Below are 121896 nucleotides of genomic sequence, written 5' to 3' on the forward strand. Positions count from 1 at the left end.
TTAAGCCACCCAGTCAATAGTGTTCTGTTATAGCAGCCCAAGCAGATAGAGACAGGGTATTAGACTAGAAGCCACAAATCTTTTATTCTAATTTTGTCACTTACCAGCTGTCTCAGTCCATCTGGGCTGCTATAATAAAATACCACCCCCTGGGTAGCTGACAAAAACAGAACTTTATTTCTCACAGTTCTGGAGGCTAGCAGTCCAAGATCACGGGGCCAGCCTGGTTGGGTGAGGGTCCTCTTCTGTGCTGAGGAGCTCTCATTGTGTTCTCACATGGTGGAAGAGGTGGAGAATTGTGAGGGGCCTTTTTTATAAGAGCACTAATTCCAGTTATGGAAACTCTACCCTCCAGACCTAAACACCTTCCAAAGGCCCCACTTACTAACACTATCACCTTGGGCATTACGATTTCAACATGTGAATTTGGTGGGGAGGGGGTACAAAAATGCAGATCATAACACCAGCTATGTGACTTCAGGCAATTTATCTAACCTCACTGTGTCTCAGTTTCTTCATCTGCATGATGAAGATGATAATAACTGCCTGAACTACCTCCCAGGGCCAATTATGAAAGCCAAATCACACATCATGGAAAGCTGTCTTAGGTTAGGTTAGGTTTTGCAAATATAAGGGTTTATTTTATTGATGATGACAGTCATGATGATTAATCCGTGATTAGGTGCAGATGGTTAGCTGGCTTAAAGAAGCATGTTATTCAAGCAAGTTATCCTTGATTGGTTACATAGTTTTAAAACCAGTTCTTATAGTTATTCATTATCATGGCCATAGAATAATCAGTCATGGACTAGGAAGGTGGTTCTTGAACTTCACTGTTTTGCAATCAACTGGAAAACCTTTTGAAACCAAAACTTAAGGGCCATTTTTCCAGCGTTTCTGGAGAGATTCAGAAAGTATAGATTGAGGTCTGAAAATCTGCATTTCTGACAGGTTCTCAGAAGACACTGATTCTGTTAGTCCAGAGACCACAGTTTGAGAACCACTGTCCTGTCCTAGGAGAATAGGGAATTTTCATTCCTGTTATAAATCATGGTAAGAGCTCTGAATGAAAATGGCAGGGTAAGATGAAAGCATTTTTTTTTTAAAAAAGAACCTGCCCCAGTCTGGGGGGGAAACCCCAGAAGTGTTTGAGAATGAAGGAGTATTTGAACTGAAGTCCAGCATATGGGTAGTAGATAATTCACGTACTGGGGTGGCAGGTGGCAAGCTTGTCAAAGACTCTGAGGTCTGATGGAGCTTGACGCTGCTGAGGAAGTGTGAGGCCGGTGGGCTGGAGTCCAGACAGACAAGGGAATGGAGGGATTTGGCAGGCAGAGAGGGCAGGAGCGAGGCCATGCAGATTCTGAATTTCATTCAAAGAGCAACCAGAATTCACTGAAAGGTTTTCATCAAGGGAAAGAAAAGACCAAATTTATGTTTTAGAAAGTTCTCCCTGCCCACTATGGAAAATTGATTGCAGGCAAGCAAGAACAGAAATGGTGTGACTACCTAGAAGGGTATTGAAGTTGCCCAGGAGAGTTGGTGGCATGGGCTAGGGAGGTCTAGGTGAGGTGGGAAGCTGCAGCCAGGATGGGTGGGGCAGTGGAGTGGAAAGAGAGGGAGCCGTTAGCATGCTAACCACAACGGGGTGCAGTACTCACTAAGCTAGAGAGCGTAGGATGGCATGGGACCACTGTGTGATGGTGGTCATGGATGGAGGGGGGTCAGATTCCTTTTTAGACATATTATATTTTAATTTTTTTAAATTAATGACTTTTTTTGACATTATACATTTCTATAAATTCTGGCAAATGTGTAGATTCACCTAACCACCACTCCCATCAGAATACATAACAACTTCATCTCCAAAAACTCCCCCGTGCTGTCCTCTGTAGTCAAAACTTCCCTTTAGTCCTAGAACCTGGCAATTACTGATATAGTCTTGGTCCTTATAATTTTACCTTTTCAAGAATGTCATGTAAGTGGAATTCTACAGTCATCTTTTTAGTCTGTCTTCTTTCACTTAGCAAATAATGCATTTGAGATTCATCCCTGTTGTTGTGTGTATCAGTAGTTCATTTATTTTTGTTCCTAAGTAGTACTGCACTGCATGGATGTACCACAGTCTGTTTAGCCACTCACCTTTGGATTTCCAGTTTGGGGCACTGATGAATAATGCTGCCAGAAAGATTCATGTACAGTTTTTCTACGTGACTATCGGTTTTCATTTCTCCAAAGTAAATACCTAGAATCAGGGTTGCTGGCTTGTATGTGTGTATGTTTAACTATGAAAAAATGCTAAACTATTTTCCAAAATGGTGGTGCCATTTGGCATTCCTATTAGTGAATATACGAAAGTTGGTATTGTCATTTTGTTTTGTTCTGGCCGTTCTAATGGGTGTGATTTTAACAGTGTTGAGTGTCTTTTCATGAATTATTTTACGTATGGATATCTTCTCCACTGAAATGTCTATTCAGATACTTTTGCCAAAATTTTAATTAGGTTGTTCAGTTTCTTGTTAGTGAGTTAGCCATATTACATTTGATAAGCTTTTGTGGTATCTGGCTAATAGTGTAGGTCCTTAGAGATATAAGGTTGGTGTTCAGAGGAAATGTCTGGTCTGGAGATAGTCATTTGGGAGTCACAGGCGTACAGCTGCATGATAGTCCATGGAGTGTTCATAGAACTGGATCTTCAGGATTCCAGTGCTTGGTGGCCAGCAAAAAATGTGAGCCTGCAAAGGGGACTGAAGATAAACAACCATAGAAGTTGAGTAAACCAGAAAAGTGTGATGTGAAGGAAGCCAAACAAGTGTGTTACAAAAAGAAGATGGTAGACGACAGAGCTGAACACTGATGTGCGGTCAGGTACAATAAAGAGCACAAAGGCCCATCTGGTTTGCGGACTAAAGGAAAACTGTTTCTCTACTCACAGCACTTCTGATACCAAATGCGTGGGTTTTCTACACTAACCAATTCTCTGTAGACACCAACTGAGTATCCCACAACTTAATTTGATTCTGACGCTAACTACCTAAAGTTAAAACAGACCTCACAGTGGGGGGCTCAGTCCCACAAGATGGCCCCACAAAGTGCCAACCGCAAGTCTGGGCCTCCCATCCTTCTGACGGACTGGCAGTAAATCAGGGGTTCCCATGACTCTCTCTTCCAGCTTGGCAATTTGCTAGAATGGCTCACAGAACCCAAGGAAAAGAGTTGACTGGCATACCTCATTTTACTGAACTTCAATGTATGGTGCTTCAGAGATTTGTGTTTTTTAGAAATTGAAGGTTTTGTGGCAACCCTGCATTGAGTAAGTTGGTAGGTGACGTTTTTCCAGCAGCATTTGTTCTCTTTGTGTTTCTGTGTCACACTTTGGTGATTCTCACATGTTTTAAACTTTTTCATTATTGTATTTGTTATGGTGACCTGTGATCAGCAACCTTTGGTGTTACTACTGCATTGTTTCAGGGTGCTGCGACCCAAGTCCATATAAGATGGCAAACTTCACTGATAAATGTCGTGGGTTCTGACTGCTCAGCTGATCAGCTGTCCCCCCATCTGTCCCTCTCCTCGGGTCTCCCTATTCCCTGAGATACAACAGTACTGAAATTAGGCCAACTAATAACCTTACAATGGCTTCTAAGTGTTCAAGTGAAAGGAAGACGTTCACATCTCTCACTTGGCATCAAAAGCCAGGAGTGATTAAGCTTAGTGAGGAAGGTCTGTTGAAAGTTGAGTTAGATGGAAAGCTTAGGCCTCTTGGCACCGTCAGCCAAGTTGTGAATCTAAAGGAAACAGTCTTGAAGGAAATTAAAAGTGCTCCTCAGATAAGAAAGTGAAGCAGCCTCACTGCTGACATGGAGAAAGTGTGAGCAGTCTGGACAGAAGGTCAAACCAGCCACAACGTTCCTGGAAGCCAAAGGCTCGTCCAGAGCAGGGCCCTGACTCTCTTCAGTTCTGTGGAGGCTGAGAGCGGGGAGGAGGCTGCAGAAGGAGGGTCTGAAGCGAGCAGAGGTTGGTCCATGAGGATGAAGGAAAGAAGCCGTCTCCATAACAGAGAAGTGCAGGTGATGCACAGGTGCCGATGCGGAAGCTGCAGCGAGTTATCCAGAAGGTCTAGCTGAGATCGTTCATGAAGGTGGCTGCACTAAACAACAGATTTCAATGTAGATGAAACGGCCTTCTAGCAGAAGGAGAGGCTATCTAGGGCTTTCACAGGTAGAGAGAAGTTGGTGCCTAGTTTCAAAGCTTCAGAGGAGCTGACTCTCTTCTTAGGGCTAATGCGGCTGCTGACTTGAAGCTGAGGCCTGTGCTCATTTACAGTTCCGAAATCTTAGGGCCCTTAAGAATTATGCTAAATCTCCTCTGTCCGTGCTGTAGAAATGGAACAACAAAGCCTGGATGACAGCACATCTGTTTACAACATGGTTTACTGAATATGCTAAGCCCACTGTTGAGCCCTACTGCTCTGAAAAAAAAGATTCCTTTCAAAGTATGGCTGCTCACTGACAATGTACCTGGTCACCCAGGAGCTCTGGTGGAGATGCGCAATGAGATTCATGTGGTTTTCATGCCTGCTGACACAGCATCCATTCTGCAGCCCATAGATCAAGGAGTCATTTTGACTTTCAAGTCTTATTATTGAAGGAATACATTTCATGAGACTGCAGCTGCCATAGATAGTGATCTCTCTGATGGATCTTGGCAAAGTTAATTGAAAATCTCCTGGATTAGAGAAAGGAGTCACCATTCCAGATGCCATTCGGAGCATTTGTGATTCAAAGGAAGAGGTCAAAACAGCAACATTCACAGGAATTTGGAAGAAGTTGATTCCAACCCTCCTGGATGACTTCGAGGGGTTCACGACTTCAGTGGAGGAAATAATTGCAAACATGGTGGTAATAGCAAGAGGACTGGAATTTGAAGTGGAGCCTGGAAATGTTTCTGAGTTGCTGCATCTCAGGATCAAACCTGAAGAGATGAGGAGCTGCTTCTTACGGGTGAGCAAAGAAAGTGGTTTCTTGAGATGGAATCTACTGCTGGTGAAGATGCTGTGAAGACTGTTGAAATATCAACAAAGGATTTAGAATGTAACATAACCTTCCTTGATAAAGCAGTGCCAGGGTTTGAGAGGACTGACTCCAATTTCAAAAGAAGTTCTGCTCTGGGTAAAATGCTCTCAAATAGCATCACATGCTACAGAGAACATGTTTGTGAAAGGAAGGGTCAGCTGGTGATGCTGGCTTCACTGTTTTATTTTCAGAAACTGCCACAGCCACCACCCTGATCGGTCAGCAGCCATCAGTGTCAAGGCAGGACCCCCCACCAGCAGAAACATCACAACTCACTGAGAGCTCGGGTGACGGTCAACAATTTTAGCAATAAAGTATTTCTGAATTAAGGCAGTTACTTTGTTTTTTTTTTTTTTAGACATAATGCTATCACACTTCATAAGTGTGAAGGTAACTTTTACATGCCCTGGGAAATCAAAAAATATCCCTTGACTTGCTTTATTGAGGTAGTTGCTTTGTTGCAGTAGTCTGGAGCTAAACCTCAGTTATCTCCAAGGTCTGCCAGTACTTACCACTACTGGTTTGTTTTAAATGTTTGCACTCAGGAACAGCCAAATGGGAGGGAGTCGTGAGCAGGGCAGAGTGGGGGGGGGCAAGGAGTCTCCATCCTCTCCAGGCGCACCCCCCTCCCTGCACCCTCGTGTGTTCACCTCTGAGAAGCTCTCCAATCCCTTGTTTGGCATTCTCATGGGGGTTTAGTCTGGAGGTATGGCTGGTTAGATCGTTGGCCACTGGTGATTTACTCAATTCCCTCTCCTCTCTCCTCCCTAGAGATCAGAGTGGGGCTAAAAGTTCCTCTCTCTGATCAAATGGTTGGTCCCTCTGCCCCTCACCCTCCGCGTCAGCCCATGAGCACATTGTGGGTACCAAAAGACTCCCTCTCTCATCCTTATCACCCAGGAAATTATGAGGGTTTTAGAAGCTCAGTCCCAAGAGCCAGGGACGAAGACCAAATGCACATATTTCACAATATCCTACCAACACATACGTCACTGGTAAGCTTCGGACTTTGGCAGTGTCCCTACAGGGGGAGATGTCAGGTTGGAATGCTGAGGAGGGAGTGGGAAGAGAGGAAGTGGGGTCAGCAGGTCATCTCTCGGGATTTGGCCCTAAGGAGGAGACAGATAGGACAGGAACTGGAACCCAGCAAATCGTGTTCTTAAGCCTTGCCAGAATTCCAGAATTCCTAAATTAGGACTTGTTTACTCACTCAGCATCTGTGAGGTCCTGCTCCGTACCAACCGGTCCCACTTGCTGAATCTGCATAAAACCTGCACATGATAGAGGTACCAGGTGATGAACAAATAGCTATGTATGCAATTTCCAGGCAGAACAGCCCTGCACAACATGAAGCTACAAGAGAGTGCTTACGAGCAACATTTTTCTTCTGTAGAAATTGTGCATTTTCTCATAGGCTGTGCAATTGTGAGATCATAAAATATGGGAGCTGGAAAGAATTGAGAGATCATCTAATGCAACCCCTTCACCTTACAAATGTAAGTAGGAATGGGAATCCCAGAGAAGCTAAGTGTGTTTGCCCAAGGACATACATCTAGGAAGTGGCAGATGCAGGGATAAAGCCCTTATTCTGCTACCCAGGTGAGGGAATTTTCCACTACCCCCTGCCAGGTCATATGCACAGTGTCAATTTCTGCATGTCTAAATTCATATAGGTTAACCATTACTTTAAGTGATAATGTTAATGAATTCCATGAGTCAGTGCTTATTTTCCATATTCTGCCAATTAATTGTGGTTTAGGGGGAATCTATTCCAAGGCCCCGGATTCTGAAGTGCAGTGTCAGCTGCTTTTTCAAGGTAATTCATTCCAAAACTTGGATCAATTACACCTAATGTAACTGAGAGTTCTCTGGATTTGTCTCTAAATGTCCTTGAATTAAAAGTCAACAGTCCTGTTTGTTTCCCCCAATAGCCTGGCTACAGCAGTTGTGGCAATGGGGGCGGGTGTGTGGGGGCAGTGGGTCCCACAAAACCTGGGGAAGCAGACACTGAGGCTTGAGACATCCCAGTGTCACCTGGTGGATGATGCGCCGGAGCGGCTGTTTGGGGAGTCTGCCTTTCTGGGAGCAGCCAGAGGTGACAGCAGGAAGGACATGCGGTGATTACTGACTTTGCCCTGCTTCGGCAATCTGGACTGGGCTCTTACTATCTGGGAAATATCGATTTCATTTGGAAACCAGGAGCATCTAGCATCTTCTACCTCATCTACCAGAACTGGTTACTTCCCCAGCCAGCAACACATTAAGGAGAAACGGAAAACATATCATCCATTATACTAAACAGCCATTTCCACATCCAAGGCATTTGGAGACCAGATGAATCTCCAGTGGCCTGTGCCGTCCAAACTGAGTTCTCGGGGTCACTGGAAGAGGCCAAATCTAGATCCCCGAAGCGGTGTGGGTCCGGGCAAGTGGTATGGCCATTAAATGTTAGAGCTGGAAAACCTTTCTGAGCTCACACAGTTTGCTCTTAGAGACAAGAAGGCCAGGATTAGAGCAATGAAACCTGTCGCATTGTCTGTGTTTGTGCTGGTGCCCGCCTGTCTCTCTCCTCAGCGTCCTCACCTGTAAAATGAGGAGGTTGGCCACCATGACTTCTAAAATCCTTTCCACCTCTGGCGTTCACGCTTGCCAAGTCCCTTAGAACTTTGCTGCTCAGCGCTTGTGGCATCACCAGGGGCACAGACCTGCAGAATCTCTGATCCCACCCAGACCTACTGAATGGGAATCTGCATTTGAACAAAATCTCCAGGTGATTCACGTGCACGGGACACCCCACTTCAGAAATCTAGCTGATGGCCCCAGACGTTCGGTTTCCCTAAGGCTTTAAGTTCTCATTCTCTCATCAGCCTGCAGATGTCACCAGAAAGCCAACAGTGGTGGAACTGAAGAGGGGGGGTAACCCAGCTTCTCTCTCCATTTGCTGGCAGTCTGTGCTTCAAGTTGCTGTAAGCTTGCTGCCCAGTAAAGCAATGGAGGAATGGGCTGCAAAGTGTATTTTGAGGCTGTGCACACTACAGATACCTCACTGTCTGCCCTTCCAGAAAGGAACAAGACCCCGGGGGGCCCTCTTGTCTCATGAGCAGATTGCCATGGAGTGATTTTAAAAATACCAAATCCTGTGTTTCCTCGACAATTCAGGTAAATCTGTGACTGACATCACCACTCTAACAATCTAATATAATGAAGTATAATTTATTTTGGCCCCGGAATTTACTTATTTATTTATTTATTTATTAAGACATTCAATGATATTTTATTGTTGATCAATTCCTCATAATTTTAAATTATAATGACCATCTTTCCAGAGAACCAAAGACCACAGTCTTCCACATTATTATATCAATGTTATTATTTGTATTATTTAGATTTTGTAAAACATTTTCTATTTAATATATATTTTTTAACCCTTATAACAGCAGGTGTGTAACATACCCAACTTACAGATGATCTTGAGACTAGAGGTTTATCCAATAAGTAGTGGAATTTAGATGTGGATGCGGATCCTTTAGTCCCATATCCCATAATCTTTCTATTTTACCAAATGGCCTCCCTAATCATAATCAAATTTCTCTTCAGTGAAAGTTGTTAGACTATAGTTACTCACCATTGAGATACTTATTTCTCAATAAATCTCAATAAATATTTAACATTTTTACCTACTAATATTTTCTCTAGGAGTGCAATTCACCAGCAATAACTGATTAGACAATGGAATTTTCAAGCAAGATCCCATTATGTTTTCTGTGAAGAAGCTGCTACTGTGAAAAATGGACTTTAGAAATAATCTAAAGTAACACAGGTGAGGCTATTTCCCCAGAAAGCACCGTCAGTACCTCTTTGTCCCCATAACCACCCCTCTACCAACCCCCAGCATGCAAGTCCTCTTCTCTCTTTCTATCGCAGAAAGGAGATGTTTTCTCCCTCCCTCACTGTCTTCCTTCCTTTCTCACCTAGCATTTGTCGGGCTGTGTACCAGGTGTTGCTGACAGAGTGGGAAGCCAGTTCTCCCTCATGCAGTGGACGGTCCACTGAGAGACCGCGACACTGGACCAATAGGAGAGGGGATGGGAAAGGAGAAGAGCAGGTACGTGGGAGCTGATGACAAAGGCACATAGCCTAGTGTGGAGAGCAAGGCAGGCTCCCCAAGAAGCAGCCCTACCCAGGCTGAGACCTGAACGATAGCAGTGTTAAGGGGCAGGGGGTGCCGTGGAAGGCAAGGGCAGATGCGTGGGACCTGGCTGGCAGACCAGAGCGGAGGGGCAGGAGAGGGGGCAGTGAGACATGATGCGGCTGGAGAGATGGCCTGGGCCCACCTGCGCAAGGGCTTCGTGGGCCCACACTCTCTGTCCCAGAATTATTGGTGATGAGTCTATGTGTTTAAATATTTCAGTGGCAATATTCTGCTGATATACATCTTTTGAGGAGCTTAAAAATTAACACTAGGATATAATTTTTCAATATTTTTAAACTTCAGAAGTAAAAATGTACCTAAAAGCCAATATCAGAATGAGGGACTGTATGTTTATATCTCTTTCTGTCCCCATTTAAATCTCAATTTAATTCTAATAATTTCTCCATATTCTGGGTTTTCTATGTATATGATGATATCATCTGTGTGTATGATTCAATACTTTTTTTTGTTTCTGTTTCTTCCTTTCCAATCTTCATACTTTTTTCTTTTTCTTTTTCTTACTGAGTGGGCCAAGATGTCCGGCACATTGCTGAAAGGTGAGGATATATTTAGCATTTAAAACTTACTTGTAATTTCATTTCAGTGTTCATTTAAATATCACCTAAGTTTTCTAAACACCCTAACACAAAGGCAGGGGCCTCTAGGCCCTGGGTAGATGGCATTTTTATCTTGTTTCTGGTGTGTAACAGGAAAGTTGCTGATATTTCCATTTAATTATGCATGTTACAGGTTTTTGATAAATACCTTTATGAGACATTCCCATCTACTTTAGTGGCAGAGTTTTATTATTAATGAGTATTGAATTTTCTATTATCTCTTGTGATAACCATATAGATTTTCTCCTTTCATCTGTTACAGTGACGGTTACATTAATAGATTTTCTAATGTTGAAAGTTTGCCTTCCTAGGATAAATCCAATTTGACATGATATATGATACTTTTTATAGTTTGCTGGATTCTATTTGCTAATATGTTGTTTAGGATTTTTGTATCTATGTTGATGAGTGAGATTGGCACATAGTTTTTCTCTGCACATATATTTTTGTCTTGCTTGGTTAGGAAAGTTTTTCAGGTGTCATAAAATGAGTTGGGCGAGTGGCCTCTCTTTTTCTATTCTTGGGAAGTGCTTGTGTAAGATTTCCGTGCCCTGTTCTCTGAATGTTCATTAGGGCTCCCCTATTAAACCATCTGCAGATTCTATTTCTTTAAATGTTATGCACTATTGAAGTTCTTGAGGCTGTTTTAGTATTTAAAACTTCCTTGTAATTTCATTTCAGTGTTCATTTAAATATCACCTAAGTTTTCCAAACACCCTAACACAGAGGCAGGGGCCTCTGGGCCATGAGATGGTGGTTTCTCATGGGCTCCTCTACCCTTACTGTAGCTGATGAGAGCAGGTGGGGGATGACTTGCCTGCCATCTCTGAGGTCAGCCAGCTTGAGTGATTCTCTTCTGGGCAATCATTTTGGACTCAATTGCAAGAGACCGTCTTTTGCAACTTGGGTCTTTAGCACCTAGCAGAGTGCCTGGTTAAGAAAGGGCTCAGAAATATTTAAATGTGTCACTTCCTGTTATTGTACGAATAACCCCAGTAGTTCCATGACCTAGGAAAATTCCTTAATTCCTCTTACTTTGATTTTTACATCTGTAAAATGGGAATTATAAGAATGAACTCGTTTGGGGTGGCTGCGAGGATTAAATAAGGCACCAGAAGTAAGGCGCCTGGCAGTATCTGGAGAATACTGGGTATTCACTAAATATCATCCCCTTTCCTTTCTCAGTTTATTTCTTATCCTTTTTTTTTTCTCCTTCATTCCATGTTCTTGGTGCTCTGGAGCAGCCAACCAGAAAATACCCACAGAAAGGGCTTCCACTTTGGGCCTTGAAAGACTTACTTACCAGAATCACCCTTCCTCTGTCATAACCAGAAAATTGCCCCAAATACATATCATTTCAGACTTTGGCCAATAGGTCACACAAGACTGTGATCCTTGAGACAAGGCAACAGGTGTGGTGAGCCCACCTGGTGAAGGCTTTCAGTCTGACTGCAGCACAGGGAGAGGAGCCCAGGGCCCAGCAATCTCCCCGGGGTAAGAAGACAGACATCAGAGAGAGGGGAGGCTGGAATTTGCAAGACACGGTACCCAAGCAGTACAGAGAAGACTCTAGAAAAGTGCATAAGGGTTCCCTTGTCAGCTGAATACCAATATGTATGCACCCCGTGAGGCCAGCTGGAGAGAGAGGCACCATTACGGGAGCTCACACAGAGCTGGATTGCCATTCATGTTCCCCCCAACTAGAGTGGAAACTTACTCGGGGGATGGAAATTCTTCCTTAAAAGCTCCTTAGCCTATTCTAATTAGGGGTGGGAGTGAGTTGGTGGTTGGGAATAAATAAATAAAGCTGGAGTCAGTCAGAGCCATATCTCAGCCCCAAAAAGCTAAAGGTGGAAGGGAGGAGAGGGAAAGGAAGGTGGGGGAGGGCGTTCTCTGAAAGGCTGAAGGAAGAGCTGCTCTGAGAGGGGAAAGATGAGTGGGTCACACATTAGACATTTTACAGAAATGTTAGAATGACTGGCATAAAACAATATAGCTGAAGAAACTAAGGGGTAGCCTAGTCGTAATTCTTGTCCACGTATCAGGTCCACTACAGTGGTTGGCTTAACTACAGCACACGGGCCCCAGAGGTTGTTCTCACAGGCACTTGACATGAGGGCGGTGGTGGTACCTTGTACATGGTAGAGGGCAGACATGAGGGGGCCGCAGCCCTTCTCCATGGGGGCTGTTTACAGAAAGGGAACCACTGTGATTTCAGGGTGGGTATCACCAGGCTTCTTAGGGAGGAAAACAGGATTCCCTCTCTGTGGTCTTCCAGAAGTTAACTTTGTGGACTTCCTTTAGCAAATATTAAGACCTATTGCAAGCTTGAAGTTGTTAGGTCTGCCCACAGGTGCCAGCTATGAGTATGGGGCCAGGGCTGTGCGGTGGCCTGGGCCAACCCCACACACTGCCTGGGTCCTGTGCCTGGGAGTTCCTGCCTCCCTTTAGGTGATGAGGCCCAGTGACTTCACAGACCCTGTACCCATCTTTGGATGGTCCTCTTACCTGTGAATGGAACTCCAGATGGAAAAACAGCCCCAGGCAGGAAATCCAAGGATGTGAGGAATAGACAGGTGTTCTCCCGTTTATCAAATACAGAAGAAATTCTCCCATAAGCTGGGCCTTGATTGTTGTTCTGTTACTTGGGTCCTTTTTCTTACGTGACCTAATAAAGCTTGAGACACCATGTTCCACCATGAGAATGTGTTTATTATCCCCAGAAGTATTAAGGCAACTTCTCAGAAGCCACCCCTTCTATCAACCCTGACTGAGAAATGATCAGACCATCGATTTCGCTATCTTCTGCGTGCTCACCAGGTTTTCATGAGAAACAATATGATGGAATTCTCATTAGTGACAGGGTTTTTTTGGCTTTATTGAAATTCTTTCTTGCAAAGGGCTGATGTACCTTAGGCCAGGCCTAATTTCCTTTAGTCCCTGAAATACAGGCCCATGGTTATTTCCGTGTCTTCGTACGTAGGCATGTAAACTAGTAGACTTTTATTTTAAGGTCCAAACACTTATGACTGTCATCTTTATTTGATGCAAAACAAAACTTCTGTTTTTCCCAAATGAAAAGATCAAGGAAGAAAGTTACGTGGGTCTTTATCGGTGGGATAACTGGGTTCTTTGCCAGAACTGACTTGGCAATTAATTTTGTTCAGTGTGGCATCTTTCCACCTTTACCGTTTTCTTTCTTTAATGAAAGCTTTGCAATGTGCTGCGCTATGTAGTAAAGAGCGCCATGTTTATATATGCATACATATGTTGGCCCCGGAAAAAGTGCATGAGTACATGTGTTTTATGTAAACAGAGCAATCGGTCAGGAGAGTGTCTGATCATTAGGACATCAGTGAATAACAAGCATATTGTAAGCAAAGAACAACCAATAGCACGTATTGGTTTAGTTATCGGCCAGGAACTCTGCCGGCCCTGCACCTAGAGGGTCCCAGGTGTCACTTTTCCCAGGCAAGCCGATGCTCACCCAGCATGACAGGTGAGTGTGTGTCCGAGGCCTGAGTTTGTGACTCCCCCGGTGAGGTGGGTCTGTGCTTACTCACTACCGTGTAGCTCCCTAGTCCTAGAACACATATATGGGCTAGTTTGACCTCCTGTGTCCAAAGCAGAATATGATCTCCCTGTCACTAGGAGAGGGCTTGCAGAGGCCCACGGCCCCTCCTTCCCCCAGAGGTTAGAGGAAACCCTCATTTCCTTCCACTCTTACAGGATCCATTAGGACACATGATCTCCTGACCACAGGGTCGCACCCAAAGAGGCCTTGAAGGCTCAGCATCATCACCTCCAGCAAGTTCTGAGACGCAGGCGCCTTGGCTTTCTCCCTGACGGCCAGGTGAGAGTGCAGGTCTCAGTTTAACCCGGACAGCCCCCATGCCAGCCTCCAGATCAGCTTTCCTCCTCCGCGGGTGGTTGGCCTGGGAACCAGTCACATCTTATCTTGCACTCAGACACCCCATAGGTTTTAGAGCATGTAACCTTCAAGTCATGCGTGTCTTGCACCTGAGCTTCTGGCTCAAGCCTAGCCAAGACACACTAAGGTTCTGGTGGACACAATGGTCTCGGTCATTCTCAGTCTTCTGACTTACAGGAGAATGGGTCAGTTGAGTGCTACCTGGAGGTAAGGTCTTACCAAGCTAACATGCCTTGTGGAAACACTGCAAAGTGGATAGATGGATTTGGCACCAAGATACTGTGTAGCACGCGTGGTAGTCACTCAGCAGATGTTTGTTTCACTCCTGCAAATCCAGATTGACTTGCCTCTCCCTGGGGCTCCTGCAGCTGGCCTTTCCTGTATGTCACTTCCCCAAACTAACAGATGGTGCACAGAGGCAGAGCAAAGAGGGGAACACATCATTCAGTATTGTCTCTTACTGGGAAGGAAGATGTCGAAACTGTGGGCCTAACCGAGGTCTGGGAATTATCTGAAGAGTACGTGACCTGCTACACCTCCCTCCCTCCTCCACTGTGGCATGGGTCCCTCACATTGTCTCAGCTTTCGTCTGTAACTAACAGACCAAAGGCAGCACGACCGAGGCCTGATGCATGATGCATGGTGCGCGAAAGGCTGGCAAAATGGCAATCCAGTTGGCCAGGGCTCTACAAGCAGGATCCTTGGTGGAAGAGGGAGACCGGCAGTAGATCCCAGAGTTGCACTTTGGAGCAGACGTCCAAGAGGAGAATGACAGCAGGGTCCCAAAGTCCTGGGATAGGGATACAGGGGTGGGGGGTGCTGGACTGGGCAGGGCAGAGGCACTGAGAGGGGAGCCTCAAGCAATGCCCCCACCCTAGGGGCACAGGAAGGAGGCATGGCAGCAGGGCCCAGAGCTTGGGCTGCATCCGCATTCAGTGCCTGTTACACATCACCCCAGCATCCTCAGCATGTCCACAGTTTGTCACCCCCCATTTGGAGAAGCTGCAGCGGAAGATGGTGTCCTCTGTGCCCTTGCAGGCGACATCATCCATCCAAATCCTCCCAGTGCCTGCGGAGACAAGTCAACAGGCTTCTTAGCAGACATGCCGGCAGGCAGGACAGAGGAGAAACAGGAGCATCGTTCTGCTCAGGCTGCCCCAGGTTCTGCTGGCAATTCTCAGATCTAACGGCTCCCACATGCCCTCTCCATCCTGCAAGACTAAACACTTATTTTCTAGGCCCAGTTTCTTCAGGACAGAATAACAATGATTGACGATGGTATTTACTGAGCATCTCCTCTGTGTCAGACATCTTACATATGTGATCTCCCTCCATTCTCACCATGGTACTGTGAGATAGATATCAGGTAACTGAAGCTCAGAGGGCACCTGGTGCAAGGCTGCTCAGCTTATAAGTGGCAGAGTCGGAACTCAAGCCCGAGCCCTGCTGCCTCCCAGGCCTGCACCTTACATGAGGCACCTCACGGCTTTTGAGACACGGTATCTTGCAGTGCTTGTTAACGAATACTCAGGCAGAGCCTAACTGGAGAGACGGTGTCAGATCCTGGCCTGGACACACCCAGCGCCTCATAACCAAACGTGCCAGTGCCAACATTACAGCCAGTGTTCTGAAGCTTAAAGCAGGTGTTCCCGTTCTATGAGCTCAAAACATAATCTATGTTTTTCATAATCTGGAACTCTACCTGATGGTTCTGAAACTTTACTGGCTCTTGAACTGCATGTGAGAAATCCCTTCACAAAGAACATCAAGGGAACATCCAAGCCATTTTGCCGCCCACTGAATCTACCGCATGAACTAAGTGGTTTAGACATTTTTGTTATGCAGAGATTTCCAGCTTGTGTTGTCATGGGATTGCTGGGCGCTGAGTTCGGGGACAGGGCTGGGAGGGGCCTCCTTCCACCGTCTTCTTGGTTGTTGTTTCTTCTCCACAACCTCTTCTCTGGCCGGATACCCTGGGCCTCTTACACAATAAACCCTTTGAGGCTGAGCAATAATTCACAGATTAAATGTCTCCTGGAAGACACATCAGTTTACAAATTACCCAGGAAAAAGGCTGCAGACCCAAGAGCTCTGTGGGATTAGTCACACCCAAACCAAATAAAGGAGACTGACAAATACAGAACGGGCCCAAGGTAACAATTCCAGATGCATATGTAGGATCATGAAACTCCAAACTCCAGCTGGTGCTTAGCCAGGATGTTCTGGCTAATGTTCAGTCATGCAAGAGCTAATAAAATGAGAATCGGGTCATTAAATCAGCAGCACTGAATATCTGCAGTTACTGCAACGGCGTGGGGCCTTGCCCAAGGGCCAGTCAACCCACAAACCATCTCTGCTCCTCAGCACATCAGAGAGCCTGGAGCTCCTGTGACCCCAAGTACTGATCATCACTTTAGCTTGAGAACCCACATCTGATGACTCAAAGCGTGCCCCTAGGACCAGGAGCGCAGGCATCACCTGGGAGCTTGTTAGAATGCAGAGCCTTGAGCTCACCAGACCTGAAGTGGGATCTGCATTTTAACCAAACTTCCAGGATACATATGCGCATTCAAGTCTGAGAAGCCTTGCTCTCTGTTAGGTCTGCACTGCTGAGCGGGATCTCTCTGTGAGCTCCCCAACAAAGGCCTGTCAGGGAAGCAGGGGAGGTACTCTGCCCCCCACTTTACAGGTGAGAAACATGAAGCAGCGGGGTGATGTTTCATCTGGAGGAGGCAAACCTGAGGCCAGAGGCCAGGGTTTCTGATATTGAGAGCCCCAGGGGCTGTTGGAAAGTGGTACTGTAAGGATACTTACATGCAGATGCTACTTTAGCCTTACCATTCGTTTGTTCATTCAATAAATACCGGAGGGCCTACTCTGTTCTCAGCACTCTTCTGAGTGTCTGGACTACATCAGTGAGCAAAAGGGATAAAACATCGCTGCCTCATGGAGTTAACATTGGAGCTTCTAAATGTTTATGTACATTCATATTAATAAAAGGAATAAGTTACACTGAATCCTGCAGGCTTCCATCAGAACCTCACACAGAGGGAGGTAGGACCACTATCTGATAGATATTTAAGAACTAGAGGCCACAGAAAGATTAAGTGGCTCATCCCATAACTACTAAGGGGAGGAGAGCGACCCAGGCCTCTGACGTCCAGCCTGTCCAGTCCTTCCTCCTTAACAGAACCACAGTACACAGCACACAGCACGAACACTAAGCTGGAGGTGGCAAACCCTGGGTCACTTGGCCCTCTGTCTGCCTGCTTTTGTAAATAAAGTTTTATTGGAACACGGCCCACTGTTTGATCACATTTTGTCAGTGGTGCTTTCATGCTATGATTGCAGAGTTGAGTAGTTGTGAGAGATTATCTGACTCACAAATATGTACTACCTGGCCTTTTAATGGTTGCTGACCCTTGCACAGAGCCATCTCCCAGTATTCAAATTTTATCATAGAAAAAAGTGGTAATACTGATACAATTGGAAGTGGATACTCACAATTCCATCTTTGCACTCCCACCAATAAGTCTGTCTGTGTTTGTACCCATCCTTACCTCCTTTGGTCTGTCTGTCTCACAGAAAGGTTTTTTCTGTAGGTCCAAAACAAATTCCCCGCTGGGCTAGATTCAGCTCCCATCCATTTCCCCCTAGACCTTGTTCCAGCCATTACCCTCCATCTTCTCTACCCCACTGCTCCCTTGCCAGAAGCTCTTGGACCAATTCAATTAAAAAAAATTTTTTTTTAATTAAAGTATAGTTGATATACAATATTATATTAGTGAATATTATTCGGTCATAAAAAAGAAAGAAATCTTGCCATTTGCAACACCATGGATGAATGGAGAGGGTATTATGCTAAGTGAAAGAAGCCGGGTGGACCAATTTAAAACTATAAAATATCTTCCAGTCTCCTGCATTTCAGTCTTCCCTTGTTTTTTCCCAGGGAAACTGATAATTTCATTATTGATTGTCCAGGAAAAATGTTATGGTACCAGACCAGTGCCAGACCTGCCAGAGATTGGCAGTTTCTTGTGTTACACAGGGGAGGACGCAGGTTTAGGCAGGCATGGCAGCTCCTTCCTCTCTCCCTGCCTCCCTCCCTTCCTGCTCACACTTACACTGTACCTACTATATCCCAGGGATCGTCCTGAGTTTTGGAGGGGTCAAGGTGAAGCCTTCCAGATGTTCACACAGAGGTCAGAGGTCAGGAGCGTGTGAGAGGTGCCATAGATCTGCACAAAAGATGTGTGGGAGCACAGAGTGGGGGTGCTTACCTCGGGGGTGTGGGTGGAGCGGGGGATGGAAGGAGACAGCACAGCTCCCCACAGGAGATGATAAGTAAGCTGAATTTAAGAGCTGAATGGGCATTAATAGATGCAGAAGGAGCAGCACATGAGAAGACGGGGAGACGTCAAATTGCTACACAGGCTGAGAGAACATAAGTGGACACATGTGGCTGAAGGATAGGGGCTCGGGGGACAGATTAGCGAGGGTCTGGGGTACTAAGCTGAGGAATCCAAATCTGATCCTGAGAGCAAAAAGACCGCTTGAGCATGCAGGCAGGGGAAGGACATTAGCAGCTACTCATTTTGGAAAGATCCCTGGTAGCTACAGGAGAAGGTAACAGGGGCCGGCGAAAGTGGAAGGACTGAGGCTAGCAGAGGTTAAGAAATCTGCTCCAGGTCTCTACTGAGTCTGACCCAGAGCTGAGCTCTTGACCACTGCTGTACCCTGCCTGAGCTCCTAAGGCAAGGGCAGTGGGAACAAAGAGCTGGGACTGAGAGGCGGGGCACCCGGGATAAGAGGCTGACTGTGGTCTGAGGGGTGCCTGGACCTGCCGCACGGCCCCAGCTGCTGCCCCACCCCTACCAGGGCCCGAGGGCCTGTACTGTGCTGTTCAGAATCTGCAGACATTTCTGCTCTGTCCTCTATAAACTGAGCACACTGAGGTTGGAGACTAGGTTCACTCCACCCCGGGCCCCAGTGCTGAGCCAAGAGCTGGCCCACGGAAGGTGCCTGGAAACAGCTGTGCAAAGAAGGCATGCAGGCTGGGCGGGGGGAAAGGGCACCAGGCAGCGTGGCTGGGCCAGGCCCTTCTCTTTCCTTCTGCATAGCTGCTCAGTCCTGGCCTGCCTACCTGTCAAGGCCTCGAGTAGCACATGACATAAGTTATGGACGGTGGTGGGGAAATAAAATTGCACATTTGATGTATACATGGAAGCAAGTCTGACTTGCCACCGACTGGCTTAAAGAGTCAAGTGGTAATTTTAGGGCCTCACACCATACAGACGTGCAGGTGGACGAAAAGGGCTGCACGAGGGTGTTAGACTGATACGCTCGTGACATTCAGACGGCTTATTACGGCTTCTCTAAAAGAGTTCATGGGTTTTTTTCTAAAATGGTTTTATTTCCGCTTCTTAGGAAGATGCCCTCATTGGCGCCAACAATGGAAAAGCGAAGACCATTCCTACCGCTCCTGTTTCTCATGTAAACGAAAACAGCATTTCCCTTGAAGAAAACGGGCGGAGACTAGCCCCGAGCTGTCAGTGGGAGGGAGGCACGCTCCCGGTGGGCTGCCCTCCCTGGAGCTGGACGCTTTGAACTCCCCCCCCCCCACACCCCCGTGCTCTGGCCTTTGAGTAGAGAGGCCAGGACGTGTGGGGACAGTCAGCTGCTCTCTGCCAGCTGTCACAACAGATTTCACTAAGAGCCACTTTCAGTCAGCGTGCCCGTCTTCATCTGCTCAGACCGCTGGGACCAAGTCCCACTGGCTGCGGGGCTTATAAACAACAGACAGTTATTTCTCACAGCTCTGGAAATGGGAGTCTGAGGTGAGGGTGTGGGTGGTCAGGTTCTAGTGCGGGCCCTCTGGGTGTACATCCTGACGGGAAGGGGAGGAGGGAGCCCTCTTGGGGTCCCTTTATAAGGATGCCGACCCCACTCACAAGGCTTCCCCCTCACGACCCAGTCACTTCCCAAAGGCCCACCTCCTAATACCATCATTCTGGGGGGTAGGGTTTCAACATATGAATTTGGGGGGATACATTCAGTCCATGAGAGTGACTAAGGTCTAAAGGGGGCCATGGGAAGTGGAGGGTCCCACCACTAGTCTGGGTGTGAGCTGGCTCACTTTCCTACAGGGAAGACACGTGGGCCCCTCCTCTCCATACCCTGAGGGCCGTAGCCATTCAGCCAGTGGGCTGGGCAGCCTCGGGCAAGGGGCAAGACAGCAAACACGCCAGGTTCTGCTCTGTGCAGTGAGGGGCTCCCCCAGGGGGCCCACTGTTCCTCCCCAGGTCGCCGGGGGACTTGGCAACCAAGTGTGAGCAGCTCCATCCAGATCTCTCCCCGCACCTGCCAGAGCTCAGGTCCTCTTGACAAGTGAGCTGGGGCACTTAAGTCCCAAGGGGCCTGAGCTGGAGGGCACATCACAGAGTCTGCAGAACCTTCAAGTGCCAGATGGGGTCCCCAAGGGCCAGGGTGGAGAAGCCACCAGAGCACACAGCCAAGGTCGCCTGCTGGTCTGTGTGGGGAGTACTGGCTGTGTGCCTGTGGGACCATTGATATCATTGTGAGTCAACACAGGTTTCTCCAAGTTCAAGGTCTGATGGACAAAAAAGTACATGTGAATATGAATGCTTATGTTTGAGGGTGCACATGTATGCGGGGCTCCGGATGTTGAGCACACGTCTGTGGGTGCGTCCTAAGTGCCCCCGTTTGTGTGTAGACCTTCACATCAGCTTGGGTGGTGGTCCCAGTAAGCCTATTGGCGTACCGAGAGGGTCATGGTCTGAATTATGTCCCCACGGTTCCTATGTTGAAGCCCTAAGCCGTGCAGAACAGGACTGGTTCGGAGATAGAGCCTTTGAACACACACACACACACACACACGCCTTCTGAGGACCCACCTCCAGACTTGGGAGAACATAAACCTCTGTTGTTTAAGCCATGCAGTCCATGGGGTCTGTTAGAGCGGCTGGGCAGGCTGGCACAGAGAGCGAGCCTGCGGCAGACACAGCACCGGGATGGGGACCGAAGCTGCAGCGAAGGGGTCGGCGGTTCAGGCCAGCTGTGTGCCCAGGAAGGGGCCACACCCGCAGAGGCTCCTGCACCCACCGCGGGAGGGGCCATGTGCTGGAGCACACTGAAAGGAAAGCAACCGGAATGGTGGCTTTCAAAACTGTCCTATGAGGACAAAAGGAAGTATTTGGAGGTAGTCACCTGAGGAAGGACAGACTCAGAGGGTGGGGACAGCCAGCAGAGTGGACTCCCAAGCCACCTGCTTGGGTCTGAACCCCGGCTCTGACGTTTGCTAGCTGTGTGACCTTGGATAAGTTATTCAGCCCCTCTGTGCCTGCTTCTTCCATTTGGAAAATGGAGACGATATCTGCATCTACTTTGTTGTGTTGTAAGGATTATATGAGTGGGCATTTGTAACGTATTTAGAACCCAGCCTGGCCCACGGTGAGTGCTATACAAGCATATATGTTGTGCTACATAACACAGCTGTAACAGAGGTGCGTGGCAGGGGGATGAGACAAGTGCCCTGAGACGCAGGATGAGAACAAGGGCCAGTAGGGGAATCCGACAGGAGACAAGGAAGGAAGTCAGTTTGAGGAAAGGAAGAACATTCTAATACTCAGAACTGCCTGAGGGACGGCGAACCTCCCATTGCAGGAAGTACCAGGGCAGAGGCCAGGGAGCCCCTGGCAGGACTGCTGTTCGGGGGACTCGGGCTTTGGAGAGGAGGCCAGCCCGGGGATTCCAGGGCCTCTCCCTGCGTCCTTTTCCTTTGTGGCACCTTACCTTGCCCGAATCGAGCCGTCCGGTACACCTCCTCCACGCCGCGGAAGCCCAGCATTCGGCACACCACGTCCCCGTCCTTCTTGTCCCAGCCGTCGTCACACACGGTGCCCCAGCGCCGGTCATGGTACACCTCCACACGGCCCTCGTGCGGGCCCGAGCCATTCACCAGCCGGATCATCACGGCCTCCACACCGCCTGCTGGGAGCAGCTCACAGTCACCACTCCACCCTGGACACCCCGGGGCCTCCCAGGGACCTTCCCTGACCCGCTCTGTGCCCCCAGCTCATCCTGCATGGGGAGGGCAGGGCTGGGGGCACAGTCAGGGCCAAGAACAGGCCAGCAGATTTCACGGCATATACCTTGAGAGGATGGTACAAGAATTCCCCACACACCCTCTGTCCTCCCCCTTCCAAAGCCTCCCCCATTATCCACATCCCACCGGAAGGGTACATGTGCTGCCATCGATGAACCTGCACTGACATGGCATTATCGCCCAGAGTCCATTCCTTAGGGCTCCCTCTTTGGTGGCATCCAGCCTACGGGTTTGGACAAACATACAGTGACAAGCATCCACCATTATAGCTTCGCCACCCTAGAAATCCTCCGTGCTCAGCTGATCTGCCCCTCCCCGTGCCCACCTCCCTGGCAAGCAGATATTTTTTACTGTCTCCATAGTTTTGCCTTTTCCAGAATGTCACATTAGTTGAAATCATATGATGTGTAGCTTTTCCAGATTGGCTTCTTTCACTAGGGATATGCATTAAAGCTCTCCATGTCTTTTTGTGGCTTGATAGCTCATTTCTCTATAGCACTGAATAATATCCTAGTGTTTGGACGGACCACAGTTTATTTATTCATTCACCTACTGAAGGACGTCTGGTTGCTTCCAAGTTTTAGCGATGATGAATAAAGCTGCTATGGACATTCTATGCAGGTTTTTGTGCAGACATAAGTTCTTAACCCATTTGGGTAAGTACCAAAGGAATAGTGATGGCTGGATTCCTCTCCACCTTTGTGAGACCTGGTGGCCAGCAGTCATACCTGCCAGGGAGAAGGGGGCAGAGGAAACAGAGGAAATCAAGGGAGGGCTGAGACTTTGTGGGCAGGTGGCCTGCTGTGCAGCTCAGTAGGGGGGAGAGTTCCCCAGGAAGTGTCTGAGCCCTGGGTTCCATGGTTCATGTCTACTTTCCCAATAGGCTGTGAGCACAAAAATGTTTGAAGACAGACAGACCTGGGGGTGAATTCTGGCTTGGCCACTTACTGTCTGTAAGTGGGCAACAGTAGTTCATCAAATCTGAGATGCCACTTTTTGTAAGGCACGTCACTATTTTAGCACATCACTGCTACTAAGAAGGACAAAGCCCTGACAGCTACAGTGGCAAATTAAGTTATTTGCCAGATGCTTCCAGATTTCAGAGATGTTAAAATGCATTGTCACAGTATTGGTGAAATATGGCAATAGATGTAAAGAGCTTAGAACAGCACCTGGCACATAGAAGGCTCTTTTTTCTACCTGAATAACCTTAGGAAAGTCTTGTGGCCTCTCTTGAGGGCATTTCCCCAACTGTGGCATGGGGATGGTGCCTAGGGCTGTTGTACAGATTAAATAAAATGAGCTTGATGCCTGGCACCTTGTAGATACTCAGCAGATCCTAGTTTGCATTAATTTCCCTAAGGGCTGAAACCCTGTCACATGCATAAACTCTGGTTGGCATAAGAGCCTGGCTGTAGGAAATGAACAGTAAATGTTTGCCGCGCAGATGAATGAATTCACTCTTTTGGGGTTACAGAGCATCGCACTACTTCTTCAAGGGGATACTGGGGACTCAAAGAAGATCTGGAAAAAGGCTTAAGATCATCTCAAAGCCAGGGTTTGGCTGGAAGTCAGTGTCAGAGCCATACACGCAGTTAGTGCCGGAGCTGGCTGGGAGCTTGGGTTTCTGGATATGCCACCTAACACGCTTCACCGCCCTGCTTGTGCTCCACTCACGGGGAGCTAACTTTACCCCTTGGGGACCTGAGTTTTCTCACTTGACCAGATTTTTCTCACTTGACCAGATTTTAGAGTGGTCATTGGATAAGTCTGGCCACACATCAAAATCATAAGGAATGCCTGTGGAAATGCAGATTCTTGGGTCCACTCAGACCTACTGGATTGAAATCTTGGTGGCAGGAGTCAGGGGTCTGTATTTGCTACAAGTATCCCAAATGATTCCCAGGTAATGTATGTGTGTAGACTGGCATTTGGCAGCGACAGGATTAGATGGCCTGTAAGGTTCTCTCCAGCATCAGTGTTCAGTGACTTCAAAGCCAGGGAAGAGATCAAAGTTGTCTTTTTTTGTTGTCAGAAACCACCTGGCACATGTAGGAGGAAGGTGGGGACATTTTACTGTGACACAGTGACAAGTGAGTGACATGATATAAGAAAACGCCTATGTGAACTGCTAGAGAAAAGAGCAAACCTTATCAAATTCTGCTCCCAGTAAATACTGTACCCTTGGACTGTTTTTTTCTCTTTTTGGCCAGGTGGCCTAGGGAGAAGGTGGGATTCCCCGTTCTAATGACTGTGACTTGGTGAAGACCTTTGTAGGCCATTGGAGGAAATGGCAGAATTAATCCACCCCACATCTGTGCCACATGAGAGAATAGAGGAGTCAGAACTGGCCACCGTGTCTGTCATGTGCTGGCTGGGCTGGGGAAACCACAGAATAATCTGCACAGGAAACCAGAGAAGTCACCAGGAAACCACCCATTCCCAATTCTGAAAGATGATGGTGTGACACCTTTGAGAGGTTCCTCAAAGTGCCTAATGCCATTTTCTATGCATCCTTCATCCCTGACCATTCTCCCCATAGGGATTTACTGAAAGCACAAACTCCCACCAGGCTGTCCAAAAAGGCAGAGCATGAGCTAGAGAACACAGAACTCCTGGAGAAGGAGAACCTGGGGAGAAGCAGAGATGCAGAGACCAGGCCCAAGACAGGGAAGCTGCCCGGGAGCAGCGATGACAAGCTGACCTGGAGCCGGCGACAGCGAGTGAGGCCTGGCCCTTTGGGGGCTTGGCCCTGGGTGGTTGGGCCCAGGCTGAGACACCAGCCTTGCCTTCTCACGGACCTGCCCCTCCTCTGTCAGCACCCTGTCAGGGTGCTCATGGGCCACGCCAGGCCAGGGGGTCTCCAACAGAAGCCTCAGGGTGGCCCATACCCAGAGGGAGAAGTGACAGGGGGATGCTGTGGGACCCCAAGCAGGCGAGCAGGGTTCAGGTGTCAGGTGCTTGGGTAGCCAGGGCTGACATTTGGAGACCCCCCCCCCCTTATCTTCTCTGCTCTGGTCAGCCTCTACTCCCCCCATTCACTTCTTCATTTAGCAAAATAACTGACTGACCATCTGTTAGGGGCCTGCTCCTGTTCTAGGGGCTATGGATACATCCATGAACCAAGTCTCTGTCCTCATGGAAAGATACTTTAGTGGGAGAGAACAGCAATAAAACTAGAGACAAAAATAAAAATCTAACTATGACCAGGCAGTGAAGAGTGCTTACAGGGGAACAGAAATACAGAACGGGAACAGATGAGCACGAGGAAGGCCTTGACAGGAGACCTGAATGACCTGAGGGAGAACATGAATTACCCACCTGTGGGGAAAATGGAAGTTCCCAGGGCCAGGATCCTCCCCTGACCCTAAACTACCTGATGATGTAATTGGCCTACTGCTAGGCCACTGCTTCCACACCCGTAGGCAATAAGCTATTATTGACTGAGTTACTATATAAAGAGCTCCACCCAGTGCTCTGGGCGGAGGCAGAGACAGAAGTGGGTTATGGACCTGCAGACTGCTGCATGCAGACATGATTCTATAGTCCAACCTATTGCTGTTAGAGCAAAGCCAGGTATAAACCCTTTTATCCCCAGAATGTTCCATTGTCATTTTTCAGTTTCACTGAATCCACAGTGAACTTGCCTGGGGCTAAAACCCTCAGGCAAGACACCACCCCAGAAAAACCCCTCTCTGTACTCTGGCCTAAGCTTTTCCTGTCCTGTCAATCTCAACTTAGATGCCCCATCTCCCAAAAATCCTCCCCTGGTAGCTTTTACTACATATAATAATTGCCTATTTATTTTCTTAGGACACTTTGAGCATTCTGAGGATAGAGCCTGTAGCCTGATACTGTGCCTGGTATACTGAGATATCCAAGTTGTGTGAAATGAAGGCATGCTTGAATGGAGGAACTCAGATAAGAGAACCCTGGCGAGCAGGTCCTGTCTAGTGGGCACCCCAGAGTGTAGGCCTATAATAGGAGCCTGTAGGGAGAATTAGTCATCATCCTAAGACCCTTTTTATTAACATCATAGCCCCAGCTAGTCACTCACTCGCTGATGGCTTCTTTTGCTGGGACAGTCCCGGGTTCTGGACTCAGGCTACTGGCACACTGACTCTACGTGAGACAGCAGGGATGTGGTCTGTCATACGATTATGGTGGGTGCTGGAGGAAGTCTGGAAAATGGCATCTGGAAGCTCAAATATTAAAATTCCCAGGAGGCGTCAATGTATATAGAAGTGACGAAAGAATGTTTGGAAACGGGACAACTTCAAAAAATTGGAAACGTACGGTAACCATTGTTACAGGCTCACAGCGTTACTTTCAAGGAGGTTCCTGGTCGGTGCCTCATGCTCCCCAGTCACCAAGCAAAGCTGTGATCCCCAGGTCTGCCCCCTGCCCCTTGCTCCCACCCTGGGTTGGTTCATTAAGCACCGGAGCCTGCTCTTTGTCACTCGTTCCCAGACCCCCCAGGTTCAGCACTTCTCCCCACAATGGAGGGAGAACACAGTCGCCTGCCCATGGGGTCAGCAGAAGCTGCATGCCCCCGAAGAATGAAAGTGATTCTGAAAGTCACACTGCTTTGCCTGGGCTGATCCCAACTGGACGGCACATCTTGCCCTAGCTCTGTCTCACAGGACGTGGCATTATGATTTTGTATCCATTTCTTCCTAACAAAAGCTCAGCTCTGTGGATACCTCCCTTGGGAAAACCATAGGCTGAGGTCTGATCTGATCAAGACACAACTACCCCGGTCCAGGGACTCAGACAGTCCAAGGGGCTGGCCTGTGAACAGCATCCTGGCCTTCTCAGGAGCAATAGGGAGGCAGCAGGCAGGCCTTTCTCAGGCCTGAGCAATGACGCCACCTCCCGGAATGAGCGTGGGGGATCAGCCAGTGACTGCTACAGGGACCCCCCTCCGAGCCTGAGGGGACATCATGACTTATTAAGAGGCTTGGGTTTCTGTGGGCAGAGGATTTAAACTCTGCTTTTCCCCAGCAGTTTCTGCCCCAGGGCAGAGCTTTCCCACCAAGCACCCAACCACTCCCCCCCACAGCTGTGTCAGCCTCCATGTAATCAGATGCGTAATCAGATGCGGAGTCTGCAAGGCGGCTGCAGCCTGGCTTGTGACCCCCTCAGGATATTTTGTGTAAGTCCAGGGAACTGCTTCTCAGATGCCCACCCAGAGTGGCCCTGAGGGGTGCTGGGGGTCCGTTGAGGTCAAGGATATACCTCTATTTGCACATGACAGGAGAGGAAAATAGGAGGCAGGGATTTTTGATTGCCCACAACTCAGGAAGGCCAAGACCCACAGAAAGAGGGGGTGGCCCAGCCGGAAGGCAAAGGTCTAGAGTGCTCGTGGCCACGTCAGGCTTCCCAGACTCCATGTGGTTTCCCTATGTGCCCTGTGTTGACTGACAGGCCCCTTTACTTCCTTCTTCGCATCCACCTCAGTGAGCCCTGGAAAAGCTTCCCTGGGCAAAATGTAGATCAGCAACTTTGCAGAAAACCCTGCCCACAGCTGTGGCCATGTGAACACCTGACTTTCATTCATAAAGGAGCCCCTTGGTGAGGAGGATATCAAACTCTTTCTCTTGTTCTGCAGTCCCTCCCTGCAGACTGGAATCCACCCGGACATGTGCCCACGGTTTGGAGACGCAGAGGACGGTAGTGGCCACACGGCTGGCGCCCACCCTGCTCTTTGCAGGAAGAGCACCGCCAAGTATTCCGTCTCTTGGGGGGAAGACTTAAGCTTAAGGGAAATACTGAGTATCATTTCCTCACCAAAACCCCGGGGGGGCAAGTGGAGAGCGTTCTGACTGGACAGCTTGCCCCAGTCTCTCACCCACTAAGTCTCGGGCAGAGCTTTCCCTGTAACACCCCAACCCCCATGGTAGGGACACCCAGATGTTCACAGGGCCAGATGTTCCTCTGTGCCTGCTGCCCCAGATTTGGGGCCAGGGGTTCTCCCCTTTTATACAGAGAAGCAGACAGTGAAGAGTCCCTTCAAATCAAGACCCAGACAAGAACATCATTTCTTTGTCTCACTGTGTAACCCAAGGGGAAGAGTTAATGCCGGGGACCCAGGGCAGGAGCCTGGCCCTTTCCCGCTGGGCAGCTTCCATGCTCCCAGATCAAAGAGCTCAGCTTTTTCGCCAGCCAGCTCTCCAGAGCATCGGCGGTTCTAATCCCTGCTGGGAGCCCTCTGCCTAGCTGCTGCGCCAAACCACAGAAGCCACCTCTTCATTCTTTGACCTGCTGTACTGACCCTGCACATTTCTCAGGCCACTCCTGGGACCACCCTGAGGCCCCCATGCACCCTCCTGCAGCAGGACCCCAATATGCTCCAGTCCTGACCCGGTCCCTTGGTAAAGGGGGTAGGACTGATGGGGTCAGGTCACAGAGGAGATCAAGGCCTGGTGTCTGGGCTGGGACACTTTGCAAATTCTGGGGATCTCTAGTAACAGCTTCCTTGAGCTTAGTTGTGGGCTAGAGATGTCACCACCACTTAGGGCACAGAGCTACTTTTAGGTAACAGTCACACTCTTTGGGGCTTTTCTAATCATCCCAAGTGATGGCAAAGCCTAGAATCTGCCAGGTGGCAGCGATTTGGGGATCACAGTCGAAACCCTGCATGTGATACACACGGGAACGGAGGCCAAGAGAAGTGAGGTGTCTCCTTCTAGGTTATCCTACAGTCAGTAGAAGACCTGGGGCCTGAACTGGAGACTTCTTAACCCATGCATACCTTCCTTTCTCTCCCAGAGTCCTCATTGTCCGTGAGGCCTCCGGGCAGGGCCCACTGATTCGGCTTCACCACTTTGGTGTAAGATGCCTTTTGATGGAGAGTTACATTAAAAACCACTTACTTTACCCTTGAACTGTAATGTTTCTATCACAGATTCATAGGAACAGTTTGGCTTCTCCTAAGCCTTACAGGAGGCCCACGACCACAGGGATGTCCTTGCGAAGCACTGGCTGCTTCTGAATTTGTATTTGCAAATGGAGGCGTCGCTGTTTCCTGGCAGGGGAGGATGAAGCAGCCTTAGCTTTTGAGGGAAGTGTTGATATTCATCAGAAGTCCATGTGACTCCCCTTCCTGTGCACAGATTCGAGGTGCTGAAGAGGCCTTGTCTTTATTCATTCTTTTTACGGGTCTTCATCAGGGCACGCATGAAACACTCATTTACGTGTCCTTCCCTGTGCACCTTCAGAATCCCTACCACGTTCTGGAATCGCACTAGGAGCCGAGGAGGCAAGGGCGGGTAAGTGTTGTCTTTGCCCTCCAGGCACTTAGATGAAACTAAAATGGACAGACCACAGAATGTCAGCACTGGCAAGGACCTCAGCGACTCCCCTGTCCAAACCGGTCATCTAGAGATGAGGAAACCAAGACTCAGAGAGAGGAATGCTACTGGGATGCCAGATGCCTCTTGAAGCAGATGCTCCTTCCCACGCTGGCCACTGTCAGTCCTGCCCAAGGCCGAACCCAGAGTTCAGTGGGTCCGAGATTAAAACAGTAGGGCTGAGAGGGAGGTAAGCTGGCACTCCTCGGACCGGAGGGCACTGCTTGAGAGAGATCAGGAAAAGCTCGGGATCTCGAGGGCTGCATGTACATACCCCACTTTCTCTTGGGACAATAATCCATGATCCCTCATTTACTTACTATGATACCTAGCTGGCTGGAAGTAAATGTTTGATGACTAGACGGGATGGAGGGCGGACGGGTGGGTGGGTTTGTCAGTGCGTACTGTCGGAATCCCCAGCCAAGGGCCTCACAATTCCTAGATCTCTTGGTTCTGATCTTCCTTTGGTGTCTGACTGTTCAAAATGGGTGCTGTGCCCACCCACAGATCCCCCAGCTCAGGCAGGAATGGTGTCGCCCAGGAGAGAGACCGTGAGCTCACTGCACACAGTGACTGGCCGCCCTCACCCTGGGCTGCATCTATTTGTGCTGCCTTTCTGCACATCATTCTAGACTCCCTATTGCTGGCTGAGCTCTAAACAAGTCTTGAGCCCTCCGTGGGGACATGGAAGTATATAACCCTGCTCTTCTCTGCACACAAAAAGGCTTCAAGACAATTCCAGGCCACCCCTTGCTGAGTGGGCCAGAAGTGGACCCCAGGTGGGCGGTGGGGGCTGCCAAGGTCGCAGTGAGCCGGGAGGAGGGGACTGGCAGGGGCCTAGTCATGGAGCCTTAAGTCTTAGAGCACTAAAAACCTTTCTCTTCCTCATTTCATGGCTTGTAACACTCACTTCCCAAGGCTGCAAAGGGGGTCAGTGACAAAGGTCCTCTCCTTGGCCAGACACTAGCCAGACTCCTCTCAGCCCTCTCAGCTACTAGGCTTCAACCTTGGTCTATACAGACTTGAACAAAACACTAACAGCTTCTAAGAGCTCAGGGCCACATCCCTAGGACGACCCTGGCCTCCCTTAAAGTTCCTGCCTGAGAAAACCCAAGGTTATTGAGAGAATTGCTGTTTGCCCCCGCCAGCACCTGAAGATGAGGCCCGCCTCCCAGCCTCTGTGGGACGGAGGAGCCAACCTTGGACAAGCTCCTGTTCGCAAACCGAGATGGGCTTCCCAGAGACCAAATCCTCTTCATGTATCCAGACTCTACAGAGCCCCCCTCCCTGTCCCCTCATCCTCCCTTTAACAGACCCTGTCACCTGTGTATGAATCAAGGTTAAGTTCAGTTCGCACTGGCCTCTTCCCTATTGTGTTAGTATAACACTGATTAAGGTCAGTCCCGACCACTTTGGTGTCCAGCTTTGTTTATCTTTGACAGTAGATGTGGTTAGACAGGCATCAGACAGGCTGGTCAGAGCGTGTGCCATGCTCTCAGCCTCGGGCTCTTCCTTACACGTGGGAGAGGCCATGGGTGATTGGTCTGGTTCAAGGGTTCTGTCCAAACCACTGTGATGATTAGCAGGACCACCCAGATTCCCCTGGGATCTGAGCTGGGAGATTGTGGAGAGAGCTGAGTAGAAGCAGCAGCAGAAAGAGGGAGGGGCAATGGGGTTAGCAAGCCATGCTGGAGGCGAGATGCTCCAGTGCGTCCATGAGCCCCTAGTGCTGTGGCCCCCAGAACTGACCTGGGTTCTGCATGACCTCCCCATTCCGGACTCTGCAACGCCCACTCATGAGTTTTGTCTCCCAAAATCTTCCCAGGCGTCCCTGTTACTTGAAGTGACCCAAGAGACCCCAGTCCTTGCTGCCCAATGCGAGCATCCAGGAATCCCACACCTCAGTCTAAGGGATGGGTAGCTACTTGTCTCCTGGGCTCTGGGTGGATTTGAGGATTTGGATGGAGGAAATCACTATGGGAGACAACAGGGGAGAGTGGAAAGTGGCTGGTTCTGGACTCGGGAACAGCGTTCTAATTCTGGCTCCACTATTGCCAGATGCAAGCTCTCCACGCCTACCCTCTTCGTAAAATGGGTATAATGGTAGAAGTTGGGAGCAACAGCACACGTCAAGGACTTGGCACATCACAGGCACCCATCACTGTGAGCTCCCATCCCTGGCCGGCCAGCACTTCGCCCAGCAGCCTGTTGAGCCCTGAGGGGTCCTTGGGTGTTGCTGAGGATGGCTTGGACACAGTGGCCCAAGGAGAGGTCATCTCCTTGAAGCCTTTTTGCAAAGTAACCTTGCTGCTTGGGGAGTGGAACAAGGGGGGGGCTCACCCCTCCAATTGGATTAATTTCCTAACTTCCTCTGCTCTCCCCAGGGTGCACTTCTCTGCTCCTCAGTCAGGGGAGAGGGACAGGCACATGAGCAGAAGACTGGCTCCTGCTGTCAGCAGCTTTCTGCTCACTAATGCGAGCTGACTGTGATTCATTAAGCAGGGCGGTCCAGGAATGTGGCGTTCTGGCTGCGTCCACTCTGGGGTCCTAGCACAGATCTTACCAATCTAATCTGTGGGCATTCTCTTCCCAGAACAAATGTGTCTTTGCTCTCTTTGCCTTGTAAATACATATGTGGGAAAAGCAAGGTCCCAGACAAGCAGTCTGGGTCTAGCCCAGATTCCCCAAGCTCTGATCCCTGAGCCCTACAGCAGGAAGGGGTGCTGGGTGTTGGCCTTGAACCCCCATCTCCCATGTCAAACAATGAAATCCTCTCCATGCTGCACCGTGCCTGACAGCGGCTCATCCTGCCTCCAGAAATGGAAGGGAATGTGACAGTATCTCCTGGGAATCCATTCCACTATTTTTAACCACCTGGTTTTGTTCATAGAGCACTGGCATCTCTGGGTGGCTCCAGGGTGTTTTATTACTGCCTGCCTTGTTTTACTCTGTATGCTTGGGGTTTCACCGTTATAAGTGGGGACTAAAATGCAAAGCACCTTCCTCTTTCTGCATCATCTGGTGAGAGCACGACTGAGGGAGTGGCTTCACTACCTGGCCCCTCGGGGGGTCTGGGAGGATAGCTTAAGGACCCATATCAACCAGCTCAGAACCAGTTTCCAGGGCTGGGCTAGTCTTAGAACTATACTGCCTGCAGGGCTTGTCCACACCCACCTCAAGGCAGCCCCAAACACAACTACAACCAGGCCATGTTCTGGGCACCACCCAGGAGGGATTTCAAGTCAAGGATGGGCAGTGAAGGGAACTAACGTACACTCAGGTCCTACTACACGTCCTGCCATGCAGAGGGCCTCCAATGTGCATTTTCTCATTCATTCTTCACAACAGCTCCACGAGTTAGTTATTACGGCTGTCACTCAACAGAGGAGAAAATGGGCCCAGAAAATTCAAGTAATTTGCCCAGAGTCACACAGCTGCTACCAGGCAGAGCCGTGGGGAAAAGCAAACTTTCTTTTCTTTTCAAACCACAGAGCCAACAGTCAGGCTGAATAATAAAGACAAATATTTGTTAACAGCCCCCTTTAAATGTCAAATGCCTTTTGTCCATCTCCTACCAGCCCTATGGGGTCTGCAGGCATCAGTGCCTTCAGGAATAAGGGAAAGAGTCTTGGTCTTAAAGCAGTGGTTCTCAGCCCTGGGCTCTTGTAAGAATCACCTGGCTGCTGTAAAATCTACCAGTGCAGTGGATGTAGCTTTGAACAGCTGGCATGTGACATAAATGCCCATCAGGGTCAAGAACCAGGCTTAAAGGGACGGAGCTAGGATCAAGCCAGGTCTCGCAACTTACCAGCTGCCCACATATAGGAAAGATGACACTGCCCTGCCTCTTCCTGGTCTCTATGCTCTCAGCACTGTAAGCTCTGAGAGTGACAGCCACCGGCACCCTGGAGGTCCCCAGTCACAGCCCACTTGCAGGCAGAGGGCCTGGCACACGGCAGGACATAACAAATTGTACTGAGCGAGTGAGTGAGTGAGTGAATGGGAGATGACTGGATTCGCAGCCCTCTGCTGGCTCTGGGAACAGAGCAGATCCCTAAGTGCTCCACTACCTGCTTGGCTGGGCATCAGAAGGGCCCCAGAGCCCAGAGAACTTTGCTTCTAAAGAAGAGGAGAGGAGGGGAAACCCAGCCTGAGTCTGAGACCTCACAGCTCCTCTGGGTTGGTTCATCCTGCCTCCCAGGCCCCTGCCAGAGCAGAACAAGTCAAAGGAAGGGAGGTTGTGGAGAACAGAAATAAACACACGGGGCTGGGAAAGCGGGCTCTGATTTTCCACAGCTGTGGAGTTGAGCCCAGAGATAATTTGGACCATCTGCCCATTAAGGAAGTTGAACTTTGGTTCTCTTGTGAAGAAAGAACTCCCCGCGCCCCCAGCTGCCAGCAGCTCCCTGAGGTAGGGGACGCTGGGCCCCGTCCGTCTCTAGACAGGACGCTTCTCTTCTCCCTGACATCTGTGGGAAATGTGGTCCGTATGGAAAGGACAGGAGCCATCCCACAAGCAAACTAAGGAATTTCTGGCCGGGCTCTGCCGGAGGGCATCACTTTTAGACTGTGGTCTGGCCTGTGGGTGAGCTTTATAAAATGCTATTTCCTCATGGTAATCTGCTCTTAACTTAATATGGTACTTTATGCCTCTTCAAAGCACTTTCGTTAGATGGGCTCATTTTGATCTTTGCAGTCCTCCCCTAAAGTGGGTGGTATTTGTCATACCCGTTTTACAGGCAAGCAAGCTGAGATCAGAGAAGGAAAGTGACTTTCTCAAGGTCACATGATACAGCAGCAACACCGGGACCACACCTGGATCTGCAGACCCGCCACCGCAAGGGCCACCTTACCGTGTCTTTGACTGGGGTCACAAGGAGTGCTCAGGACTTTGTGAAGGAGCAGCAGAAATATCTCCCCAGTTATCACTGCACTTATCACACAGGATTTTTCTTTTAACTGTTGACTCCCCCATAGTCTCTGTAACTGTTGCATATTCTTTGGAAACTGGGAGTTTGTATTCTCTTGATTTTGCTTCTCCAGTGCTATCAAGTAATAAATGTAGTGCTTTTCCCCATCCAGCCCCGAACCAGGGCTTGCCCATCACAGCGGGAGGATGTTGCTATGCTCAGAAGCTCTGCTGCGAGCTGGGTTTGTAGGAATTCATCGGGCAGCAGTGACGGCTGAGTCCTTTGCCTTGATTTTGCTCCTGGGCCTCTCCAAGGAGAGGGGTCAGTGACTGTCAACAGGCCTAAGGACTAAGAAGAAATGCTACGGAGGCAGGGGAAAGTCAGTGCTGCCCAACTCTCATTTTATCGCACCTACAGCTATGAGAAGGTGCTGAGGTTTATCTAGTGTCCCACAAACATCTTCATGGAACTGTTACCTTTACCTCCGGCCACATCCTGGACTAGTGGCCTTTCCTAAGAAGGCCCTCACACCCTCTGCCTTCACCCACCCCACCCCCCAACTGTCCTGTTTCTTCTAAGTTCTGCTCTCCTTCACGTTTAAGGTCTGAGACCCTTGGGCTGGGATGCTTCCCCTTCCCCCTACTGTAAATCCTGGAAGACAGAACCTCACTCTAACGTCATATGTACCATGTTGTCACTCTGTCATCTCGGGCATGTAACTTAACCTCACAGAACAGTTTGCTCCCCTGTTAAATGGGAATGACACATAGCTTAGAGGGTCAGTCTGAGACAGGGGTGAGCTCAGTGACTGGGGTGGCTAGTTCTCAAGCAACAGTGCTGAACTCAACATAAGCCCTAAGGATCATGCTGGGGGACTGAGGCACTGTGCAAGGGACACCTCCCAGGACATCCTTGGGCTGTACGTCCCTCTTTCATCTTCCCATTCTTCCACCAGAATTCTACAACAATGCTACTTAGAAGAGAGGCTGAGACCCAGCACCAGGGCAAGTACGTCCATCAGGTAATGCTTCCAAGAACTCTCCAGCGCCCTTCCACTGTCAAAGGACAGGAAGGGAAGTGGGGCCATAAAGGTAATGCAGTGGCAGCTACAGCTGATCCCATTACATCAAAAAGTCACTTGGGACCTCCCAGCAATTTCTGCAGCACCCAGCATGCTTTACCTCCCAGCACAGAGGATCCAGGGTCCAGGAGATTAAGAACAACTCCTGAGTTTGTGTAAGTTGCTTTGTAAATAAACAGTTTAACCATTCCTGGTTTTAATGTACGTCACCACCTAAAACTTTCTTTTTACAAAACCCACATCAAAGACCCAAACTTCAGTTCTTCAGTGTTTCCAAGGTGCAGAGTCTGTAGAAGAGTCCTTGGTCACCTTGGGTCTGAGGTTTGGGTTACTAGAAGAGGTTTTCTCAGGGCAAATCCCAGAAGCCCCAGTGGGCTTGCCAGGAAATGGGGAATGTCAGTCCTGCATGGAGCCGCCTCCAGGCACCTCGGGAAGATGGGTACAGCAGTGTCAGCTAGATGTGGGGAATTGAAATGCAGACACGGAGTGAGATGCGCTCCGTGGGTCACACAATGAAAAGGATAGGTGCTTAGGGAACCAACCGGTACCTCCTTCCACAAGCATGATTCCACCTACATGCCTGGCCTTTCCACAGCCCCAGGGGCCTTTACCTCCTGGTCCCACATCCAGGGCTAGCGGCCTTTCCTAAGAGGACTTTCACACCCTCTGCCTTCACTTTTGCTACCCCCACCCTGCCTCATGTCCTTTCTTAGTTCTGTTCTCCTTCAAGTTCAAGGTCTGAGACCCCTTGACTGTGATGCTTCCCCATTCCCTTATTACAAATCCCTGAAGACAGGAATTCTTAATATAATTCTTAATATAAACTAATTCTTAAGCTAATTCTTAATATAAACTCTAAACACTGGCTTATTTTTTCCCAACTAGCTCTCAGTTTTGGCACTCGGGGGTTCCTACTATCACACAGCACATATTTGGAATTCAAGTATTAGGGGCGCTGTTCCTGGCCTGTTACTGGCCTCTTATCACCGCCCACTTCTATCTGAGAGCACGGATTCCCCAGGAGCTTGTGTCTCCTCACTGGGGCCCATGCTGTGGAGCATTTCTCTCTCCTCATTTACAGGACGTGAATGTACAGCTGGCTCTGCGGCTCCTAACTCCCAGGGAGCTCCCCCACCCTCCCCACGGGCCCCCATTTACTACCTGCTTCCTAAGGGAGCCAGGCCTTTTGTTTTCCTAGGCCCTCTTGAATCTATTTGAAGCCATCATGCCAAAGGTGGCGTGGATTAGTCAGAACTGAACTGTTTTCTGCACAGAGCAATGTAAAGCTCCCCTGGACGGGGCCACCAGGAAGCATTCCGGAAATGTCACTGGATGTGTTTTTAGAAGGCTTAAGACAGGCTCTTGGCAAACCAGAATGCCTGGAAGGCCAGATTCCATCCTCTGCACAGAACAGAGGGAAAAAAGGAAATTGAGGCTGGGGCGGCTGCAGGCCTGACTTCAGGGTCACACAGCCCATCAGGTCAGAAGGGGACTCAGATCTCAGGCTTGCTTCTCCACACCCTGGGGTGCCCCCTGGGGCTCTCGTCTCATCTTAGGAACTCTGTTTCTGGAAAAGAGGACTTTCTAAAAGGGGAGCAGCAGCAGCAGAAAAACGTGGACTTGGAATGTGCACGTTCCCCTGGGGAGGAAGGGTCTGCTGACTGTGTGCCCAGCCCTGGTCTCAGTGTGAAGGCCGTCAGGGTGGCTGGGGCTCCATTTTCACCGCCTCAGCCCCGTCGCCACTTGGTCCCAACTCCAGTCTTGACGTAGAGCAGGAATATGGGGTGAGCATCACGCCATTATAAAATCTACTCAGCCTGTGAACGAAAGCCTAGTTTATTGTTTAACTTAACCTTTAACGTGCTGTTCTCCCTTCTTCCAGTCTCCTTAATTAATTAAGTTTCATTGTAACCAGGACAGAAGACAGAGTTCCAGAGTGTAAACAAACGTGCCTGGACAAAGAAGGCAGAGATACAGATCGACGCAGTCACCCAGGTAACCCTGTTCTTAAGACAACACTTCATCACCTGTGTACATCAGGCCTTATACCAGCCTACCCAAAACACTCCACAGAACCCCAAACCCTAAAGCCTTAAGCGTGCCTCTTCTCTCTCTTTCTGAGGTTGTCTGTTCCCCTGCTTCCAGTGTGTACTTTGCTTTAAATAAAACGTTTGCGCTGCTCAGCCTATCGCTCTTGTCTCTGAATTCTTTCTTATGACAAAGAAAAGAACTGTGAACATAATCGACCTCAAGGCAGCCACTCTGACATCCACCACTGGTGGTCAGTGCCTTCGTCACTTCGCTATTTCATTCAACCTTCTAGTCTTAAGCACAAGTCTTCTCTCTCTTCCTGTTTTATTTCAGACAAGTAGGCAAGTGGCTGTGGGGCCCTTTGATTTTGGGGGCTTGCATGTTCCCGTGGCCTGGGCGACCCGGACAGGACTGCAGCCCTATGATCGTGTTCTTTGCTGCCTGCCTGAACATCTCCTCTCCTTTGTTTTTGGAAGTTCCAAGAACATAAACGCACTCTATTCGGTGATCTGCAGCTCCTCAGTTCTGGGGTGGTAAGGATATAATTCCCGTGCCGCAGAGATCCAAGCAGACACCGGACACCAGTCACCCTAGTTTTAGGAGCTGGTAAGGGATTTGAGCTGTGCCAAGCCGGAGTTCAGCGGACTTTCCTTTGCTCTCTGTTCTTTCTTGCTTCCCACCGCCTGCATGGCCACACAAATAAAAGGGCCACTCTTCCTGACACTGCTCAACTTTGACACTCAGGATGACTTTCATTTTAATGAACTCCTTTCTTGCTTGCATTTGTTTGACCTGTTTGTGAATTCTTTCCCAGCCAGAGTCAAGAGCCCTCTCTCAGGCTGAGGTCTCACCTGGTGGCAGGGAGACCACCCCAGGTGAGGCTGCCTGACAAACAGTCTCGTTCTCCAGCCAGCCAGCCGTCACCCCCCATTGCCACCATGTCACTCCCTGCTCACAGCCCATCCTGGCTTCCCAATGCCCAGGGGTCAAGCCTAAACTCCTGAGCATTGACCCCATATACTTCTCTGGCCTTAATTTTTGTTTCTTATATCCCAAACCCTTGCCATGCCAAACTTTGCGGGTTAATCGGAGTACTGTCTTCCGTTTCATGCGTGGTTCTCCTTACCTGGAATACCTTCACCTTCCAATCCACCTTTGGCCTTGCCCTTCAAGATTTGGGTCAAAGACACTTCACTGACTGACCACCCCCCTCCCACCCTGAACAGGGGACAAAATTCGCCTTTGTACTTAGGTCTGCTGTAGCCCCCACCACACTCTGCTGTGACTGTGTGTCCTCACCCACTAAACTGTGAGCTTCGAAGAGGAGGCCAGACCTTACCCACCCTTCATTCACGAGCCCTCAGCTGGTGCCGGGTAGATAGCAAATGTCCAATAAACATCTGCGAAATAAGTGACTACACCAAAGCTCTTCTCTAAATGCTGTCCTTCCTGTGACAGAAGTGAGGGAGGCCAGCCCCTCCCTTCCCCAGCGCCCTGCCTAATCCCTCCCGCCTCTGCTCCTCTCCAAAGCCGGCTCCATGCCCCGCATTTTCTGACCCATGGGTTTCAGGCCTTTGCTGTCCCGCTGTCCCTGCTCGGTTCTCACCTGGTTCCCACATTCCTCATTTACCACGTCCTCTCTGTCTCTCTGTGGCTCTCCCTCTGCTTCCACCAGGTCTGGAAGGAACGTTTGCAAAAGGGCAGCTTTTCTGAATTTCGTGTGCCTGTGCATTATCAGTCATGAGATGTAAACCGAGGGGAGGAAACATCTGAAAAACACTTTTGCCTGTCCACACGCCCCCTCGTGTTTGCCTCTGCTGAGCACCCGCCATACAAGGACACAGGGAAGGGGTGACGCGATGCACAAACTGAGCGAGGTGTGTAGCTTCCACAGACAGTATCTCAGGAGGCTGTTGCGCTCAGTCTGCAAGACCACAAAGAACAAAGAAGGCAGGCGAGGCGGCCATGGCTTCCCCGGCAGAGGCAGAGGCCTCCAGCGTGAGGGCTTCACCCAGGCCAGTCTCAGAGCTGCAGAGGCAGGGGAGGAAGCTGGGGCGTGGTGAAATTAAGAGAAAACTCTAAGATGAGGCCTTAAAAATAACTGAAAATTGCTAAAGGAAGAAATTAGTACTTTTGTACCAACCCACCAAGAAAAGACCATGGCCCTGAGCACCTGACACTGTCAAAGGCCAGAAAAATAAAAGAGCGTCCAGGATGTAGCAGGACTGACCGTGGGCTCCCTGCCAGGCAGAGCCGGCAGCGGCCCGGCTCCGCCCCCCACGAGCTCCTGCGGCCTTGGGCAGGCTCACTACCGTGCGCCCTACCCTCTGCACCCAGTGCGAGTTTGTTAGTGGTGTTATGTGAATAGTTAATTTTTCTTAGAAGTGTGGTTTACTCTTAAATCATGTTGTTGCTGGATATTAACGTTGTGTACACATGGATGTATATGTGTTTAAGTTAATAACAGTTCTATATAAGAGATACAGTAGTTCTGCCCCTCCAGGCCCCAAAGAATGCTAACTCCTGGTGGTGCATTGTCCCAAACACGTTCCCCAGGGCACCCGGTGCAGCCAACTCTAGGTGCAGGGATGGGAGAAGGGGAAGTCAAAGACTCCAAAGGACTCTCTGATCCCTTATTCTAAAGCAAAGATAGAAACATCTCATCAGCTAGGGGGAAAAATGCATGCAAACCACATCCCTCATCCTTTATTTTGAGCTTACCCTATACCCTGGGGTGCCTCTGCCTGCCCCCCGTGCAAACTTATTTCACTAAATATTGAAACACACACCAGGTGTTAAAGGGTTCTCAAGTTTTTTGAGATGTCACTAATAACTCTCAATAAGCCCTGGTTTAAGATTTGCCCCGGGTTTTTGTGCACATTATTTGTTCCATGTGAACAAATTGAGCAACATTTTTTAAACAATCTGAACTTATACCCTGCTTTAAATTCATGCTGTGGAACTTAAACAAAACTGGATCCTTTACCCACCTCCCAGCTGCAAAAATACTATTTATTTTTCCTGCAAATGGACCATAGATGAGGGTAAAACAAATGTCTTTCTGTCTTGAAATGTGTAGATATAACCTTTTTTCCTGGCCAAACTCCCAAAAGGTAAACATCTAACAGAGTGACTGATATCACCCTTGTCTAAAAAAAAAAATCAAATAAACAAACAGAAAACTTCATCTCTTACTGAGTTGAAATCAGGAGATGGAGTCTCGGCTCTGTTTGGCCCTGACCTCTTGGGGGGGCTGTGGGATGCCCTCCACCTCTCTGTTCTTGGTCCCTGTTCAGTGAACTGGTGAGATGGGCTAAGGAATGGGAGGGAACTTGATCTGAAACCCCATCCAACTCGAAAATCCTGCCTCCAGACCAAAACACAGGTAAACAATCGTAAGGGCTCATTCTGAAAAACTGTTAAATGTTGGCTCAAAACATGGGTACTGAGAAATCACTGTCATGCCGCTTCAAAGGAGAACCCCAAGCTCCAATCCTGACCTGAAGGCTGTCTATCTTATGTCCTCACTGGTCCCTTTAATGCAGTAATGTAGTAATATATCCACTGCTGGACCTCGAGGTGTTTGCGGCTGAAGGTGAGAGGTGTGGGAAGTTTCCACGGCCTCCTCAGGCACAACCGGGTGACCACAGAGGGTTCCTCCTCCCCAGCTTTCTGATTCAGAGGAGGGGACGGCTCTGGTGCTGAGAATAACTTCTTCCCACCGCTGAGATCCTAACCATGGGGCTGCCCTGGGCCCGGGAATGACTAAGAACCTCCAGGAGCGGCACTCAGTGCTCACCAGAATGGCCACACTTTCCTGAAAGACGATCCTCGGCTTCCTCCTCAGCCGCAGTCTCCAGAATCCAGTTGATGCCTCTCAGACTGGAGGTCCTTGGAGACCTAACCAGGAGGCTGACCACAGCGGGCTTGGTGCGGTCAGAGGCAGGCCTGTGGGCAGAGGCCATGGGAAGGCAGCCCACGCAGGGCAGGCGTCCATCTCAGCCCTGAGCTGCCTCTACGTCCCCTTCAGCCCTTACATCTGCGTCCCCACTGAGGGACTCACTAGGGGCTGGAGAAACCCAGCCCTGCTTTTCAAGAGCAGGGGCCTAAGCTCTCATTGCAGAATTAGTTAAGTCAGGGGCCTGGGCTTTCAGTCCCACCTCCGCCCCTGCCTTGGGTGTCGGCTGTCTGCTCCAGGCCTCTGGAAACAGGGAAAGGGCTGGCTGGCCTTCCGTTATGTTGTTCTACAATTCCTGTGTGTTTCCCATGTCCCTCTGCACACTGGAAAGCCTCCCCTGCATGGGGCTCTGTCTGCCGAGCCACTCACTCTCCAGGCCCATCAGTCATGAAGACATTTTTTGGGTCCTGTCAGGAGGCAGGTAGGGAACGCTTAGAGCTGCGTGTAAGGGCTGCTGTCTGAGCTCTGGGCTCCAGTCAGGGTGTAGCCTCTTCAGGCCAGGGAAAGAACGCCCTCAGCCCCCAAGGAGGGCTGTCCAGAGCTGACGTCAGCCTCTCGTGGTGCAGTCAGTGGGCTCCAGGGCCAAGAGGATGAGGTGCCCGCCCCCTGCTCCGCCTCCCTACCCATGCCTGGGGGAGCCCACACCACTGCGGCCCAGCTCCCACCTTCCCATCCTGCAGGCCGACCTCGGAGCCCAATCCAAGTGCACAGCCCGGCCAGCTGGGCCCACAGAAGCAAGGTCAACAGTGACAGAGCATCCCTGGATTGATGGTGACTGACAGCCACCAATTCCCTCCAGGCTCCACGGGCACAGACATCCTCTCCTCTCAGTCAGCTGAGGAGCAGTGCCAGAGAGCCCCTGACAGAAGCCCCTCGGATGTGGGCAGTGTTTCTGCTCTCTCTCTCAAAGGTCATCTTTCCACAGTTCCTCCCTTCCTGCTATTCCATCCGGAGTTATTTATTTTGCAGAGCTAAATGCCACAGCCCTTCTCAGCTACCCTAGCAGCATTCCATCAGAAAGCAGTCAACAAACAGCAGGAGAAGGCAGCACGCGAACAGCAGAGTACAGTGCCCAGCCTATGAGATGAAGGGGGTGTCAATCTGTCACGGATGTCCCAGATCAAAGCCAGACTCCCTTCCTTTGCCTTCAGACCTCTCCTTTCGGCTCCCAGCCAAGGCCACCAGGTCACTACATCTGCCAGGTCACTCCCAGGTGAGCCCTTGGCCACCTGTGAAAGGGACTTGAGATAATGCGAGAAAGACTTGCAAAGCACACCAATTGTTTTGTGGATTATAGCATCTAAGGTAAGGTGGACGTGGGGGCCCCAGGGTAAGCACAGGCACACCCTGTCTTCACTTTGGAGTGACAAGTGGCTGTTACATACATGTTTCTGGTTAGGTCCTTAACCACTGCCCCGGGGAAGGGAAGGGCACAGGGAGTGGCAGGCAAGTTAACGTCTCAGGGCACCATTTAGGAGTGAGGTCTCCTTCTGGCCTCAGTGACTGAGGACCTGTGGAAACCAAAGGTCAGCCTTAGGGAACCATCGGTCTGGGCCCAGCGTGTGAATCTACAGTGGTATCTGCCCCGAGTGTCCACGGCAGAACCCGAGGGCAGGTGCTCTTTCCCAGGCCCTGTCTTCCTAGGGGACCACGGCCAGAGTACAGGTGCCCTAGTAGGGGGGCGGTCTGCTGATGCCCTCACATGTACTGGCAGCATCTTGGAGCCCAACACACACTGTATGCCAGGATTTTGTTGAAACCAGTCTAGGAGACTCCTTCTCTGGCCATCTTGCTAAGGTTCCACATGTAGCCCTTTGGGGGGAACAAACCCTAGAAAAGTGCCATAACTAGATCAGCTGGAGATGTATAAACATATGAGGAAGGAATCTTGTCAGAAAGATGCCCACTCCCAGACTTGGCCCACCAAATAATGAGATCGTCACCACCGCTGCACAGCTGGGGACGGAATGAAAGCAAAAGGGGTCCAGCTTTGCCTCTGCGCCCTGCCCCACGTAAGTGCCCAGGGACGCCATGCAACTGCATGAGCTCAGGAACTGGGTGCTAGCATCTCCGAGGATTTCAGGGAGTATGGTTGACCTGGCGTGTCACATGGAACAATAATAGTCAACATTCACTGAGTCCTCAACTCATGTTCAGGTGCTGCAATGAGCACCCTATGTGGATTAATTCACTGAATTCTCTCCAGGACCCTGCGAGGAAAGGACTCTAGTTATCCCCAGTCTACAGCTGGGAAAACTGAGGCATGGGGATTCCACAGCCAGCTAGTGAGGCAGCTGGGAGGGAGCCCAGGCCAGCTGCCTCCAGATACCCACACAACCCCTGGGCTTGCACCACGCCTGGGAACAGGGTCTGTGCCCTGGAGCTGATCGATGTCCTGCTGGACCATCAGGGCCCTGAAGCCAGGAGGGGCTCTATCAACACCAGAGCCATGGGTCAGGGCTGCAGCCTCAGGCCCCCAAACCTGCGGGGCAGCTTGGGTGACAGTCACCCCTGTGCCCACAAAGCGCCCAGGGACCCCGCAGAGTTTCCTTACTGGCATCCCCTGCTCTGTCTCCTTTCTCTCCTTTCTCTCCTTTTGGGCCTCGGTCACCTGCAACAGAGCAGGAAAACTAGCATTAGAAATGGAAATAAATCCTATGTGAATACAATATTCTCTGTAGGAGACTTAATAACCCAAAGCCAAGGGCCCACGGCACCGGAGGGCATGGCAGGGCAGCAAAGGTAAGAGCCGGAGCTGGTTATGCAGCCTGCAGGTAGGAGGTGGGGTGCCAGCCGGGAAGCTTCATCCCTTCCTGGTTGAAGTGTCGAAGAGGGGCGTGCACCAGCGCACCCCAAAACAGTCAGCAGGAGGAAGACAAAGCAAAGTATCCCTATTAAAGAGCTAAGGTTTTAGAAGCCCACATCCAAGTTTGCTCTGATAAGCACAGGAGGGGAAAAAGGAGGGAGGCTCTTCAGTTCCATAGGGACACACAGGTTGTACGCCAGGTTTACCAGCAGGAGAGACAATAGAACATGAGGGAGAGTTTCCAGGGAATTGAGGAATTTCCTTCCCCAGATATGTTAAAAGAGCAAAGCTCTTTTTCCGGCTAGCACCTCACTACCAAGAAGTGCAAGGTCCTGACACCTCTCAAGGGGACACTAAAGTGAACAGGGAATTCTATTCCAGAAAGATACCTGCAGATCAAAAGCTTATGGCATGTGACCTGGTAACAAAAGCACGTCAGCAAGTTCCAGGGGTGGATGCCTAGTGTGCTCCAAGTTTTGACAAAAAAAATAAATAAAGGCAACCATGTATGTAAATATGAATGTGCTTAGGAAAGGATCTGGCAGGATATGCTCCAAAGTGTTTACAGTAGTCATTCTAAAGAGTAAGGGACTCACTTTTTACTTTGTACTTTATACACTTCTGTATTGTTAAATTTTCTCAAAAAGCATGTGCCACTTTTATAGTCTTGTTTTAAAATCAATTTTCAAAAATGTAGAGGGAAAACCTCAGCCTATTTAATCATCAACCAGAAGGTAGAATAAAAGTTCCCAGGGATCCAAGATTAAGAGACCATCCTAGACCCGGGATGGGAACGGTCACAGCACTTCCTCTTAGTTTCCGTTTTAACAAGCAAGAAGCTGGAGCCTGGGGAAAGAGCATCAGACCTCCTCTTTGCTTCTGCGATGATGACAGGAGGTCTGGACACTCTGGAAAGACTGACTGATTCTGAAGTGACTCCCCTAAAAATGAACAAGGTGACGATCAGCAGGAAGAAAGAAAATTCAGGAGAAACACCATTGGTAACGTAGGTCTGAGAACTGAATTCAAGTTTTAAATATTTGGCGAATATTTAAAATTTTTAAATCTTTGTGATGGGCTGTTAGGAATCTGGCAGCACTGGGGAGGGGGTGGCACACAACCTGGGTGCGCGGCCTCCGTTCTCCTGGCTTGGCTTCCTCTGCTTACCTCACTGAGCCGCAACCAGGAGTAACACCCCCTTGCATTTCTATAGCACGTTAGAGTTTACAAAGTTTTTCACGCATGTACATCCCACTTAGTCCTTATGACAGCCCTGTGAAATATGGTACCAGGAGGATTTCTACATTTTGGATGAAGAAACTGATATTCAGAGAGATCAAGTGACTTGTCCAAGGTCACTATGGTGCCTGCATTCTAGTGCCCATGCTGGTGCCCAGGGCCTAGCAGCGAGTGTGGCTCTGTGCTCTCTGAGATTAGTCGTTACCTTTGAACCCGCGCATGCCCATCGGTCCTGCGGCCCCCAGCTTCCCATCGTCGCCCTTGGGGCCAGGCAGTCCTGAGGTTCCTCTCTCCCCTGGCAGACCTGGGCAGACAAGAGACATCTTGTGGAGCCTTAGACTCAGAACTAGAAGGGCCCTTAAAGGTCATCACCTGGCCCAGCAATCAACCTCAGTCACGCATCTTCCCGTAGCTCTGCTTGCTCTCAGTTAAGTAAGGTACAAAGGCAGTGTTCAAAAAGTCATCACGAACCTTCCCCATCAGCACCTTTTTATCCAGTTAGACTGCACCCCTCCCCCTGACAGGTTTCATTCTACTGCGAGAGATGGTGGTGGTGCCATTAGGGGATGTCCCTTTAGCTTTGCTGGAAATTCAGATTCTGCAAACCCTCTTTTAAGTACTTTCTATGTGCCAGACACTGTCTTGGATGGTTTTCATAAAGCATCTCATTTAATCTTCACAATAAACTGAGGAATTATTTCATCTCTGCTACCAATGAGGAAACTGAGGCCCAGAGAGTTTAGGTAACCTGCCTATCGCCACACAGCAGAGAGTGTTGGAGGTGGGATCTGAGCCCTGGTCTTCCTGAACTGAAAGCTCATGGTCAGATTCATCTCATGCTGCATGAAAAGTGCTTACTAGGACCTAGGGTAGGAGAAAGATGAACACTCCCCTTCCTATTTAAGTAAAAAACAAAAGGTCTGCTCTGTGCTGTAACACAGGGAATTACAGCAAAGGGGATCATATGCTTAGGAGGAGGGAGGAGTCAGCAAGGTCAGGAAGTAGGTCAGATGACCTGCAGCCAGATCAGCCCGCAGGGCTCTTGGCCATGAGGCCCCACAGCCACGGCCTGCATTTCACCATGGACAGCCAGAATCAACAGATGGTTCCACCCAGCCAGAGCCCCTGAGGCCTGACCGAAGCCCACAGTTATCTCTGCAAAGCAGAGAACCCTCAATTAACTGATTAATTGTTCTTTCCAGCTTTGAATGTAAGTTGGCTTTCTCTGGTCTTTTTCCAAGACATGGAAAAACCTGTCTTCCAGTAATTATCCCTCCAGAGCTAATGTCAAATGGCTGGAGGAGGATGCATGGCCCCAGGAGGGTGGCTGGACCTCAGAGAACGGTGGACTGATTTCTTTTTCTCTTCCTAACACAGTGAATCTTATCCTGGAGTCCAGCAGCCCTATTGCCACAGAATTCTGCCTCTAGCGCAGCATATGCCCAGGGCTCCCCATCCTATAACTTAATAAGACAGAAAAAGGGGTTCCACAGCTCTGAGCCCCTGGGCACCCTCAATTCTGAGTTTAGGGAACTCCCTGGAGCGCGGAGGCAGGAATGGAGGCCAGGCCGTGTGCCTCTGCCTCCTTCCCTTCTTGCAGCCTCCCAGAGGCTGAGGAAGGGGCTGGTTTGGAGGTATAGTTCCTGATACAACCAAGCAGACCCCTGCCCTCCAATAAACTTCTCTTTCTCTTGCATCATTTAGAAGAATTTACATTGTCCTAGAAAAATGCTGCTCACAGCAGAGGCTCAGGAATGCTCAGACTGGGACGCAAAGTTTGATAAAGTAACAGAACAACTGCTGAGACAACGAGTCCAAGAAGAACGGATTTTTTCCAGAAAGCTGAAAAGTACCCTCCCACCGCGGCTGATCTTCAGGGCTGTCACCAGCGTGCATAGCTGGATGGGGTGGTAAGGAGACGGGCCAGGGTTTATTGACCTGGGAACACTGGGGGCCCAGCGCGGATGAAGGGCTGGTCCTGGACCGCGGGTGCCCTCCATTCCTCCTGGGGCCCCCGGGCACAGACACCCTCACTCCTGGTGGGGGGAGTGGCCTTCAGGAGATGTGAGCCTCTCTTCCCCCCTTTTCCTTTAGCTCCTGGCGCTTTCTATGAAAAAACACTTGCTCCAGTTACACTAGCAGCCTCTCTACCGATCTCGGCACAGAAATGGGCATTTGAAGCTGCGCTGGGGGACACCCTCCCGGGGAGCCTCATCACCAATGCCAAGGAGAAAGTAGGGGGTCGGGGAGGGACTGGGGGCCCCTCCCAGGGTCTCCCCATTACCTCGAAGTCCAGGTAGTCCAGGGATTCCAGGCTCGCCTTCCTTCCCTTCGTCCCCCTGATCACCTTTGGGGCCCGGTGGTCCTGAAAGGGTCACACACAGCATCAAAGGTAAAGGGCGCTTTCTGCAATGGGCCACCTGCAGAGGAAACAAGCCCTCCTTCCTGGAGAGAGGAATGATCAGCATTGCGCTGTGCAAGCTCGCAGGCTCCAGCTGGCCCAGTCTTGCGTGTGTGCAAGGGAGTCAGGGAAAGCTTCCTGGAAGCAGTATTCTCCAAAGAGAAGCCTCAAGGAGGAACAGAAGGCGGCTCAGGAAAGGGGGAGGCGGCAGGGCGCTATGGACCGAATGTTTCTGTCCCTCCCAAGTACACATGTTGAGTCCCTAATTCCTCATGCAATGGTATTTGGAGGTGACTAGGTCAGATGAGGTCATGAGGGTACCGTGCAAGGGCACAGCAAGAAGACTGCCGTGTGCCAGCCGAGAAGAGGGCACTGAAGTCCAGAGCCCAGCCATGCTGGACTTCCAGCCTCCAGGCCTGTGAGACACAAATGTCTGCTGCGCAAGAAACCTGGCCCGTGGTATTTTGCTTTGCAGCCCGAGTGGACTAAGATGGGGTGAAAGGGGAGAGTTCCAGGGAGAAGGAATGTGAGAGCTTGAAGATAAGAAAGAGGTATGCAAACTACGATGGGATCAGGAGCTGGGGCATGTGATGGGATTAGGGGGTCCTCGGAGGCCTGGCCTCAGTGTTGGATGTGATCCCAAGGGCACCTGACCCCAAGGGCACCAGAAGCCACAAGAGGAGCCCGAGAGAAAGAAGAGTGGTCGGGTCTGCACAGGCGGAAGGCGGCTCAGGCTGCTACTCTGGAAAGTGATGGGAACAGAAAGAAAAGCAGAGGCGGTGGGGAGGCTGCAGGCCAGGCGAGAGGTGGTGGGGCCCGAGTCAGAAGTGGCGGTCAGGGGGCATGTGAGCGGCTGTCTGGGGGTAGAAGAGACCCAGGTGAAGGCAGGGAGGTGGCCGGCACCACGGTCAGGCTCCCGGCTTGAGCGCCTGGATGGAGGAAGGGGTTTCTAACTGCTCCTGAGTGGGCCTTCCTTCCAGGGCAAGTCAGGGATTCCAGTGCACGCGACTGGACTCAGAGCTCCCGACTTGTCTGATGCCACACGGCCTGCTAGCAAGTGAAGAGCTGCGGCTTCCCTGGGTCCGTCCGGTCCCGTCTGCTCTGCCTCACTGGGGACACTAGGCATCTCGCCATTCCCAGAACGGGACAGAGCTGCCCACCACTGCAGCCGGTTGCTCTTCCTGCTCAGTCTCCTAGGGCCACTGTCTCCCGCCCCAGGCTGCTCCTTCCCACCTTCCTGTCCCAGCCCTCTCTGGCCCGTCACTCCCGCAGAGCGTGGGCACAGCCTGTGAGAACGCACATACTTGGTGCCATCGGGCACGTCGCTCACGCAGCCGCGTTCTCTGGCCCCGGTGGATGCGATCTCCCTTTACTAACAAACCGCTGGCTCAACCTGGACATCCCCACACCAGCAGTGAGCAGACCCCAAGGCCCCTACTCCACTGCTTTATGAGAGAAGAAGGGGCCCAAGGAAAATGTCAAAACCATATTGTAGTGACTAGGAGAGTGTCCCTCAAAATTCATGTCCACCTGGAACCTCAGAATGTGACCTTACTGGGAAATAGGATCTCTGCAGACATAACTGGCTAAGATGAGGCCCCACCCAACAGCTGGTGTCATAAGAAGTGAAAGCACAGACAGATTCAAGGGTGGAACCCCGCATGACAAATGGGCAGAGATCGGAGAGATGTGTCTACCAGCCAAGGAATACCATGGATTGCCAGCAACCACCGGCAGTTAGGAAGAGGCCAAGGAGGACCCTCCCCTTCAGCCCTCAGGGAGGGTGTGCTCCTGTGGACACCTGATTTGAGACTTCAGCCTCCAGAACTGGGAGAGAATAAATTTCTGTTGTTTTAAGCCACCCAAGTCTGTGGTACTTTGTTATGGCAGCCCCAGGAAACCAAAACGTGTATACGCACATCGCAGGAATCTCTTGCACAACAAATACTTGATGAATGAATGAGTATGTGACATCAGGGGGTGTTAATACACACAAAACAGCCAGGCAGCCAAGATGGAGATGTACTGATAACATTCCAAACGTTAGCGCTGTCCTCACACCCTAAGCAGAGTTGACAGCTATTTAATAATCCAATGGCACACGCACAGGGGAAAAGTTATCAGCAATTAAGAAACCCACGAGTTACACAAATCATTTAAGGAAGGATTTTGTAGCCATCTCTCGTTTCTCTATGAAGAAAAGCAAAGTAACACTGGCCATGTTGAGTTCAGCTTTCAGACGACAGCACTGAGAAGCCGAGCTGGTTTGGAACCTGCCTAAGATAAGACAGACGGGTTTCACAGCACCCATGCCAGCAAGATCCCGTTCAAGGCAAGGCACCTGAGAGAGGTGCCTGGACCTTTCACTCCATGTGCTGGCACTGGGCCGGACCCCTTTTCCCTGCCTCCAGTATGCCCCACTACTTTACACTCTTCTCTGCCCTCTCCTACCCTCCCCACGTGGAACTTGAGCGGGTCAAGGATGCCATGGGCCATATACTCTAATATGTTCTATTTGCCCTGATGACTCAACATATGGACCCTCCCAGGAGGATTTCTTGTGAAGGGAGGCTGCTGCCCAGTGGACTGCCCCTGATGGTGGGGCATCGGGGTGGCAGAGGCAATTGGAAAGTGGGGCTGAGTACAGCTATGTGGCCTCCTGGTGGTTAGGTCCTGGTTCTATAATACCTAAATAAAAATTCCCTCCCAGGCATTTGTAATGAGGAGTAAGTGGATTAAATGATGTAAGAGATATATAAGGGCTTGGTAACCTCTGAATAGCATGGTCATTCTGACCATCTGTACCCCACTTTTCATCAACTATTCTGAGATTCCTGCATATGGTAATTCTAAGCTGCACTGAAGTTCCCCTGCCGAGCTTGGCTGGGTCATTCAGGGAGAGCCAGGTCTTAGTCCCTCCTATGCACCAAAGATATAGTTTTTAAGACACAAATAAATGGTTGATGAGGGCCTCTCCTAGAGATTAACTGGGAAGAAGTTGCAGTGGATGGTAAAGGTGGGAGCTGATTTCCAAACTTCAGTGACATCCTTCGGTGGTAGGTACTGGCCCACAGACTCAGAAGATCCTAAAACGTGGCCAGTCTGACTGCCACGGGGCCTGGGACCTCCAAGGACCCTGAGCTCCAAGGGCCAAATGTTTCTTCAAACCGTCACTGCTCATGGGCCACGCATTCTTGGCGTCTGACATTTTATCATTTTCTCAGGAATCCAGTCTAAAAATTTAGAACTTGCTGTGACTCCCTGCTTTCCGCTGCCCCCCACCCCCTTATTCATCAAGGCCTGTCACAGAGGCAGCTCCCATGCCATGCCTCTGACTCTGTCCCCACTGTCACCACCCGCATCGGGCACCCCATGGCCTCATTCCCAGCTTCATAAAGGCCTCGTCTCTGGCCTCTCTCTCAGAACTGAATGAGCTCAGAGCCCCTCACAGTGCGATGGGCCACGGTCCCCTCTGTTGGAGATCCCTGCAGGTCATTCCCAACATGACCCCCTTCTTTTGAAAACTCAGTCTGATGCTTCCAGACATAAACTCTCTTCTACCTCAAGAAAAAGGTTCCATGGTGTCCCCAAACATCAGTCAAACGCTTCCCTTTCTATAGGTCCCTCTTAGCCCTGAAGCTCACCTTCACACACACCCTTCTGATCCCTTAGGGCACAGGGCAGAGCCCCCTAATCCCAGAGTTGGAAGGAGCTTCAGACATCATTGTGCACAAACTCCCCATGGGATCACCCTTGAGCCTGGGCAGGCCACCCTGGGCGCACCCCCTGGGCACTGTCACTCCTCTCAGGCTGTGGTCCCCAAGAAGGACAGGCCTAACTGCAGGGCCAGAGTCATACTCTTGGTGGCCCTGTGCCTCACACAGCACCTGGCACACAGAATCAGGAGATTCACAGAATTACTGCCAGGCAGTCATAGAAGCTGTCCGACATCAGCGGTCCCAGTGGCACCCAGATGAGCTATTTACCTTCTCCACTTTTTACGCCGTCACTTGCTCATCTTTTCTCTTGCTGAAGCGGCCAGAGCAAGAGGGTGGGACAGGAGGAGCAGGGTCTCTTCCCCGTGTTTGCAGGCATCCCCCCAGCGTACCCGCCTCCCATGGGGCTGTGCCCGGGCCCCTCTCCAGGCCTGGCCCCTGTGTGTTTCTGCCCTCCCGCAGGCTGCCTGAGAGCCATGCACCCTGGAAGCATCTCCAGAACAGTCTGCAGGATATGTGACCAAGCATTTGGGAGAAACACCAGGGTTCTTCTGAAGACCAGCCAACCGGGAGGGAAAAGCAATCCGTTCCCCCTCCTGGGTCCTGGAAGGAGCAGTGGGGCTGGGGACCTGCGTGTGCAGGAGTCAGGACAGTGACCTCCAAGGCTGAGTTACCAGGACAACTGATGAGGTGAGCCTGATGCTAAAAGAGCGGTGACTAAAATCCTAATAATAATCACCACCCCAAGAGCCACGCTAATCCCGGGCGGCTGACTGAGGTGGAGGTCCCGGATTAACTGCCCTACTCTGACTCTCTGGCATCGGTGGGGCCCTGGACTCTCGGGGCTATTACCTGTGCAGCTTTTGGGCTCCCTGGCTTCCTGCATGCCAGCCGTCCTCCCCGTGACCCTGAGCACGTGCAAGGGCAGGGGCTCTCGGCCCCACGTCACAGCTGAGGACACAAGGGCCCAGGGGTGCAGGGACAAAGCATCCCTATGTGCTGGAGGCCGAGGCCCCGCCGTTTGTGCCCGGAAGCCAAAGCCCCATCCCAGCTGCCATCCCTCTCTGAACATCCTTTGAGCTGGACTCACTCTACTACATGGCATTGTTTCCTGAAAAAGCAGCCCACAGACAAATTTACTTTGTTTCTTTTCATGAGTTAAAAGATGTATTTTCTAGTACCAGCTGGGCTACTGGCCTGGGATCTGACTTGGGTGAATCATTACCCCTCTCTGAGCCTCAGGGGCCTCAACTATGAAACAAGAAGAGTGGACTAGACGATCCCAGAGTCTAATAACCCGTGATCTGTACAATGTCCATCTAGCAAACAGAGCCCTTTCCATGCCTGTGGCTGGAGAGTCCTGCCTTCAGGCCTTCCCACTCCCGGCAGCCTCCCTCTGGCTGTCTTCTCCCTTCTAGTATGTCTCCCTCCCCTGATTATAGTCCCCCCTCCTGGCATGCCTTCTCTCTCTGACTGTCTTCCCCCGCCCCTGGTGTGCCTCCTCTCCCTGACCATCTTAGTTCTGTGCTTCCCTCAGCAGACAAATTTCAACAAACATGATTAATGCAAAATATCCAAAGCAGAAAACAGAAAGCACCGCTGTGAATGTACACAGAAGACAAACTGGAGACAAAATTCATTGAGAACAATAACAAAGCAAGAGAATGAAAACCATTTGGGGTCAAGCTCAAAAATAACACGAATAAGCTCATATTTAAAACATATACATAGTTGAGTATTCGTGGGTTCTGAGCCAGGAAATGGCAAAGAGTGGGAGAATGTGTGTGTCTGTTTAAGGACTAAGGACAGAGCTAGAAAAGCTAGGGCAGAAAGGTCACTCCAGACAGCAGTGTAGAAATGCAGGGAAACGCATCTGGTGAAACCTCCTTTATCCGAAAGCCAGGTAAGTTTCTCTCATTCAAGTTGAATGGTAATTACACTCAGATATGCCAAACAGAATTCTCTTTATTCATACCAATCAGCCCCTGACAAACAGGAGAGAGGGAGGTGGCAGGGGGTACCAGGTGCAGTGGTGGCCCTGGGAGCTGGGGGGCCACATGGGCCCCTCTGGAGAGCCAGCAGCCATTAGAATGCAAAGCTTGGGGACTGGAAGGCAGGTACCGGCAGGGCTGAAGTAGAACTTTCAGCTCAAGGGAACAGAGTGTGAAACTGTGTAAGAACCATAGAAAAGACTAGTTAGGGGGACTCCACTGCAAGAACCTTTGCAAATGAATGACCTGTACAAGGAGAATGGGCTGGGAAATTAAAGAATCAGGACGCAAGGTGTTCAGTGAGGTCCAGGAGGCTGCACCAGCAGGGAGCCAGGGGACACTTGCGGACCAGAGGAGGAAGGGATGGAGGCCGAGGGGCACCTCTCTGCTCTGTTCCCCGCTTGCAGCCGGCCTCTCTCCCTGGAAAGCAGGATGGTCAGTCTCTCTTTCAGACCTCAGCCTGGCCATTTGCCAACTGCACAAGACATGGTGGGAAGGTTCTTCAAGTCTCTCATGCATAAGACAGAGACAATAATACCTTTTTTGCAGGATGTAAGGACTAGCGGCCTTTAATGTCTATTCAGAGAATTAATGTTGACAAAACGTCTGGCTCATAGTAAGTCATAATTCAGTGCAGCTGCTAATAGTAGCAAGTACTCTGCTTTGAGCAGAGGAGGTCAAGGAAAAGAGAAGACAGGAATAGCTAAGATCCTAAGAGTGTGGATTTGGAAGAAGAAATTCTGCCTCCTGCCCTCCTTTGATTTCTGAGAGGTGAAAACTCAAATGCTCCGGGGCGAGAAAGCCAATCCTCCGATTGCTCAGGTCCCAAACGCCCCAGTTATCGCACAAACATCATTGAGTCCCTGTACGTATATTGTGCCATTAGGCACAGGGACGCAGGGAGGAACAGGTGAGGGTGGACATGGAGTAGAATGAGCGCTGGGAGTTGGGTTAACAGTGCTGGCCTGGTCTCTGAATCATACTCTCAAATGGGCAGATCTCACAGCATCCAAGTTCTATCCTCCTCACTCACGGAAGCTGTTGAGATCAGGCTGGGGAGACACATCGTCACCAGCTGTGTGGCCTTGAGTAAACCAGGCATTTCCTCCTGGAGCCTCAATGATTTTTTTACAGGAACCCCACCTGCCTCAATAATAAAACCTTCTTTCAACCCTCACAGCTGCACTTGGGGGCCCACTTTAAGATAAACTAATGCCCCCCAAAAGGACCCTGTGAAGGGAGAGTACTATGCGAATCAGAGGCGCCATCATTACTGCTTGCAGCCCTGGTGAATGTGGCAACTCTGAGGAGAGAGACTTCAGTGAGATAGAGAGGCCAGCGGGGTTCTTGGAGGAGGTGGGTTTGAGTGGGGTCTGAAGGATCAGTGAGCTTGGGTGATGGTGACGAAGAGGAGGAAGGAGGCATTGCAGGAGGAAGAACAGCCAGAGTAAAGCTTCAGGAGCGGGGAAGGCGAGCTGTGTCTCTGGGGCAGCGACAAGACAGTTCCACTGGACTGGAAGCTTCACACAGGGCAAGGGTGCAAGCTGGCCATCTATGGACCATGTACAGCCCACAGAGTTACACAGTTAAAACCTTCTAGAACATTCCGTGTTTCTGGTTTCTCTTGAAAAGTGGGAGGACCTTGCGCATGCCAGGTGCACATTCCAGCCTGGCCAAAATGGGCTGGGACCTGCCATAGCCCTATGTCTTCCTGATCCCAAGGCCACTTTACTCATTGACGTTGCCCACCTGGTTCTGTGTGCAGCTCCTGTATAAGGGAACAGTCGGGGGACAAGGCAGGCAAGATAGGGTGGGCCAGATGTGTGATGGGAAGCACACCAGGGATTGGAAAATCCTGGGTCCAAATCCTGGCTCCGTCACCTCCTAGCCAGCGACCGTGAGCAGCTTCCTGAATCAGTACTCTTGCTGGTTTTAAAAGACACCATATGAGATACACTTGGCACGGTACCTGACAGAGTAAGTGTTCAAAACAGTATTATTACTGTCTACTGTCAGGCTAAGAGGCTTTTAATGAATCTAGCAGACCTTCAGGAGCCACGAGGCAGGAGGTGGTGCGGGAACCATGTATGTCATGAAAGGTGCCTCTGACAGTCACGTGCAGGGCAGCAGGAGAGGGGGCCGGGGACCAGCCAGGCAGGGCTGGAAGAGAACGAAGTGGGCTCTAAAAGCTCTAATGTTGTGGGACCCGGGCAAGAGTACAAATGGAGGCCTGTACCTTTTGCCATTATATTTAAGAGTTATAAATGAAGCTAACAAATTATTAAATACCTTCTTCCACCTATATGAATGTAACAGCCTGGAAGGCCAGGTTCATATCTAGAATTCTCCATCTCCTTGTGGCTGTACCCATTGGAACAACATGACCCTGGAGGGGAACCTCCCATTAGGTGGGTGAGCCTGCAGCCTGACCCCCTGCTCTACCCCCAGCCAGAAACTCTTGGAGGCTCCAGCTGACACACCCAAACTCTGACTACCCTGTCCTCATTAGCCATTGGCCATTCTCATGCCTGGGGATGTGGGCACTGTGTGTATTCTTGTAGGGAGGTGGATTTAACCCAGGAGAGAGACACGGGCATAGGCCTTGTGGGAAGAAAATCCCAGGGTCCTGACAGGGTGGTATGGGTTCCCAATGGAAGGGGGGCTTGGCAAGGCAGGGAGTACTCCCGGGCCTCTGGGAAGGGGTGCACAGGAAGAATGCCTAAACAAGACCGGCCCGGGCAGGCCCTGCGGGCTCCGGTGAGCAGGAGGGTACCTGTGGCAAGGGAGATGTTCCTCAGCGCGATGGAATGCTCCCAGTCCTTGAGGCGCAGGTCCTCCGTGACCGTGTTGAGCATGGCCAGCTCCTGCGTGAGCTGCAGCTCCATGCGCATGTGCACCAGCCGCATGCGGCGCGAATCCTCGCTGGCGTTGCTCACCAGCACCTGCAGGTCGCGTAGCCGCGTGCTGTGCAGGGCCACGTCGTAGGACAAGCTGTGGTTGAGGCCGCGCAGCGCGCCGCCCACGTCAGCCAGCTCCTCGCCCAGGACACCCACCCGGCGCGCCAGCCCGTCGAGCAGGCCGGCGTGGCGCCGCAGCAGCAGCTGACTGCGGTTGCTCTCCACCTGCAGCTGGTAGAGCTCCAGCTGCGCCGCGTCGCTCTGCTGGCTGGTGAGGTCGCGCAGCAGGGCCACCGCCTGCTCTGTCTGTGCCGCCTGCGCCTGCAGCCCCCACAGCGCGCCCTCCAGCCGCTGCACGGCGCTCGCCAGCGCCAGCAGGGAGTCCGACTGGTTCTGCAGCGCGTCCTGCACCTTCCACACCTGCTCAGTCAGGTCCGCCTGCAGCGGAGCCTGCAGCAGCCGCAGCTGCAAGTCCCGGAAGCTCTCGTTCAGCCGGTTCACGTCCCGAGTCAGCGCCTTCAGGTCGTCCGGGGAGCTGCGAGGCCTGGACACTGCAGAGGAGGAGGGGACACATGAGCGCCACTGGCCAGGTCCCCGGGTCCCAAGAGGCAGCCCGACCAGAGCCGGGCATGCAGCAGGTGCTCCAGAAGCGCAGATGAGGGGAAAGCAAAATGGGCACCGCACTAAACCAGCGGTCCCCAAATTTGTCTGCCCATTAGAATCACCTGGCCAGGCGTCCCACCTGCAGAAATTGCATTGAATTTTTTCAGGGTGTGACCTGGGCTCTGGGATTCTTTTAAAGAGCCTGAGATAATTCTGAGGTGCGGACAAGTTTGGGAACCGCTGTACTCAATCTAACTATTAGGTAGGAAGCTGATCCATAAGAAATGGTCATTGCCATATGTTGAAAAAGGTCAGAAATCAGCAGTTTCCCCGGGCTCACCCCACAATATTGTGTGGTTATCCTCTCAACCTCGGGGCAGGCCTTTAATTATCGCTTTTTAGGGCAAGAGCAGTTAGAGTTGCCCATGGTAGCACAGCAAGTAAGCTGTGGAGCCGGATTCCGACACAGAGCGCCTCCTTGCTCTAGAGCCCAGGCGCTTCCTACGAGTCTTCGCTACCAGCACTGCCTGGAGGAACCAGGCCAGAAGCAGACGCAGCGGCCCTAGGCAACACGTGCATGTCCCAGCCTCCTGAGCTCAGGGTCCCATTCCCTCCTGGTCACCTGCTGCAGCCAGGGCCCCTCTGGGCAGGTGCACATGCTTCCATATGCATACCCCTCTCCCCCACCTCCTCCAGCCCTTCTCTAGATGCCCCGTTTCCCTCAGGCAAACAACCCATTGCAGTGACTTCCCACCCTCTCCACTTGGAGAGGTTTCCTTTTCTCCATTACAAGCAGCTATTTCACAATGCTAAGGGGAGGGATGAGCATCTTAATGGTTGTCCTCTAGCTTCCGGGGCCTCCTGGAAGCTTGGGGACTGCAGGAACTCAGGTACACAGCAAACCCTGGTGGTGGGGTGCCTAGCGATGCCTGTTGTCTGTCTGCTGTGGACTGTCCACAGCTGTCCCCCTATTGGCTCTGCACAGGACAGAAATGGAAGCTAGTAGTTGGAGGTAGAGAAGAAGAAACGTTGAGGGAATTCTGTCTTGGGAATCTTAGAATGCAGGGAACCAGGGGACTTGGTACACAGCCTATTCAAAAGGGGGTCATAGGCATGAGTGCCTGGCTCATGCACCAACCGGCTGCCACAATCCTTCAGCGGTGCGGAAGTACCCAGTGCTTATGGCGGCCGCTCTGGAGGACAGAAGTCATTTCAGATTTGATTCAGACGCTCATAGCACTAGATGGACCTGGGCGTCTCATCCAACTTCACCCCGCCCAGTGCTTCCAACTCCAAGGAAATCACACTGCCAAGTGGCCGCCCATCCTCCACTTACACCCATCTGTCCACAGTTTAGTTCTAACTGCTGGAACATTCTACACTCTGGTCAGACTTGAAATTTGCCTCCTCCTCATTTCTATCCACTGATCCTGCCCTCTGTGAAAAAGAGCTAGAGAAACCTTTTTTTCACAAGACAGCTCTTCAGAATTTTAAGACAGTTATCACATCCTTACTAAGTGATAACATTTCTGGTTTAAAATCTGGAATTTCTTCATCCGTTCTCTCCCATGACCAAATTCTAAGCCTCCAAACATCCCAGCCAGTCTCTAATGTACATACCGTCTCTAATGTACATACCCTAGTGTGTTATCATTCCCTTCAAGGGGGGTGCTTGATTTAAATGTGTTTTTTCTCGGGTGTGGACAGACTGGGCACAGTGGGGTAGAAGGATCATCTCCTTTGTTCTGGGCATGAGACCACTATTAATGTGGCCCAAACTGGGCTCTGTTTAGGTTCATCTGAACTTTCCCTGACTTTGGACATTGGATTGTGGCCTATGCAGTCTTTGGTGAACATTTTCCCCAATTTACAGATGAATAGACTGAAGCCAGCAGAGCAGAAGCCATCTGCCTGACGTCATGCTACCTGACTCCTGTCAGCGGTGCCCGCCACTACTGTGGAAGGTTAGTTGAAGACCTGTCAATCCAAGTAAAGGTTCTGGAAAAATGTATCTGTGGCCCAATCAGAACCCAAGTAACCACAGGAATTGTCTGCTTGAGAAATCCTCATAGGCCGGGACTTGATTTTAAAACCAGTGCACTTGCCAATATTTGACCCAGATTGGTTGACAAATATGAGGCAGAACTGTGGGCCACCAGAAAGCCTGATTCAGTGTCAGTCTCTGCTCATGATGCCCCCGGAGCTCAGAGAGACACTGCAGCTTATCAGCAGTGGGAAGAGCCCTCCGAGTTTTGCAAATTCTGGTTTTAACATTGGGATTGTAAGAGAAGGAGCACAACCTACTTGATTGAATTCAGAGGACTGATTCAGGGCAACACGGTGAGCTAGGCGATTTCCTTTGCCCCCTCTCTCTGCCAGCCCCCGTAGTCCTCTCCCCTCTTTGAGTGGTCCCTGTGCCCGACTTGTGCCCTCTGCCTGGGAGGCCCCTGGCCCTGCCCATCAGCGCCCTCCTCTTGGAATCGACCACCCCTAGAGCCCCTTCTGTCTTTCTGGGAAACTGGGCTGAAACTTGCCCATATGGTGATTGCTAACAGTCAGCTAACCCATCCCAGAGGGTTCATCTGGGCCTTTTATTATTGCTCATTGCACAACCAATATTAACATAAGTTCGAATAAAAGAAAGAAAAAAATTCTTCCACAATCCCACGACCTCCAGCAAAGCACAGTGGTTTCCCTTCTGTTTTCTTTTTCTAGAGCCATCAATATGCATACCCAATCTTTACAATTTGATTTCTGGCTATTTGGTTTTTTTTTTTTTTACCTAATATAATTATTTCATAACCATTTCCCCATCCTTCTCTCTTATAATTATAGGTTCGATGGTCACATGAAAGTCCATCAAGGGATGTGTTTCTAGTTTAGTCATTCTCTTACTGTTGAATATTTTTTCTCAATCATGGAAAATAAATGCAGCAAAGTTTTTCTTCTTTTGACATTTTTTCCTAACAGTAAATTCCCAGAAGTTGGATTAGTAGATCAAGACTATAGATATTTTTTTGACTTGAAAAATTCCAGCCAAATCACTTTCCCAAAAGTTAGACCTATTTACGCGTGTATTATAGATTTTTAAACATGCCAGATTCCGTGAAACCTTGGTGCCCTGAGCATCACAACTTACGAATTGTTCATTTCACTGATGTAAAATAATACCTTGTTATTGTTTTATGTCAGGATATTTGCATCTCCAAAGTGGCCTTTTCAAGGCAATGCATTAGCTCAAAGGAATGATTTACACATTTTAGGTACCCAGGCTAATCAGAACAGAAATTACTTGGAGGACTAAGTACCCTTTGGGCACCAAATCATGTTGTATGAGCCCAGCACAGCCTCCCTTTTTGGGGATCACTTACCCACCCCCGAAATGAATTATCTCCTTCCAACAGCCACAGTGTGTTCTCAGCTCACAGCATCACCACCACCCACCCTCTTCCCCTGTTTAATTCCTTCCAGATGTGTGCTGTCCTCAACAGGGAAAAATTCTTCCTTGAGTGTGACTCTCTTAATCCATGTTTATGCAAACTGTTCATTTATCTCTCTGCCTGGCGTATTTACTTTTAATGTGCTTTAATTATTCTTCAACTTTTATACATTCACGAAGGGGAAAATAAATTACAGAGTAACAATAATAAATGGCATTTCCTGAGTACTTACTATATGCCAGGGGCTGTTCTAAGGGCTTTCCATTTTAATACATTTAATCCCATAACAACCCTATGAAATGAGTATTATTATTATCCTCCTAGGCCAAACAAGGAGACTGAGGCGCACAGAGGTTAAGTAACTCACAAGGTCACACAGCCAATAGCCTGCGGAGACTGACTTTGGGCCCTAGAAGTCTGGTTCCAGAGCTCCCAGCTCTTGACTGCTTTTCCATGCTGCTCAAAGGGTGGAAGGCACAAAACAAACTTTTTACAAGACACACAGAAATTAAATAAGCTTTGAAGGTAGTGAGTTTCCCATCATAAACCCAGGCTGGAGTCAGGCTGCTTGGCCGCAAACATATAGAGATTCAAATTCAGATTCTGATTGGTATTCATTGCTCAATACTAATCAATGTGTTAATGTCTAATTTGTAATACTATATGATTAAAGTGTGGGTGTCTGCCTCAGGCCATGCCCTGGGCTAGGGGTTTGCATACACCTCCTGCCCCGTTCTCATCTGCCTTCCCCCCTACACACTGGCCCCAGGTCAGTTCCCTGTTCTGTAATTGTCCTTTAGGTCCATGAAAAAAAATAATTATGTCTTGGTTAAGTCAAGGTCCTCCAGATGTGACACACCAGAGAGGCCGTCTTCCCCAAACACACCAGGCATAGTGCAAAGCCATGGGCAGAGGCCCGCGGCAGGGCGGAGCAAGAGGCTAAGTGCTCTGTTCCACGGTTAGTAACCAAAACTGGGCATTGGTGTTAATAACCCTTTATCTCTGTATAAAAGTTTGTATCCATTGCCCCAATTAATTTTCAGCATATCTAACCTTGGGAGGTAGGCGGGGCAAGTATTCATAATCTCATGTAGGGATAAAAACTCTAATTTTCCATGGACCCCTGAGAAGTCAGGAGATTGCTGGAAGCATAAAATAAGGAGAAACGGGGTCATCTGTCCCATAGTCCAGGACCCTGTCCTCTACACCTGCTGCTGGCAGGGGTCAGTCACGTGCCAAACTCCAACATTCATATGGGGAAGCAGGGCAGGAGATGGCATTTATTTGCACTCACTATTTGCCAAACTCCATGTAGTGTCTTACGAGAAGTCGCTTCATTTACTCCTCCCAACAAGCTGGTGAAGTAACTGTTATCCCAGGTTCGGACAGAGAAGCTCAAGAAGGGGGCAGAGAGTGAAAGCAGGCCCAGGCTGCTGGTCTCGGGTCCCGCTGGCCTCACTGCCCTTCCTCCTCAGCACAAGCAGCCCAGGGCGTCTCTCCCCTTTCTTTCCAGGGCAGCACTGATGGCTGGCACGGGGGGCCCCCTGAGCTGAGGCCGTGCACCAGCCCAAGAAGCAGGAGGGACGTGTGGGAGGCTCGGGAGGGTACAAGGTGGCCCTGGGGAGTCTCATGGAGGCGGCCCACGGGAGACAGATGCCAGAACGCCGTGCTCCTCCCAAGCCTGAAGGCAGATAGCATCACCATTTTATAGAAGAAACACTGACAGGAGAGTGATTAAGTGACTCAGTCAAGGCCACCCTACCAGTAGGAGGTGGGCCCAACCAGCTCCAAGGTCAGGCTGCTTTCTTTGCCCCACACGGGGGTGCTGCCTCGCCTTTATTAGGTCAGTGATAAAGGAAGGCCCGTGGGTATCAGAACTCTTAGGACATCATATCAAGGGCAGAGCAGGGCAAAGCCGGAGGCCAAAATGAACCCGCAAGGCATTGTGGGAGACGCTTAGTGGTATGACCCCCGTGCAGTCACACTGGACCCTGCGCTCGGAAGGGCTCCGTGCCTGGGGCTTAGTGCTCTGCAGCCGCCCTCTCGAAATTTTGGATAATTTTATCTTTGAGTCTGTGTGTTGTAAGTGAAGGCTGATGGGGCCTGAGCCTCGGCTTCCGTGCAGCCGCACCTCCCGGCCCCCATCACCAGCCTGGGATGAGACCTCTGCCTCCTGCTCCCGCCCAGTGGCCCCTGCCGCCTCCCCGCTGCCCCCAGTGGGGGTGGATGTCCGGGTCCAGTGGGTTCCTGTGAGGCTCTGCCCTCATCCCCGGGAGTCCCGGTGCCTGAGGGAGCACAACACTAACCAGCAAATAAGAACCACCTGATGGGTTGAAAGTGATCACGTAGGAAACAGCTTTTTCTTGCTGTGGGGACCGGAAGCCCGGTATTTTCATGTGCGCCAGGCGCTGCACATTGTGGCTGATCCTGCAGAAAGCTAACAACTGTCCATCGTCTGGGGCCCACGGAGCAACCCTGAGCGGGCGAATCCCAGGCGGGCCTGTCTCAGCTTGCTCAGGCTCAGGCTGCTGTAACAGAGTGATGCAGGCTGGGCTCCAACAGTGAACGTCACTTTTTCACAGTTCTGGAGGCTGCGAGTCCAAGACCAGGATGCTGGTTGGCTTGGTTTCCCCTGAGGCGCCCTCCTTGGTGTGCTGATGGCCTTCTTGTTGCATCCTTGCCCCGTCTTTCCTCTGTGGTCTCTGGCATCTCTTCCTCCTCTTATAAGGACGCCAGTCCCACTGGACCAGAGCCCCACCCTCATGACCCCACTTAAGTTCAGTCACCTCTTTACAGGTCCCATCTCCAAATATAGTCCCCTTGGGGGGCAGGGCTTCAACCAGTGAATCTAGGGGACACAGTCGGTTCACAACAGTGTCCTAACACCACTTCCGCCCCACCCCACCCGCATTAGCGGGGGCGGCCAGGCATAGAGAATGGGTTTCTGCTGCCCTCTCAGAGTTCAGGGAACGATCTTCAGGAAGAGCAGGCGTAACGTACTCTTCCGAGCAGCTGGGCCAGTGAGAAGCAGCCAGAACAAGGGGCTGGTTGAGGGGGGCAGGTTTGGGACACACTGGGTTTGGGGTTCCTGAGGGACCTCCGTGTAGGGAGGCCCGAAAGGCTGTTGGAATATGGGCCCCAACCAGGACAGAGGTTGAAGCTGGAAGTGCAGATTTTGGGGTCTCCAGCCGTAGATAAATGTTGATGTCGTGCAAATGCATGAGGCCAACCATGAGGAAAGGCTAAACCTGGGGGTGAGGTTGGGGCCCTGAGGAGACAGGAGAGGGTCTGGAGCTGCTGAGGGGCGTTAACAGACATTCTGCAATGTCACCCCCAACAATGAGCCCCCTCCGTGCAAGGGAGGCACAGGTCTTTCAGTCTCCTCAGTATCTGGGTGCCGAGTTCAAATCGCCAGCAAAGGCTTGTGGTGACCCTGAAGCCTTGCAGGTTGGTCAAATAAATGCCCTTTGTGGCTGGCCATGGATGTGAGGCCGCGAAGAGAGAGATGGACCCGGGAACAATGCTCAGCCTTCCAAGGGCCTCCACATGGCTCTTACTCAATAGGGCCATGGACCAGTGGCCACTCACTTCTGAATGGGACAGGGGAAGTTTCCTGGCAGGTCCAACCCAGAACCCCAGGGGACCTCAGTTTACATCCACGGGGAAACCATCAGGTCTTATGGGCGACCTTGAAAGGACTGCCTCAAGAATCAAGGTCAAACTGGTCCCTCTTCCTAGAACGCCTTGTTTTCCTATAACTAGTCTTAACCATCATTCAATCACACCTCTTCTAAGAAGTCCTCCCAGAGCCTTCTCTACCCCAGGTTGAATGAAGTGCTTTGCTTTTATCTCTACTGTCCTAACAATCCCCATGAAGGGCAGTGCCAGAGCAAGTTGTGCCCCTTACCCTCTCCCATCTCCCCGAGGGCTCCAGGAGGGCAGGCACCTCATCCAGGCACGCACAGTAGGTACATTCAAGGAATTGAGTGTGCAAGGTGAAGGCAGAGTTTAAAGGAAAATAACTCTGTTAGTATGACTTAAAACCAGAGTGCTGTGGTGAGATGAATAGCGGCCCCCCAAAATTCACATCCTCCTGGAATGTGGTCTTATTTGGAAATAGACTCTCTGAGGCTGTATTTAGCTAGGATGAGGTCTTACTGGGTCAGGGTGGACACTAAGTCCAGGGACTGGAGCCCTTATACAAAGAGGAGCAGATACCCAGAGGCACACGCACAGAGAAGTCCATGCAGAGACGACGCAGGGGTGGGGGCCCCGCAGCCAGAGGAAGAGCCACGGGCTGAAGCTTGGAGATGTGCGTGAAAGAGACTCTCCTTCAATCCCCAGAAGGACCCGACGCTGCTGACACTGTGGTTTTGACTTCTCGCCTCCTGAACTATGAGAGGAACTTTCTGTTGTTTTAAGCCACTGAGTTCACGGTGCCTTGTTATGGCAGCCACAGGAAACCAATCTGGTGTCCAAGGCTTGGCGTTCAAGGAACAGCTCTAGGCAGGCGAGAGGTGTTGTTCAAGTGGAGGACAGCACGAGCAGGCTGCTCCGGTGGCTGGGAACCAGTCAGGAGGAGGTTTCACGGGAGAAGGGAATGGGGACTGCTGTGGACTGGTCTGTGGCCCCCTACAATTCATATATTGAGTCCTGATCCCCCATGCGATTATGTTTGAGGTGAGGCCTGGGGAAGGTGACTAGGTTTGGATGTGGTCATGAGGGCTGGGTCCTTACGGTGGGATTAATGTCCACATAAAAAGAGAAAAAGCGGGAGTGCCGTCTCCCTCCACCGTGTGCCAGCCAGGAAGAGGGCCTCTCCAGAACCCAACCGTGCTGCACTCTGACTCAGGCTTCCAGCCTCCAGACCTATGAAACGTGCATGCAGGTTGCTTAAACCACCCAGTTCCTGGTATTTTGTTACAGTCGGAGCAGAGAAGGCAGGGGCCTCCATGGGTGGTCTGAGTGCTTCAGCAGGGCCTTCACGAAGGGTGGGTCTCGAGCTGGCCAGGTGGGTGTCATCCAGAAGGACCACCTGCAGGGTGACAGCATCTCAGCCACTGGCCTGGAGTCTGCGGGCAGGACCGTGGGGTCTAGCCGCCGGGAGATCTGGGAGGGGCAGGCAGAGTGAAAGCACCAAAGCAGAAGCTGGTCTTGGGGCTGGAGACATCAAGGGGACAGCTGAGACTCGGAAAGCCCAGGACTCTGAGCTGACACAGAGGCAGGGAGAGCCCCAGGGGCCCTGGTCCTGCAAGGACGAACATCGGGGTTCTAGAACTGGGCCACTCGCCCTGGAGGGCAAGGCCGTTGCTCAAAAGCCGCCTGTCCTGGGCCGCATGTAGGCGTGCAGAAGGGCTGAGGCAGGAGAAATAAGGCAGATGGGGAGGGGAGGTATTGGGAGATATTCCCAGACTCAAAGAGGGGGCAGCTGATCAGCAAATCTTTGGTGAGCTTATTTATTTTTATTGACTTACTTATTTTGAAGTACTGTATGCTCTGGTTTCTGGCTCAGCAGGATGCCCAGCATCAACATTTACAGTCTGGGGACTGAACTGTCCTTTGCCTGTGGCCCCAGAAGCCCCCTGTGCACACACAGGTCGGGGAGGGAGGCAGGGGCTTGCAGCCGCAGCAGAAAGCAGCAGGACACCCTTCCAGAAAGAAGCGGGACACACTCTCTGTCTCTGCACAGGTGGCCTGTGTGTTTTGACGCCCTGTCAGTTTGGAGCTCACCAGAAAGCGGCTCCCGGAGCCCCAGGTTTTACCTGCATAGGTATGATATCCTGAGGCCCACCTGCACTGGCCTTTGACAGTTTGGAAACTGGGAGGTTCTCTAAGTGAGCAAACAAAGGCAGCTAATTCTAGACCTAGATTCGACAAACAGGCCAAGAATGAGGACTGCCTACCCACTGGAACGGGGTAGGCTGTAACCCAGGCACCCATCCTTACAGAGACCCTGTCCCTGGCACACTGGTGGGCACTAACTGAGCTGGAGAAGGCCCAGAGCACCTGCTGGCTAGTGGCCAGCTGGTGGCCACAGAGATTCGTATTTGGATGGCCCGGCACAACCTCAAAGGACGAAATCCCCCCCTACATGGCTATTACTTTCCCCAGAGGTGCGTCTGGATACCATGTGCTTCTGGCCCAAGTATTCCCTCTCGTGGCCCAAGCAGGCAGAGTCTCTGCTAATTCACTGCTGATTACTGTGGAAATGAAAGTCAAGGTGAACTATAAGTCAAAAGGCTTCTAGGGACAGACTGTCCTCCACTTTAGAGGCTAGAGTATCTGAAAGCATTACCAGCAATGTCTGGAAACCCGGTGCTCTGAAGGAATGCCTGTACCTAAGAGGAAAGAGATGAATTCTTTGTGAATTCAAGAGTGGAATTAGGGGCTTGCTACTTAGAGACTAAGATGGTGCCTCACATAGAACCTTGAACCAGCTGGTGGTTGATCATGAGTTGTCAAGTGAAAAAGCAAATGATTGAAAATGGAGACTGTTATTTCTTCTCAGAAATAGAAGAGCTTGGCTGACGGGCATGGACGGGGCAGCTCTCGGACCATGCCTCACCCTCTCTCGGCCCACTTTTATTCCAGCCAGGGCTGCAATGCCCAACTCCAGGCAGGAAAGCCCTGGCAGCACCTTGCTTCCTGCATACCTCTGACCCTTGCTTTCCCCCCACAGGGCTTCTGTGGCTTCTCAGCATCAAGGGAACCACCTGCCCTCGTGGTGCGTGGTCTTGACCCTCAGGGGAGCCCGACCTAGGGGGCAGGAGCTGGTGAATAAATGCTCTCCACAGGCAACTCTGCAGCTCTTGCTACAGAGCTCCTTAGAAGTCCTGGCAGGACTGACCCCCAGTGGCCACAGCAGAGACAGACTCAAGGATCCATCCTAGCATGTTTTCCCATCTTCCTGGCCTCCCCAGCCCCAACCCCTGCACACTGGGATCACTTCCAAGTCTTGGGCTCCAGTTTCCATAGAAATCCCAGGATAAGACAAGAGGACCCCCTTTCTCCCTCAGCACAAAGAGGCCAGTCCTCTTGCCATCTTCCTTTCTGCTCTTTGCTTCTTCACACCCCAATCCCCCATTGTTCCAAGGGGCCACTAATAAGTTCAAATTTAGGATATTCATTTGTTCACTCACCTATCTGGTCACAAGTATGTGAGCTGCTGACTCACTCTATGGGTCCAGGGCATGGTAAACACAGAGCAGCCTAACATGCAACCTTTCCTATTGAGAAATGTACTTACTTAGAAAACTGCACAAAAAAAAAGGGAACCTGTTTTAAAACTCTGCTGTGCTGTTTTGGAATGTCCATTAGGAAAAGAAAATGCCAAACCCAATATTAAGATTATCTGAAGAAGTTGGATACAATCTGTGTCATTAGTGAACATTCTTCAGTTGTTGGGGTGTCGGGAGAAATGGTTTCTGTCTGCATTTTTGTCAGATGTCTCTGTCAGTGGTGTGGGGGATGAACTGGAAGCATCAGGACTGGAGGGGGAAACGGGGAAGAGGCGGTGGTCCTGGTGACAGAGGAGGGCTGTGAGGCATGGCCATGCCTGTTAGGATGGAGGGGAGGGACACACACAAAACACGATGAAGAAATGACCGTCAGGGCCCAGCGGCCCGTGGAATTGGAGGCTGAAGAGGACTTTGGTCCTGCTGAACGATGCGGTGTTTGGTGAAAGGACATCCTCAGCCCTGTCGGATGACTATGCTAGTGAAGACCAGCAGCAGATACAAAGCTGGCAAGACTAATGTTATTGATGACAAAGTCAAAATTATCTGAAAAGATGTAATTTCCCAGGAGCAGGTAAGAAGAATACATATAAAAGGGACAAGTGTGGCACTTTGCATTTATACTCAGAGTCTGAAGGAGAGCCCTGGATTTAACACTAGTTAGCTCTTATTTGTCAAATTCCTACTGTGGGAAAAATGGAAGTTTCTGCAGCCAGGATCCTCACCGGACCCTAAACCACTTGATGATGTAACTGGCCTGCTGCGAGGCGACTGCTTCCACACCCACAGGCAATAAGCTATTATTGACTGAGTCACTGTATAAAGAGCTCCACCCAGTGGTCTGGGCAGAGGCAGAGATGGAGGTGGATTATGGACCTGCAGACTGCTGGGTGCAGATGTGATTCTAGGGCTCAACCGTTCGCTGCTAGAGCAAAGCAGGGTATAAACCCTCTTACCCCCAGAACATTCCATTGTCATTTCTCTGTCTCCCCGAATCCATAGTGAACTTGCCTGGGGCCAAAACCCTCAGGCAGGATACCTACGTATCCTGCAGACTTTCCATATACCTCAGACCTTGGAGCCTTGGAGTCCTGAAAGTGATGGGTGAGGAGGCATTATTGGCACTATTTAATGAGGGGAAATCTAAAGCTCAGAGTAATGAAGTAGATCCTCTGAGTTCTGATACCTGGAAGGTGACAAAGCCAGAATTGGGAGCCAGTATTCTGATGCCACTCCAGTCTCTCCCGCCAGACCCTCCTCTTAGCTTCCTTCCCCATGATGATGGGGGAAAAAACCCCAAACACGCACCATGAATAGAAAAGTGGGACATTATGGTCAAGTGCTGAAATCGGATTAGTCCTGGTGGCTATTCAAAGCTCACCTGACATCACCTGCCAAGCTTCAGTGACGCGTCAGGGAGAGAGGCAGGTCTACAAAACTCTCTGCATGTGGATGTGTTTCTTCTTGTTCTTTCATATTTTTTTTGTCTTTATTTTATTTACTTTTTTTAAAAAATACATTTTCTAAATCACAAATAAGTGGTATGTTACTTTGCTCTGGCTGCCGTAACAACATAGCACAGACAGGGCGGCTTAAATAACAGAAACTTATTTTCCCACAGTCCTAGAGACTGGGAATCTGAGATCAAGGTCAGCAGGAGCAATTTCTCCTGAGCCTCTCTCCGTGGCTTCTAGATAGCCGTGTTCTCTGTGTCTTCATGTGGCCTTCCTCTGTGTATGTCTGCGTCCTAGTCTCTTCTCATAAAGACACCAGTCATATTGGATTCAGGCCCAACCTAGCAACTTCATTTGATTTCAATTACTTCTTTAAAGACCATGTCTCCAAATACAGTCACATTCTGAAGTATTAAGGATTAGGACTTCAATGTATGACTTAATCTAACCCATAATAAGTGGTTGATGAGGGCCTTTACTAGAGATTAACTGTAAGAAGTTGGGTGGACAGCAAAGGTGAGTGCTGACTCCCAAGCCTTAGTCAAGTCCTTAGGTGGTTTCGGCTCCCAGATTAGAATAGCCTAAAATGTGTCCAGTTTGTCTCACGGGGCCAGGCCACCTGGTGGCCCAATTACCAAGCACCTCTTCAAATCATTGCTGCCTGTGTGTGAGTAATGCACTCCTAGGGCCTGACAATTCTGTTCAGAAACTTAAAAATCTCCTTGTAGGGAATCTTTTCCATACTTTAATGGAGCTCATTGGTCCTTTCTTGCAGTTATTTCTAGAAAGTGGTCCTCAAAGACTTACTAATTGAATATAATTATAAAGAAATAAAAACCTTTTCTGACAAATGTAGATCCTGCCCTCAAACCACACATGGAAAGTGGATTCCCATTTGGAGAACAGTGACTTGCCCCACAACACGTGCTCACTGAGTTTTCCAGGGCCTTCTATGGCATGTAAGTGATAAGGCCCATCGATCCACGATATAGTAAAGCCCCCAGCCTGTATTGATGCAGTGCATCAAGAAAGAGGGGTATAAGTACTGCTCTTTTAGAGCCCAAAGTTGATCTTATCCCCAGCAGTTTTCATTCCATTTGAAAAGTAAAGGGGAAAAAAAACCCTCATTTGCTAGATTTCACTTAATGCACGATCCTTCTATATAAGTGTGGTTCCTGCCTGTCACAAAACAGAAACTCCTTTCCAAAATCTCACCCCTTCGCGGAGCCAGCAAATTGACCATTTACATGTTTTTAATAATGCAAACAAATGGTCCCTTGCTTATGTAATAATTAGGCCCAGAATCATTAAAGAGGGGGAAGTTTTGCTGATTTGGCACTCTGTGATTGTCAGGCACCGGGCTGATCACTTACCACCTACGGAATTTCTGATACATACCCAGATTTTGAATTTTTATAGCAGTCCTCAGAGATACATATTGTGAGGAAACTTAGGGGTTTCGATCTACAGGCAAGATACCCACAGCAATGCGAAAATTAGACATATGAATAGGTACTGACCTCCAATGCCATGCACCTTCTCCCTGTCTCACCCAGGCTGGGCCCAGGGTTGGGTGGTGAGGAGACTGACCTGTGGACTCGAAGTAGGTGATCCCGTTCACACCTCTGCGTCAGAGCTGGGGCTGGGCCCACAAGGCGTGGACAGTCTCTTCCTCGATCTGGCAAGATGGTTTCAACCTTCAAATCTGCCTTTCCCATGTCCCCCAGGGGGACTTCTTGTCCCTGCCCTTCTAGCTCACAGGTGTGCATCACAGGTCTCAGCAGGAAGCAACCAAGAAAGGAGCAACACTGGGCCTGCAGGTTACCATGGTGGCCATCGGGATGGCTCTCTCTATTTCACAGGTGAGGACATGGAGTCCTAGACAGAAGAACCCTCTTGCCCAGGTCACCTGGCTAGACAGAGGTATGGATGGGATGATGACTCCAATGTCCATGCGCTTAACGGACTGACACAGAGAGAGAATGAGTATTAATGTGTGTCTACTCAGGACCAGATAGTGGGCTGGGAGTTGTCGTGTATTTTACTGCATGTGATCCTCTGAGATCATTGTTCATGATTATTTTCTGTATATCATGATGTTTTGAGATCTTAAAAACCCTCCTAGCTCGGGAGACTGCTCCTCCAGGAGCTCGCCGATTCTTAGAGACAGCAAGAGGCCCAGATGGGAGCATGACTTTGATTTCCAATCTGGAGCCAACTCTCTTCTATGCGGCCCCAAGAGGCAGTATTTCTCTGCCTTAACCATCCCAGAGCCAGGTACTAAGCACCTAGAGCCCACCCAGAGAGCCCAAAGCCCACCAAAATTATTCAGACTAGCCAATCCTGAACTGTCCGCCCTGCCCTGCCTTGACTTTCTCACAGATACCCTATAAAGGCTGTGGCCTACCTAAGCCCTCCCTCCTGTCTCCTGCCTCCGGGCCACGGGATGCTTCACCATGTGGCCCTGCCTGCGTTGTGCCCCCCGTGTGATGACTGTTTCCCTGAGCCTCGCCTCTGTCTCCTCTTATGGCATCCCCTGACTGACCACTTCATAAAAGAATGCAAAACTTGTTTCTGTGTCCAGTTTTACAGATTAAATTTAGGGAGATCCAGCACCTTGCTCAAGACAACACTGGTGGTAGGTGGCGCATCCAGATTGAAGCCCCAGGCCAGGGGACTGTCTGCCCTTCCAGGGCCCAGGTGGCCTGTCAGCCCCAGCAGGAGCCTGCTGAGGCTGGGAACCCTCCCCCACCTCTCCAGTCAGCCTCCTGGCCACAGTCACGTGAGGCTGTAATCTGCAATCAGTGAGGGCAGTGAGCATGTTTCTCTGTTTCTGTCTCTTGGGACAATTTGTTCCATAAGTGCTTGTTTTCAAACAGCTCAATCAATTATCAGTTCCCAGGGGTTCTCCTAGGCTTTGGGTGGGAGTGGTATACGCTCTCCCGGTTGGCTGATTTTCTCAGAAGCGTCTTTGCTTGCTTGTTGAACCTGTCATAACGTATTTTAAGGAGACTGGGAATTATTCTCACTAATAAGCATGTAAGGAATCTGGGTCAGACTTGCCAGGATTCCAGGCACTTACTGGGTTTCCTCTTTCAGAATATGAGGTTTGCAGCCCGTGTGTCAAATCTCTTCACATAGCTGTTCTTTAAAATGCGGACTCGGTGCACTAAGATCAGAGATGCTTTGGGCTGAAAGCGGCCTTCACAATCACTTACTTCTTGCTTTCAGCTGAGGAAACAAAGGCTGTGCGAGGTGATAGGAAATGTCCCAGGTCATTGAGAGAGTTGGTGGCAGAATCAGGGCTGGTACTTCTCTTTCCTGGAACCCAGTTCATACCTTTTTCTACCAGCCCACCCTGCTGTCCAGGAAACCAGAATCAGGGGTCACACATTCATGTGAATCATCGTTGACGTTAAAGCAAAAAGCATTTCCACCCAAACAGAGTTTTTCCAATTAAAAACATTTACACTAAAAGTAAGAGTTATTTTGAAGTATCAATTGGTCCCCAGAGTATCTTCCACTATTAAGTTGGATGTCTTTAGTATTGCAAAACTATTCAGTATTGCAAAGGAATCATATGAAATTGTGCCAGGGACAATCGTCAATCACAATATGGTGTTATGTGGGCTCAGAGCCTTTTTCTACAAAGGGGAAAAATTTTAATGACAATTTTAACATACTGTAATAAAAACATTGCATGCATCTCACGAGTATAATTTTTCAAAAAGTGATGGCTTTGTGTGAAGTGCAGAAGACTGTATGAAGGAAGTGGGTTTTAGAATTTCATGGACTCTGGGAATGGGGGGAGACCTTTAGCAGAGATTAGCAAAGAAGGAACAGGAAGCCTAGAATCTAAAGGCCTGGTTTCAAGGCCTGCCCACTGCTTAACTTGCTACTCTTAGATGAGGGAATTCATCATTCTGGGTCTCTCCTTTTCCTCTAAAACTAAAATAAACATCTATCTTTTCCTAAGGGAAAGAGTAAACTTTAAATGAGCACTTACTATAGGCCAGGCACAGCGTCATGTGTTTTATGCAGATGTGATCTTATTTGAGGAAATCAAATATGTGGGAACAAAACCCCATATATATTGCCATGCACAGTTCAAATGACTATTATTCATGTATTCATGTACACCCCTATCTTAGATGCTTTCTCTTTTCTCATGGATTATTAGATTTGTTGGCATTAATAGTCATAATGAAACATGAAGTCATATAGAGCTTTACTTCTCACAAAGCACTATTATGTACATTATCTAATTTTATAGTCAGGAGCAACATTTCATCCTCATTTATAGTAGTTAAAGAACTGAGGGCAGTGAGAACAAACGGTTTGCCCACCACTAGCTAGGGCGGCCAGCCTTGAGCCCAGGCTTGCAACCCTAAAATAGGTCATGCCCCACACACCGTGTCCCCCCATCTTTTTCCTGTGTGACTTCCTGGCATCCTGAATGCACAGCTCTTCAGCCTTTTCACCCCCAGGCCTGCTCCCCTGAGGACCTGTACGTGGGGGAATAAGGGACTTTCCTTGTTCCCAGAAATGCATACTAAAGTGTTTGGTGGTGAAGTTTTCAGCTTTCAACTGATTCCGCAACAATAAAAATAACAATAACAGTGGGAGAAGAAGACAGGGACAGAAAGAGGAAATGTAGCAAAATGTTAAAAATATATGGACCAAAAGGAAGGGTCTGTGGGTGCTTGTTATACAATGTTTCCAGCTTCTCTATAAATTTAATGGTAGACGTTAAAATTAAAAACGTTAAAAGTGCTAAAATGTTAAAATATAGTGTTAAAAAGCTGGAAAGAAAAAAAGACAGCCTCTGAGGAGTGGCAAACTTGTCTAATCTGCACTGGGCCCAACGGGACTGTCACCTCCCTAATTGTCCATACTACACCTCTATTAACATGAATTTGATTCCAATAGCCTTTGGTGGCCAACAGCCTCACACTGCCAACCTCAAGCCCGAAATCTTGCTTTAAAATTGCTGTCACGCACATGTTTGCTGTGTAGTATGTAGCACGGGACCTCACGCTCATCCACATGAGATTCTCAGCTCCGGCCTCTCTCTCAGGCTGTCAGGCTGTTTTGGATTCCGGTTCTGCATTCCTCTGAATTGAAGGCAGATCTCCGCAAGCCACACGAGCGTGTTATCTGGGACCGAACTACACTGAATAAAATTTGAGCTCGCAAAATGTGCAAAGCAGTGGGTTGGGTACAGAGACATCAGCAACAACAAATAAGATAGGATTGTTGATTGTAGGTGTGAACACAAACATCCGAAATGGAGTCATAAATCTCAGGGGGCCCTAACGTGGGGCCGGGAGGCCACTGGGGAAGTTGGTCTTACGCACGTCCACACCTGGATGGAACATGAGCTTTTGTACCGCTACCAATCACAAGTGGCTACATCCTGTTGCAATTCTCAAAATGAGGCTTATTTTGCTGAACTTCAACCTTGTAACTAACATAATAACCTACTCTATATAGACCAATGTTAGTAATTTTTGCCTATGCCAATCATAATTCTTTCAAACCAACTTATGTAAGCCTGAGGTTTTTGCCCTTATAAACTCTCTTTTCCTGAACCTCAAGTTCCTCCTGAATCTATCTTCTGGATTCAAACCCCTAAAGACCCCAAATAAATTTGTGGTTTCCTTTGCATCCTCTGTTCTTTCTTGTTTGATATAGGCTTCTGGAAGAACAAGGCCTTGTACATCCTTGATCACCCTGCAGAACCCACAGTAGTAAATATGTAGCAGATGCTTAATAAATACCTGATTTGGCCTGTCCTAGGTAAGCAGGTGAAAGGCTTAAGGAATCAGTTCTCTTAAGAGATGACATACTTAATAATCAAATGTACAAAAAACTTCATGGGATCATTAGTTATCAAAGAAAGGCAAAATAAAACGAAATGAAATCTCTGAAAATAACGGGCTGTGCTACATCATGCTGGCAAGACGATGGTAAAACTAGTGTGTTTATACATTGCTGATGACAGTGTAAAATACTTTTGGAAAGCAATTTGGCAAAGTGAATCAGGAGCCATAAAAATGTTCACATCCTTCATTCAATAACCTCTCCCCTGGGAATTTACCCTAAAGAAATTCAAAAACAGGGAAACACTATAGCTCAAAGAACGTCATTGCCTTCCTATTTGTAGAAGCAAAAATCGGAGAAATCATGAATGAACAATCCAAGAATAATTAAACCATGATACATCCACTAGAGGGCTTTGATGAAGCCCTATAAATGAGGTCTATTATGTAACAATGTGGGAAATGTTCATGCTATAACATCCCTTTACCATAAGGATTAAAAGAAAATTGGGATTATTGAAAACAATTGGCATTGAGAGCAGTGAAATTATGAGTAATTTTTATTCTATTTCCCGATGGTAGTGTTATGTCTGAGCAATAAAAAGAATTTAAAATAATCATCTATTGAATGAAGGAGGAAAAGATTGTGTTATGGGCTAATTTGTGTTCCCCACCAAATGTGTATGTTGAAGTCTGTACCCCCAGTACCTTAGAATGTTGACCATGTTTACAGATAAGGTGCTTAGAGGAGTGACTAAGTTGAAGTGAGGCTACCAGGGTGGGTGGGTCCTGATGCAGTATGACTGGTGTCTTCTTAAGAACAGGAAAAGACACCAGGCAGGTGCATGTGTGCAGGGAGACGACCTTGCCAAGAGGCAGCAAGAAAGCAGCCATTTGCACACTTAGGAGAGAGGCCTCAGAGAAAACCAGCCCTGCCACCACCTTGATCTTGGACTTCCAGTCCCTAGAACTGAGAAAATTAATTTCTGTTGTTTAAGCCACCCAGTGTATGCCATTCTGTTATGGCAGCCCCAGCTGCCATACTAATATAGGCTGTAACAGAGCAGCCAGCCAGGCAGGGCTAACTCAGCTGTATCCAAGGATCTGACTGTTTATCATCCACACCCCCAAGGGCACCAAGGGCATCTAGGACCAGTGAAAACCTAAGGAGGTCCCTTTTGCCATCTTTACCCCAGTGAGCAGAAGGTCCAATTTTCAGGCAGTGGCTCTCAAACTTGCTGCAAATCAGAAGCACCCAAGTAACTTTGAGATTATAGCCTCGAGATTCTGATTCAGAATGGGTGGGCCCTAGGAATCTGCATTTCTAATAATAACCCTGCCCTGTTTCTGCTTTAGTGACATAGGTGTGCTGAGAGCTCTAGGACAATTACAGTTCATTCGTTACCCCCTTAGCTTTTGGTTTTCTCCTCCAATCTCCTTCAACACCTTCTGTGTCTCCCAGCAAACAGAGGGCCCAGCTGGTGACAACGTCCTGTTGTGTTTTCTAGTGCAAGCTGACTTAAAAATCCAGAGGGCAAACAATTCCACTTCTGGGGAGGCACACAAAAGAATTGAAAGCAGAGACTCGAGTAGACATCTGTACACCCCTACGCAGAGCAGCGTCATTCACAACAGTCAAAAGGGTGAAGCAAACCGATTGTCTATTGGTGGTTGAAGGGATAAACAGAAAGCAGCATATCCTTACAATGGAATATTAGTCAGGCTTAAAAAGGAAGGAAATCCTGTCACATCCTACCACACGGATGACTCTTGGGGACATGCTAAGCGAAATATCCAGCCACGAAAGGACAAACACTACATGATTCCACTTACGTGAGGTCCCTGGAGATTCACAGAGACAGGAAATAGAATAATAGGAGGGGTAACGGGGAGTTAGCTTTTCATGGGGACCAAGGTTCAATTTGGGAAGATGAGAAAGCTCTGGAGATGAATGGGATGGCTGCACAGCATGGGAACGCACTTAATGCCATTGCACTGCACACTGAGGAATGTTAAGATGCGAAGGTTTATGTTGTGTCTATTTTACCACAATTTTAAAAATTCTAAAGGGGAATTAAAGAGGAGCTGGGATAGGGTGGGGCAGGAAGATGGACTGACCCCCTGGGGTGAGGGTGGGCCTTCGGGGAGGGTCTGGCGGAGCCCCAGTGAGCTGCCAGGCAAGCATTACTCAGGCCCTGCTCAGTCCCACCCAGGCCAGATGATAAATGGGCCTACTGGGAGGCCCCCGGTGCAGCCCAGCTCAGCTTTCACAACCAACTCTCAGGCCCTGGCCTGGGGCCCTGGGCTGGACTCTTCTTTCCCTTCCCCCACCTTCTCTGCCATCATGTGGGAAGGTGGGGGGTTTGGGGCTGGCCCTGCTCCTGGGGGAAGCCAGCCTTGGTCTGCTAGGAAGAGGGGTGCAGCCCGCGGCCGTGTGTCCGGTGTTTGTGCACCGGGTACCCAAATGCTCTTCAAACTGCCGGTCCCTGAGGGGTTTGGTGCGTGACGTTCCCAGGTCCCTCTCCAAGGACGGAGAGCAAAGTGCTGTGAGCAGGAGGCTCCAGCTGTGGGACCCTCTCCAAGACTGAGAGGGGAAAAAAGTGTTCCAGCCCCAAACGCCTAGTGAAATGGAAAGCAATGGGCTGCAGAAAGGAATGGGAGCCGCTCCCTAACCTCCAGTTTTATCAGGGAAAGTTCACAATCCATCCTTGAGAGTTCACGCATTCTCCCTCGTGATTTGCAACGTGGTGTGACACAGTCCTTTTCGTATGATGTGCTGTAAAGGCAGGCAGCATAAAAACCCGCATGGCCAGGCCGTGCGCTCCAACATGCAGGGGTGCAGCAGCAGAGAACTGACTTGGAACCAGCCTTCTTTGCAGAAACCCCCCTCCTGCCCCTCACAACTAGGTGCCTTGGTTTCCCTACCTACCTCTTCCCCAAGGCCACGTGGTGTGGCTGACAGAATAGTGAACTTCAGGATACCTGAGTCCCCCAGCTGTTCGGATGACGTGGGAGCAGAGCCCTTCCTGCCTGGCCTAAAGCCCTCATTTCAAGCTGGGCTGCATTTCTGGAGTGGGGCCAGGTGGACAGACAGCAGGTGGGGCAGTGGGGGCTCCTAGGTGAGCTCTTGATGAAACCAGAGTCTGAGCCCCAGCCAGCTGGTGCCATTAAACCTTACTGCACACCTGTCTACCCGTGAGAACTATCAAGCTCTTTGAGCCTCAGTCTTCCCATCTGTAAATGGGGTTAATGGCACACAGCATTGTGTGAGGATCAAGTGAAATGATGAGTGTGGAATATAATGCTCCTGTGATGTAATGGTGGCACCGGCGGGGAGGGGCCCAGGGGGTCATGGGGAAGTGGGGGCCCTGGATGCTCCACACTGGGCAGCTCGGGAATCAGGCTGCATGACCCAGAGTAGGAGAAAGGCCAGGAGAGTGCAGATTAGCCGGGACACCTGATTCCCGGATAACGTCTTTCCACCTTCACCAAATCCCATCACGAGAGCTTTTCCCTGCGGACTCTGTTCACCGGAGCCAGGTGGGGAGCCTGGCCCCCCGACAGTGTTTCAGCTCTGCATCCTCTGTTGTGGGTTGTATAGGTGCGGGTCCCGGCGAGGAGCCAGGGGCTGCGGGGGGCTGGGATGTGAGAGGAGCTGCCACCCTGGCCCGGGAAGGAAGAGCCCCTGCAGAAAGCCATGAGCCGGCTGGGCGCATGGGGCTGCCATGCACAAGTGAGGAGCTGGTCCTGGGCATTCTGGGGACACCACAAGGTCCTATGCAGAGCTCCAGGAGGCACAGCGACTATGTTCTGCTCACATCATTCCTCAAGGCCACCTGCTGGCTGCCTCTGAGCTTGAGTCCCTGCAGCCAGCACAGGTGCAGGGGCACCGAGGAGGGGAAGGGCTTAGCACAGCATTGCTGCCCGCTGGAGGCCAGCCCCCGGGCCTGAGACAGTGACACCAATGGATTTGTTGCCATGAAATCGCCCACATGCGGGCTTAGAGGAGAGCCAGGCCTCCAAGGTGCCAGGAGCACGTAGGCCTCCCCAGAGCCTGGTCCCGGCCCCTGCCTGTCAGGAGGGCCTGGGCCCTGGGTGGCCGGCCTTCCGCCCATGCCTGGGGACACCTGGGCCTGCACGTGCAAGCTCCACCCCCACCCCCCAACCCCTGCCAACAGCCGGCAGTGTGGTTCTTTCTCAGCACGATGATCCGAGGGCCCTGGAAGAAAGCTGGGCCTTCGGGACAGGAAATTCCACAGTGCCAGGCGCCTGGAGAAAGGCCCAGAAGGAGGGGCACAGGCTGCAGGCAGGCCTGCTCTCTTACTCTCAAGGACTCCTCGCCTTGTGAGGAGATGGCATGCGGCCAGGCGAGGGACTGAGTGGGGACCTTCAAAGTGTGGGGCCAACGCAGGTCTGTCAGTCCATTTGCCTGGGTCTCAAGGCAGCCTTAACCATGTCTGTCCTCAGCAACATCCAGGAAACTTGATGCTGATATTTTCCCTTGAATATACGTTAACAGATGCCATCTATGCGCTCATGCAATCAGTCCCACGGAGATCTTCTATAAAATGCGTATAGGAGTGCTCGGGAGGTCAGTGTGGACTAAGCAGCTTATTACATGGTCCACACCAAGAATACCTGAATATTACCGTGTGCTGGGACCCCTCCCCGAGAGGACAGGAGGGCCACAGCAGTACTCAGAAGATGGCAGAAGACCCCCACTTCACCAGTAAGCAAACTACAGCTCCAAGAGGCGAAGTAATTGGCCCAAAGTCACAGAGTGAGCACGGAGCAGAATGGGACTGGAGCCCAGGTCTGTGCAGTCCCAAATTCTAGGTTAACGCAGATGACACAGGAGGGTCAAATACGGCCCTGCCCTCACGAAGGTCACATTGCAGTGGGGAGTCAGACTTAGAAACCACCAGCCTTAGCACAAGGCAAGGGGCAAAAGGCACACAGCTTTGGAGCAGAGGCCAGGGCCACTTCCTAGGACCAGATTTTCCAGAGCCAATAGGACTCTGAAGGTCCAGTCCAGAAACTGTCCATCTGGAGTCCCTGATACAGCTTCTAAAGAGCCCTAAAACAGAAATGGGTTCTCAGAGGCCAAGACTGGTGACCACTGATGCACCTGAGGCTCCCCAGGGCAAGGCCTCCTGCCCAAGGCCGCACAGCCAGGGGCAGTTCTGGGGCTGACCTCCAGTGCGGGGGCCTGTCTTCCCTGTACCGCCCCTGACTTCCCTGCAGCCACACGGCAAGGCAGAAGTTGGAGCCCAGTCTGGGATGTGAGCACGCCCCGCCAGACCGCCGCGGGGCTGCCCAGGAGCAAAGTCCCCTCTTTTCCGTGGGAGAAGATGTACTGTACATATTTGAGATTTTGTTGTATATTCTGATGTTTTGACATCTGAAAAAACCTTCCTGGGCAGGGAGAGACTGCCTCTCCCAGGGCTAGCCCATTCTTCTCAAGAGCAAAGGGCCTGCTTTCGATATGCACACTAACCAGTCTGGAGCCACACTTCTGTCTGGCCAGTACCTTCACCCCCATTCCCCATCCTAATCATCCCAGGGCCAGGGACCAGGCAGCCAGTGAGCACCCTGACAGCCTGAAGCCCGCCATAGTAATTCAAACTAGCCGGTCCTAGACTGTTTGCCCTGCCCGTCTTTCCTGCAGACACTGCAATAAAGGTCTGGTCTGGGCTTCCCCCTTGGTCCCGGCCTCTGCCTCCGGATCACCCTGGTGCCTCCCGCCAGGGCCCTGTGGGGTGGGCCAGGCCTCCTGTCTCCAGGACCTGGGGGTACCAGAAGCCGTGCTTCCCTGAGCCCCTCCTCTGTCTCCTCTCGTGCCCACATCATGAAAGAACCCAAAGCAGAGAGGTTCCTGCAGGCTCAGCAGGACAAGAGGAAACTCAAAATGCTTTCTTCCTTTCAATGCTTCTCTGCAGAAAAATGTCCCGGTGCAAGTACTTTCACACCCCGGTATCCTGGACTAAGTAGTGGCCCCCTCCCCACATTCATGCCTATCCAGAACCTGGGAGTGTGACCTTATTTGGAAAGAGGGTCTTTGCAGACCTAATCAAGTTAAGCTCATCCTGGATTAGGGTGGCCTGAATCCAATATGACTGCGTCCTCATCAGGAGAGGGGCGTTTGGCCACAGACACACAGACACACAGGGAAAACCCACGTGAAGACAGAGGCACAGATTATAAAAGTGCATCTACAGACCAAGAAAAGGGATTGCTGACAAGCACCAGAGGCTAGAAAAGATAAGGAAGGATTCTCCCCTAGAGCCTCTAGAGAATGTGTGGCCTCACCTGCACACCCATCTTGGACTTCAGCTTCCAGAACTGCGGGCAAATAAATGTCCATTGTTCTATGGAGTACCACAAAGGCTCCCCAGAACTTTGTGGTACTTTGTGTGACAGCCCTAGGAAATGGATACACTTGGGGGGTCATTCTGATCAAGTTAAGTTTGAATATGAGGCTCTCGGTCTGCATGGATCAAGTCCTTGGAAGGGTGGTGGATGGTGAGTCTCCTGTCTTTGCTCCCATCCCCAAAGGCCTGGGCTGCAGACCCACAATACCCTGCTCCCCTCGGCCCTCAGCCCCCAGGCTGGTCACCCGAAGGGCAATTAAACGACCTCCTCTATTTACCACAGTTACCCGGACCTTTCTGTTAACCATCTACACATATTTACAGAAACAGAATAATTACAAATCCCAAATTGGTATGATCTTTCCATAAAGCCTTAAAAATATATGTCCACGCTGACCCAGCAATACGACCATCAGGAGTCTACCCCAAGGAAATAACTGACTCTGCAGACAATGGTTTATGCACGAGCAGTATTTGTTATAGCAAAATATTGTGGGGAAGAATGAGTGTTTTTCCTCTCCCTTCACCCTTCTTCCTCATTTTGACACATACCCAACTCCTTTTGGGACCAGCCACAGGCCAACCTTAGGTAACAGAAGGGGGAGCTTTGTAATAAACCCCAAAGAGAAAGCAAGGCAGTAGAACTGGTTTCAGCACAGCAGTGTGTGGGAGCGTTGCTCAGAGGAGGTCACGTTTGCAGAATAGGGTCTGAAGCACATAGGCATCTGACCCTGAAGCAGAACCCAGGAGGGGTGTTTTCTTCATCCTTGTTAGGGGCTGAATCATGTCTCCTCCCCAAAATTCATATGTTGAAGCCCTGAGCCCCCCACACTGTGAGTATATGTGCACATGGGACTTTCAGGAGATAAAGGTTAAATGAGGTCATAAAGATCGGGCCCTGATCCAATAGGACTGTGACCTTGAAAGAAGAGACACCAGGGATAAGCTCAGAGCACAGGCCCTGTGAGGACAGGGGAGAAGTGGCCGTCTGCACACCCAGGAGAGGCTTCAGCTGACCACAGCCCTGCAGGCACCTCGAGCTTGACCTTCCAGCCTCCCGAGCTGTGAGGAATTAATGTCTGTTATTTATGCCCCCCAGTCTGTGCCATTTGTTATAGCAGCCCAGGCTAACCTATACCCTCCAGGTCCCTCTTTCTGCAGTCTAACCCAGCAGGAAACCAGGGAGCCCAAGGGCAGCAAACAGGGCTGAAGGCTATAGGATGCCAGGGGCTGGGTGGACTGGCAGAGTGTGGCAGAGTGGAGAGTTCTCAAAGACCTAGGGGTGGGGTACATGGGGCAGGTAGGCAAAGAAACAGGAATTGAAGCTCCTTGGAGGGTAAGGAAGGGGATCCCTCGAGTGGCCCCCAAGTCCAGAGCAGAGGGGCACAGGTGGCAGGTTGCAAGAGCCCGTTCCTCTCGCCACTGATGGGGATCTGGGCTGAAAGGGTTTTCCTGCACCCTACTGGACTCTGCCAGCCACTGAGTATCTTCATTCATCAACTGCCATGTCCTGTCCCTCAGGCAGAGTTGGCAACTCCAGTGTCCAACAACAGGGGGGTTAAACAAATGATGGTATATCCATAAACTCGAACTTGAGTTTTGGTTTGGGCCTGTTGAATCTGAGGTCTCTGTGCCCTTCATAGAAGTTCTTTGGAAGATGTTGCCTGTCTGGAAAGAAGTAGGAACCTGGAGTCCTCAGGACACACACAAGGTGGAGAAGCTGTGAACATTGATACTTGGTAGGAGACAAGGTCTCAGCACGGGGGCTCCTAATGTGGAAGGTGCAGGGGAGCAGCCATAGAAAAAGAGTGTACCATCATACATGGTTGGTTGGTTAGAAGGCAAACTGGTGCAGCTGTTGTGGGAAACAAATAGGAAGGTTCATCAAAAAAGTAATAATAGAACTACCTTAAGATCCAGCAATCCCCCTTCTGGGTATGCACCCAAAGGAAACGAAAATAGGATCTCAGAGGTCTCTGCACCCCTATGTTCACTGCAGCAGCGTTCCCAGTGGCCAAGCCATGGAAACCACCTGCATCTGTGCATGGATGAATGGATACAGAAAATGCAGCACATACATAAGGGAATATTACTCAGCCAAGGGAATAAAAAAGGGAAACCCTGTCAGTTGCAACAACATGGATGACCCTGGAGGGCATTATGCTAAGTAAAGTAAGTCAGACACAGGGAGACAAATACTGTGTGATCTCATTGACACATGGAATCTAAAAAAGTCAAACTCATAAAAGCAGAGAGAAGAATGATGGTTACCAGGGGCTGGGGGTGGGTGGGGGACAGGGGAAGATGTTGGTCAAAGGTTCAAAGTTGCAGCTATACAAGAAGAATAAGTTCTGAAAATGTCAGGTATAGCACAGGGACTAGAGTTAATAATATGTATTATGTACTTGAAATTTGCTGGGAGGGTATATCCAGTGTTGACTGGATCGTGGTGCTCATTTCATAATGTGTACGTATATCAAAGGATCATATTATACACCTTAAAGACACCCGATTTTCACTTGTCAGTTACACCTCAGTAAAGCTGGGAGCTCAGAGCATCTGACTTTGCCCCTTTGCTCCCAAATAATGACTCTACTCCCAAAGGATGTGAAAACATTTTTTTTTTTAAATTAGCGAAGCACTGGCTTTGAGAATGAAGGTTGGTGCCAGAAAGCATGTGTCTGGGTCTGGGGGACAGCTGGGACCCCTGAGGAGGTGGTAAGAAGAAAACCACAGGCCCAAATGGGGTCGCTTGTGTGAAGGTCCCACATCAGCAAACTTAACATGCAGCTTGACTGCAGTCCCAACCCCCATCCCTCCCATGATGTGACCTTAAATCAGGTAACAGGGAATTGCCTGGGTCACACTAGGAAAGCTATGGACAGATCTCTTAAGCTCCCCTTAGGAGGGTGACCTTGCTTAAAACACGCATCCTTCGCCAATCACGTCCTTTTTCTCCCTCCCTTGTACTTGCTAGAGGGGCTGCTGCCCCATTCATGCTCATTTAATGAAGCCAAATAGATCTTCAAATTTACTCCACTGAATCAGTTTGAAGCAGGGAGTGCACGAGAAGACAGAGCTTCCGAGGTGATCAGATTTGGGGGAATCCAGAGCCTCAGATGCAAGTCCCTCTTCCGCCACGGAGGCACTGGAAGCCCTGAGCTGAGCGGGACACTTCCCCACCCCGGGCCTCATTTGCATTTACACAGCTGAGGCCAGGACTCAACCTTCCCAGCTCTGCTTTCATTTGTCCTTGGGTCTCCCCCTTGCTGAGTGCCCTTGGGGCCCTTGCCCAGCTCCATTCCTCTCCAGGAAGCCTCTGCAGGCAGCCGTAGGAGGGCAGGAGGGGGGCAGCACGCAGGAGGCGGGCAGCATGTCTGCAGGTTCAGGGTGAAGGGAGGAGACCTGCTTCTCCACCTGCGGGGGCTGCACGCTGGTGACTCCTGAGAGGTCAAAGCTATGCTGGGCACTGCATTCTGGGGATTACAGAAGGATTCCCGTGGCTTTTTAAAGGGTGGTTTTATTGAAACACCAACAATATTAGAGGAAATTGAAGGAGAAGAATGTGAACCAATAAGCCTCCCACTCTGCACAGTTGTTTCCACTTCTCCAAGTCCCCTTCCGCCCTTTCTCCATTTGCAAACATATCTGATTGCATAATTGGGCTTGAACACACACCCGCAACTGGGCAGGCTTGCTCCCCCTGACGTTATTTCATAACCATTTTCCCACGTTGCTTTATGGCTATCATTTGGAGTGGCTGTGTAATATTCCTTTGTGTTGATTTACCATCCTTTAAGCAACTCCCTAAGGTTTTTTAGTGACATTTAAGGACATTGAGGTGTTTTCCACTTTTGAGTGGTCGTAAATAATGTTGCTAAGAGTTTTGTGTACATGCTGTTTTCCTTCTTTGTAATTATTTCCTTGAGGCAAACGGAGTAGGATTTCTGAGCCAAAGAGTATAAACTGCTTTATAGATTCTGAAAGGACATGGACTTTCTCAAGGCAGTCTGCTTGTTTATTCATGCCCCATGGCCACAGCTAATGGTCAGGGGACAAGTGTTAATGCGTAAATAAGGATGCCTTTCCTGAGCTCCTCCCGGAAATATACAGTTTTTCCAAACCTCTGGCAGATAATATGCTGAAATGCTTCACAGAGGACAAGTGGCCAGACCCCGTGGTTGCTGACAACAGCATGGAGGCGCACGGCAGCTCTCCACGGAGGGATCCCTCCCAGAGGGACTCCGCGTGGCCAGGGCTCCATGTGATCCCTCATTTCCCATCCTGGGAACTGGTGCCATTACCACCTAGAAGTCACTTGGGGCACCTCTTCACTGCCCCCACCACGTTCATGCAGGCACTAAGTGGGGAAGGGGGCTCCAAGGACCCCTCTTAGTCATGGGGATCTCTGGAACAGGGGGGCTGGCTCCTGGGAGCCCCACTTGAAGGCAGCAAAGCTCAGATGGCGCTCTACTCGGAGAGAAGCATGGTGCGGGACCCCTGGGGGAGGCCACCCAGCTCCCCTGAGCTAGGGCAGAGCCTGTGCCTGCTTCTGTGCTGGGATTTCCCGGGGAGGGGAGGGGGGAATACAGGAGGGGCTACCCCCACCCCAGTTCCCTACATCCTTGGTTTGCTACCACAAGGACCTCTGGGGATGCAGGGCTCTCACACAGGAGCAGAGAGACAGGCAGGAGCCCGGGGAATCTGCCACTGTCAGGCCTCCCGGGCTGTCCAGCTGGAAGGGCAGCTGGGGCCAGGAGGAAGGGTTTCCTGGCTCTGAGGGTCTCTGAGAGGTGGAAGGCATGTGGTGAAGCCTGAGATTACCCTAACAAGACCAAACACACCATCTGCCTGGAGGCACAGCAAGCGGACCAGAGAGAGACCAAGGAGGGCCCCCACCTACCCCCTCTCCCTCCAGTGCCCCACAGATGAGACTGGCTGGTTGTGTGGGAAGTTCTCTGCCTCGCTGTCCTTTCTCCTGGGCCCTCCCACCAGATACTTGAGACATGCTTATACTAGAAAAGTATTCATCATTTATCTGAAATTCAGATTTCTTAGGGCATCCTGTATTTCTATTTGCTAACTCTGGCACCCTAATGGGAGGCATCCAGAGGGGTCCAGGTGAGAGATGTGGGTCATCAGGACTTGCGATGGGAGGCAAATAGGGGGCAGGAGGGAGGAAGCAAGGATTCCTTGGTTTTGGTTAATACAGCTGCGTAGATCTTGGGGTCATTTACAGAGAGAGAAGAATGGAGGAGAAATAGCTTTGGGGAGGGGGAATCAAGAGCTCGGTGTCCACGTTGAGTTTGGCATGTTTATTACATAACCAAGTGGGGGTGGCACAGGTAGGTTGAATATATCAGTCTGTAATTCAGGGCAAAAGTCAGAGGTGAAGACAGAGTTGGAATATAATGGCATCGGATGGAGGTCACCAGGAAGAGAATTCAGTTAAAGAAGAGACGAAAGCCAAGGACTGAGCTACTAATCACTCAAAGATTCACAAGTGAAGCAGATCGGGATAAAGCAGCAAAGGAGACCAATGGATTATATTTTACTGTCTCTATTGTGAGATTCCCAGGGAAACATTTATTGAGTCCCTGGTATAAGCCAGGCATTACGCAAGGCCCTTTATGTATTTTCTCACTGCATTGTCATAATACTAAGTGATCATTATTATCACCATTTTAATACGGTTTTTAAAATAAGGCTTAAAAAACTTCCCCAGTTCACAAGTCACAGATGATCAAGCTGATATTTGAACTCAGGTTTACCTGGTTCCAAAACATCTGTTCTTTGCTTCACACTGTTTTATAGTTTGTTGTTTGTCTGTTCGTTTTCTCATACCAGCTTTTCCAGTTGGTATCATCTTTACGGCAGGGGCCCCTCTTTATTCCTCTTCGCATCCCCCTGTGTCTAACACAGTGCCAGGCACATTGCTGGCATTCAGCAGTGTTGTTTTGCACTCGATTCACAAGGGCTCCAGGCCTTTGGGTGGGGACAGACAAGGCACATGCCTACAAGATCGTCACAGAATTTCCAAGAGTTTATAACTTCTCTCCAAAAGGGTGGAGATCAAGAGCTTGGTAGTTGCTCAGCTTCGATCTCAGTCCAAACTCAAAGTCATCATTTAGTGACAAAACCTACTTGATGGCTCTGGAACACGCAAAAGAAGACAGAGCCAGAAAGCAGAAGAAAAGGTAGGTTTTGAAGGTACAGAGGCTGAGCCATGAAGAGGGAGATACAAGCTGCAGAAGGGAGCCAAAGACTAAGTCCAGCCCATTCCCATCTTCCTTTTGCTTAAATAAGAAAGTGCCTTTTCTTAGCAAGATCTGGGGGCTGTGTTCATAGTGCCTCTAACCTTTCCTCCAATCCCAGTTCCTGGAGAGAAATCAGAGCAGTTGACAAGGCTCTGTTGCTATTTCCTGTACAGCCTGGTGAAGTGAGGGCTGGATTGCCGTACGGCTGGTGGGAGTTGTATTCTGTGATGATCACCTAACAGACACCAATGGCACCTTCTACATGCCAGGGACGGCTGTAGGCAGCTTCCATGGATGAATTCTCCTAATCCTCACCGCAGCGTTTCAGGGTGGAGAGTGTTTTCACTTGAATTTTACAGACAGGCTGCGAAGGCTCGGGAGCTTGAATAACTTGCCTAACATCACACGATAAATGGTAAAGCCAAGACGTGCAACCTGGCAATCTGACTCCCGCACCCATGCATTTCACCGCTGGGTGACAGATGATGCCTCCAGCAGGGGTCTGGGGTGGGTGATGTCCTGAATTCACATGATCCCATCGTGGTGCAGGCTCCCACTCCCTGGCTGCGGGACTGTGGGCTGCTCTCAGCCTCCGTTTCCTCACCCGTATACTGTGAACTCTCTTCTGGATTCCTTTGATTCTTAGGAGGATTAGGTTACATAACATGTGTGAAAATTCTTGGGAAACCATAAAACACCTTCCAGAGGTGAAATGTTAAAGGGCTGATCAGTGGTCAGTATAAGCCTAGAGTGGAGGGGTCAGCAAACTTCCTCTGCAAAGAGCCAGGGAGTAACTGTTTTAGACTCTGCAGAGCATGTGGCCTCTTACTACTCAACTCTGCCGCAAGAGTTTAAAAGTGGCCACAGACAACACATAAATGAATGAGTGTAGCTGTGTGCCAATTATAGTGTATTGACAAACCAGGCAGTGGCTGGATTTGGCCCTTTGTCTGGAGGAAGGCTCCCCTGGGGCTGTAGCTGAGATGGATCCTCTGCCTTGTCCCACCTCGTTGTTGTAAGGATTTGACTGAAGACCCACGGAGCTGTCACATTCGTAGGTGACCTTCCCTCCTCAGGGGTGGTGGGAGGCAGCCATCAAAGCCAGAGAGACATGGAAGGTCCCTCACCGAGGTCAGGGCACTCTTCTGTGGACAGGCCAGGATGTCAAAACGCTCTCCCCCTTCTTGCCTCCCACTCCCCTGGGAGTAGGGCGACGCTGGGCACCTGCTGCTGGGGTGGCTCCGATGGCTTGGGAAGGCCCACACAGCCAAGGCGGAAGGCAGGGGAGGGTGCATGAGGTCTAAGTTAAAGGGAAAAGTCTGGTGGGGAGTCTCTGAGGTGATCTCACCTCACCTCACAGGACAGTAAAGTGTGTGCATGGGCTGCCGTGCCCTCCTGGGAACAGTACACGTGGCAGCAGGCTCTGGGATGCAGATTGGACTGGGATACTGGCTTGGACATGACTGATGTCACAAGACTGAGAGGGAAAGCTACATGACAGATGTCTGCATCCAGATTCAGACCCATCCAGCAGGCTACAATACTTGGCAGAAGACAGCATGATAGCATTTCACTGGTATTACTACTGACAGGATCTGCGTTTAAGTTAAGGCAACGACCAAATAAACACGGGCCAGTTGCACTGACATGGGACACAGGAACCCTCACCAGGCACATCTTCCTTTGAAAGAGCTCTGGGGTTGGGGTGGAGCGGGGAATGGACAGGGTCACTGATGGCTGCACAATAGCCCATGTGTGCACGTGGTGCTGCATATCACTGAGGGGCTGCTAGCAAGGCTCAAGTAAATTCATGCCACATCCACAAGTGAGGAGAGTCCAGACCAGAGCCGGCCACAGCCCCACACTCCCTGCCCTGGCCGGACCACACCAGCAGTACTGTGTCTAATGCCATCTGCCACCACCACCTAGAGCTGGTTGGCTAGGGATGGGGGTGGGGGTATGGCCATTACACTGAGGTGTTCAGTTTAGGCCAAACATGAACTGAGTACCTACTATGTGCAGGGCACAATGCTAGGCACTGGGAGTGAAAAGACACACACACACACAGTGCCGTATCATGAAAGAGCTTTCTTCTGGAATGGAAGGGGAGCAGGCGCATAAACGGGTAACTTCAGTACAGTGCGCAGTGAAGGTGGGGCGTGCACACCCACATCTCCTCGCCAGTCTAATGAGCTGCTATTGAAGGAACAGGGCTTGCATAGCGTGGTGTTTTCAACTCACTGAAGAACAATCATGAGGATGAGGAGAAAGCCTTGTTTTGAAAGGAACTAAGGAAAGGAGGACTGGCCAGGCACTGCGGTCCCTTGGGGCTGCCCTTTGGCAGATGGACAGTACCTCGCCTGCCTGGGAAGTCAGGAGGGAGGCTCTTGCCCTGGATGGGAGGTTGTACCAGACGTCCTGTGAGGCCCCTTCCAGGGCTGAGCTCTGGGCGCCATGGGTGGGGAATGGCCCACAGAGCTGGCTAGCATGCTTTCTCCGTGAAGGAGCCACAATGCTGGAAACACAGTCCTATTCCCTGGCATCCTGAGCTTGTGCTGCCACGGCAACTCCAGGAAACCCAAGTCTCCAGGCTTCCCCTGGGAGTTAGCTGGAAACGGGCTGGCTATGCACACAGATGGAGCAAACCAAGTTCTCTTGGTAGACAAAACCACTGGATGCCTAGGCCAAATGAGTACACTTCTAATCCCTTACTGTTCTGACAGCAAAACCCCTCTAGTTGTTCCAGCCATGACAACAACAGCATGAACAATATCTAATATTTGTTTAGTATTTTCTATGTGCAGACACTAAGAGTTTTCATGTGTTAATTATTCTATCTCACAACTACCCTAGGGGGTACATGTTGTTTTCCTCCCATTTGATAGAGGAGGGAACTGATGATTGAGAAGTGCAATGATTTACCCCAAGATTATAGAACCATTCAGGGGCACAGCCCAGATTTGAGCCCACATACTCGAAGCCCATACCCTGGAGAGAATGTGGCTCTTCTCTTCCAGTGTTTGAAAGACACACAGAACAATAGAACTGTCACTTAGTCCATTGTTTTTCAGACTGTGGCTCATATCTCATCCATGCATCATGAAATAAATGTGTGGCTTGTACCATATTTTTAAATGACTAGAATAGAAAATCATCTGCATTCATCACACATTTAAGATTATTTCAGTTACGTGACTACGGATGAGCTAGTTGTGTTGTAAAATATATCTCTTGGTGTAGGTCATGATCAAAAAGTCTGGGAAACACTGATCTAGCCCAAACTGCTCATTTTACAAATGAACGTACTCAGGTTCAGGCAGCGAAGTGGTTTTTCCCAAGATTACTGAGTGTAACAGATGAGCTGGGAGTGAGTGACTCTGACTCACATTATCACGATTCACTGACTGCAGAGAAAACCAAGAAAAACCAAGAATGATAATTCTAACAGTGGGAGGGCGACTCTTATAACAATAATAATAATAGCTGTGACTTCTGTAGTGCTTACAGTGTACCAGGCACTCTTCTAAATGCTCTAGCTATATCAGCTTATTAACTTCCTAACAGCCCGGTGAGGCAGGTGGGCTTGTTCCCCCATGTTCAGATGAGGAGGCCCAGGAACAGAAAGGTCAAGTAAGTGGGCCCACATCACACTGCTGGTAATGGAGAAGGGGTGGATTCACACCCAGCCAAGCTGGCTTAGAGTCTGTGGTGTTAACCAGTAGAAGGCACTGGTTGCCTCAAAATTCTCACAGAATGGTATAATGCCAGTACAGTATACACTATGACTTATGTAATAAACCAATACCTATGTCTTCTATGAGCCACATGTCCGTGAGTGCAGATTCCATTTTTACCATGTCATTCTGATACTTGTCTAGAATGGAAGTAATCATCTTTTTTCCACAAATAGGTCCCTTGTCTCTGTCATTCATTTGGTTGTATTCCGGTCACATATTAAAAATCATCATGAGCTTGAGGAATTGAATAACGTAATAACGTAGGCAGATTTTTTTTTCAAGATAAACTGTGCACAAGACCCTTCCTTGTTCCAAAAAGAATGAAGGCAGTTTACAGGGATACATTAAATACATGAAGATAACCACAGGTGAGAAGATAAAGAAAGAACAAGTTCAAGACACTAGATGGAGATAGGATGAGACTAACAGACATGTGTTCCCTAAGTCTATACACGGGCTATGGGAAGAACACAGATGCGTCTCCAGGTTTCCATGTTAATTGCCTTCAGATTTACACACCTTATACTGGGATGACAACTCATGCTCCATTTGCACTAATTACCTCCTTGAAAGCAATTTTAATTACTTTCAGTTTCACAGTCTCCTTAAGGGGAAAACAAACAAATTTCTCAAGTATCGCACCCCTCCTTCTGAGACTCAGACAGAAACTAATTTCTCCATGCATCCTCCCAGGCGACACTGTAATGGAATGAATGTCCGTGACGACACCACTGTGAAAATCTCAGCGTGGGAGCTCACGGTGCTGTGTCTGACAGCGTCTCAGTAAAGGAGGGTTGAGGGTACCACACTGTGAATTGTCAGAAATCTGCCACATAAACGAGTATGGGCTCTGAGCAAACTGTTCTCTGATGATAGGGTCAGGGACAGACCAATTCAAGACAAGGTGATCAAAAAGAGGGGTGCTTAATGCCAGTGACCTTTGGGTCACTTGGTGTTGAGCTCCCTGCCAGCTGAGCCCCTCCGGCTCCCAGAAATCAGGCTCTCTCTTGCATAATTTGGCGTGTAGCATTAGCTACATCATACTGTCCCAATGTGCATGTGTGTTTATGGCTTTAAACCCTTCCAGAGCAGAAATCAGATCTCGTGATTCTTTTTATTCCTGTGCTAGAGACGGAACATTTTGTGTCCCACCCAAATCCATATGTTGAAATCCTAACCCTCTATGTGAAGGTATGAGGAGGTGGGGCCTTTGGGAGGTGAGGCCATCACAAGGGTGGAGCCCTTGTGAATGGGACACGTGCCTTGTCAAAGAGACCCCAGAGAGCCCCCTCACCCTGTCCCCCACGTGAGGACACAGCAAGAAGACGGCTGTCCGTGCATGAGAAGTGGGTCCCCGCCTGATACCGTATCTGACAATGTCTTGACCTCAGACTCCCCAGCCTCTAGAAACGTGAGACATAAATTGTCCTAAGCCCCCAGCCTACAGCAGCTATAGCAGCTGGATGGGCCGGAGCAGCAGGCCCTGCCCCGGTGCTGGGCACGCCCTGCGCCCTCATGTGAAGCTCCTACAGAGAAGGAGGATGGAACGTCAGACTGTCACAGCCGAGGAAGAATTGGCGGAAGGTGGGAAAGGGGCCCCCCTGCCCGGGAGCTGCCTGGGTGCCTCCGTCGTCTACATAGCCGCACTTCTCACCCTCCCGCCATGTCAGACCCGCACACATTTGCACAGCCCCTTTCTGCTGCTTCATTTTTAAAGTGGGAATTCAGAACCCTCAGTGGCTTTGTGACAGGGAAGGGAGGAAGATGTAGTTCCTGATGGCCACTCAGTGACACCACAGTGATGTCCCAGGTAAGCCCGCACCTCCTCTCACCCCTGAACTCCCTCTCCAAGAGCATCTTCCCTAAAGTGCTCTGCTGAGCACCTCCGGACCACATGGCCGTCCAGTCTCAGGTGTCCAGTTCATGAACTTAAGCCCAACAGTCTGTACTGCCCAGAAATGAATCTGGAACAGAACAAAAATGTGATAGGGAACCATCTGTGCCTGCCATACACAAAACGGGCTGGAGAGGTAGAAAGGCAGAGAGGAGCTTGGGGGTGGGGAGGATGGAGGAATGCCCTCTCCTTGGGAAGTGGTGGAGGCTGGGGGTGTAGAACCCAGTGGCGCTGGTCAGGAATGGATAGGCAGACAGTGGGTAGAAAGCCCCATGGAGAAGATATCTGGGCAACGGCTGGGTTAACCCTCTGCCGGGGAAGCTGGGAAGATACATAAGCACATGGTGCAGCACATGCTTTTTATTTTAAGTAGTTGTTGGATAAAGAGATGAGCTGAGAGTCATTCCATGTGAGGTTTTCTAAGAATAATATTTTTATATAATTAGAATATTGAAAAACAGTAAGAGCAAGTGTTTGTGCTCCAGTCAGATATTGTGATCAGGTATTCAGCCCTGGCACTTGGTTGCACTGGGTAATTTCGCCATCCAGTTGAAAAATGTATAAGCTTTGTTCCAGTGGGGAGGTTTTAAAGACAAGGAGTGGTTCAAACAGAACTCCTCTGTCTCAGTCTGCCAGGGCTGCTGTAACAAGCACCACAGAGTCGGGTGTTTAAGCAACAGACATCCATGTCTCATGGTTCTGGAGGCTGGAAGTACAAGATCAAAGTGCTGGCAGATTCTGTTGTTGTGAGGTCCCTCTCCCTGGCTATCAGACGGTCCCTCCTTGTTGTGTCCTCACATGGCCGACCGCTCTTTCTCTTTCTTTCTCTCATTCTTTCTCGTGTCTTTTCCTATAAGGGCACTAATCTCATCAAGAGGGTCCCACCCTCATGAGCTCCTTACCACCTAATACCACCACGCCGGGGGATGGGCTTCAACATATAAATCTGGGGGGAGCACAGTTCAGTCCATAGCACCACCTGTGCAAGGTGACCTCAGCAGGCACTCAAGAGCAGTTCTGCCCCAAATGGGGAAGTGGCCAGAGCAGGACCCCCAGCTGAAGTCAGGCAAGCTCTGGTTTATGCTGAACCAGGAATCACCCCCCACATTTTGGCATTTTCAGAAAGGAAGTATTGCTGGAGGTCTTCAATCAGGGTAATCTAGAGAAACATCCTACTAAGGTCAGGCAGGGCCTCCTGGGCGAACTCCAGACTCGTCTTCCACATTCTAAGTCCCTTCCAGAGGGCAAAGGCCACTGGTGACTGTACTCTCTCATGGGCCAGCCTCACCAAACCTCTCCCAGAGGCCAGTATGATTTCCCGGACAAGACCCTGGGAAGGTGGCAGCGGCCACCTCACCGAGCCAAGAGAGATTGCACGATGCTGTGTTTTACCAAATCAGTTCCAATCCACCCAAAATTCCACTCTACACAGGCAATCTGGCATCAGGAAACTTCAGGTTCAAAGGTGATCATAATGATCAAAATCCTCCCCATATGTCCCCAGGGAACAGCAAAGGAAACATGGCAACGTTCTCATTAGATTGGGAAACCGTGGTCCACCCTCCCTTTGAAATGTCCAGGATGTCATCATAAATCCCGCTCGAACTCCAGGCCAGCAGAAAAGCCTTTTTGCATCAGGCTGGGCAGCCCTGCCTTTTAGACTCTCCTCTATTTTGAATGGAAATCTGTCCCTTTACAAAATCCACCTCTTGGTCCAGTTCTACCCTCTGAGGCCACACAGACGGCATTGCCCTCTTCCATGTGGCAGCCCTTCAGACACCGAAAGAGAACTTTCATCCCCCTGCAATCTTGTCTTCCTGAGAGCTGATGGCCTTCCAGGCCTCCTGGGCCTCCAGAGACCTGCCCCGGCATCCCCGCCAGCCTGGGTCCCTCCTCTAGACCCACTGATGTCACCTCGAGGTCCCTGTTAGCAGAGTCGCTGCAGTACCACAGCCCTGCTTCCCTGCTGTGCTGAAATACTTCACAGAAATTCTGGAAATTTGTTATGGTTGTGCCTGCCAAGCCCACAAAACCCAGATCCCAAACTCTCACTGGGCAGCCCAAGAATATGTTCAAGTCATCCTCTGGCCAGACATGATCCCTTGGTCTGGGATGAATCATGAGTTTCTCTCTCTGCTGCTGTTGGCTGCCCCCCAGGTCGTCGGTGGGACAGGCACCACCCCTGATGACGTCCTGCTCCCTGAGTGTGGAAACCTGAGGGTGAAGGCAGCACTGACTGTCCCATCACAGGGACCAAGTGATTCGCTTGGCAGAAAATGAGCCTGAGACCAGGAGGTCCTGGACATCTGCCTTAGGCTTTCCAGGGAAGGGTCCTCAGCAAGAGCTTCCCCTCCAAATTCCTGGCCTGCAAGTAACTCCAGCTGCCCACCCTCAGCACTCCAACCAGCTCTGCCAGCCAGCAGCAATGCCTTCACTTCTGCACCATGGCCTCCTATAAATTTCCATAGCTCCCGTTGTGCCAACATGCAGTCCCTGGTCTAGAACCTGTGGCATTCTGCCTGGAGACAGGGCTGTATCTGTGTGCTTCTGCTCCATCCCCCAGACTGGGAAATCCTTGAGGAAAGCCCCTGGGTCTTAGTTAGCTGTGTCTCCAATCCTGGCATGGAATCTGGCACAAAGTCAGCACTCAGGCAGGACAGGTGAGGTTGAGATAAACTGATCCCTTGGCCTTAACTGGTTAAGTCCTACATGCCTCCATGGAGAAAGGTGGGGATTGAGCATCCCTTCCTTGGGTGTGAGTCAGGAGAGACCACCACAGCCTGTGTCCCTATCTGCTTCGCCGTCTCCATCACCAGGGGCTGACCTGTGAGCAGTAAGCTGGGCTGCTCGAAGCCAGGGTCCTTCTTTGCTCCCTTCCTAAGTCCCTGAGGCCTGCTTCTTCCTGGCTAGAGAATGTGCTCCAAACTCCAGCTCATCACCAGCCTGTCTGGTAGACACAGACTGGGGAGACGAGCCCAGCTGAACTGGGACAAACCCATCCCACCCCCACTACCTGCAAAAGGGCAGCAAGTTTACAGTGACCCAGATTAGCATCAGCAGCAAAGTGTCTCATGTCTGTTTTCATCACAGCCCCAGGACAAAGGACCCAGCCCACTCTGTGCAAACGATTACACTGGAGGCCCAGAGTAATGCATGGTATCGCACAACAGTGTGGGAATCGCCAGACGCCACTCAGAGCAGCTGGGCCTCTGCTCCTGGACTCAGAGATTTCCCAAGATCACATAGCCCCTGCCAACTCCTCGTCCCCCTTGAAAGTGGCAGCACTGCTAAGAGTCTCATCTGTCCCTGATATACAGTCGGAAAGGCGAGCCAGCTTCCTCCTTGTGGTTTCCATGGTGACGCGGGCAGTGTTCGGGCTCATGACTGTGAGAGCAAAGAGCAGCGGCTCCAGCTCTCACTTGCCATGCATCTCCTTCTGCATCTTTGAAGGCCAGGACAGGAAACGGTGTTCTTACCTGCTAAGGTGAAGACGCCCACAAGGATCAGGAAGACCAGCAGGTAGAGCCCGAGGACAGCATGCTTCAGGGCTGACAGCGAGCCCAGCTGGGTGCAGCAGCCGCCTGTCCGTCGTTTGTGGCACGGACCTAGACAATAAGGAGGAGGAGAAGGAAAACAGACACTGGAAAACCCCAGCTTTTAAAAAGAGCTATTTCTAAGTTTGGTCTCATCTGTCCCTGATGCACAGCAATGTTCACACAGAGTCTCTGATACACCTTCGGCACATCTGTAATGCAGCTGTAATGATGGGGAGCTTTTCAGAACCATGACAAGCTTTTCAGCCTCTAGCTCTGCTCCTGCCCCTCTGCCCTCATGAACAAGCCAGCCAGGTGCGCCCCCAGCTCACAGACCCACCCTCCTAGAGCCAGGCCAAGCAGTGGAGACAGCTCACATAGGCTGGAGTATGGGACCTTTACAAAGCATCATTGTCCCAAGAGGTCTGGAGAATATGGAGAGGATTTCAGAGGATTTGCAAACTCCAGCTTCTATGATGGCCAGGAAGGGATGGCAATGAACACAGGGGGCCCTGGGGAATCCGGCAGCACAGGCCACATCTGGAAGAGGTGTGGGTGTAAGAGTGAGGGCCAGGTGTTGCTAGATGCAAAATTTTCAAGACAAGCCAGAAGTGATTTTAAGAAATCCCCCTTATCTTTAAGTGTCAACAACTACTTTTATTTTTTTTTAAGGACAAAAAGCAAAAAAGCACTAGGGAGTGAAAACAAAACACATTTGCAATTTGCATGCGGGATCTGACCACCAGTTTGCAGCCTGGGGTTTAGATTTACAGGGAAAAGCAGTGACTTCATCCTATGAAGCTGCACAAGGCTCACCAGCTCCGGCCAGAACGGAACAGCAAAATACCAGCGCTCTGCTGGGGCTTAGGGACCGTTTGGTCTCAGCCCTTCGGTCTGCAGAGAACGGATGCAAACATTGGTGCTAAGTCCTGGGTGACAACCAGGTGCCCTGACGTCCGGTCATCATCCAGCTGGACTCCTTCGAGGCGTGTGCAGAGGCCAGGAAACTCACTAACCTCTGCTGGCCATGTCACCCGAGGTGGAAAGGAAGGGATGCACCAACCCCAGGAGGTAGGTGAGGATGGATGGAGGGCGTTTCCTCAGAGTATGCATGCCCCGTTATGCTTATTCTCCACCTCCCGCGAGCATGTGGCCCCGACTACTTAGTACCTGTCAGGTACATTATGACCTGTGTGTCCTGTCAGAGCTTCGGTTAGGGACATGGGGTGACCATGCCGGTGCCCTGGCTCCCCAGGGGTATTGTTAAGTGAGGAACATTTTCCCACTCATTTACTCCATTTACTGAAAACACTGCTGTTAAAACATTTAAATAGAACTATTACATAACATTTCCACAAAAGCTTGGGTACGCTTTGGCGCAAGTTGTCAAGAAATACAAATTCATTTGCCATTCTCATCAACCCTTAAATGTTATAAAATTTTGAAGAGTTAACCTGATTTCCCAGTAAAGCTGGCACAAAGTACATCATTCTAACTCCCCCTAAGTTCGCTTTTCCAGAATCTTCCATCCCTTTCCATGCACTAGGATCTATGACCTGTTCTGCTCCTCAGTGTGTAGGCTTCTTGCACATTTCATCTCTTTTTTTTCTTTGTCTCCTGGAAGCCCCTGGCTGTCTGGTTGCAACTTATCAGAGAAAAGTCTGTTTCCCTCAAGAGTCAGAACGGTAGGCCTAGCATTCTGTGCTGTACATAAAGGAGCTGCCATCATCCTGATGGTCACCCCAGCTCTCCTGCTCTCAGCCCTGCCTCCTCTGCAGATGGTAGTAATGGTGGCAGACGAGCTATTGGGAGGATCAGAAGATGCCCACGCTGAAATGCTCTTCTCCTTATATTTATCCAAATTCATCTTGGGCTTCCCCATTCATTGACTTTGTCTGACCCTCTTCTTATTTCCCCTAAGGTCTAATTAAGTTCAACTATGCTCTGTTAAGTGTTAGAGTTTCTGTGGCATCTTGTATTTCTGCTTCAATACAAGAAATCATTCTCTCAAAATAAGAAACAAACAGTTGATGAGTACTTTTTGCACATGCTTCTTTATGGAGGGACAAGGCCCTATACTTTGCCTAACCTGCAGTCAGTTTAGGAAGCTGATTGTGGTGCAGTTAAGGATTAAGTGCAAACAATATGCATTCACAACTTGACTAGGGAGGCTACCTCATGATTCATAAAGTGCCAGGTTAGTCCTAATTGTCATTCAGCTAGAAAGTTTCCACCTTAGGGAGGAAAATGAGAAAGTAAGGAGCTCTTCCTTCCTCTAGGAATGAAAGTGTTTTCCTAAACCAGTCAGCAACAAGGGCAGGACCAGTTTTCTTCAATTCCACCAAGTAGAACACCATCTCTGGATGGTCAAGTGTATCAGAATAGGAAGAGGGAAATCACACAGCCAGCAAGAGTGCCAACTTGAATCTTGCCTTTGTCGTTTGCATGCATGTCCGTAGTTCATGGTAAGAGTGGGGCAAACTGAAATGGTACAGCTCTGCTTTTTCCCATCAAAAAGAGTGGTTCCCTTCCCCTCCTCCTGAGGCTTTCGTTTAATAGCAAACACCCACGAGTGACAGGACCCTTATAAACCTACACACATGACATAGACCTTTCTCTGAGACAGCTTAGTTCTTTTAGCAAGATTGCTTTGTACCTTAAACAAAACCTATTTTAAATAGAACATAATAAAGGGTTCAAATAGAGGTCTTCCACAAATGGTTAGACAGGCAGAACATGAATGGTTCTGGCAATAGTTAGAGAATATGAATGTAGGGGAAAGAAGACAATTCAGGGGAAAGACAAGTTACTAAGTCTGCCCAAAACACATTTATTGACTTTTTAATTTAACATGGCAGCAGCATGTTAGCTGAGAAACCATCCAAAATACTTAAGCTTAGTGGAAGATTAAAAACACTCCGAAATGGTACAATCACTAAAGCCAGGGCAGCAAGTATGCTCACTTATCTGCTTAAAAAGATCAAAAAAGTAAAAGAAATGAGCTAGCAAACCATGAAAAGACCTGGAGGAGGCTTAAATGCATATTACTAAGTGAAGAAGGCCCATATGTAAAGGCTACATACTATATGATTCCAACTATATAACATCCTGGACAAGGCAAAACTATGAAGACGGGTAATAAGATTGTGGTTGCCAGGGGCTGGAATGAGTAGGTGGGGCACAGAGGATTTTTAGCACTACAACGATTCTGTATGATACCATGATGGTAGATACGTACCATGACACATTTCTCCAAAGCCATAAAATGTACAACACCAAGAACAAACCCTATTGTACGCTATGGACTTTGGGTGACAATGAGTTGTCAATGTAAGTTCATCAGTTGTAACAGGTTGCATCACTGGTGCAAAATGCTGATAGTAGGGGAGGCTGTGCATGTGGAGAGGAAGGGAATATATGGGAATACTGTATGTTTCCCACTTAAATTTGCTGTAAACCTAAAGCCACTCTAAAAAATGAAGTCTATTAAAAAAAATAAGTAGAAGTTTTGACTTCTGAATTGTTGTGGGAAATGGTGTAGCAGGCATTTATTGAATACTCACTATCCATTGCCCTACTGTGGTAGCCAGCCCCCAAGATGTCCCCTGATGATGTCTGCCCCTCGTGTAGTCTCTTTCTGCATGTTCCAGGATCTGTTTGTGTAACCAGTAGAATACGGCAGAAGTGATGGTGTTTACACAAAAGATCCTGCAGCTTCCCTCCTACTTGCTCTTTCTCTCTCTTGGAATATACATTTGGGAGGAAGCCAGCAGCCATGTCATGAACACCCTATGGAGAGGCTACATGGTGTGGAACCAAGGCCTTCAGCCAACAGCCACGTGAGTGAGCCTGGAAGCAGATTCTGCAGCCAAATCCAGCCTTCAGATGACTATACTCCAGCCAAGAACTTGACAGCAGTCTCATGAGAGACCCTGGATCAGAACTGCCCAGCCAGGCTGCTCCCAGATTCCTGCCAGATTGTATTATATATAAACACAATTCTGAGCAAAATTTTAGATCTGAAAAAGTTAAAAAAAAATCTTGGCTTTCCTTGCATACCCATGGCTTCCTCAACAACTGGGTGAGAGAGTGAATTATTGTTTCAGGCCCCTGAGCTTTGGGCTAATTTGTTACACAGCAGTTAGCTAACTCATGCACTTAGGACAGACAATGGGAAATGCAGTGATCCCCAGGTGCATGGGGGAAGTACTCTGCAGCATTGCTCACTTACAACTTCCCAGGTCTCAGACAGGTGCCTGGCACATGGTAGCTACTCAGAAAACATTTGTTGAATGAGAGATTAAACTAAGGCCAATGCCCTTCAGATGCTTACATCTGAGGGGAAGAAGACATGTAAGAAGGCCAGTATTACACAGGTGTAAATGAAGCAGGTGTGCGAAGAGGGGCACTAGCAAGGTGCTGCATCACAGAGGAAGGGATTCCTTCTGCGTCAGGAGCTGGTCCGAGAGTCTGCGTGGGGAGGGCAGCAGCTCGGCAGGGATTTGATGGACAGGCCTTTCTAGGTGCGCTGAAACCTGCTACCTTTCTCTTCAGCTTTATCATCTGACTTACAGCTGTTGGAAATTTGAAAACTGTGACTTTAAGAAACTTTCTTCCTCCATGTGAGAATACTTACAAAGAAAGTACCAGGCAAAGCTGTTAGTTATTAAACATACTTGTTGTTTGTAGGCAAGACCAGTTCATGAGAGAAAATGGCACAAAAAACAAACAAACAAACAAACTCTTCCAGATTTAGGAGAATGAAGGAAAATATTTTTCAATCAGGCAGTGGCTTCAAGAAATGAGGCTGGCATCTCAGGAGACCAGAAAGAAAGGGGCTCAAGAGGGCAAGGCCAGTGGCTCCAAGAGAGCAAATAAAAACTAAAAACTAAGCGAGAAGTGACTTGCAGAATGAGCCCGAGCCCCACGCGCCAGGCTGGGAGCAGCCAGGGAGACAGTTTCCCCACCCCCAGCCACACCATCTGCATACAGCCTGCACAATTCGGCTATAGCGGAGTATGTCTGGGTTATTAATTTCTCCGCCATTCCACAGTTTTGTAACTTAAATCATTTGAGAAGGAAATTTTGTATTGCCTAGGTGGAAAATTAGTTTCTTCCTATTACACATTAAAATAAGTACCTAACTAGTAAAATAAATTTACACCCATATATTTCTAAAGTCCCCTTGAACAGTACTTGATTGAATACAGCCACAATTCAAGAAACACTGACTTTAGCGAAAGTAATTAAATCAGAGTTCAGTGACAAACTGCAAGAAAAATGTGAATGCACTCTGAGATTTCATTTACAAAGAGGCAAAACCGAACTTTTTAGATGTCCAAGACTAAGGAATATTCTAGAAGGTAGAAAGTTTAAGGATTAAGTGCCACTGAAAAAACTACATCAGAACCTTGAGCACATCTCTAGCACCAACCTCATTATTCACAATTGTCAATTCCATCTCTGCCCCGTTAATTTTAAAAGGTCCTCTGGGGCAGGGTATGTCTCATTGACCTCTCTACCCATCATCCAGCTCACAGCAAAACCTCAATAAAGGTCTTCGCAAGAACACACACGTGTAAGGCATTTGTTTTTGCTGTAAAGAGCATCTTTTACATTTGCCTTATGCAAATAGTTGACAATTTGTGTCGACTGGGAAAATACATTTCTGAGCAAAATTTTGGGCTGAAAAAATAAATGGTGGCTTTCCTTACTCATGCATGACTCCAGATTGCCACTTAGTGCCCATATAGGTAAACTGTGGGAGAAGGCATTGGAACTGAACTGACACGAATGCTGGCTGAGTAGCACAGTCATGCTTGGAACCTCTTAGACACCCTGAACCCCACCCCTGGACTTTCTGATTTGGATTCGGAGTCAATGGTGAAGTCACACATCTATGGCACAAAGATACACAGTTCTGTAGTGAGGCATTTGTCATATCAAAGGAGTATGTGAAGACACATTCTTGGAAAGTCAGTGAAAGTCTTACTATTGTAAGAGCTTGGCTTATTTTTTTAGGACCTTGATTTATTTTTAATAGGCCACATTCAAAATGGGGTTGTCTCTATTTTATTCTTTTCTTTTCTTTTATTATTCCCAGAGGTTAAAATTGTGAAAGGTTCCTTCTAACCATAGGAACAAGGGTACCCCCTATAGAGCTTTTGCTAAAATGCTGTCTGCTGTGGATGGGGAGTGGGGATTAAACAACAGAAAAGGAAAGTTTATCTGAAAACCACTCAGCCCTGGGCAGTTGAGCTGACAGTGTCATGCCTGATGGAGGGAGCCTCTGAACCCCTGGGTTCCAGTTCCCTGAAAGTGTCACAGAGGAGAAGCACAGGTCTGGGGCCCTGGAGAGGTAGATTCAGAGACTGCCTCTGCCACATATTAACAGTGAGACCATTAGAAAGCACCCTGAGCTATCCCCTTAATCAATTCAGCCTTTCTTTGAAAAAATCATTTTTTAATTTCTTAATCATAATGATCATAATGTTAGAGAATTGAGGGGGTAGCTGTTGACATTTCTTTTCCTCCCATTAAAAAAAAAAATCACATTGCATCAGATGAAAGTGAGCATTTACTAATTTCTAAAGAACCTGGGTCCAAACAATATGGAAAGCAGATGCAAAGATTCAACTGTCACCTAACTTGGTTTTACCAACAACAAATACTCAGTCATTTTCTTTCTGTTCTCTTTGGCTCCACAGCTCATAAACAGCAGGTGGAGATAAGGTTTTATTGCTGGAAAGGACCTCAGAGCTCATTTCATCCAAGGATTTTTGTTAAAACTGCCGGAGGCTGAGTTCACCACCCTCACTGGGGTTCCTCACCATCCACACTGGTCACTGTAATAGGCAGCCTCAAATAACCTCTGTCTTTGAAGGTTTCCTCCCATTCTGGCTTTAATGGGGACCTCTGTTTACTCTCCCTCATTGAAGGGAGGAGGCGGGTGTAAGGCGGGGACACTGCAGGGGACAGCCACCCACCTGCTGCATCCTCTGACCTGAGTTTGGGAGGGTCAGAACCACTGACTGGGATGGATACACTAAACACCAGTCACCCCAGCCCTTGACCCTCAGACTTGAGAGCTTGAGGCAGGCGGCCCAGCGAGGGGGTAGACAGTCTACCATCTTCTGCATGATCGTCTGAGTCTGAGCCTTTCACATCCATTTCTAAGAAAAGGAGGGGATGGAAGGACCTAATTGGGTTTAGATGTTGTAATAACCCAGGACAATTTCTCTTAAGACCTCTAGATATATCTTGTAATTTTGTAACTTCTCTGCAATATTTGTTATTTTTCTCAACCCCTATCTATTTCTCAAGTTTCTTTGCATAGAAATTCTTGAAAGCAGTCAGGGGGCTTGTGTACTTATTCGTGCCTGGAGGAAAGCAAGAGTAGGCGGGGACTGGCTGGCAGTGCATGTTACTTTGTAGCTGGGGCTGAAAGGTGGGGAGAGAAAGCCAGGCAGGAGGGGAGATGAGGGCAGTCAGGGCGGGCAGCCGGTCACTGGGACCTAGGAGGAAGGGGGGGGCCAGGAAAAAGTGGGTCGTGGGGGGTTGGTGGTGAGGAAGGTGCCCCTACATTTGCTGAACAGGGGCAGTGCATGGAGTGGAAGAAACACTGTCTCACTGCCGAGACAAGAGACTCAAACAACAGCGGGCTCAGGTCTGCCTAAATTCAGGCCAAAGACCCTCCTCCTACAGAGTGGTCTGGGATCCCTCCCAAAAAGTTTCCCAATTCTCCTGCCCCTTGTCAGAGGAATTAAATCATCTGATGACATGTTTGCTGTATGGAAACCAGGTATCGACTATTTCCATTTTTAAATTGCAGCTTTTCCCAAGCCCCTAAATGCAACCTCCCTCCCACCTCCTGGTCCTCCCCGGTTTGATGAACTGGTCTGGCCCTGGCGCGGGAATGGATAAGTGGACCGTGTCTCACCACCAGCTGAGGTGGGAGGGCCATCTGGGTGTCTGGTTTAGAAGACAGGAAGCCTAGGACCCCAGCCCATGACTCCTGTGTGGGACTGAGCTGGCGGTGTCCCTGGAGCCTGCAGGCTCAAACATCTCCAGCCCTCTGGCTTCTGTGCAGAGAGCAGAGCAGGTGAGCCGCAGAAGCGAGTTTGGTGGGTCTGAGCAAACAGGATCGGGCCTCCAATCCGCAGGTCCTCTGTCACCTGGTAAGGCCTGGAACCAGCACTGGTCACGCACAGACCTTTGCTGGGAAACTGTGCTCAGTGACCTTATAGCTAACAATGTGACCCACAAATCAATTGGCACCCACAAATCAATTGGCACCCACAAATCAATTAACAAAAATACAGGTTTGTTGAGGGTCATCTCCCAGGGTCTGTGATTCATTTCTGTAAACCACAGGTCCTGGCATGTAGCAGGGGCTTGATGAATACCCACTGGCTGTTTGCAGGAAAATGAGACAAACTAAACGTGAATTTCCAAGCCATTATTGAGGCTTTTGTAATAACTAATTTTCTAATTTCTAAATGTGATGCTTCAACATCCTGGGGCCTGCCTCTGAGACCGCCGCTCCCAGGGCTGCCCAATTCCTGGAGATAGTAAAGAACTTTCATATTGCCAACCAACCAGCTGAGCCCATACCCCACAACCTCTCCCTTTAGAGGCTCTCCTGCCCTGGGCCCCATCCACCTGCCCTAATCAGCCCAGGGCCAGGTACCAGACAACTAGGGACGGTCCCTGTGCCCCGCAGCCTGCGGAAGTTAGTCCAGCTACTGAAGCCCCGTGTAACTGTACCAAACCATCTTTTCAATTACACTTCTCTCCTGATCTGTTGGCCTCATGGCACCTGAATAATAATAATAAAACCTACTTTCTAAAATTGCTTTGTAATCTCCAGCAATGAGACACAACAGAGTAATAGCTGCCACTTCACAAGCGCCTATTCTGGGCTGCGCACTCGGATACCCTAATTCTAAGCACGGCAATAACCATGAAGATCGATATTCTCGCTCCCATTCTGTGGGCAGCAGGGCTGCGCCTCAGGCAGGTTAGGGGGTTTGCTCAAAGTAAGTAGCAGAGCTGGGATTTTTTAGCCTTGCCATGAGGAGGAAACGTGAGGTCCGGAGAAGGGCTGCTGGCACGCATGATGGGGGGGTCAGGGAAGGATCGTCACAAGGGCCACTGACACTCATTCAGCGACCATTTCCTGTGTGAGAAGCGGAGGTTAAGAGTGTGGGCTTGGGACGCCATCTCCACGCCCATGCGGCCCAGCTCCCTCCTTCGGGCGGCCAGTCCGAGACCAGTGATGAGAGCCCCCCGCCGGGGGGGGGGGAGACCCTGCAGCCGTTTGTTTATGTCTGCTCCACCCCAGGACGGAGGGGAAAGGACGTGTCCTCAGAACCCCTCACCTTACCCAGGTTTTCAAGGGCTGCTGCCCTTCTGGGTTGCCTCTGGCGATGGGGCTTTGCCCCTCAAAAACAGTTCATCACCTCTCAGAATATAGGACCTAAACTAGCTACAAATAAAACTTTGAAGACTTACCTAGAAATACAGGAGCAAGAACCACTGCTTTTTATACTCCTGGTCACCAAAGGACGCCTGACCAGGAGAGCTATTCCCAGGGGGAGTGGAAGGGCTCATCCAACAAGCCAGGCCCAGAGGGAGGCTGCCCGGGGTCCTTCTCATCCACGCACTGCAAGACAGCCTCCTTCTGACCTTTAGCCTGTCAACACCCTTCAGGGATCCCCATGTAAAGCCTGCTGTTAAAGGCAACTCCCCCTGGATCCCTAAAAATGCTTAATATAAGATGTTGCAATTACATTTTAGTAGCTGCCCTGAGGCCTGGGTTGGGGAGCCCCGTAACTCTGGGGGGAAGAAATGAGTTCCCACATTTGGCAGAGAATACCGAGGTTCTGATGGGGCCGGAGACCCAGTATGCCGAGAGAGGACCTGCCGGGGGAGAGGACAAGGTCAGGCTCACTTTCTCTCATGGACAAACGATTAGATCACTTTCAGACGAGTCACCTCTCTACCAATCAGCATGTGGGGAAAGAGGACAGAAACCCGGGGGGTTCTGAGAGCTGGGAGTATGGCCTTCCTGGGGGGCTTGTCCTCAGTTCCCCTGGCCCGCCCTAGTCCTCTCAACCTGCTTCTCCTGATCCGACTGTGAGGGGACATGCATGACAGGAACTGACCCAACACACTGAGGTGTCAGGACTGCTGCCCAGCAGCCAGCCCCTCCCTGCAGCCTCCACTCTTACTAGCATTTTTGAAAGACAAAGCTTTTTCTGCCCACTATGCACGCCTTGGGGTGTCTTGACCTGAACTGAATCTCAAGCCAGGTATCAGGAAGAGGAAAGGCCCCCGGGAGCAGGGAGCATGCTAGCTCCAGGACAAGGCGCACCAGCCTGGGGCCATCGCAGCACCTTTGCTGCTGGGCTTTACCCTGCACCAGCAGCCATGCACAGCCACATCTACCAGGGGGGCCCTCTTCTGGCTGTTTCTGTCTCCCAAACCGCATAGCTGAACTCTGCATTTAGGGGTTACACTCTGGCCAGAAGTCCCAGGAGGTAGTTGGGGGCAGGGGCACAGGGGAAGTGCCCTATGCTTCCCTCAGAAGCCATCTAAGACCCTGTCATTGTGCTCTTGTCCAAGCCTATCTGCATTTATATCTATATCCTGCCGCAGCACCTCTTAGCATAATCCATTCCATCTGTTCCCTGTACTGTCACCATTTATTTCCACAGCACCACCCTTGCTTCATCCTGGCCCAGAACGTCTCCACCTCTGAAACCTTAAACTCCAGGCATCCACTCCCACAGCCCCTGGGGGCCACCAGCCCAGCCCTGGGTTGCACGGGGTCTCCAGCTCCTGGAACCCAGGGAACAGGGGGGCATGCTGCTGAGGGTGCGGGTTTAAGTGCTAACAACTGCGCATCTGAGCCCGGCTCTGCCTCTGACCAGCTGGGTGGTACTGAGCTATTTACTTTGCGTAAGACCATCTTCTCATCAACAAACAGAAATACGTGCTGAGGTTTAATGGAGACAATTTATGGAAGCTGTGAGCACCACGCCTACCCGCTCACTCAAGGGGAGGCATTGTGTCACCATCACTTCTATCATAATCACTCAGAGGGACCTGCCACCCTCCCGCCACCTCCCCTCGCCTCCCCTGCTTCCTCCCCTCCAGGAGAGCCAAAGTAAACTCAGAGCCCCTGGCCCGCAGGACAAGAAGACCCCTGCCCTGGCACAGACACCCCTGTGGGGGAATAGGGGAGGTGGTCCCTAGGACTCTGTGCTCCTGGCAAGACCCCTCCCACAAACACTTAGCCCATCACCATCAATTTCTGCCCCCGGCCAGCACTGCCGGCCTCTTGGAGCCCTGGGCCCTGGCTGAGATCAGCTCCGCAGGAGCCCCAAGACCCCCGGGCTCCCTGCCCCCACTGTAATCCCCAAACAGCCTTGGGTATGCCCCTTTGACCCCCGTCTTCCTTCCTACTTGCTGAAACCTTCCCACTGTGGCCCCTGGGCCTGGGCCTCCCAGCCATTCACCCAAAAAGCCCCGATTTTCACAGTCTCTGCCCTGAACACTCTTTTACTTTGCTCTAATTGAAACCCGCCTCCCTCATATCCCCAGTGCAGATCCCCCTTGCGCTCTCACATAACTGGCCTAAGGGTGCTGAGTCTTTCTTTGCTCCTCATTGCTACTTGCAGAACTGTCTTTCATCTCCCGAAAAGAAGCTTGGACTTGCCCCCCGCAAGACCAGGATCCTGCCGGTGCTCAGGGGCGCCTGCCCGCCCTCCCCCTCCCCAGGCTCCCTGTGGCTCTCTCTGGATCCCCAACTCTAACTCCGCCTGGCCTCTTCTCCTCCCCTTGGTTCAGCCTCCACCCAGACGCACTGGACATGTGGCCAGCCCCGGCTGAGACCGGCTTGGGTGCAAAGTACACACTAGATTTTGCAGGCTTAGCATGGGAGAGAAAATATAAACACCAATATAAACATTTTTTATAGTGATTACATATCAAAATGATAATATTTGGGGAATGCTGGATTGAATAAAATTTATTACTGGATTTAAATTAGTTTCATGTGTGTCTCTATCTTTTTATGTGGCTACCGGAAAGTTTAAAATTGCCTATGTGGCTCGCATTACATTTCTATGGAATTTCCTGGTAATCGAACCCCTTTTTTAATCTCTACTTGAAAAGCTGCGCTTTCCCGGTGCACTCCCCGAAGAACCCTGACCTGCCTGGGACCTACAAACCCGAGGACCCTACTGCCTTGGCACCATCTCTCCCTGTCCTGTCCTTCTTGTCCAACCTACAAGGCATGATTGGAAATCGCTCACCTCCCTCACCCCTCTATGGCTTCCTCACCCTCACTTGGCCAAGCCTGACCCTGGTTCGATCTAACTTTGCAACACCGTGCTTCCATCCACATAGCTGAGCAGAGCTGGAAAAAGGAGAGAAACACCACCATGCCGACTGGTCTGACTTTCAGCTCATGACCACCGACCTAAGTGGGCCCTACCTGTGGGCTTGTCACCTGTGCCTGGTCCAGCCACACACTCTCCGCCCGGACACCTGCTCCATACGTCCTCATCCACCCTCACTCTCTGAATCCTTTCTTAGAAGACAGGAGCAGAGAGGGGAGAGCTTCCTTAAGCTCCCGCCACGAGACCCCTGACCTGCCTCCAGGCCCTTGCACTTTGCTGTCCCTTTTGTCGCTGCAGTTGAACTGTCTGTGCTCCTGGGTGAGCCAACGCTCCTGACTTCACGTTAGATTCTTCCTCTTCTGACTCAAGGACGTAAGTCCAGCAGTTCTGCTTAGCCAATGCTTCCCTCTGCATAGTGTCACTCAATCCACATGAACCATACGACTTATTCTATCTTAAAACATAAAACAATAACCTCTCCTGACCTCCCTCTCTCCCCCATTTCTCTGTCCTCTCGTGCATCAGTATTTCTTGAAAGATTGCATGTACCCACCCACTGCATCCAATTCTCCTCCCATTCTCTCCTGCGCCCACTCCAGTCGGCCTCTTCCCACCCAACTTCACTAAAATTGTTTTTGCCAGATGTTATGGGCTGAGCTGTGTTCCCCCCACAAATTCCTGTGTTGAAGCCATAGCTCCCAGGACCTCCAAATGTGACTGTGTTTGGGTCTTTAAAGAGGTGATTGAACTACAACAAATCTGTTTCAGGCAGGGTGGGGGGTGGCAATCCAACCTGACAGCTGTCCTTCTAAGAAGAGGAGATTCGGACACACAGACACCCAGGATGCGGGTGCACAGACCTCTCGGCAGGGCAGGTGCCAGTGCTCCCTGCCCGGACGCATCTCATTTTCTCACACTCCACTGTCATCCCTAATTAAAGCCACACATCCAGAACTGGGTCACCTCTCGCCCCCTCTTCTGAGGCAACAGCACTTCTCACCTGGATTATTTGAACTCACCTCCACCCTTTACCCCCTAGCAAGCCCATTGATTCTTTCCCCAACCTCACAGCTGGGTTCCCTGAAAGCAGAGTCTACACAAGTCCTCCCCATCTTCTGTCAAGTCAGACTTGACCCACTGAACTCTGGCTTCTCTGTCTCTCCACTGGAATAGCTCTGCAGAGGTCACTGGTGACCTTCATGCTGCCAAACTGCAGCTAGAGGTCCATTCCGAGATGCCAATCAGACCTTATCCTTCACTGCTCGTTTTGTCTCGTGCCTCCTCGCGCCCTCGCTGCACGTAGCCAGCGGGAAGCCTGAAGAGCTCCTTTCTTGTTGACAGATGAAGATGAGAACATGAATGAATGAATAAGGGAATGAAGGGCCGGAACTCAAGAGCAAGGCCATGGGTGGGGAGGAACGGGGGATGTGATGAAGGGTAACCATGCCCTGACTACCGCCCCCCGACCCAGGGCACCTCCTGAAGCTCCGTCCCCTTACGATGCTGCCCCCTCCCAGCCCACTCACTCCAGAGTGTGGCAGGCCAGTCGCATTCGCCTGGGAGCCATCCCCACTGCCCTGGACTAACGCCACACAGGCACGGCATAGCTTAGGGGCTGGGGGCTGGGTGAGGGAAGGGAGTAGAGGCTCCTTCCGTGCGGCCTAGGTGGGCAGAGCCCTCCGGGCGTCTGGACTTCTCTGACTCCAAGCCCTGCACCAAGGGCCAGCAAGACTCACCCTCTGCCTGCAGGGAGGCGCTTGGAAGCCAGCCGCCTCTGGTCAGGGTGGGGGATGGACAGACACATACATGCCGCGGGTCCAGGAGCCCCTGGGACCCAGAATATTTCTTACAGGTCCTATTTGGGGAAGAAGTCTAAAAGAACTTCCTTGATTTCCTTGAGTACTTAGGCTTCACGAGGAAGTCCACTAACCAAAACTCCGCTTTCTTGAGCAGAGGTAAGAACCAGGCTTAACATACCCGGGCCACAAGTCCCTGAGAACCGTGGGCGTGTTTGCTGGGACAGCGGAGTTGCCACACCAGCTCCCATCTCCCTGGTCCCTCCCTCTCCTTCTTTCCCAGGATCTGCAAAGGACTCCAGGAAGGGCAGGGAGGTGAAATACATGCGCATCAAGGGTCTGCTGTATGCGGGGTGCTGCACCTGAATCACCTGCTTTTCCCACAGTAATGAGTAACATTACCCCCATTATGGGTCCAGGACCCCAGTGAAAGAGGTGGCCCACCCAAATTAAGAAACTTCACAGGATTTAACAATGGGAATATGTGCAAAGATGTAGCCAGGGTGAAAGATGTTCACAAGGGCTAGAGTGGTGTCCCCTGGCTGAAAGCACCCCAGACCCCAAGGGTCAGGGAACACGGAAGAAGGAAGTCCACACAGAAAGGGTGCTTTACAAGAGGCTGTGACCTTGGGTGGAAAGACCCAGACAGCCTGAGGTGACTGCCCAGGGCAGCATCTGGGAGGATAAATACTCCAATCTCCCTGTCTTCTGCCAGGGTGGCTTCCCAGTGGCCAAACCCAGTGAGGTCAAAGCCGGGTGAGTGGTGGCCAACCGGGGTGGAGCTGCCGACAGAGAGACCCCTGCACCCAGCCCAGAGCAGCCCACCATCAGGGCCGAGGCTCTTGTCACCTCCCTAGGCTGTTCCCTGTGCTGTGGAGGGACAGACCATCTGGCAAGAGCAACCCAGGATCCAGCCTGGCCTCTGTGACCAGACTTACCCAGCAGGGCTTTGCTCTCGGCTCTTACTCGGCAGGGTCCGGGCCCTGAGAGCAGCACGAGCTGCTTGAGTTGTTCTCTCTGCTCTTCTCCTGCTCCGGTGCCTGATTCTCCAACTTGTAGAGGGCGCTGACCCTCTGTGAGGCCGGCCAGACCCTCCCAGGAAGTCACTCCCTCCCTTGGGAGGCTGCTGGGCAGCCCTCACCTCCACCAGATGAACCCCGGAGAACCAACTGATGAGAAGGCAGATGCGGGGGGATCCCCCAGGAGAGTAATGAATTTCATGGGGAAGGAATGCAGGAATGGGGGCCTTGGGCCCTCCACTCAGCAAGCAACCTGGCTGCAGGCGTCCAGGCGCGCCCAGGAGCATGTGCAACTCATTACCTCTGCTCGCCTCCCATTTGCAGCCCATGGATGACGCCGCAGTGCGGGGAGCGCCTGAGGCCGCGGGTGAGCAGGACTGCAATATTTTCTGACACTCACACCTCTCTCTGGCCCTTGGAAAGAGCCGTGGAGCAGCCAGGCCCAGGCAAACGCCACCCACACCCAGCCCTCCGGCTCCTCCGCCTGCTGGCACCTGACCAGAGGGGCCCACAGCTATCCAGGAGAGTGAAAAAAGGCAGAATTGGGGAGGGGAGAGAGGAAGCGGTGGCTGGCCCGGCCGGCCCATTTGGGCCTCTGTTCAAATGGAGGTGTACGTGGGCATCGAGGTCACAGAAGGCTTGGCTCAAGGACCTTGGAGGTTGCCTGTGCAATGAGCTCTTCCTCAAAACTCCAGCAACACAGGGAAGAGCCAGTGCTTCTCCTCACGGGAGACCCAGAGGAGCGGGCGTCCCTGCCCCTGGGGCTGCAGTGAGGCTGCTGGCAGCCCAGACACAGGCAGGAGGCAGGGTCCTGGGGTGGCCCCACTGAGGGTCGCAGAGAGGTCCTGAGGACTTTCCGAAGCAGGGGCTGGGGAGGGAGGCTGGCAGGGGGCACGGGGCACCACGCAGGGGCACCCAAGCCTCTCGTGGAAGGGGAGAGGAGCCGAAGCTTGTAACCTTCCCTTCTCACCTGGTAGGAGAAATGCAGGTAGACCTAAGGCAGTGGGGGAGGAGAGAAGTCAGGAGGGGAAGGCAGGGAGGCGGGGGAGAGGGGCTGTCAGACAGGACTGCCAATTCGAATAGGTTCCCACCCCAACGTCTTGAAGTCCCACCTGCACTCAAGTCTGAGTCACACTTTAGTATCTGGGCTGCAGCTTTGCACTTCGCTTCGCCAGATTCCAGAATCCTCAGGCCTCTCCTCCCGTCCCCCACCTTCAAGGGGAGACTCCTGGAGGGACTTGGGGCCCCTGCAGGGCCTGCCAGCCAGACTATTTTAATTCCCTCAAACCCACAGGGTGGCTGGGGCTCCCCACATTTACGCATCTCTGTCCCCTTCTTTTTGCCATCAACCCGCTGCTGCCCCCGGATGCCCTGCCCCTCCCGCTCCCCTTCCTGTTACATCCGGGCATGAGCATCAAAGCAGAAGCAAAATCCTGGGGAAACAGATCCAATCTGGCTTGAATTTCCCCAAGTCAGAGTTTTCTCTTAGAAATGAAAGGGAAGAGGAAAAATCAAACCAGAAACCCACGAGCTGAGGTGGCTGTTTTTATCTCAACCCTCTAGTCTTTCCAGGGTCCTCATGTCCCCCACTCCACACTGGGACCCTGGGATGAAGAGAAGGGAGACGCAGACAATTTGGAAATCAGGCTTAGAAGGTGTCTGTTTTGCCACCTTGACTATTCAAGGACCCCTGTGTTCGTTGTTCATTTATTCATTCAGCAAATACTCAGTGAGCGCCTACTGGGTGCTAGACTTGGGAGAATAAATGAACAAAATGGAGATGCCTGCCCTTGTCCAGCCTGTAATGTTCCCATGAGGAACAGACAGCAAATGATGAACACAATAAATAAGAGAATCACATAGCATGTTAGGGGAGACTAGGACTATGGAGAAAAAGGAAAGAGGAACAGGGACAGGAGTCCAGGAGGGCAGGGGGTCCCAGGAATGGAGAGGCTGAGATTTGAGCCAGGATGGGCAGGAGGCAAGCCGAGTGGGTGGGGGCAGTGGCCTCGGCAGAGCGCCCTTTTGGGGAGGGCCCTGCAGGCTCACTGTGAAGGCTGGCACCTCCTTGGGTCCTTTCCGGGTCATCCCCCTGTTGAGGTGCGAGTCTGCAGGCTTTGCTCAGAGCGGCATCACGTTCTGACTTAGATTTTAAAAGGATCCCAACCCAAACGCTATGACCACGTCTGTTTCTATGCACAGAATTTTGGAACTGGACGAGACCTCTAAGACATCCCTCGGCCCTTCTGGTGGACGAAGACACGGAGACCCAGAGATGGGTTGTCAGTTCTCCTGTCCCTGGCGGAGTGAGTCAGCCGTAACCCCGTTTCTTACCATTCAACCGCCTGCCCTCCATAAGACACTGGGCCTCAGGGGACCCCGAGGACTTGCTGCAGGGCTCCAAACTGCCCCCTGGCCAGATCTCCCCACAAGGGGTGGGGGACAGAGGGGTGGCGAGCCTGGAGAGCACGATGGCTGGGGCTATAGTTATTTTTCAGTCCTTCTGGTTCAAATGACCGTTTTTAATCTGGGATTCAGAAAAAGGGAGGGTAAGCAGAGGTGAGGGGTAAGATGCATGGCCCGGTGACACCTCTCACCCCAGGTTTACCCCAGGGCCACCCCCTAGGCACCCAGGCTGGCCCCGGTGGTCCTCCAGTCACACCCACTGTGGGGAGCCCCAGCTCCCGCCAAACCAGCCTCTTTGCTAGGGACAGGGAAAGACCAGGGAGTCTGGAACCCTTTGCTGCTGTGCCGACAGGGAAGAACTGGACACTGGCCTGCCCCCCAGCTCCCAGGCCCTTCCTCTCTCCCCCACAGGACACTGGCCCAGCTTGTGCAGCTCAGCCAATCACACATTCCCACCCCACCCCCTCTCTCACAGAATCGTGTGCAGTCTTTATGGCCTTTTCCAGAGTGGCTTCTCCCTCACTTGAATGCAGTAATCCATCTTATTCATGGCGTATTTGTGCCAAGACCCCCAATGGATGACTGAAACCACAGACAGTCCCGAAGCCTACATATACTGTCTTTTCCTATACATCCATACATGTGGTAAAGTTTAATTTATTAATTAGGCACAGTAAGAGATTAACAGCAATAACTAATAATAAAATAAAACAGTGATAACAATATCCTGTAATAAAGATTATGTGAGTGTGGTCTCTCTCTCTCTCTCAAGATATCCTCTGTGCTGCACCCACCCTTCTTGTGATGATGTGAGATGATAAACTGCCTGCATGATGAGGTGGCGAGGTGAGTGGCATGGGCACTGTGACCAGCATTAGGCCACTACTGACTTTCGGATGTTTCATCAGAGGGAGGATCATCTGCTTCTCGGGTGGATAGCTGAGGGTAACTGAGGTTGCGGAAAATGAAACCAAGGATAAGGGGGGACTACTGTAATCACACATATTGTTGCCTAAACTTTATAGCATGGTCATTGTCCCCAGGCCAGTCCCTTCCGTTTGAGAACAAGGATGATTTAATTTCTCTTTGGAGCTGCCCTGGCACTGAACCCACAGCTTGACACATAGTAGGACCCCAAAATGAGTTTGTCAGCTGGAATCCAGAGGAAGAGGTATCACAGTGGGGAGCTCCCCAAGGCAGGGTGAGGAAGCGTATCAGTCCCAAGCCCCAAGCCCCTTTCTCCTCTCTCGGCTGAGATGAGCCTGAGCCCTGAGCCACCCAGCTCCCCTGCCTACACTCAGCACCCTGTGCAAGCAGAGACACAGCTGGGGTAGGAGGGGGGCCATTCCTCTGCTTGAGTTTTTTCAATGCAAAGGCAGCTAGCAGAGCGGAGCAAACAAAACATGGTGCTTGAGAAAGAGCTTGAATAAAAGCCTCAGAGATGGTTAGTTTTATGTGTCAACTGGACTGGCCGCAGTGTGTCCCTATTCACATCAGTCTGGATGAGATCAGCGTTTGAGTCCGTGGACTCAGGAAAGCAGATGGCCCTCCTTCGGGTGGGTGGGCCTCATCCAATCAGCTGAAGGCCTGGATAGCACGAAAGGCAAAGGGATTAGCTTTGTGCTGCCTGCCTGTCTGCTTGAGTTGGGACACGTCATCTCATCCCCTCTGCCCCTCAAACTCTAATTTCCACCACTGGCTCCGCTGGTTCTCGGGCCTGCCTTAAACTAAACCGCACCGCCAGCTACCCGCAGATGGCAGGTCCTGGGTACTCGCCTCCATAACCACAGAGGCCAGTTCCATGATTAATCTCTGTTTGTGTGCATCCTCCTGCTTCTGTCTCTCCGGGGAGCCCTGACTATTACTGCCTGTCTAACCGGCCGTAAGTCTTTATAAGACTTCTGAATGTTCCCGTCTATTCATCTTGACGTGGGGAGAATGCTCCTCTCTGTGGCACTCACTGTAGAGAGGAGCGCATCCGTGCATGTAGTGGCATTCGGAAAGCACCTCCTAAGTGCAGAGCGCTATGCTGGGTGCACGGGAGTCAGGCTGTTGGGAAGGGGCTGTGGGCAATTTGGAGGAAGCTACACCAGGTCCATCTCCAGAGTGTTAGCAGATAACCAGCCCCCAGAGGTGTGGTGCCCCCTGGGTCACTGGCCCGGGAATCCCCTTCTCATGGCATGATGTGGGGCCTCAGACCAGGGGTAGAACAAGCACCTTGGGGAGGTGTGTTCGCCCCTAGCAAACACTTAGGGGCATGGACTGGACGCTCTCACCTGAGAGGGACTAGGCTGATTGGTTCAGATGCCTGGGTCTAGCCTCCCTCCCTCGGAGGAGAGGATGGTGGCGAGGCTGGGCACTGCCCAGGAGCCAAGGCCGGAACCCCTCTGGGACTGACAAGCTGTGTTATCCGGGGTGCTTTCCGCAGCCTCCACCAGCCCATCTGTAAAATGGACACCCATCTCACTGACCACACAGGTTTGCTGAGATGCATAAATCAGGAACACACGGAAGAGACCTTTCAAAGCATAAAGTTCAATATGTGAAGTGTTAGATGGGAGGTCACCAGTGCCCTGGAATCATGCCAAGGTTGGAGGTGGGTGCAGGGCCGACCTCACACCCCAGAACCGAGCCAGAAGCACTCACCATCCTCGCACAGGTCCAGCTTGGACAGGCTCCTGCCGTCAAAGGGCTCCTCAAAGATGGAGCCGGTGTCACGGTCGCTCACAGTGTGCAGGTACATGGCTCTGTTCTCCATAGTGTCCTGCAGCAGCGAGGGCAGCCACGCCAGCAAGGGGAGCAGGGGCGAGAGAGAGAATAAACTATAGGTGGGACAGAGACAAATGAACAGAACACCTGCACCGGACCCCCGAGCCTGACCTGCGACCCTCTCCTCAGCAGGTGTCATCCACCAGGTCCTCAGGACCCTGGCCCCGCACCCCACCTTCCTCAGTGCTTGGGAAGGTCAAGGTCCTGTGGACCTTTCTGATTTGGGATCTGTCCTCTTTCCTTCAACAGCTCTCAGGGGCGCTAGAGCCTCAAGCTGGGGTCATTAGGGTCTGGGTGGGGGTGGGTGGGGGTGGGACAGAACAGTTTCTAAGCTGCCTGCTTATTTTTGTTTGCTGGGTTTTCTACAATGCATTTGCATTTTTGTATAACAAGAAAAATGCTGAGCCCCAAGCACATCAAAGGGACTTGGGCTTCTGCTCTTTCAGAAATGAGGCAAACCGGGCCCATTGTGGGACGCGGTGAGCGCCAGCCTACACAGCCAAGGCCAGAGCTGCTCCCAAAGCCGACTGGACTGCTGTGGTCGGAAGGAGCTGGGCTCAGCAGGGTCTCATCTCCCCTGGAAGCCCGAGGGCAGGCAGCCTCACTGGGGCCCCCCAGACCCTCGGACCTGGGCAGACCAGGGGAGGGCCTGGTGTTCAGATGCTCTGAATCGTTGGAGCTTTGGGTGTACTCTGGGGCACCCCAGGAATGCACCCACCAACCTGGGAAAATACCTGGGAAAATGGTTGCTCTTCTAAATGAATCGGCCTGTTTACCCAAGTGTACACAATGCAGTCCCAGTTTGTACTATACACACATGTCCTGCGTATGGACCGGAAAGATTACATTCAGAGATGTTCTGGGCTGCTCGGGTGAGACATGAATTACAGGACTGTGGTGGGGACTGTGGAGATTGTGTGCTTATTTTTGTGTGCTGGATTTTCTGGGTTTTCTACAATGTCTTTGCATTTTTGTGTAATAAAAAAGGTCCATTTTTCAAACTGAACTACAAAGTATTTATTTACATAAAACATTTAATATTCTTTTTCTTACATGTGTGCTCAATGATTTTATAAACTACTCTGCTTTCAGCTCAGTTCCAGCTATTGTTTTAGCTTGACCTTCGGTTCTGATGCTCTTTGACTATCTAGCTTATTAAATAAAAAAAAAGTTCACTTTTAAAGAGCAAAAGTTTTGGAAGATTAAAGTGTCTGGGAGGATAGATAGGTCCCAAGCTGATGGGGGGGCAAACTCAAGCTGGAAGCCCAGAGAGCTGAGCCAGGGTTCTTCCACTTGGGAGGGGATGGCAAGGGCCTGGGGCAGGGGGTGGAGGTGGGCAGGGACAGCGGCGCTGGTTGAGGGGAGCAGCCAGTCGGGTCCCCTTCCAAAGCAGGGTGGGGAAGAAGCCATCAGCACTGCTTCAACAAGTACAGATAATGAAGGAGGAATCTGGCTGAACTGCTCTGTCAAGCCGAGGAAAACCTAAATGCCCTATTTTCATGATTCGACTTTTGTCTCAAAACACCTCTGACTTCAGGGCTGAGAGGAGCCCAGAACTGAAGAGTTGCCATACAACTGTCCTTCCCCTGGCCCTGGGTGCTACATGAGGGCTTTTGCCCTTGTCTCTTCAAGCAATGAGATGCCACATGCCCTGCACACATGTGCAGGCCTGCATGCACACACACGGGCGCACGCACAGTCAGGATGTTTCCCGTCTCTGCGGGCCTTCCTCCCAGCCTGCGGAAGGGAGGGGCAGAGGAGAACCCACAGGTCTGCCAGGATCCCTTCTCCCTGCCCCAGGGCTTCCCCGAGCCCCAGGACGGCTCCCGCCCCTGCTTCTCCAAGCTCATGTGAGTCCAGTCCGCTGTCTCCCAATACCTCTGCCCTCCATCCAAGTTCTCCACCCACTAAGGGCCTCTAGGTGGGGCCCTGAGCAGCTCCATGTTGCTAAGCTACGGGGACCCCTCCCTTGTTTCCCCAGCTCGCTATGTGGAAGCCCTCCCTCTGGCCTCAGTCCTGGGGAGCTGCAAAGCAGGAGGCCAGTGTCCCTTACGCATGCGGTAACCCTCTCTTTGCCAAAGGCAACAGCGTGCTGCCTGGAGGTCACACAGGGCAGAGCGGCAGAGTATGCTGGGAGTGCAGGCAGGCCAGGGTCAGAGTAACCCCCTCTCTTCGTTTCTACCTTCCCCGCCTGCCCATGAGCTCCTGGACCAGAGCTGAAATGCAGGCTTGCTCGGCTTTATCTGGAACGTGTGTGCAGGGCGGCCCCCCTCGCCCCCTCCCCGCCCCTCAGCTGGTTCCATGGAGCCCTGGGGAGAGCAGAGAGGGGCTGGGGCCAAGCAGGAGGCCAGATGTGAGTGAGATGAGGGTGGGAATGCTCAGTCAACCCGCCTCGTGTTTGTTACTCAGGAATGAAACCTAAGAATGTTCTGTGGGCCCTGAGTTTTATTTTGGGCTGTTTTTCTTTCTTAGGGAATGGGGGACAGGAATTTGGACCCTTCAGTCATGGGTCTTATAGTTGGTTGGGCCAAGTCTGTGCTCCCAGGCAAGGCATGACTAACTGCAGAGAGCGGGGACAGTGAGCAGAAGCTCTTGCGTGGGCATACGCCCAGAGTTACAGACCCTTTCTGGGCGGAGTCTCTCTGCCCTCCCAGCAGCACTGTGATGGGGGCAGGTGCCACCAGTTCGTTGCCCCTCTTTTAAAGAGAAGCCATCCTAGGTCCAACGAGGCACAGCCAGTAGATGTCAGGGTCAAGTAAGGCACTAGGCAAAGGCTTCCCGCCCGCTGCCCCGGCTCACCCACTGCCCCGGCTCACCCATGAGGCTGCTTTCTCCAGGAAGCATGGCCTATCGGTGGCCACCTTTACGGGCCATGACCAGGCAGAGAAGAGAGTCACATGGGAGTCCAGGGGGCAAAGAAGAGGCTCTGAGAGCTGGAAGGGAGGGAGCCAGGGTCACATGGGAGGGTGGGGAGGCCACAGTGACCTGGGGATGAAGCCTGGGCCTCTGTGTTTCAAGTCAAGAGTGGGCCTTCCTTTCCAGGGAGAGGACACTTTAGTGGCTTCTTAGGTGTGTCTTATGCTGCATTTAAGAGCTGAAGTGCCCCATCCACTGCCCCAGCCCAGGTAGTGCTGTGCAGGCCTGTAGGGTGAGGGGTGCTCAGAGGACCTGGGGACCTATCTTGGTTCCATTTCTTGATACTGGGGAACTTGGCACAATCAGCTGAGCCTGCTCAGCCTTGGGCCACCCTGTCTGATGGAGAGAAGCACAATCACCAATTCTTCCTGCCGAAGGTGGTGCAAGCTTCCCTTCACGCTGCAAAGAGTGTCACCCTGGGTTCCGGCGTCTAACTCAGCGGGGCTCTGAGCTCCCCTTGGTAGCTTTCAACTCACCAAGACCAAGTCAAAATCCCCATGAATGTGGCCCTCTCCAGAGACAGAATGGCTAAGAGGGTTTTATTTTTAAGCCCTTTCCTCCTCTAACTGCACATAGTTAACCTAAATCTAACTCAACGCTGCAGAGGTGCAGATGTTTTATAAATGAGCTCTTCCTTCGTGCATTCCGCCACTGGGCACATGTGCACACACATGCAAATGCTCCCCAAGCGTGGACTGAAATCACATGTACCATCTGCTTTCTGAATAGGTTCTTGAGTTGTGACACAAGCCAGGCAGAGTTGCCACTAAAGCAGTATCTCCCCCAGATGCAGGCTCGTGCTTGCCAGCCCATGCAGCCCGGTGAGGGCCCAGGGGACCTCACAGGCTGACAGCGAGGACCTGCCCACCTGGCCCTGGCAGCTCCATACTGCACACCCTGAGGACGCCCGTGCCAGCGCCCTGCTCCACCTGCCACATCCCAGAGTTCTCCAGCCACCTTCAGGACAGCATGCCCAAGTAAGACATTGGTGCTAGGACAAAGTCAGTGCCAAGACTCACCTGCGTGCCACCACTGAGGCCACAGAGCCTGTCCTCTCAGTGTCCTGCATTCAGCATGGGGGCCAGAGAGCTGGCTGCTGCCGCTGTGCTGAGACCCAGACAGCCCCTCAGAGCTTGTGCCCACCGCCAGCCAAATCCAGACAGGGTCATAGAAAACGGCTGCAGGGTGTTCAGGGACTTGTCTCAGGTCACTTCTCCAGGAGGATCGGCTCAGAGACGGGATCCACCTGGTGAGCCCGTGGGGGCCTGTGGCTGGGGGTCCCTGTCTTGGGGCCGTGTCTCGGCCAGCCCCAGGCAGTGCTCTGGAGATGTTCTGTGGAGTCACCAGCAGCTCTGCTAGGTACTGACCGAGATGTGAGCTGCAGCTGCTCTGGCGGCCCGTCTTTATAAATTAAAAGTTCTTGGAGCATTTGCAGAGGCTCCCCTGGGGCCTGGAACATGTCCCCCTCTGGTGGCCAATCTCAGCATTACAGCCCCATACAGGAACGCCTGCGCGCTCCAGAGCAGGAAAGTCGGCCTCGTCCCGGGACTCCACGCCCCTATCCTAAAGGCCCTGCTCAAAATACTTTTTGGAAAGCTTCTATGGGAATGGCAGCTAGACCTCGCATATGAACCACGCAAGGAAACCAGGCTCATAAACTTATTTATAGGACAGAATTGGCATTGCTCAATTCATTCACCAAACTTGGCTTAGAATGACTTCATGTGCTCCCCTGAAGTCACATCCACTCCCGGAGGACACAGACGGGCCACCCTGGGGATATTCAGCAGAGGGCTCCATGGATGCCGAAGGAACTTCCGAAAGTCACTCCCAACGCCCGCAACCCCCCTCCCCGCCTGCAGTAATGCCAGCGTTTATGGAGCGCGGACACAGCACAGGGCTGGCGCACACGGGA

General features: G+C 50.6%; 1 protein-coding gene across 6 annotated transcripts; it reads right to left on the reverse strand.

Annotated features, from left to right (window-relative positions):
- Positions 1 to 12737: 12737 nt before the first annotated feature.
- SCARA5 (scavenger receptor class A member 5) lies at positions 12738 to 121395 on the reverse strand. Of its 6 annotated transcripts, none has more exons than XM_037024725.2 (9): positions 121001 to 121392; positions 116943 to 117060; positions 96612 to 96740; positions 56199 to 56873; positions 47602 to 47682; positions 45523 to 45621; positions 43827 to 43883; positions 21628 to 21822; positions 12738 to 14884 (listed from the first exon to the last, which is right to left on the reverse strand). In XM_037024725.2, exons 2-9 carry the CDS (start codon positions 117052 to 117054, stop codon positions 14748 to 14750), a joined length of 1485 nt encoding a protein of 494 aa, XP_036880620.2. In that variant the 5' UTR covers positions 117055 to 117060; positions 121001 to 121392; the 3' UTR covers positions 12738 to 14747. The 6 variants fall into 6 exon arrangements, with proteins under 6 accessions (XP_036880620.2, XP_036880619.2, XP_073088838.1 ...); XM_037024724.2 differs by having other exon boundaries at positions 21628 to 21825; XM_073232735.1 differs by lacking the exon at positions 12738 to 14884 and adding an exon at positions 20724 to 20965 and having other exon boundaries at positions 121001 to 121394.
- Between the last annotated feature and the right edge of the window lie 501 nt (positions 121396 to 121896).

The sequence above is a fragment of the Manis javanica genome, chromosome 3 (assembly GCF_040802235.1).
Source record: "Manis javanica isolate MJ-LG chromosome 3, MJ_LKY, whole genome shotgun sequence".
In the NCBI taxonomy this organism is placed as follows: Eukaryota; Metazoa; Chordata; class Mammalia; order Pholidota; family Manidae; genus Manis; species Manis javanica.

What these genes read in the sequence shown, in the direction of transcription:
- SCARA5 (XM_073232734.1), bottom strand. Translation starts at nt 117,054, where the DNA reads ATGGAGAACAGAGCCATGTACCTGCACACTGTGAGCGACCGTGACACC. An exon ending in GGGCGTCTTCACCTTAGCAG is followed by an intron (nt 56,874 to 96,611) that starts GTAAGAACACCG and finishes CCTCCTCTGCAG; the next exon opens with TGTCCAGGCCTCGCAGCTCC. An exon ending in TGGACTACCTGGACTTCGAG is followed by an intron (nt 45,622 to 47,601) that starts GTAATGGGGAGA and finishes TTGTCTGCCCAG; the next exon opens with GTCTGCCAGGGGAGAGAGGA.